Source organism: Ovis aries, chromosome 26 (assembly GCF_016772045.2).
Source record: "Ovis aries strain OAR_USU_Benz2616 breed Rambouillet chromosome 26, ARS-UI_Ramb_v3.0, whole genome shotgun sequence".
NCBI lineage: Eukaryota > Metazoa > Chordata > Mammalia > Artiodactyla > Bovidae > Ovis > Ovis aries.
Genome location: NC_056079.1, coordinates 19277664 through 19421842, shown reverse-complemented (window position 1 = coordinate 19421842; position 144179 = coordinate 19277664). Strand labels below are relative to the sequence as shown.

Sequence of the window (144179 nt, the reverse complement as noted above, 5' to 3'; positions counted from 1 at the left end):
CTTTCACCTTTAAAAGACCTGTGATTGATTCAGATAGGAACAGACCTTTTTTTGGTACAGCTTGCCTTTCCTGCCCTCAGAGTCTCAGCCAGCATCACTAACCAAGAGTTTGTTTTACCTGCATAGGAACCCACACACAGCACAGCAGGCATAAGGTAGTCCAATGACACGGACATACACCAGTCATATCATTTCCATGAAAATGTGGATTTGAGTAACAAGTAGGTTGTGATGGACAATGGAGATTCATCCTCTACAGGCCTCTGTGAGGAAGAATTTATGGCTCCAGCTGCCCAAGTGTTGTCAGCCCTTTCAGAAACAAACAGCCCCACTTCCTGTGGCAACCCCCATCCAGCAACAGAGCACCCCCATCCCCAAGCACTAGCATAAAGCATCAGCGAACCCACAACAGTGAGTTGGGCCATTTTAGCTTCCGCTCAAACAAAATGACCAAGTCTGACAACATTTCTGCTCAGACTTATTCCCAACATCTCCTCCCCAGTCTTATTCCTTTGCCTTTTGCTCCCACACTTGTTTTACCCAAGGGCAACTGTGGTGTCTTAAGAACTAAGAACACATGGTAACTATTCCATGAAAAATGTTAAATTTAATAATATTAGATGAAATTAAAATGTTGCTTGTCATTTACAGTTTGTTTGGTGAGGGTTTTAGTTTACAATTTTTCCCCTGGAATTTCTACAGATTAATGATTTCTTGTGGCCAGAGGACACATTACTACCTGTTTGTTTCTTACAGTATCATTGAGATTTTGCATTGTTACTTCCCTGGTGGCTCAGCAGTAAAGAATTCGCCTGCTAATGCAGGAGACAAGTTCAATCCCTGGTACCAGAAGATCCTCTGGAGAAGAAAATTGCAACCCACTCCAGTATGCTTGCCTAGGAAATCCCATGGACAGAGGAGCCTTGTGAGTTACAGTCCATGGGGGTCGGAAACAATGCCTAATAAACATCCTATTCTCTAATAATAAACATCCTATTCTCTAAACTCTATCTCACAGTCTAAAGAACCCACCTGGATTACATTTTCTGAATGAATCTCAGGCACAGAGTGGGAGACCCAGCGCTCCGGTCCCCAACCTCCTGATGACCTGAGGTGGAACTGATGTAATAATAATAGAAATAAAGTGCACAAAAAAATTTACCCCATTTGAATTATCCCCTAATCACCCCTCACCCACCCACCCCCAACGACAGAAAATGTTTCTTCGATGAAACCAGTCTCTGATGCCAAAAAGGTTGGGGACCGCTGCCCCAGAGCATGGTACAATCTCAGGACATTTTTATGAATCTACACAATACACTGTCGTTAAATCCATATCTGAAACTTATTCCTGGGATTAATACTCGCAGTTTATGCTAAATGAAGTAGCAAGTAAATAAGTCCTCAAGTATCTTTCTTTACCTGAAATGTACACAAAATGTATTTGATTTGATACATCTGACATATATCAAATTCCAGGACAGGGCAGCAGGGCCTGGCGTTTTCCTCACCGGCCTTCCGCCACGTTTTCCTCACCGGCCTTCCGCCACCTTCCTCCGCTTGCGCCTCCTCTCTCGCGACCCCCAAGCTGAGGCCCCTTCCGGGGTGGGGGTAGGGGAGGAAGTCCGGACCCCCAGGGAATTTCTCGAATTCTCTCCACCCTTCCCCCCAACCCGGCCTGCCGCCCTTTCGACCGGCCCAGCGGCCTCCAGGGCCTGGTGCGGGCCTTCGGGCTGTGAAGACAGGATCTCGCAGCAGCCTGGCCCACGATCCAGAGGATCCTGATCTGCCTGGCCAGGGTGTGAGGACCCGGAGCCCGGCGCTGCCGCCGCCGCCACCGCCATAATGACCCATTCCCAGAAGGCCCTGAGGCTCGAGCGGAAATCCCCGCCGGAGAAAGCTGAGGAAGGTGCCACATCACCCCGAGGAGTGAATCCGACCTCTACACCTGGGAGGTTGCCCTCCTCCGACGGCCTCACACCCCCTCCGAAGACAGCTACTTCAAGGCGCACAGTAAGCTTCCCAGTGACTAACCACAGTCACCACCTACCTTCAGATCCTCGACCAAAGTGAGGCATCGCAACGTTTAAGAGGATGGAGACAGATACGTTTCACCTCTTCATCCGCCTGTAGACGCCCCCCTGGAGTGGAGAACTGCCCTCAAACTCTCAGGACTGTCCCGTTAAGCGTAGTCCCAGTTGCTTCATGAGCCCGACAGTTTCTCCACAACCAAGATGGATGCTTCGGTTCTGTCCATGAAAGGGAGGACAGTAAAGGAGAAGACAAAGAATATGCTGAAATCGTTAGGAAGCAGGTTTCAGCCACTAAAGCGAAAGCAGAAGAGGATGGAGTGAAGGTCCTCGCGGCCCTGACAGGACGCTGCACCAGCACTAGCGGGCCTTCCAGTGACAGCAACTCAGATTTGCTTTATGACAACTTTACGACGATGACGTGATGCCGAAGATGAGGAGGACGAAGAGCCGAGGGTTAGGATGATGGGGGTTCTGTAAATGAGGAGTCACGTTGGGCTCCTTCAAGGCCCTTGTACTGCCCTGCCATCTCAGGCCAAAGGGAAGGGAGCCAGTGAGGATCTAGCAGCAAAAACCTATCACCTGGGTGGGGAAAACATGGCTTCTGCTGACTCCTCCAATGGATATCAGTTGGTGCCTTTTTATGGGCCTCTTAATGGAAGGAAAGTAACCCTCCACAAAATGTCTGAATTTTTGCATTCCATCACTGTACTGATTTATTCTTTTTGGGTGTTTTTTTTTTTCTTTATTTCATTAAACTTCCACCTCCACTTTGTCTCTACAAAGTGTTCGCAGCAAAACACATCTGGTCTGTTTTTAGATTCTTGAAGAATTAGATAGTCTTTCATCAAACAAAATTAATAAAATTGTAAAAATTTCACAGGCAAAAATAATCACAAGATGGATCATAGATCTAAACGTAAGAGTTTAAGCTATAAAAAACTTAAGAATGCAGGAGAAATCTTTAGTAACTTTGAGTCTGGCAAAGATTTCTTAGCTACTAAACAAACAACATGAACAAAAAATTTTTCATAAATTTGATGTCATTAAAATTTAAAACCTTTGCTCATCGAAAGAGCCTGGTAATGAAAGAAAACGTAAACCACAGGCTGAGAGAAAATATTGCAAAATATATGTTGTAGCTAGAAGATATAGGGAACTCTTACAACTCAATAATATAAATAAGTTTAGGCAAAACGTTTGAACTAATGCTTTACTGAAAAAGATACATAGATGACAAATGAGCTGAAAATACGGTCCATGTCACAAGTTACTATGGAATTAAAGTGCATTTAGATGCAAATAATATGCAACTTAAAAACCTGATATATCACTGAAATTTCTAAAACTTGGAAGACTAATCAGACCAAATGTGAATGAGCATGTATTCCGTAAGGTTATGGAAAAACCTGAATGAACTTTTTGGGCAACCTAGTAGAACTTCTGGAACTCTTACATGATGTTCTTTTAAATGTAATATGGTACAATCACTTTGGGTCACTGATTGGCTTTGTAGTAAAAATATAAATCAGCAATTTCACTCTAGATATTTATCCCAGAGAATGAAAAATATATGTTTATAGCAGTTTTATTCATTATAGCCCTGGGAACAACCAGATGTCCATAACCTCCCAAATAGAAAAACAAAACTGTGTTCTAGCCTTGCAATGAACTTGTTCTACTCGGCAATAAGGAGAAAGATACCTCTGATACATACATTGTGGGTAAATCTCAAAAACATTAAGAGTTCACGGTGAATGTCTCCATCAAAGGTACCATCAATGATAAATTCTAGAAAATGAAAGCTAATCTGTAGTGACAGTAAGCAAATCAGTGAGTGGCTTCCTTGAGCAAATGGGCAACAAGAAACACTCTGGCCTGATGAAAATATTCCATATCATGAGTGTAATGGGGGTTACACTGGTGTGTATATATATGTCAAAAGCCATAAAACACTGTGCTTAATACCTTGGAATTATTTTATGTAAATTATACTGCAATAAAAAATTTTAACACTTGTAAAAATTGTTTAAAGGATGATCAATATATGAAAGTAGGGCTTGAATAAATATTTGTACACCCATATTCATAGCAGTTTTGCAAGAGAGACAAGGGGTGGAAACAATCCAAGTGTCTATGATCAGAAGAATGTGTAAACTAAATATGATATATACATACAATTAATTATTATTCAGCCTTAAAAATCTGGCACCTGGTACAACATAGATGAACCTTGAAAACATTATGTTAAGTAAAAACCAGTTACAAAAGGATGAATAATGTATGGTTCCACTTATATGAGGTTCTTAGAGCAGTTGAGTTCATAAAAGCAGAAAGTAAATGGTAGTTGCCAGAGGCTAAGAGGAGAAGGGAATGGGGAGTTAGTGTTCAATGAATCAGAGTTTCAGCTGAATTCTGGAGTTGAAAGGTGGGGATGGTTGCACAAACAATATGAACATACTTAATGTCATGGAATTGTACATTTTTTAACTTTCAAAAAGGTAAATTTAGTGTTACACACATTTTACCACAATTCAAGAGGTGGTGAATATACTATGTGAGAGGAAAAGACGGACAACACTTTGAAACTGGTGCTTTGTTTCTATGGGTAGGGAAAGCTTGGAAACCAAGATGAGGTGATTTGCAAGGAATAGTAGAGCAATCTCACCTTGCAAAACTGATAAGCAAGGGATCAAGGAGACTAGAAAGAGAACTTCAATAGGGACTATCCTGACCAAGAGGACAGGTGAACCTAAAAATCCAGATGATTATGACAAAATGCAAAGAAACAGGCATCTTGAGTCTATCCCAGAAGATTACATTCCTAATTCCCAAAAGCTTTTTATGGAAGCATGAATTTCATGGGAAATTCTGGAGAATGATCTAATGAAAAGATATGGATTTTGATTGGGCCCACTGTGTGTATAACAATTTCCCTGTAAGCTAAGAGAAAAGGCCATTAGATTTGGAATCACATCCCCCAGTTCACAAGAGAGACGCTGGCAAGTTGCTAAGACTCAGAGGAGATCAATAGGACAGAAGAATCAGCTAAACTTGTGGGCACGGCAGCCATGGTAACAACCTTGGCAAACCCTCCACACAGATAGCAACAAGCCACTTCACGATCACTGGGAGCCCAGCCAAGAGAGGGAACACTGAGACAAGGACTTCATAAATCCTGAGGATAAGCTCCCTGCACATGAAAAACAAAGGACACCTTCCAAAGCATCTCCTTTGATTTCTTCTGATCTTTCTTAATTTAAGAACCCTGGCACTAAAGTCTGGAGATCAGGCCCAGTCTCTCAAAGGGAAGGACAAATTGCTCCAAAGTCCTTAACGTCAAGTCCATTAAAACATTAGATCGACCTGGAGAGACTTTAAACTCTGTGACTTATTTTGAACAAAGGATAATATTCAAGAATCTCAGGTACTTTTAGATATAGGATCAAAGATAACACTAATTCTGGAAATTTGAATGCAAGGAGAGAAATTGTTTTGACTATCGAAGGATATAGAAGAGAAGTAGCTGAGGTTGCTGAGTTGTGATAATGGCTGGACACAGCGTGTATGCCCAGTTGAGTTGCTTCAGTCTTGTCCGACTCTTTGCAACCCCATAGACTGTAGCTCGTCAGGCTCCTCTGTACATGGGGTTGTCCAGGCAAGAATACTGGAGTGGGTTGCCATATTCTCCTCCAGGGGATATTCCCAACCCAGGGACTGAACCCACATCTGCCTGCATCTCCTGTATTGCAGGCAGATCTTTACCCACTGAGCCACCTGGGAAGCCCAGCTGGACACAGGGGGCCACAAAAGTTTTCCTGGAGTGGTATTTCCTCTCCAAGTGTGTAATTGCAAGAGATTCATTAAGTTCTAGGGATGTAAAGAGCTTTCAAAAGGTTAAAGAGTAGGGTCCCCAAAATTGGACCTGCCAAATGAGAACCTCTGGAACAACACTGTTGCAAATGTGGAATCATATGGAAGTGCAGTAGGTCTATGCCAAATTATATAGGATATTAAAGAAACTGGAACTATATACGTGTTGGAGAAATTGGGGCTAATCCCATATACCACTTACCCCTTGTAACCTGGTTTGACTGGTCCAAAATAAAGATGGACATTGAATTAACCTTTTAGTAATCTGTGTCACTGATGTAGCAAATACATTCATTTAGATCCCTGTTCATTCTGATCATCAATATAATTTGCTTCATTTGGCCAAAATTATACCTTTATCATCCTGCTACTGCTAAGTCACTTCAGTCGTGTCCAACTCTGTGTGACCCCATAGATGGCAGCCCACAAGGCTCCCCCATCCCTGGGATTCTCCAAGCAAGAACACTGGAGTGGGCTGCCATTTCCTTCTCCAATGTATGAAAGTGAAAAGTAAAAGTGAAGTCGCTCAGTCGTGTCCTACTCTTGGCGACCCCATGGACTGCAGCCTACCAGGCTCCTCCATCCATGGGATTTTCCAGGCAAGGGTACTGGAGTGGGGTGCCATTGCCTTCTCCATTTATCATCCTACTATACCATAAATTCTTTAACACTGTTTTATCATCTCATATGGTAAATTTTAAACAGGTGTCTTCATTTTATTCAAATAGAAAATGTATTCATTTTATAGCACACTGGATAACAGTGAGAAATAACTGTATTTGAGGCTCTTCCTTTCCTTATCAGTTTATGACTAAAAATGGTAAAACAATTTAACAGAAAAACTATATTCAAAGACCATTTGCCAAAGCAGTAACTTTTCTGGGAATGTTGTTGTTTTGAAAAAAATTAATTATGCGCTGACCGGAACACAATGTTTGTCCTTGAAACCCACATCACTAAACAGGATGCAAAGAAAGGTATGGATACTGACCCACTGGGATATGATCCTGCAGTATCATAACTAGATCACATGGCCTCCTGAAAGGCAAGTTTCTTAAAGATTACACAGGAAACTCTCTAACCTCTCATCCTATATAACCCAGACATGACTCTCCAGTGGACTCTCCAGTGATCTGATGGCATGGAATTATTGGCATGCCCCAAAGAAACGACAAATGTGTAATGTCTGTCAAATAGTGTTTTCATTTCTGAGTACAGATCAGTTGCCAGCCACTTATTGGTCCATCATTAAAACAGGCGGAGAAGGCAATGGCACCCCACTCCAGTACTCTTGCCTGGAAAATCGCATGGATGGAGGAGCCTGGTAGGCTGTGGTCCATGGGGTCGCTAAGAGTCGGACACGGCTGATCGACTTCACTTTCACTTTTCACTTTCATGCATTGGAGAAGGAAATGGCAACCCACTCCATTGTTCTTGCCTGGAGAACCCCAGGGATGGGGGAGCCTGGTGGGCTGCCATTTATGGGGTCACACAGAGTCGGACACGACTGAAGCAACTTAGCAGCAGCAGCATTAAAACAGAGCAACCCAAAGAGAGAATAGCAAGTCCTTTTGTCACCACCATGAATTCGATTATATCTGATACCCACACACTCTCCAGGAATGATGGGCAAATGAGAGCTCAACTGTTAAATGGAAGTGGTAGCATCAGGATAGAGTACTGCCCTTCACAGAAGTGTGCTGCTAAACTGGAAGCCATCCCATGGCAAGGGCGCCTTTACTGATGCCTAAGGTACACTGCTTCTTCTAAGAAATACTTTTCCTAAAGAGAAGAACCTTGGTCTCCAAGTATTAGTTATATCTAGTCATGCAGGGCAATGGCTGGGACCTGCGGGGAATACGCAAGCAGGAAAGAGATCAATCTGTTTTATTTTAGCAAGTAGATGTTAATGCAAGTTGATTTACATATGTTCTTTTATCATTACTGCAGGTAAATTTTGCAAATGATGATTAACATTCCAAGCAAGAAAGAATGGAAAATGTAAATTAGTAAATTATTTCTAATAGAACATTTTGGAGAAGGAAATATATTCTTCCAGTGTTCACTCCAGTATTCTTGCCTGGCTCATTCCACAGATAAAGGAGCCTGATGGGCAACAGTCCATGGGGTCACAAAGGGTCGGACATGACTGAGCGACTAGCAGGCACACACACACACACACACACACACAATAAAACATTTAAAATAAAGAAGAGGATGACTAATGGGCAAAATTTCCCCCAAGCATCCTGAGAATAAAATTATTTTCAAAATATTAATTTGATAATAAACCAAATTATTCTTATCCTTCCATGTATGAATTAATATGCTCACACTCTACTTCCATTTTACTTCACTTTTCAGTTTCATGCATTGGAGAAGGAAATGGCAACCCACTCCAGTGTTCTTGCCTGGAGAATCCCAGGGACGGGGGAGTCTGGTGGGCTGCCATCTATGGGGTCGCACAGAGTCGGACACGACTGAAGCGACTTAGCAGCAGTAGCAGCTACTTCCATTTAGGAATATCAGGTGAAATCAAGTGAAACGTATTAAGAAAACAGATCATTTCTTCAAGTAGTATAAATTCAGTAAATACAAATTGTTTTTCTGACATAGGAAGACATGCCAATATATAAGTAGAATTAGAATGCAAGATACAGTGACTTTTTAGTTATCTGAAAGTTTGTAAAATCATTGCCTCGGTCATATTTCATATCCCAAATTTCTACAGGTAGTTATCACCATAAAAATGTTAAACTTATATTCCTGTTATATCTTAAAAAAGAAGAAATTTTGATTAAGTAAGGATATTCATTGTGAGCCATCTTTGAACAATGGATTCTCTCTTTAAATTTATAAGACTTCCTCCACAGCTGTAAGTTTAGACACCGGCATTGTTTTGATGATTTGAAATACTTGCATAATGCTTGCTTTGGGACACATGCTTTCAATATAGATGTTCAGCAGTGAAACAAAATTAGTTTATTACTGACAAATAAAAATAAATGGGAATTGTTTTATTATGACTATTATGAAAATATTACTGCTAAACCATTTTTTACATTTATGAAAGCAATAGATTTTAAGCTATATTGCTGCCTCTTACACTGTATGCACACAAGTGCACGCACTACTCCTCCACCACACACACACACACGTTCCCATATAGCTTTATTAAAGGTATGTGAGGAACTTCTACCATCATGCCACACACCACCATTAATGTATTCAAGTCATGAGAGGATGAACCAATAGGAATAACTCTGCTGCTGCTGCTGCTGCTAAGTCGCTTCAGTCATGTCCGACTCTGTGCGACCCCATAGATGGCAGTCCACTAGGCTCCTCTGTCCCTGGGATACTCCAGGCAAGACTACTCTAGAGAACATTAAAGCAACAGTCAGTCTTGCATTCAAAGCGTAATATGTGGTATGACCGTATCGAGCATCAGCTGGGATATTGTTAGGAATACAACAGTTCAGCTCTCCATCCCCTAACCCAGACCTAGTTTAACAGATCTGTCCTTTAACAAGATCCTCAGGTGTTTTTGCATGTACACTGAAGTTCGAAAAACCCTGCTCTAGACTAGTGATTCTTAAAGTATGGTCTCTGGACCAACTGCATCAATGTTTCCTGGGACCCTCTTAAAAATGCACATTTGTAGGATCCCTTTCAGACACATGCATCAGAAACGGTGGGGCTGGAGCCCAGCAGTCTGTTTTACAAGGCTTCTGCGTTCTAACTGGTGGGAGCTGTCTCTGTGATTATTACCACATCCCCAGTGATGACTGCCATGCATGAGGGTGGCAACAACGGCTGGTTGGAGCAAATAAAAACTACAGGATTGTATCTGTGTGGTTTAATAAGTTTGTGTGTGCCACTCTCCCAGTTGGTTACTCAACAGCAGCCACAAAGTTCTTTCTTGCTTTAAGGACTCCAAACTCACTGTTTCCTCTTCCATCGTGGCTTTTTAATCTTCTCTTGAGAGAAATGTAATGAAAGTGTGAGTCACTCAGTTATATCTGACTCTGCAATTCCATGGACTGTAACTTGCCAGGCTTCTCTGTCCATGGGATTCTCCAGGCAAGATTACTAGAATGGGTAGCTATTCCCTTCTCCAAGGGATCTTCCTGACCCAGGAATCAATCAAACCCAGGTCTCCTGCACTGCAGGCAGATTCTTTACCATTTGAACCACCAGGGAAGCCCCATCTTAGCCTTATCCTTTAAGAAATGTCAGCTCTTTAGAAAAGCCTCTGACCCATCCTATCTAAATTTTTCCTCTCTTTTTTTCGTCTGAACCTTGTTTTTTTCATAGAATACATCACAATTCACCATTACTGTGTCAGTTTCCCCTACTAGATAACAAGCTTCATGAAGCAGGACCCACTTCTGTCTTGATTACTGTATTTTCCTTAGTTTTTAACAGTATCTTGCACCCCACTCCAGTACTCTTGCCTGGAAAATTCCATGGACAGAGGAGCCTTATAGGCTACAGTCCATGGGGTCGCAAAGAGTCGGACACGACTAAGTGACTCCACTTCCTTCTGTATAGTAGGCTTAATGACTATCGCAAAACGACAAATTAGGAGATAAAAAGGAAAGGATGGCACACTCAGATAGGTAGATGGGGCCCTACTATTACTAACCGTGGTTCCACTAAGCCTCATTCTTTCTATGATCATGTGAAAGTGAAGGTGCTCAGTTGTGCCTGACTCTTTGCGACCCCATGGACTACGGCCTACCAGGCTCCTCCGTCCATGGAATTTTCCAGGCAAGAGTACTGGAGTGGGTTGCCATTTCCTTCTCCAGAGGATCTTCCCAACCCAGGGATCAAGCCTGGATCTCCCACATTGCAGGCAGATGCTTTACCATCTGGGCCACCAAGGAAGCCCCATCTATGATCATAGTGAGTAAAAAGAAATGAGCTTTGCCACACTAAGTCAAGAAAATAAGTAAGCATAGCTGATTTATAATGTCCAATAATTTTCAACATTAGAAGTTCACTAAATATTACATTTTTCTCAGGAACTTAGAATTATGTCACCATAAAAATATGTTATATACGTAGAATAACTTCACCTCTAAAGGAATGATGCCAAAACATTAAAGTATCGGTGTTTAATTCCCTTTTTGAATGTGTGTTGAGTTCAATACAAATTGATACAGAATTTTTCTAGGCCAAAGAAACCAATGTTACATTTCGAAGGCAACTGATTGCAAAAAATATATAATCTATGCTATACTTCATTTTTTAAAAGAAATTCAGGATCTTATTCTATGCTTAATGTGTAGCAATAACAAAGTCTTCTTGACAGCCAAAGATATCACAGCAAAGGAATGGCACGATAAAGAAATTTTGGTTGTTTTTTCTCCTCTTCGTATTATCTTCATATACCAGTAAAAAATATACTCTTTAATAAATAAATATATATAATAAATATTTGCCAACTGAAAATGTATAAATAGGTCCATCCTTTAAAAAAACGGTCCATCTTGGTGTGGGCCTGCTTCCTAGTCCATATTTCACCCCAACTTTGTACATATAATGTCATCACCTGCAAAATCCTGAAAGGTTCTTAGAATTTATATAGCAATAATCTTGGCCAACTATGTCAACCCATCTCTTCAACATGAAGTATCTATCTGTAATGTAACCTTCAAAGTAAACATACTCCAGAGAAGTGAGGCACCAGCAGCAAACTCAGCTGAGTTCCCAGGATCACAGTTGAACAGATTTTCAGCTTCAATCTGTGAGTCAGCACTGAGCCGTGTACCCGAGGGAACTAAATCCACTTGTAAAAAGACATCTTGACCTACTTCAAGTGAAAATATTTTTTGTTTCTTGTTCTCAATATTCTTTCCAAAGCAAGTATCTCAGTGGAAAACAGACTCCATAACATTCTGAATGTTGTCCTGGGTTCCTATTTTATGATGAGAACAGAAACAAGAAAGAACAGTTGTAGACTGGTTCTTCAGTAAAGACATCAACCCCCTTCAACTGTACATAAGTAGGTCCTTATACAGTTCAGGAACTCTTTCTGGATCCACTGGTCTAGGCAGGAAATGTGTAAATTTCTGGTGTCTTTTGGACCTGGCACCGTCTCTTGGAGTTCCATCTTTGTTAAGTGCCACAAAATACCTGCGGCCAGTGTCTCCATGTTTATATATGTTTGATGAATAGGTATTATACCAGTTCTCTTCGAATTGCTCTCTAAAGATGCATTCAGAAGTCAGTTTCTCCTACAAGAGAGAAGATGGTTACCATTAAAAATGATATTTTCAAGAAAATTTCCTTAGAAAAATCTCGACTTTTATATTTTTATTTCTTTGTTTATAACTATATCCTTGTCAAAGAAGGAGAAAGGATAAACTGTTTCTGCTTTGTTCTGTTTTAGTTCTCATGTTACCTGGAACTCTTTCTCCCAGGTGACTCCATCCAGCAGTTTATTTAATTCAAAGAACTTTAAGTTGAATGTCAATTTTCAATTTTATTTCCAAATATTGGGTTGGCCAAAAAGTTCACTTGGTTTTTTCCATAAGCTGTTATAGAAAACTCAAATGAATTTTTGGCCAACCCAGTACGTAATAAATATTCTAAATTTGGCCATGCTTCATTTTATCTCAATTCCTACACCATAACCACCAAACAGACTTGTAGTTTATCTTGTTCCGTCATTAGATGCCAAAGTTCTACACGGATAAATCTCTACTATCATCTTGAAACATTTCAAGATGTTGCTAACATTCAAATTGCTAAATTGCTAAAGTCAATATTGCTAACATTCAAATTCCTAATTCAAGATCATCATTCCAAATCATATATCCTCCCTTTAGGAATTAATTATTTAATACAATACCCACAATTAACTTGTGTCTGGATATTACTATTTGGTAAATGCACCAAATGTAGTAAAAGCCCGGTAATTTCTTGTCATTTCAAGATGGACTGCATATTGTCCCAAGACATTGACTAAGTTGCCTTTTTTTAAAATCTGACACATACATGAAGAGGGAAGACTGAAGCGAAAGTGTTAGTTGCTCAGTTGTGTCTGACTCTTTGCAACCCCATGGACTGTAACCCACCAGGCTCCTATGTCCATGGAATTCTCCAGGCAAGAATACTGGGGTGGCTATCCATTCTCTTCTCCAGGAGATCTTCCTGACCCCAGGATGGACCCAGGCCTCCTGCATTGCAGGCAGATCCTTTACCGTCTGAGCCACCACGTGACTGTTTTTCTCTTTCAGTTGTGATTCTACTCTTATGAGATTACAAAATGCATTCTTTCTCTTTCTTCTGAGCTGACAGAAATCCCAGGAAGGGCAAGTTTTACCTTTAAAAGGATAGATATTAAGTGGAATACCATTTACTGAAATATGATAACCAATTTTCCTCAGTGTATATTAAGATTCTAACTGTACATTGTGGTCTCAGTTGAGATTTTAAGAAAAAGGAAAGTACCCGATAGTGTCATCTGATAAACCATAAAAGCTAAATTCTCTTTGGAAATAGCTACAGAGATTTAGACGTTAAGAAGGAATTTCATGTGAGATGATGGGAGGGAGTGGCACACATTTACACTGTAACAATTTTCTTAAAATTAAATCAATTATAAGAAACTGTGAGCAAATAAGTAATGTTACCAGTGAAAGATAAAGATCTACATCATACTGCAGATTGAACTTTACATTATCCTGTTATTCTAATACTTGTGTTGTTGCTGTTTTGTCATTTAAAAAAGAAAAGAAAAAAATCTTACACTGATGAAATATGAACCTGAAAAGTTTAAATTTTTTAAAGTATTTCCATATTTAAAATAGTTATGGTAGACCTACAAATGTGTGCACTTATCCCCAGTGATGAGCTTAAAAACTTCCCAATGCAACTCCAAAAGCACAGCTACTATCATTATCAAGATATCAGATATGGCCCAACTAGTGTGTTGTCATTGTCTGTTGTTGTTTACAGTATCCTAAGATTTCATCATTTCCTATATTGCAAAGGTCAGCAAGTCAGTGATGTATACTTACCTACCTACAAAGGTAGTAATGGGTAGAGAAAATTTATAGTAAATGAATGTAAAGAATCTAACAAGGCAAGAAGAAACTGCTCTCATTTTCCTATCTCTGGTCCCAGGATAATGGGCAGAAAGAACTAGTGAACTAAAAGCAATAAAGGTTTAGGGTTTAAGAAGTAGAAGTGAGTTATTAATGCTATACTACAGTCTAAACATATGGAAATTTATCAAGATAAAGATTTTTCATTTCTACTTAAGTATGTGTATTTATATATTTCTTCTGATATGCATTATTGGCACTATTTTACTTAAAAATGGATAGTCATTATTTAATGAATTACAGTAATTAAAAAAAAAATACGTACTGATCCATATAGTTCTCCTTTGTCATTCATTCCAAGGTAAAGACCACTGTCCACACCTCTAATACTGACAAGTCCCACTGCCACACTGATGAATTCCAGGATACCTGAATTTATAAACAAAACAATGATTTGCATTTATTAAAGAACATACAACTAATGAAAATCTTCCAAAGAGAAGTAGATCAAATTGCTAAATGTAATACTGTGTGTGGAAGTCCTTCATAAACTGAAAAGTGCTGTACAATTGTCATTATGATGAAACTCCCATTTTACAGATAAAAAACTAAAAAAAGAAAAAATCGTTCATTGTGATATAGCGTTAAAGGTATAAACCTTAAACAAAACTAACCTGGGTTTGAATCCAGTTTAGTAACTTACTGAGTCTGAATACATAAGTCATTTGTCTTTTTTGAACTTCAATGTCTTCATACATAAAAGGGTGAAATATTTCCTTACAGGAGAGTGGTAAGGACTAACATTTTTAGGCAACCAATAATGGAAGCTATTATTACCATAAATTAGTGTATAATAGAGATATTCTTGGTTCTCCTTGATTCCACTAATTATAACCATGTCCTGTTAATTATTTTGCTTTGTTTTTGCTTAGTATGAACTAAATAAATTTTTTTCTAGCAGCAGCCGATATACTTTATATGGATGCATTAGTATTTAGTAGTTCATAAAGGGCTTCTACTTTTACTTTCCCATCTGGTCCTCAAAAACAACCTCTTAAAATAAGTATGGAAGATATTATTATTCCATTTTACATACAAAGAAACTGAGGTTTGCCTAAAGATAATGATATTTGTAATTAACAGAACAGATACTTGGAGTCATATCTTCTGAGCCCTAATTCAGTGTTTATACTTTGGAACACTGCTTCAAGAAAGTAGTTTCAAAAATTACAGGTTATATAATATGCTGTTTCCCATCCCATGATTCTTAAATTTTATGGTTCAAAAGTTAAATGACTTTGTAATTCATGAAATGTGATAGCTAAATACCAAGAATTTAACATGCAAATAGATTTCACTTTCAGAAACTTTCCAGAATTGAGCAACAACAACAAATAGGTAAATTAGTACAAAAACTCTCCACTCAACACTATTAACACACTATAGTTCAACAAAAACAAGAACAAATAAAACCCTTAATGCTTCCCTCTGCATCATTCTTTTCCTTGGCACACACTAACCTTTGGACTAGTGTCTTTGTCTTGTTCTTCTCTTTAGACTCTTTGCTGAGAAAGTATATAGACAGACTTTCTATGCTTGGAACTGCCTTCCTCAATAGCTATCTACCTTCACCCCTTCGTCTTGTCTTAAGATCCATGACAGTATAAATGTGTACCATTTAGCTTAACTCTTGCTCTTAAGTCATTTCTTGATTTATTGTACTACAAGTTTCTGTTTGGACACATGATATTACCAAGGCCAAGGGAAAATACAAAATCTGGCTATTTGCTTATATGAAGGGCTCTGTTCTGCCCAGATCCTAATTCATTCATTGGCAGAAACATAGATGCTTAAGCTCTAAACATAGATTCTTAAGAGCTCAAAGGAGCTCTTTCAAACTATTAGGAGATCATGTAGAACACTAGACCTAACAAGGATCTAACAGCAACAATATACTGCCAAATTTCCTGTAAGTAGCTTGCCCAAGGCTGAGAGAAAACATATATAGTAGGATGATACAGACCTCAGAGGATAGGCATTATGATAACTGATAGAGAGGTAGGAAGTAGAAGAAAATTAAACTTACTACCAAGCTCATCAGTGATCTCTATTAGAAACAAAAATAAAGACCCAAAACATGACTGGTAGAAGAAGGCACATTGATGGAATTTCATCCAGGATATACTTACAATGTATAATTACTTGAAGTTGTAATGAATATTACATTCAAACTGAAAAGTGTACTGTGGCTCACTTGTAACTTAACTCTCTTTAGGTATCTGATTTACATTAAGACACTCTTGTCTTTCAAAGAACAGGAACTGATTAACTGATTAGACTGCATAGTAGAACTAGTTTTCAAGTACAATAAAAGTTTCATTTCCATATAAATTAATTATAAAACAGATCTTATAATGTATTCATTTTTCTCACAACTAAATCGTAAACCACCTGCACTTTAAGTCTAATCTTAAAATAATGCTGCTGTCTTGTCATAAAACATGTTAATTGCAGAAAGACAAGCAATTTTATATATTCTTAGAATAATTATATTCAATAGCTTCAACTTCATTAAATGATATGCAAAGCCTCATATACCTATAACAAGGTCAAAATAATTTTGTGGTGGCTCATGGGAGCTGATAGGAAAAAGGTTATGTGCTTTTCATGTTCCTCTTAAAGATTTTAGCCACACTTTTAAATTCTGATCCTTTTTCTCCACAAGGAAATAGTATACCACACAGTAATTTGTAATCATTTGATTCTTAAATGAGATTTGACAAGTCTTTCTTATTTATAATATGAGGTGGCAACTAAGCTAATTCCTTAACAAAGAGTAGACATGAAAAACTTTCCTTTAGAGGTAATCACAGATTTTAGATAGATTTTCTAATGCCCAGTGTCCCATAAAAAGGCTTGCACGTACTTTGTCTTTCTGGTATCATTTTCAAAGCCAGCCTTTAAAAAAATCATAATAAACAGGTGAGTCAACCCACAATGCAACCACATCAGACAAATCTATGGAGAATAGGGGAGAAGAAAGGAAAAGCCTTTAAAGGAATATGTTTGATCTCAGGCTAAACTTTTTTTTAGAGTAATGATTCCATGTTTACGTATTAGGTAAAATCTTTCTACTATACTACTGTGCAGAAAAACTCTATTATAAATACGGAGCTAACTCAGATAGGGAATTTTAAGCCTCACTGGGACCTTTTGTTTTTATTCTATTGATGTGGTTTTAAAATTTTAAAACACAGTATTATGAATTTATTATTTAATCATGGTCAAATTAGTATAAATAATCAAAAATGTTATCTACTTTAACATCTCAAATAGTACACCTTAAGCATTTTCAGAATTCTTACTTTGATGACAAAGAAATACATTTTAGAGAGAATAAATAATTTCATAGTCAATCACTGAAGAACTAAGAAAAGAAGGCAAAGGTAAAGAGAATCATATAATGTTGTCGTTGTTGTTTAGTTGCTAAGTCATGCCTGACTCTTTTGTGACCCCATGGCCTGCAGCCTGCCAGTCTCCTCTGTCCATGGGATTTCCCAGGCAAAAACACTGGAGTAGGTTGCCATTTCCTTTTCCAGAAGATCTTCCTGACCCAGGGATCGAACTCACTTCTGCATTAGCAGGTGGACTCTTTACCACTGAGCCTCCTGGGAAGTCCATTTAATATTACACATGCATGCCGAATATATACTTTCTTCTCATCTACACTTCCTTGTGGTAAATTATGGTGCTTTAGCTATCAAATGCCACTAGGATGCACTGTAATGCACTCTAGAGGTTGTTACTCATTTAAGCTACCATACTAATCTGGGTTATCCTTCCTTTTTGTAGCAGTAAATATTTTGTTCCTATAAGTACCCCTGCACCATACAGTGACTTAACCCAGTACAAAAATCAGTCCAAGTCATATTTTTGCAATTACTAAATAAGCATACAAAATTTTAGCAAAAACAAAATTTCCACTAAGATGGTCATTCTGATAGGCAACATCTGTATCTTAAAGAATGGAATAAAATACCAGTTTAATGAATGTTATCAAGTCGACAAATATTTACTAATCTCTTCTCATAGAGTCAGTCTTATAAAAAGACACAAAGTAGGAGAAGCAACTACTTGACTTTGGGGAGATCACAGTTAAATTACAAGTATCTTAAAAGTAGAATTTCCAAAGTTACACCATGTATCACATGGACCTCCCTGGTGGCTCAGCAGTAAAGAATCCGCCTGCCAAGCAGGAGACATGGGTTCGATCCCTGGGTCAGGAAGATGCCCTGGAGAAGGAAATGGCAACCAACTCCAGTATTCTTGCCTGGAAAATCTAATGAACAGAGGAGTCTCGAAGGCTACAGTCCATGGGGTCACAAGAGTTGAACTTAGTAACCTCATCACCACCACCGCTATGTATCAGAGGGGTAGGGGGTGGGGGAGCCTGACTATTACCTAAGCTTAACTTCTACCTGTTCTACTTATAGGCATTAACATATTTGCCCTCATTTCTAAACCTTTCTGGTAGCTGGAGGGTTTTTCTGTAACAAGTGAAGTGCAGTAATTACTCAAGAGGAGGGAACTGAGCCACCTGGTGTCAGCAAAGTTCTTTAGACGTGGAATTTCAGCCTCTTCAATTTAGAAACCACTTTCTGAAAGTGACCCCAAGGTTGGCCACTAGGTCATGACACTCTGGACTCATAGTCAATGGGAATTTGGAAGAGATCAGTGGAAGTTGCAAACATGTGGGGTTTAAAAAGTTAATTTTCTAAGCCTTTAAGTGCTACCAAATGACCACCACATGCTCATTTCCACATCTAGGGTTACAAATGCCCTCTCAAACTGAGATTTACACTTTTCCAAAGTTTTAATGAGGACTTCAAGTCAATAAGGGAAAGCCAAATAAGAACAAGGGATGAAGACAAGAGAGGGCCCTTCAGAGATAAGACTCTCAGAGAATTCCACTGCTAAGGAAGGGAGAAGGAAAAGTAACATTATGTTAGGCAGGCCCTTTCACATTGCTGCTGACAGGTAAACAGAGTCTTTAAAAAGAGATATAATGATTCTATCTAGTGAAGTCCCAACTTGGATGACCAAAATCCTTCAAGAGTGTTAACCCTTGAAGCTAACTGGAATATGATGAACACTTCCACAGTAGAGGAAAGATCCGGGACTGTTAGAACAGGAGAGCATCTTAAAAGAATCACCTGATTCAACCCCATCATTGTACAGACAAGAAAAGAAAACTCAGGCTCACTGGTTAGAGCACGTGCTAGTCATACAGCTAAGTAAGGAGGAATTACAGTAGAGACTTTATGGTTTCCCAATCTAGTCTCTTAGCAATCTGCCTTAACAATCATTCAGGTTTTGTTTGGTGTTTTTTTTTTTTTTTTTTTTCTTTCTTTCTTTTAAAGCCTTTTGCTCCCAGGCACTGTTGGAGGTATTCTGAAACGTTTCTTTGCGTTCCCACCCATGTCTTCTTTCGCTTCCCTACTCCCTCTTACCTATGGTCAATACCAAGATCTTTGCTTCAGGATTTCATAATTTCTAAAGAGGATCTTGGTTAAGGGACTGGGCATGCTCTGTAGCCCGATAAGCTTTTTGTTTGTTTCTCACCAAACTTTAACAGCGCAGAGAACTGCAGGCAGGTGAGCCTGACAGGAGCGATGGTGCCCACGGAGAATTAATGTTACCTGCTCAACATGTGTGGTGCTCTAGGTAGACAAGTAAAAGCTCGTTTCCTATTTTTGAGCAGTAACCATAAAGCATCATCAACTGCCTGGCTGTAGGGCAGGTCGAAAGAAGCGGAAGGCTTTCTGTTGTTAACTTTTGTTAAGTGGACAGTTACTGGGGGGAACGTGGGGGGCGCTGGAGAAAATAATAGAGATTAAAAAAAAAAAACTGCGAGGTAAGAAGTGCGGGAAAGATGTGGCCCCGAGTCCAGGGCTCTGCGTCCCAGGCAGCCAGGTGCGGGCGGAGCACCCCCCTCTCCCCTCCCGCCCCCTCCAGCGTCTGGAGCAGCAGGCCTGCCGGAGAACACAGAGGCCGGCGGACAGGCAAAATCCCGGGGTCCCGTAAGTCCCAGCCCGCACTTGGCACCCAAAGGGTCTCTGGGGCTCCCGGCCCCGCGCAAGCCGGAGTCGCTCAGCAGGCGAGCAGGGAGGAGCGCGGGATGCGGGCGCCCATACGTACCGAAGAGGCTGTGGTCCTGCCGGGTGCCCTGCACGCTGCCGTCGGGCAGGATCTGCAGGTGGAAGCCGGTGCGGCAGTAGAGCTGCCGGCGGCGCAGGAAGCCGTGCAGGTGCGCCAGCTCCGCTGCCCCAGAGCCCCCGCGGGCGCCTCGCTCCGCCGCGCCCCGGCGCTCGCCCAGCAAAGGCGGCCGCTCCCCGGCAGGAGGTAGCAGGAAGTGCGAGCCCACCTGCTGGCCCAGGCCCTCTAGGCCGCCCAGGAAGCCCCCGACTTCGGCTAAGGGAGCCATGGAGCGGCCAGAGGGCGAGGCGGACGATCCGGAAAACAAAAGACACCCCCACCCCACAAGCAAAACGGTAGCGGAGATGGGGAGGTGGATGAGAAAAAATGATGGCCAAACAAGCGCCAAAAAAAAAAAAAAGTTAAGGCCCGGTTACTCCCGTGAGGTCGCAGGATGGACTTTGCACTGAGAGCAGGGACGCTTTCACTGTCTTGGAGCGATCTTCTCTCCCGGGGTAGGTGGGAGCCGGCTGCTGGCCTTGCAGAAACATCTATAAGCTGCCGCTGCCAATACTAAAACTGGGGCTGGGGGCTGGGGCTCCAACTCCGCAAACTGATCAGATCAGAGTCCTGTGTACATACACACAGTATATATGCGGCTCCTCTTGACATATGCTAATCAAGTCCTTTCATGCGCGCTGGGGAGGTTTCCGTTTGAAATCTTAAACCGGCCTCCTCTCAACACGTTTTTGCTCTTCGGAAGTGACCAGAAGGGGCCCTTGACGGCTCTCTATCAGTGGCAGTCGCAAAAAAAAAAAAAAAAAAAAAATCATTCCCACCATTGGCCAGAGCTGGCCAGCAACTTCGGGGAGGCGCAGTCAAGGCCCCTCTTTGCGGTCGTCTCTGAAACAACCGTGATGCCGTGCGGCTGCGACCGTGCAGTCGCCTTTGATGTGAGCTCCTTTGCAGTGATAGATTGCTGCCGAAAGGAGCCCAACTTGGCAGGTAGATTGAAGAAGAGAAAGGGGGGGGGGGGAACTGGGAGGGGGGAAGCAGGGAGGAGGGGATGGGTAGAAGAAGGAAAAGGAAAGGAGAGAATTGGACCCCTTGGGAGCTGCTGGGAGCCTGCAGTGGACAGGTGCAAAAAAAAAAAAAAGGTAAGAGAGGGAGAAGGAAAAAGGGCGTTACCCGAGGCTTAGACCTGCCCAGACATACATGAAAGAAAAATCAAAGCTTTGACAGTTTAACTCACTAATTTTAAAACACTAATAAAATGTACAAGCATTACTCGTTTCTTTTATCATTTAGATGGGGGATTTTCTTTACATAATCAAGGTTAGGTTAGGAACACACACACACCGCCCCCTACCCAGGTTCTCTTTAATGTTTATCTTTACTCAGATAACACATGATATAACCTTCTATAAGCATGGAAATTTAAAATTGTGTGCTAAGTTTGTGAACTTTTAAGCATCTTAATATAATAACATAATCTAATTGTGAATCTACGGATTAAGAGTAAATCCAAGCAGGCTGAAAAGAGATGGTCCATATTCTTATGGATACCACAAACAGAAAATGAATATCTGTAATAGGGTCATAAATGATAAGTGACCTCTGGGACCCTTATCCAGTCTAAGAGTACCTCCCTATTCTTGGTTGCATTTGCTTTCAGACTAAATTTTTTTTTGATCGTTCACATTTGAATTATGAAAACAAATAAATGAAAAATGGTGTTGCTTCTTGATGTGTTTTTGAGACCCGGAAAATTGCATGTGGAACTGCCCAGTGCATATTTGCCAGATCCAAAGTCATCAAGGTGAGGGAGATGGATACACATGCATTTAAAACTTCAGACTTTGGTTTTGTACCGCTAGTTAAATTTAAGATCTTTATGTTACAGTTTTTCACTGGCCAAAGTGTTGAGAATCATTTGGCAGGTTTTTACACTTCCTCTAAGCAAAAATTTTAGGGACTCACTGAAAATGAGTTTTTCAGCCCTATTTCACGGTCTGCTTAACAAAGGCCTCAACTTGGGAGTGCAGATGGATGGGATTTTTTATTTTATTTGCTCTGAAGGGATTTTTGCTAATTAATTGGCAGGTACTTTAAAGTAGGTCAAGTTACACCTTTTCATCACTATGGCCCTAAGTACTGACCCTTATGCAACCAAGTTATAAAAGAGTCCTTAAAGCCAGTGATTTACTGTTGATAGATATGAAATAAAACAAAAACACTGACTTAAAACAATAAACAAATAAATCACTTTAGAAATGTACTCAGCTAAGTCTGTTTTAAAGGTTGTACCAGGTAAGTGTCATATTATTTCACCTTTCAAATAACAGCAATCTGTCTTGTGGTAGGACCCCCAAATCCACCATAATCAAGATTTCAAAGCACATCTGTGTAAACATTATCACATCAGTGGAAAACATCAACCAATGAGCTTTTACTTTGAACCAAATCTTCTTAATTGCAGAGTTAAATCAAAGAAAGTTAGATCAAAGTTCTATAAATCTCATAGCAGGATAACCAAAGTAGCCAGTACGTACATTGATCACTTTTAAAGAAGATACTTAACGGTTTAAAACTAAGATCAAGTACCTTTAATGAGGTTTGCTTCAAGGTCTAACTTCTGTACAATATATAATGCTGTTAATTATTCCACAGTGGATATATAACATCATCATTTGCTCCTAGAGGTACCAGTTCAATCTATAAAATATTTCCCCACATGAACACTTTGAGTCTTGCTGTGAAATTTATATCTCTCCAACTGTTAAGTCACTTGTATTACATATATGTATACAAATATATATGTATATAAATAGTAAAATATAGAGACATTTTACCCATAGTTGCAAAAGCCCCAAAACTTGAATAATAAAATTACTACCTCTGTACAACTTTAACATTTTCAAGTCTATGACCTTACTTGGTCACCACAATAATGCTATGAAATAGACACATTTCACTTTTTAAATGAAAAAAATGTCCTGGATTCTAGTTCAGGGTTTAGTTCAGAATCTTACATCCCACAGAAATTTCCTTAAACTCTCTAAGTGCCTCTCTTTCCCCTTTTGCAAAATAAGTATAATATATTGTACTTATAGAAACCTTATGTACAATAAGAACTCCTGCATAATTCTCTATGCCAAGGTTTGCTATGAGACTTACATGTAAAAATACCTAGGAAAGTGGTTTTAAAACTAAAATATTTTCTGCACATGTAAAATGCTAGAAATCTATAGTTGTTGAGAAAACTTTTGCTTTACAATTTAGCAAGTATAATTTGTTTGAAACACAAAATGAATCTTTTTTCCTCAAACTAAGTCCTTACTGTGTAAATTTTGAATGGTGCTTAATGCCATTTTATGAAGGGCCAGAATAGAAACAAAAAGATAAGGATTTCTTTTGTTTGCACTAGTCATGTGACAGGAAAAGATAACACTAAAGATTTTTTTTTGCACATGCTGTGATGATATCATGGGAAGTTAAATAATTTTGAAGAGTGTTTTACAAGAGTGCATTATTCAGCTTTTAAGTATACACTGCAATCTAATCAACTTTACCTATACTTCCTAGAGACCACACTTGCCTTGCTGTTATACAAATACGTGGTACAATTTCTACTTCCACAAAATGTCCTTACAATTTTCCAGGCTATATGATTCTGATGTAGTTTTGCAGCAAGCACAGTGTTATGAATCAATGGCAAAGGAATCTTTTGTATATAAAAAAGGAATTAATGTCTTTTAATAGTTCGACATGTGTCTAACTTGAGAAAAAGAAAAGAGCTGATTAAGAGTATAAGTCATGGCTTATACTCTCAATAAATTACAAGTACCTTTGCCCAACATTGTTTATTATTTGTAATTACAAGTTATTGACAGCATATAAATTTCTACACTTGGGAAAATGACTGGATAAATTCTGGTACACTCATACAATGGAGCATTATATAGCTGGAATAAAAGAATGAGATGAGTTCAGTTCAGTCACTCAGTCGTGTCCGACTGTTTGTGACCATGTGAACCGCAGCACGCCAGGCCTCCCTGTCCATCAACAACTCCTGGAGTCCACCCAAACCCATGTCCGTTGAGTCGGTGATGCCATCCAACCATCTCATCCTCTCTTGTCTCCTTCTCCTCCTGCCCTCAATCTTTCCCAGCATCAGAGTCTTTTCAAATGAGTCAGCTCTTTGCATCAGGTGGCCAAAGTATTGGAGTTTCAGCTTCAACATCAGTCCTTCCAATGATAACCCAGGACTGGTCTCCTTTAGGACCAACTGGTTAGATCTCCTTGGAGTCCAAGGGACTCTCAAGAATCTTCTCCAACACCACAGTTCAAAAGCATCAATTCTTCGGCGCTCAGCTTCTTTATAGTCCAACTCTCACATCCATACATGACCACTGAAAAAACCATAGCCTTGACTAGATGAACCTTTGTTGACAAAATAATGTCTCTGTTTTTTATTATGCTATCTAGGTTGGTCATAAGTTTCCTTCCAAGGAGTAAGCATCTTTTAATTTTTTGGCTGCAATCACCATCTGCAGTGATTATGGAGCCCAGAAAAATAAAATCTGACACTGTTTCCACTGTTTTCCCATCTATCTGCCATGAAGTGATGGGACCAGATGCCATGACGTTAGTTTTCTGAATGTTGAGCTTTAAGCCAATTTTTTCACTCTCCTCTTTTCACTTTCATCAAGAGACTCTAGTTTTTCTTCACTCTGCAATAAGGGTGGTGTCATCTGCATATCTGAGGTTATTGATATTTCTCCCAGCAATCTTGATTCCAGCTTGTGCTTCCTCCAGCCCAGCGTTTCTCATGATGAAAAAGGGAAGTGAAAAGCAAAGGAAAAAAGGAAAGATATACCCATTTGAATGCAGAGTTCCAAAGAATAGCAAGGAGAGATAAGAAAGCTTTCATCAGCGATCAAAAAAGAATGAGATAGACCTACATGAACTAACATGGAATGGGCCCAGAAAATAGTATTATTTGTAAAAGAGCAAAGTTTTAGCATGCTTTATATATAATGTGCTATATTTTGCTAACAAAGAAAGGAAATAAAAAGCTTTTTATATATGCTTTTTTTCCCCCCAAATAAATACAGGTTGGATAAATCAGAAGCTAATGAAATTGGTTATGTTGTTAATTGTGTACCTTAGTTGGATATGAATGGAGCAGAAGAGATGGAGAATGACTTACCTTTGAAAACTTTTTATGGAGTTTTGACTTTTAGAAAAATGTTAATGTTTTAGATCTTTTTAAATAAATAAATAAGAATAGAGGGAGGGAGAATGGATTAAAACCAGGTACAAATGAACTTAATTAAATCCAAGTGAATAACATTAACCACAATGAAGGGAATAATAATGTTTTTTTTTTAAAAACCAAGTAACCATGATGCCATGATCTTAGTTTTCTGAATGTTGAGCTTTAAGCCAACTTTTTCACTCTCCTCTTTCACTTTCATCAAGAGGCCCCTCAGTTCCTCTTCACTTTCTGCCATAAGGGTGGTGTCATCTGCATATCTGAGGTTATTGATATTTCTCCCAGCAATCTTGATTCCAGCTTGTGCTTCTTCCAGCCCAGCATTTCTCATGATACACTCTGCATATAAGTTAAATAAGTAGGGTGACAATATATAGCCTTGATGTACTCTTTTTTCTATTTGGAACCAGTCTGTTCCATGTCCAGTTCTAACTGTTGCTTCCTGACCTGCAAATAGGTTTGTCAAGAGGCAGGTCAGGAGGTCTGGTATTCCCATCTCTCTCAGAATTTTCCACAGTTTATTGTGGTCCACAGAGTCAAAGGCTTTGGCATAGTCAATAAAACAGAAATAGATGTTTTTCTGGAACTCTCTTGCTTTTTCGATGATCCAGCGGATGTTGGCAATTTGATCTCTGGTTCCTCTGCCTTTTCTAAATCCAGCTTGAACTGGAAGTTCATGGTTCACGTATTGCTGAAGCCTGGCTTGGAGAATTTTGAGCATTCCTTTACTAGCGTGTGAGATGAGTGCAATTGTGCATTCTTTGGCATTGCCTTTCTTTGGGATTAGAATGAAAACTGACCTTTTCCAGTCCTGTGGCCACTGCTGCATTTTCCAAATTTGCTGGCATGTTGAGTGCAGCACTTTCACAGCATCTTCTTCTAGGATTTGAAATTTAACTCAGATGACCATTATATGTACTACTGTGGGCAGAAATCCCTTAGAAGAAATGGAGTAGCCATCATTGTCAACAAAGAGTCCAAAATGCAGTTCTTGGGTGCAGTCTCAGAAATGACAGAATGATCTCTGTTCACTTCCAAGACAAACCATTCAATATCACAGTAATCCAAGCCTATTCCCCAAGAAGTAACACTGAAGACGCTGAAGTTGAACAATTCTGTGAAGACCTACAAGACCTTTTAGAACTAACACCCAAAAAAGATGTCCTTTTCATTATAGGGGACTGGAATGCAAAAGTAAGACGTCAAGAAACACCTGGGGTAACAGGCAAATTTGGCCTTGGAATACGGAATGAAGCAGGGCAAAGGCTAATAGGGTTTTACCAAGAGAACGCACTGGTCATAGCAAACACCCTCTTCCAAAAAAACAAGAGAAGACTCTACACATGGACATCACCAGATAGTCAACACCGAAATCAGATTGATTATATTCTATGCAGCCAAAGATGGAGAAGCTCTATATGGTCAGCAAAAACAAGACTGAGAGCTGATTGTAGCTCAGATCATGAACTCCTTATTGCCAAATTCAGACTTAAACTGAAGAAAGTAGGAAAAACCACTAGACCATTCAGGTATGACCTAAACCAAATCCCTTATGATTACATAGTGGAAGTGAGAAATAAATTTAAGGGACTAGATCTGATAGACAGAATGCCTGATGGACTATGGATGGATGTTCGTGATACTTTACAGGAGACAGAGATCAAGACCATCCTCATGGGAAAAAAATGCATAAAAGCAAAACGGCCGTCTGGGGAGGCCTTACAAATAGCTGTGAAAAGAAGAGAAGCGAAAAGCAAAGGAGGAAAGGAAAGATATAAGCATCTGAATACAGAGTTCCAAAGAATAGCAAGGAGAAATAAGAAAGCCTTCCTCAGCAATCAATGCAAAGAAATAGAGGAAAACAACAGAATGGGAAAGACTAGAGATCTCTTCAAGAAAATTAGAGATACCAAGGGAACATTTCATGCAAAGATGGGCTCAATAAAGGACAGAAATGGTATGGATCTAACAGAAGCAGAAGATATTAAGAAGAGATGGCAAGAATACACAGAAGAACTGTACAAACAAGATCTTCACGACCCAGATAATCACGATGGTGTGATCACTCACCTGGAGCCAGACATCCTGGAATGTGAAGTCAAGTGGGCCTTAGGAAGCATCACTTCAAACAAAGCTAGTGGAGGTGATGGAATTCTAGTTGAGCTATTTCAAATCCTGGAAGAGGCTATGTACGTAGTCTCAAATATCCTCCTACAAATTGTCTCTTGACCATAAAGAGAAAATAATAACATTATATGGATTAATGTAGTAAACCCTGTTTTAACTGGGACTTCTCCAGTGGCTCAGCAGTAAAGAATCTGCCTCCAATGCAGGAGATGCTCAACCCCTGGATTGGGAAGAACCCCTGGAGAAGGAAAAGGCAGTCCACCCCAGTATTCTTTCCTGGGAAATCCCATGGACACAGGAGCCTGGAGAGCTACAGGCTGTGGAATCACAAAAGAGTTGGACACATTTGAGTGACTAAACAACAACAACAACTATTTTTACCGCATAATAAATGTAAACAAAAATAATGGGACAAACCAACACCATGAGCTTCTTGACATCCTGGGAAGAATACATTGTCACTTATTTGATGTCACTGTAGAAAAATACATCCTGAATCTAATCATGAAGAGACATAAACTAAACCCCAAATAAGCAACAGTCTACAAAACAACTGGCCTCTACTCCTCCAAAATGCTTTGTCAAGAAGACAAAGGTTGAGAACCTGCTCCAGATGAAAGGAAACTAAAGAGACGTGAAAACTGAATCTGATGATAATCCTGATATGGAGCCTAAAACAGAAAAACAAATAAACCAACATAAGGGACCTTATTGAGACAATGGGGAAACGGTTACTATGAACTGTGAATGAAACAATAGTATTATATCAATGCTAATTTTCCTAATTTTGACAGTTTTACTGTGAATATATAAAGAAAAGTCTTAGGAAATACAAAATAAAACTTTATGGATAAAGATAACGTGATAGCTGCAAAATTATTCTCAAATGGTTTGGGAAAAGTTTATATACAACTATATACAAAAAAAGAGAAAATAGATGATAATGCAGGTGAGTGAAATGTTAACAGTTGAAGAAAGTGAATATAGGGTATGCGAAATTCTTTGCAGTGCTCTTGTAACTTTTCTGTAAGTATGACATTATTATTAAGGTAAAATTTGAAAGTTTATAACAAATATTAGAAGTACTTCGGTTATAGGAGAGAATATCTAAATTCAACAGCTACTATGTAAAGTAATTGAGATAAATCAGAATTCCTGAATTTGAACTATGTGCATAGAAAGGTCGCAGTCTGCACAAAATTTCAAACCTTGAGCAAAACAAGGTTGGATATCTTCCTGTGCATAGTATTGAACATTCATGGAAAAAGGAGTATTAACTCACCACAAAGTCGTATAATTTGGGGGATCAAATTTAGGCAGAATGAAGACACAAATTGAATATCTTTGTTATTGCTTCCTTAGTTCAGGAATGTCAACTATTGTAATCCAATCCCATTTCTCAGTTTCCCCACCACAAAGAGCAAGAGTAATAAACAACAGATATAGTTTGATTTTAGCCTTGTATTTTATTTTTTCCTGTTCACCTGGCTAGATACAGGCAAGATATTTGCCACTCGATAGTTAGAAGACCCTGGGAAAATTATATTACCTCCCTGGAGCTCAGTTTTTCCTCTATAAAATTAAGATAAAGTATAATGTGTCTAACGTGAAGAAGTATTATAGGAACTATGTGGATAAATGCATATGAAGTTTCATTAGTTACACAACATCTAAGTAATTATGTGAATGAAGATAATCAGTATCTATTTTCCCTGGGTTTGGGGCCACTTGAAATTCCATGTTCTGCTCAAAGTTGCAAGAAGAGAAAGATGACTTCCAGGATTCATAGTGGTCCTTATTTGGAGCACAGAAAAAATGATATTTATGCTTCCATCAGTGAAAGTTTTCACCAATAGTATTTTGAGAGGGGTTGGAAGGAAATATGCTCATAATACAAGATGTTTTGGAAGTAGCCACAGCATCTGGATGACTCTACATCATTTATTTGTCTTTTATAAGGTCTTCAGTCATCATCTGAATATATCACAAAATTATAGTATGAAAGTAATTTCTACTTTTCTTCTTTTGGAGGGAATTTGCCAAGTTACCTCAACCGAACATCTTAATCTTGCAACTGTCACCTTGTTAATGGGGAAATATCATAATTTTTAGTTAAATATTTCACATCCAACACCACCAAATAATGCTTCAAATGTCCAAAGAGTAATAGAAGCTGATTCTCTAGCAAAACTGAAGTACATACCTTTTTCCAAAAAATTGATATCATTGCTCACATACAACACTTTATTTGGTTACTCCCAGGAGCAGCAACTAAATAGTGGATTAGGAAAAACACTTATGGTTTTTTTTTTTTCCATTGCTTTATTACCTCCTTACTATAAATGTTATAAGAAATGGAGTAGCACTTATAGTAAATAAAACAGTCCAAAATGTAGTACTTAGGTGCAATCTAAAAATAACAGAATGACCACTGTTCATTTCCAAGGCAAACCATTCAATACCACAGTAATCCAAGTCTATGTACCAACCCCTGCTGCTGCTGCTAAGTCGCTTCAGTCGCATCCAACTCTGTGCGACCCCATAGACACAGCCCACCAGGCTCCCCCGTCCCTGGGATTCTCCAGGCAAGAACACTGGAGTGGGTTGCCATTTCTTTCTCCAATGCATGAAAGTGAAAAGTGAAAGTGAAGTCGCTCAGTCGTGTCCGACTCTGAGTGACCCCATGGACCACAGCCTACCAGGCTTCTCCATCCATGGGATTTTCCAAGGCAAGAGTACTGGAGTAGGGTGCCATTGCGTTCTCCAATGTACCAACTAGTAATGTTGAAAAAGCTGAAGTTGAATGGGTGTATGAAGAGCTACAAGACCTTCTAGAACTAACACCAAAAGGTGACATCCTTTACATCAGAGGGGAGTGGAATGCAAAAGTAGGAAGTCAAGAGATACCTGGAGTAACAGGCAAGTTTGGCCTTGGAATACAAAATGAAGCAGGGCAAAGGCTAACAGAGTTTTGTCAAGAGAACGCACTGGTCATAGCAAGCACCCTCTTCCAACAACACAAGAGATGACTCTATACATGGACATCAAGGAGGCAGTGATCAAAACCTTCCCCAAGAAGAAGAAATGCAAAAAGCCAAAATGGTTGTCTGAGGAGGCCTTAAAAATAACTGAGAAATGAAGAGAAATGAAAGGCAAAGGAGAAAAGAAAAGATACATCCATCTGAATTCAGAGTTCCAAAGAACAGCAAGGAGAGGTAAGAAAGCCTTCCTCAGTCATCAGTGCAAAGAAATAGAGAAAACAATAGAATGGGAAAGACTAGAGATCCCTTCAAGAAAATTAGAGTTACCAAGGAACATTTCATGCAAAGATGGGCTTGATAAAGGACAGAAATGGTATGGATCTAACAGAAGCAGAAGATATTAAGAAGAGGTGGCAAGAATACAAAGAACTATACAAAAAAGATGTTAATGACCCAGATAACCACAGTGGTGTGATCACTCACTTACAGACAGACATCCTGGAGTGCAAAGTCAAGTGGGCCTTAGGAAGCATCACTACAAACAGAGCTAGTGGAGGTGATGGGATTCCAGCTGAGACATTTCAAATCCTAAATGATGATGTTGTGAAAGTGCTGCACTCAATATGCCAGCAAATTTGGAAAACTCAACAGTAGCCAGAGGACTGGCAGAGGTCAGTTTTCATTCCAATCCCAAAGAAAGGCAATGCCAAAGAATGCTCAAACTACCGCACGATTGCACTCATCTCACACGCTAGTAAAGTAATGCTCAAAATTCTCCAATCCAGGCTTCAACAGTATGTGAACCAAGAACTTCGAGATGTTCAAGCTGGATTTAGAAAAGGCAGAGGAACCAAAGGTCAAATTGCCAACATCCTTTGGATTATAGAAAAAGCAAGAGAATTCCAGAAAAACATCTGCTTCTGTTTCATTGACTACACTAAAGCCTTTGACGGTGTGGATCACCACAAACTGGAAAATTCTTCAAGAGATGGGAATATCAGACCACCTGACCTGCCTCCTGAGAAATCTGTATGCAAGTCAAGAAGCAACAGTTAGAACCGGACATGGAACAATGGACTGGTTCCAGAATGGGAAAGGAGCGTGTCAAGACTATATATTGTCACCCTGCTTATTTAACTTCTACGGAGAGTTCAGTTCAGTTCAGTTCAGTCGCTCAATCATGTCTGACTCTTTGTGACCCCATGAACCACAGCACTCCAGGCCTCCCTATCCATCATCAACTGATGGAGTCTAGCCAAATCCATGTGCATTAAGTCGGTGATGCCATCCAACCATCTCATCCTCTGTCGTCCCCTTCTCCTCCTGCCTTCAATCCTTCCCAGAATCAGGGTCTTTCCAAATGAGTTAGCTCTTCGCATCAGGTAGCCAAAGTATTGGAGTTTCAGCTTCAACATCAGTCTTTCTAATGAATACCCAGGACTGATCTCCTTTAGGATAGACTGGTTGTACATCATGCAAAATCCCGGGCTGGATGAAGCACAAGCTGGAATTAAGATTGCAGGGAGAAATAACAATAACTTCAGATATGCAGATGACGCCACCTTTATGGCAGAAAGCCAAAAGGAACTAAAAAGCCTCTTGATGAAAGTGAAAGAGGAGAGTGAAAAAGATTTCTTAAAATTCAACGTTCAAAAATTGAGGATCTTGGCATCCAGTCCCATTACTTCATGGCAAATAGATGGGGAAACAAAAGAAACAGTGAGAGACTTTATTTTCTTGGGCTCCAAAATCACTGCAGATGGTGACTGTAGCCACTAAATTAAAAGATGCTGCTTGCTCCTTGGAAGAAAAGCTGTGACAAACCTAGACAGCCTACTAAAAAGCAAAGACATTACTTTGCTAACAAAGGTCCGTCTAGTCAAAGCTATGGTTTTTCCAGTAGTCATGTATGGATGTGAATGTTGGACACATCCATAAAGAAGGCTGAGCACAAAATAACTGATGCTTTTGAACTGTGGTGTTGGAGAAGATTCTTGAGAGTCCCTTGGATTAAAAAGAGATCCAACCAGTCCATCCTAAAAGAAGTCAGTCCTGAATATTCACTGGAAGGACTGGTGCTGAAGCTGAAACTCCAATACTCTGGCAACCCTATAAAGAACTAACTCATTGGAAAAGACCCTGATACTGGGCAAGATTGAGGGCAGGAAGAGAAGGGGACGACAGAGGATGAGATGGTTGCATGTCATCACCAACTCAATGGACATGAGTTGAGCAAGCTCCGGGAGTTGGTGATGGACAGGGAGGCCTGGCATGGAACCAGGGACGCCCTGCAGTCCATGGGTTCATAGAGAGTCGGACATGACTAAGCAACTAAACTGAACTGAACTACTATGAATGTATCCACAGATACCACTAAGCCTCTTTGTTTTCCTTTCTCCATTTTCAAAGTAAAGAAACAAGGAGCTTCTCTGGTGGTCCAGTGGCTAAGACTCTGCACAACCAATGGAGGAGTCCTGAGTTCGATTCCTGGTCAGGGAACTGAATCCTAGCAACTAAGAATTCTCAATCTACAACTCAGGGTTCCAATGCCACAACAAAAGTCCCACATGCCACAACTAAGGCACAGCCAAATAAATAAATAAAAATAAATACTTTTCTAAAAAAAAAAAAAGAAACAGTATTTTAAATTATATAAATGTGCTTCAGCCTACTGAAACATAATGCCATATAAACACTAAAGAAAATTTTATTATAATAAAATTAAATCATCAATATTTAAAATAAACTATATTTTTGGAGGGCATAGAATTGACTTCAGATCTTTTTGAATGACACCTTTCAAAATAAGAAAATCTATTTATAAAATTTAGGAAATCAATAAATTTAAACAATTAATGAGTTTGTTCATTGTCTCTCCCTAGAATTAGTTAGAAATAAGACATCATTACAAAATGGAGATATAAGTGTTTAATCTTTTACAACATTAATAATATAAATTATTATATTTCCTTTGGGCTTCCTATGTGGCTCAGTAGTAAAGAACCCACCTGCCAATGGAGGAAATGTGGGTTCAATCGCTGGGTCTGGGTCAGGAAGATCCAGTGGAGAAGGAAATGGGAACATACTCCAGTATTCTTGCCTGGAGAATCCCATAGACAGAGGAGCCTAGCAGGCTGCAGTCCATAGGGTTGCAGAATTGGGGACATGACTGAGCAGGCACACATGCACACATTTCCTTTAAAAGTCAGAAAATGAAAAAGTAATTTATTAAATTACTTTGCAATTTCATGTCTTTTAAGCACAGTAATGAGACAAGAGTACTAAAGCTTTATTTACCCATTTTTTCAACCATAGAGGCCTGAGATAACTGGGCCTGTTAATGTGAACTAGAGCGCGGCCCCAGGCAACACTTGCCCAGGAGTTCTTCAGGCAAGTGATGCTGAAGGAGGGGGGCCATGAGTGTCCACCCCTGGAGGGCAGAGCATTGGGAAAAGTGGCCAGGAGGGAAGACTGGAAGGACACCACTTACATTTTGGCACAGAGTTTAGGAAGACATAGCTTTTGGCCTTTAAAGAAATGGAAATACCAGACCCCATGACCTGCATCCTGAAAAACTTGTATGCAGGTCAAAAGACAAGAGTTAGAACTGGACATGGAAAAAGACTGGTTCCAAATTGGGAAAGGAGTACATCAAGTCTGTATATCATCACCCTGCTTATTTAACTTATATGCAGATACATCATGAGAAATGCTGGGCTAGATGAAGCACAATCTGGAATCAAGATTGCCGGGAGAAATATCAATAACCTCAGATATGCAGATGACACCACCCTTATGGCAAAAAGTGAAGAACGTGGCTCAGATCATGAACTCCTTATTGCCAAATTCAGACTTTAATTAAAGAAAGTAGGGAAAGCCGCTAGACCATTCAGGTATGACCTAAATCATATCCCTTATGATTATACAGTGGAAGTGAGAAATAGACTTAAGGGACTAGATCTGACAGATAGAGTACCTGATGAACTATGGAATGAGGTTTGTGACATTGTACAGGATACAGGGATCAAGACCATCCCCATGGAAAAGAAATGCCAAAAAGCTAAATGGCTGTTTGGGGAGGCCTTACAAATAGCTGTGAAAAGAAGAGAAGCGAAAAGCAAAGACAAAAAGGAAATACATAAGCATCTGAATGCAGAGTTCCAAAGAATAGCAAGGAGAAATAAGAAAGCCTTCCTCAGCAATCAATGTAAAGAAATAGAGGAAAACAACAGAATGGGAAAGACTAGGGATCTCTTCAAAAAAAATTAGAGATACCAAGGGAACATTTCATGCAAAGATGGGCTCGATAAAGGACAGAAATGCTATGGACCTAACAGAAGCAGAAGATATTAAGAAGAGGTGGCAAGAATACACAGAAGAACTGTACAAAAAATCTTCACGACCCAGATAATCACGATGGTGTGATCACTCACCTAGAACCAGACATCCTGGAATGTGAAGTCAAGTGGGCCTTAGAAAGCACCACTATGAACAAAGCTACTGGAGGTGATGGAATTCCAGTTGAGCTATTTCAAATCCTGAAAGATGATGCTGTGAAAGTGCTGCACTCAATATGTCAGCAAATTTGGAAAACTCAGCAGTGGCCACAGGACTGGAAAAGGTCAGTTTTCATTCCAATCCCAAAGAAAGGCAATGCCAAAGAATGCTCAAACTCCTGCACGATTGCACTCATCTCACACTCTAGTAAGGTAGTGCTCAATATTCTCCAAGCCAGGCTTCAGCAATATGTGAACTGTAAACTTCCAGATGTTCAAGCTGGTTTTAGAAAAGGCAGAGGAACCAGAGATCAAATTGCCAACATCTGCTGGATCATGGAAAAAGCAAGAGAATTCCAGAAAAACATCTATTTCTGCTTTCTTGACTATGCCAAAGCCTTTGACTGTGTGGATTACAATAAACTGTGGAAAATTCTGAAAGAGATGGGAATACCAGACTACCTGACCCGCCTCTTGAGAAACCTATCTGCAGGTCAGGAAGCAATAGTTAGAACTGGACATGGAACAACAGACTGGTTCCAAATAGGAAAAGGAGTACGTCAAGGCTATATATTATCACCCTACTTATTTAACTTATATGCAGAGAACATCATGAGAAATGCTGGGCTGGAAGAAGCACAAGCTGGAATCAGGATTGCTGGGAGAAATATCAATAACCTCAGATATGCAGATGACACCACCCTTATGGCAGAAAGTGAAGAGAAACTAAAAGCCTCTTGATGAAAGTGAAAGAGGAGAGCGAAAAAGTTGGCTTAAAGCTCAACATTCAGAAAACGAAGATCAGGGCATCTGGTCCCATCACTTTATGAGAAATAGATGGGGAAACAGTGGAAACAGTGTTAGAATTTATTTTGGGATGCTCCAAAATCACTGCAGATGGTGACTGCAGCCATGAAATTAAAAGACACTTACTCCTTGGAAGGAAAGTTATGACCAACCTAGATGGCATATTCAAAAGCAGAGACATTACTTTGCCAACAAATGTCTGTCTGGCCAAGGCTATGGTTTTTCCAGTTGTCATGTATGGATGTGAAAGTTGGACTGTGAAGAAGGCTGAGTGCCGAAGAATTGATGCTTTTGAGCTGTGGTGTTGGAGAAGACTCTTGAGAGTCCCTTAGACTGCAAGGAGATCCACCCAGTCCATTCTGAAGGATATCAGCCCTGGGTGTTCTTTGGAAGGACTGATGCTAAAGCTGAAATTCCAATATTTTGGCCACCTCAAGAGTTGACTCATTGGAAAAATCTCTGATGCTGGGAGGGATTGGGGGCTGGAGGGAAGGACAACAGAGGATGAGATGGCTGGATGGCATCACCGACTCAATGGACATGAGTTTGTGTGAACTCCGGGAGTTGGTGATGGACAGGGAGGCCTGGCATGCTGCAGTTCATGGGGTCGCAAAAAGTCAGACACAACTGAGGGACTGAACTGAACTGAACTGAACTGAAAGAGCTTCTTGATGAAGGTTAAAGAGGAGAGTGAAAAAGTTTGTTTAAAACTCAACATTCAGAAAACTAAGGTGGCATCTGGTCCCATCACTTCATGGCAAATAGATGGGGAAACAATGGAAACAGTGACAGACTTTATTTCCTTGGGCTCCAAAGTGCAGATGGTGACTGCAGCCATGGAATTAAAAGATGCTTGCTCCTTGGAAGGAGAAGGCAATGGCACCCCACTCCAGTACTCTTGCCTGGAAAATCCCATGGACGGAGGAGCCTGGTGAGCTGCAGTCCATTGGATCACTAAGAGTCGGACACGACTGAGCGACTTCACTTTCACTTTTCACTTTTATGCATTGGAGAAAGAAATGGCAACCCACTCCATTGTTCTTGCCTGGAAAATCCCAGGGACGGGGGAGCCTGGTGGGCTGCCATCTATGGGGTCGCACAGAGTCAGACACGACTGAAGCAACTTAGCAGCAGCAGCTCCTTGGAAGAAAAGCTGTGACCAACCTAGACAGCATAGTGAAAATCAGAGAAGGTAAAAACCTTTACCAGCAAAGATCCATCTAGTCAAAGCTATGTTTTTCCTATAGTCATGTATGGATGTGAGATTTGTACTATAAAGAAAGCTGAGAGGTGAAGAATGATGCTTTTGAACTGTGGTATTGGAGAAGACTCTTGAAAGTCTCTTGGACTTCAAAGAGACTAACCAGTCCATCCTAAAGGCAATCAGTCCTGAATATTCATTGGAAGGACTGATGCTAAAGCTGAAACTCCAATACTTTGGCCACCTGATGCGAAGAACTGACTCATTGGAAAAGACCCTGATGCTGGGAAAGATGGACAGTGGGAGAAGGGACGACAGAGGATGAGATGATTGGATGGTATCACGGACGCGATGGACATGAATTTGAGTAGGCTCAGGAGTTGGTGATGGACAGGGAAGCCTGGCCTGCTGCAGTCCATGGGGTCACAGACAGTCAGACACAACTGAGCGACTGAACTGAACTTAGGAAGACATATCAATCTCTCCATAACGGCCACCCTAGAGTGAGAAAATTAGCATATGGGAGCCGAGTAACACATTTGTATGGCAAGGAGTGCCTGGGGCGGGGACCAGCTATAGGAGTAACACCTTGCGGTCACTCACAGCTTACCCTGACTGCAAGTTAGAGAAGATGAAACAAATATCAACTACATCACTGGATGCAAAAACAGCTCACAGTAGTACAGTTATTGAATACATCACGTTTACAAGTAACCTGGTTTGAATGTTACTCTAAGGAAATGTCCATTATTAGTGCTCTTCTCATACTTTCTGATACTAGAACATAGACTCCATTGGGCAGGGATATTTGTTTTGTTCATGAATATATAACAAGCGCCCACAACAGTGTCTGGTATACTTTTTATGCTTGAGAAATATCTGTTGCTTGATCGACAGGCACACTAAGACTTTTTCAGAAACCTCTAGTACATGGTATGATGTTTGAACTTATTTTTCTATTTCCCCTTAGAAAGGTTCTAAGTCATAGAATGTTTATTCAAAGACATAAAACTGTCAGAAAACACAAGAGAAACAAATATATTTCTCTTGCACACAAGAGAAAATATATCTTTGAAAGATCGCCCCTGGGCATAAAAGCCCTGTTCTGAGAGAAAGAGCTGTTGGTCAGCAGGGCACAGGAGATGCCAGGCCCTGAGGGGCCCGCTGCGGGGCCAGCCACTAGGGGACGGTGTGGGCACAGTCACTGCCAGACCCTTGCCAAGAGGGACCTTGACAGAGAGGAAGGAATTCTGCCAAGTTTCGCTTCTCCAGCTCCTGCTTTGCGGTTGGTAAATTCCTCATGGGAATCTCATTTCCATATATGAAAACAGAAAAACAGCACTGTTCTGAGGAGGTCCTTGGCAAAGAAAAAGAAATCCAGGAAATGTGAAAATGTCAATAATCCTGATGGGAAATAAAACGCAGCTTCAGCTGATTTGGTGCAGCTGTCAGGACATCGCGAAAGTGTTGACGCTCAGCGTTTGACTGAAGCCGTTCCTACCAACAAGGCTGTACGTTTCTCGCTGGCAATGAAATTGTGAAACGAGTTCAAGGACAAGGAGCTGAGCCAAGTAAGTGAAACAGCAAGGAACTGGATTCTAGAGTAGTCTGAGCAGCTCCTTTTTTATTTGACTTTTTTGACCTAGTCGCAGGGCAGGCCAGATCTTAGTTCACCCACCAGAGGTCAAACCTGTGCCCCTGAAGTGGAAGCGCAGAGCCCCAGCTATTGGATGGCCAGGAAATTTCAAAGAGCAGTTCTTTTTTGAGAATTATATCACCCATAAAACTGAATGAACCAAAATACACAAGAAAAAAGACACAATCACAATAGCAAATAACCTTTATGTGTATTTTTTTTTAAGTAAGAGGTGAAAGGTTCAGACAACAGCTTTTCACAACTGACTTCAGTAAAATCAGACCCACTACAAGTTCCTCAAAGTTATGAATATAATATATTGTATTTCAATGAGCTGTTATGATTGTGATGTATTTTTCAGGGGAATTATTTTAACCTAGTAGTTCATTAGCGGGTTTCTGAACTTTGAACAATTTAATGTATATCTTTAATATCCTTAGGAATTTCTGTTCGTGTTAAATTTGCATGCCTTCTACATAATTTTATAAAAACAATTATTTGCCTCTCATTCAAAAAATGCATAAGTTCTCACTATGTAAGAAGCACTGTCTGTGTTTGTTAAATGGCAAAACACCATCTCCACACCATCTTCCTGTAGTTTACAGTCTGAAAAGTGAAAGTGAAGTCGCTCAGTCACTTAGTCATGTCCGACTCTTTGTGACCCCCTGGACAGTAGCCTGCACCAGGCTCCTCCATCCATGGGATTTTCTAGGCAGGAGTACTGAAGTGGGTTGCCATTTCCTTCTCCAGGGAATCTTCCCAACCCAGGGATAGAACTCTGGTCTCCCACATTCTAATTGGCTGATAAACAAGTAAAGGAGAACATTATAGTGTGTGTGTGTGTGTATGTGGGGGGGCAGGTGTCGGTTATGATGGGAAAGTTCAAGGTATTTCATTGAAAGCAGGTGGCAGGGTAGACTAAACCAGTGTTGGAATAGGAGAAGCATTCAGGAAGAAGTTGAATCCAGCAGAGTCCTGTTAAAGAGGGGAAGCAAACAGAATGCAGACTACAACATTCCTCCTGATCCTCCTCTAAAACACAGGTCTTGGACTAGATTATCCCCATGGTCCCATTCAACCTACATTTTATGATTCTCTATCCAAATTTCAAGGTAAAATTTAACTGGAAGATAGAATTCAGTAACTTTGCTTTATAAACTGATTTTCACAAACTGATTTTTTCAAATTACTTCAGTTCTTCATCCCTCAAAACTAGAGAGTAAGGAAGATGAGTGATTCTAATTATGAAACTCAAATACTGATATTTTAGCAAAACAAATGTGTACATAAAGATATTTATACATGCACTTCCAACTTCTGAGATGCTCTTAAACACAACACAGTATTTCTTTAGATGTATCTGCAAGCTTCCATTATTATGTAAACATCACATAATTTTATAATTTTTGACTCTAACATAGTCCGCTTAGAGTATATATAAACTTTCTTTCAAAGTATGTTATTTTTAATTAAAATCACATTTAAAACTCTAAGTTTCAACACAAAGCTGCATAGTGGTACCACTTTTAAGATCTCTCTCCAGTTTTACATCTCTGACTGCCTGGTGGCCTCTTCCAGTTGGATGTCATATCAATCAGACACAATTATCAGAGAAAGATTAGAAGGAAATTTAATTTTAACCTACAGACTGGAAATGAGAAAAAAGGAATCTTCACACTGTGTTCTGAAATTTATTTCTCATTTGTTTCTACTTTTAAGAGACTAAGAATGATGAATTACATCTGTTCAGCTTCTAGCTCTTTCTTTCTTAATTTGATTCATTCTCACTTTGAGAAAGCACCTGGTTTGTATAATGACCTTGAGTTTCATATGTTGGCTTTATCGCTGTTTGATGTTTCTCTTTATTTAAAATTCACTTTAGAGACAAACTCTTCACAGGTTCATAGGTGTTTAATAAGTAAGTGAGTGTAATTATTATATTTAACCATAGTCAAGAGTTCAATGATTAATTCTGGATATCATAGAACACAGGCTTCCATTACATAGATTTTGATCAAAGCATATGCCCCGAAACAAATACTGCACACAATGAAATTCTAATCAAACACTGTTTTCTTGTATAACACTGGAAGGATGAAGGAACAGACCTCCTTATTCTTGAATAATTTGTTCAAGGAGCCCCCTGCACCTGCATGATGATCTTAGAGCAACTTGTGTAGTGATGTTCTATAAAGTCTTGTCACCAAGTGAAAGGTTCAGTTTATTTCCCTTGATGTGGTGGTCTGAGGTTTGCAGGTTCCTGAACACAAGATTTGAAACAATCCTGAAAAAAAAAAAAACAATCATTTTCAAAGCACAAGAATTTTGATATGCTTCAGTTGCCAAGAAATTTATGAACACCCATATTTTGAGACATTTTGCTTTTAGATTAATCTCTAGTGTTTGAGGCAAGCTGATTTATTCTAACATAAAAAGATACTACATAGTGACCAAAACAACTTGATTGTTACTTTGGTTTAAGAGTGAATACCTTCTTGTGAACAAAACCCCTGAATTTTAAACATAATAAATTCAAGTATTGTTTAGGTATATTATATTGCTGTGTTTTAAATTTGAAATAACAAATTTTATTCAAACCTAAAGATTAATATTAGCATTCAGCAAGACCTAACAACCTGTCAATATCAAGTGAAGTTAATCCCTATACGGTATCAGCTGTTAATGCAATGCTTTTCATCTAAGTAACTGCAAATTCAAAACATAAATAGTCTTTATTTGGTTCTGGGTAGTCAGTTGTACTCATCCAAACCTGAGATGATTCTCTAACTCCAACTCTTTGGAAAAACAAACAGAATTAATAGGAAAGAATAAAAATAATTCCATAGTAGTATCTATATGCAGGTGGCTTGAAAACAATTAACAACCCCAAGAATAGAGAGAAGGTTGTTAACCCTCTTCTTTTTTTTTTTTTTTTAAATTTTAGTTTTATTTTTTGGCCACACCTCACAGCAGGCAGGAACCAGAGATTGAACACACAGTCCCTGCATGTGGAAGTATGGAATCTTAACTTCTGGATTGCCATGGAAGTCTCTAACCCTCTTCTTGATTAAAGGATGGGTAAATTCACTTGCCATTTGTGGATAAAGGCAAATTAATCCTGATCTTTTTGGGGTTAGTTTTGTGTCCTTCTATTTTTCCCCATACTGTGTTCATATTTTTATTTAAATCCCTCAATTTATTTTTAATTAATTTTTATTGGAGTCTAGTTGCTTTACAATGTTGTGTTAGTTTCTACTGTACAGCAAAGTGCATCAGCCATACATGTACATATATCCCCTCCCTTTCGGGTTTCTTTCCCATTCAAGTCACCACAGTGCGTTGAGTAGACCCCCCTGTGCTACACAATACATCCTTCCTATTCTGTTTCTTTCTGGTGTCAAACACTGATCTTCAAGATCTCCCAGACTCCTTAATGGATATAGTAATCTTTAAATACCTGGTAGCAGTGTTCTGCAGGCTGCTTGCTCAAGCTCAATAGAACTGATTGTTAAATTTTCAGGCATTTAGTGAGCCAAGTTGTAAGAGGCATTATTTTAAAATGTTATATAAATTTATGAGTAGATAAATTATATTAAAATCAAAAGTAAAAAGTGCTAAAAGCTCATCACTCCCCAATTATTTTACTATTCTTATTACCTCTTTGATATGTGTATCATGCAAATTCTATATGATGTGGTGCTACTGTGCATCTTTTTACAACTCTACCACCGGTAATGTCATGTTGGTAGCTTGAAATCAGCCATGGTGGGTGTATTTATACTGTGGAAATCTGTAAACACTACAAATCAGGACTCTCCTGCCTTCTACCCAAGAACCAGCTGTTAAACTTTTACCAGTACAGCACTGGGGCCTGAACACTAAGCTGTCTAAGAAAAGCAATTCCAGCATTTTCCAAAAACCATTCCTACATGTGACTCCACCTCTTTCATCCCAGGCACAGCAGATCGGTCTTAGAGTAAGGAACTAACTAAAATATAAAGCCCCTCTAGGCTAGACCAAACCAACATTTTCTCTTTAGGCTCTGAACTAAGATTCATAGAGACTGATGAAATTAGACTGTGACATGGTCACAGCAGTATGTTAGAATAAATGTCCTGAACTCTTACTATGTGGGTTTGTAGAGCCTACCTGATTACCACACTTACTTACATACTTACAGTACCACTTTTATCTCATGGTACCACTTTTCCCCAATTTGATGTGGATTTTATCCATAAAGCATATCTCTTATTTGAGCTAATGCAATTTCTATTCTACTGTTCACAAATTAATGTGTCTTAAGAGAAACTGTCTTAAATTCTTAGTTTCTGATTGTAATATAGAAACTATGTAGATGGAGGGCAGAATATGAAGGCTCAAGTTCTGGTTGCATGACCCACAGAAAATTATTTAATTCTTTCACTCATCAGAAAAAAATTAAATGCATGTACATTTTCATGGTTTTTAAGTCCGAAGGTTGTACCAAGATGCTTCAGGCCTGACTGTGGGTGTTTAAAGAGAGCTTTAAGTAGGCAGGATCCAGATGTCCCCCTGTTTTCAACTAGAGACACTCTGGTGTTATTTACTGGAAATTCTGGACCTGGTCTGAAAACGTTGCTCAGCACAGTGTTCTGGGGAACATGTAAAAATCAACTGGAGCTGGCTAGAAATGAGACTGGTTTGCTGTCCCTCTAAGCTTCTGCATGTACATACACAGACTTACCTTATGCTATGCTTGATTTCTCTAATGGTTCCCTCTTGGTGCTGAGCTTTCCATCTGTTCTGAAGGCTGCCCTTCTGTTTGGTTATCTGCCCTTAAAACAATTTCCCATCCAACACCTGACAGTCTGGGGTTCAAGCCAGAGATGAGAGTATATACTGGTTGCACTAGGCCCTACCACCAGGTACCTACTGAGCCTGTCCATATGGACATTTCACAGGAGAGAGTGCTGGAAGTCAAAGAAGATGAAACACTAGGTTGTTTCTTAAAATACCTTTCCTTTCTAAATAAGGAAAATAGTTCATGAGCAGCTTCTTAAGGATTTTTGGGTACTAAAGCACTTTTTGTTTTTATTAGAACACTTTTTAGGATGCTCCTTCATTCAATCTCTTTAGGCTATGGATGGGATGGGAGTTTGGTGGAGAATGGATACATGCGTACGTAGAGCTGAGTCACTCTGCTACGCACCTGAAATTATCACAGCACTGTTATTTGGCTATACTTCATTACAAAATGAAGAGTTTAAAACAATTAAAGAGAAGATATCATTATAGATGCTAAAAAAAAATCTCTTTAGGCCGTATCAAGATTATCTACCTTTTCTGTTAGTTTCCAATTCTTCAATTTTTCCTCTTAATGCTTTACAAGCTCAATTTCTTTTAAGTCACATAGTACATAACTAACCAAGTTTTAACACACCATAGCAAGCAGCATATCATTCAAGAGCATTAGGAAGAAAATCTATTTTTTTATTAGATCGGTGCAAAAGTGATTGCAGTTGTGCACTGTTAAACTTTGCCATTTGATATTGGAATACATTCTTAAATAAATATGGTTATGTTATACATCATTTTAACATGCATTTCTCACTTTATGCTTTTTTTCTAATAACTTGCTACTTGCTGTGTATTTTATATTTATTTTAGACTATGGAAATGATGTTAGACAAAAAGCAAATTTGAGCAGTTTTTAAAATTTGAGTTCAAAATGGGTCGTAAAGCATCAGAGACAACTCACAACATTAATGACACATTTGACTCAAGAACTGTCAATGAACACGCAGTGCAGTGGTGGTTCAAGAAATTTTGCAAAGGAGACAAGAGCCTTGAAGATGAGGAGCCTAGTGGTGGGCCATGGGAAGTTGACAACAACCAATTGAGAGGATCATTGAAACTGATCCTCTTAAAACTACACAAGAGGTTGTCAAAGAACTCAGTGACAACCATTGTACAGTCATTTGGCATTTGGAGCAAATTGGAAAGATCAGGCTCAATAAGCGGGTGCCTCATGAGTTGACTGAAAATCAAAAAATCATTGTTTTGAAGTACTGTCTTTGCTTGGTCTACGTAGCAACAACAAACTATTTCTCAATCGATTGTGACATGCAATGAAAAGTGGATAACCAGCGATGGCCAGTTCAGTGGTTGGACCAAGAGGAAGCTCCAAAGCACTTTCTAAAGCCAAACTTGCACCAAAAAATGGTCATGGTCACTGTTTGGTTGTCTGCTACCCATCTGATCCACTAAAGCTTTTTGAATCCCCATGAAACCATTACATCTGAGAAGTATGCTCAGCAAATTGATGAGCTGAGCTGAAAACTGCAACAACTACAGCCAGCATTGATCAACAGAAAGGGCCCAGTCTTCTCCACAACAATGACTGACCACACATTGCACAACCAGAGCTTAAAAAGTTGAATAAACTGGGTTATGAAATTTTGCCCCATCCGCCATATTCACCTGACCCCTTGCCAACCGACTGCCACTTTTTCAAGTATCTCGATGACTTTTCGCAGAAGAAATGCTTCCACAGCCAGCAGGAGGCAGAAATATTCCAAGAGTTTGTCGAATCTTGAAGCATGGATTTTTACAGTACAGGAATAAACTAACTTATTTTCTCATTGGCAAAAGTGTGTTGATTACAATGGTTCCTGTTTTGATTAATAAAGGTTTGAGCCTGGTTTTAATGATTTAAAATACATGGTTCAAAACCCCAGTTAAGTTTGCACTGACTTAATATATAAACTTTTTGTTGAAGTATTATATGCATTAAAATGATATACAAATAGCCATTGTAACTGGATAGTTCTAGGAATTTTCACAGAGGGAATATCCTTATTTAACCAGCACCCACATCAAGGAACAGAACATGAACAGGACTGTAGGAACCCCCTTTTCCCACTGTCAGTCACTACCCTGTGCCCAAAGAAACCACCATCATGATTTCTGACACCACATGTATATGTCTATATGTTGTTGTGTTTGAACATTATAAATAGAGTAACACATTTCTGTTGTGCCTGCCTTCTTTGAACCATGTAATTACATGGAGCTGCATTTTAGTAATTTTCACTGCTATACAGCAGTCAATTTTGTGACTATATCACAATTTTTAAAAATCCAGGGCATTGTTGATGAACTTATGAATACTTTCTAGTTTCTGGCCAATTACAAATATTCTTCTATGTGTCTTTTGATGCACATAAATACTCATTGCTGTTGAATATTTCATCTAGGAATGAAATTAATGGGTCATAGGGTATGCATATGCTAAACTCTAGTAGTTATAGCCAATACTTTTAAAAAGATGGTATTTGTTTTCTTACCCAAGTGTCATGCTTGCATAATGGATGATGGATATATTACTCAGAAGTCATTCTTCACTAGAAGACAGCTTTTTGTGGGCTTGAAAACTTAATTACTATCAGGCATGAGAACAAGACTATTAAGAAAGGGCTCACATGTTTCAGGCAGCCAGCTTTACTGGTCCTTGTTTCCAAAAGACATAAAAAAAGATGTCCCTGCCACCAAATGGAGGATAAAGACAATAAGAATTGAATGATGATACACTATCAGCAAAGATCGTGGAACTTTTATAAAACCAGAAATTACATAAATCAGATAGGTCAGATGTAATGGTCAAAGTAATATTATTACTGGTCTTGATGTTAGGTATTTAAATGTATACCGCACAGTACCGTGCGCGGCCCTGCGCCCCTGCCCGGCCTCCAGGATGAAGAACCCAATGCTGGAGGCGGTGTCGCTCGTGCTGGAGAAGCTACTCTTCATCTCCAACTTCAAGTTCTTCAGTTCGGGCGCCCCGGGCGAAGACAAGGCGGGGAACACTTTATATGAGATCAACTCTTTTCTCCGCGGCGATGTGCTGGAGGTGCCTCGAACCCACCTGACGCACTATGGCATCTACCTGGGCGACAACCGTGTCGCCCACATGATGCCCGATATCCTATTGGCCCTGACTGACGACAAAGGGCTCATGCAGAAAGTGGTCTCCAACAAGCTTCTCATCCTAGGCGTCATTGGCAGGGTGGCCAGCATCTGCGTGGACACCATGGAGGACTTCGCCTACGGAACCGAGATCCTGGTCAATCACCTGGACAGATCCCTCAAGAAGAAGGCACTGCTCAACGAAGAGGTGGCACAGAGGGCAGAGAAGCTGCTGGGCACAACTCCCTACAGCCTGCTTTGGAACAACTGCGAGCATTTCGTCACCTACTGCAGGTTCGGCACCGCGATTAGCCCCCAAGCCGACAAGGATATCTCGAAATGCACGGCGCAAGAGTGTGGCAATGCAGTACCGCTGCCAGTGACGCCAGAGAGCTGCCCAGTTATCGCTGCAGAAGTCATCAGGGTGTCCACCCAGCGTAGTTGAAATGACAAGGTTTTGTGAGAAGGTGAAGATAATTATTCGTGATCAGAGAAGTGTCCTTGCTTCTGCGGTCTTGGGATTGGCGTCTATAGTCTGTCTGGGCTTTGCATCATATACTACTCTTCCTGCAATTTTTATTCCATTCTGCTTATGGCTGGCTGGCTAACTTCATACTCCTGTGCCAGTGTATGCATTCTCTGTATAGAAATGTTGATATTTATATAGCACAAATCAGTATAAGCATTGTCGAGAAAAATGTGACCTGTAATAATGTGTGCTGGATAAAAATGTGATTAAGAATGACACAAAGTGCTTACCATGTAAGCCCAAGGATGGAGGCTTTCTGAATCTTCGCAGGCAGTTCCATTCCCATGCACTGTGAGTCTTGGAAACATGATGGCTTGTGCTAGAATTCACCGTTATAAGAAAAGCAACCTGTAAGGTGATGGCCACAGGAGATTATTTGCTATTCTTTTTCTCCTATAATCATTGTTCTTCTCTGTTAAGTCTGAATTAGAAGACTGGAAAATTTGTTGAATGAGACCACTAACTGTTGTAAATTTATGCTTTTTCATTGAAAATTTTATGTTAAACTAAAATAATTTCCCTTATTCAGATGAAAGCATGTTTGATGATTGGCCAAAAAAATCACATTTTCTTTGTGTATGATATATAATTTCTAATAAGTCAAGAATATTTTCATTTCTTGAAACAACATTGGCAAAGTTAAGGTTTAATGATAAAATAACTGACCAGAACTATAGAAATATGTTTGCCTGCAGAAATAGCTAATAATACTATAGTTTTGATTTGGCTTTACTTAATAGGAAGCCTGGCATTCATTTTTTTTCCCTTTTATGTGTCACTGTAGTTACTTTAAACCACTCTGAGAGGAAAATAAACATAGGATTGAAGCAAGTTGGGTACTTGGAGAGTGTGCCAATTAAATACACAGATGTATTGAGTACATGTACTCAGACTGATGTGCTGAGACTGAGTACAGGTATTCAGACATGTGCTCAGACTGACAAACTGTTAGTTCTTAATTGCTTATTGTCATAATGGTGTAGTTAGTCTAGAGCATTGGTGGGGGTGAACATCAAAGCACATTCAGTCCGTTTTTCGCATCTATAGTGTAACTTGCATGTCATTGGATGGTTTAATTTTAAAGCACTTACTAATGCGCTGTATAATTTTTAAAAGCCCTGGCATTTGTCTTCTAGTTAGGTTTCTCCATTTCATTACCAAGTCAGTATAGTTTACATCCTTAAAAAGAATGATGCTTCAGCAATATATAAAAACCCAAGCAAGTAAGACTAAGGGAAATAGCTGTTAGAAGTCATTTTTAAGTGTCTTAATACTACCAGGCATGTAAGTTGATTACACAGAGGCTGTTTTAATGTCAGGGTTGAGATGCAGCAATGTTAAAGCAAGTGTGCAAGTACTTTTGCAAAATCACCAAATTCTAAAAACTAAGCTACAAGCCTATAAACTATCAAGAATCAGAAAATAATGAGTCACATGATGAGTGGTATGAGGAGGACAGGGTTGGTAACTCAGTGATCTGATCAGAACAAATTTAAGGGTAAATTTTAGTATACTTGATGTTTTATCACCACTAATTTACCAACAACAAATTCAGTTAGAGTTTAATAATAACTTTGTATTTAATCATTTAAATGTGTTGAATACTTAAAACATGAAATGACAACACCACAGAATAAAGTGTTCTATGGGCCTATTCCAACCATTTAAAGTTATTCTTAGTGTGTATACATAAAAACAACCACTATGAGAACTTCATTGTATTAGTGGTTTTTCACTTACTGTATATTACTTATGTAGCAATTGTTTATAAATAAACTCATTTAAACATTAAAAAAATAAATAAATAAATGTATACCACTGACAGCTTGGTGGTGTCACCAGTGAGACATGTAAGAACAAAAGGAAAGCATCAAGGTCAAGTCACTGAACTTTGTCCATGGAGCAGGCTGGAATTTCTCAGAGCACAGAAAGAACCAGGCAGAAGCTTACTGCTTTAAGGCTGTAAATGTTGCTGCTGCTGCTGCTGCTGCTGCTGCTGCTGCTGCTGCTGCTGCTGCTGCTGCTGCTGCTGCAAAGTCGCTTCAGTCATGTCTGACTCTGTGCGACCCCAGAGACGGCAGCCCACCAGGCTCCCCTGTCCCTGGGATTCTCCAGGCAAGAACACTGGAGTGGGTTGCCATTTCTTTCTCCAATGCATGAAAGTGAAAAGTGAGAGTGAAATCGCTCAGTTGTGTCCGACTCTTACTGACCCCATGGACTGCAGCCCACCAGGCTCCTCCGTCCATAGGATTTTTCAGGCAAGAGTACTGGAGTGGGTTGCCATTGTCTTCTCCGATAAATGTTGCTAAATTATGCTAAATTATAATATGTAAGAGGATGGTTTCAAATCACAAACTTTGTTTCTGAATCTGCCCTTTGTCATGACCACAACCTTTCCATGCCAACCTCTTGCTTTCTCCTTTTATGCTTCTATTTGCATTAATTGCATTTTAGGATGTGTTGCTTACTTTATCAACTTCTTTAGCATCAGGTGACCTACTTTATTTTCTTGTCTCCTAATTCGCCTTCCTATCTTAGCCTCTCCCTCTACCCCTCACAACAATAATAAATTCCCTTCTTCATTTAATAAACATTTGTTGAAGTCCTACTATGTGCAAGCAGTTGGACTAAGTAGATGATCTGGCTTCATGGAGCTAGGAGGCTTTACTTAGACTAAGGGGAGAGGTCAGAGTGCAAACCATTATCAACCTGTCTTTGGTAGTGGAAGCTGGTCAAAATAGAAAAAGAATCCTTAGCACCTTCCATAAATGGGTTTCCATTGCTCTAGATGCTGGGGAATAAAGTTCTAGGCTCCTAGAGGCTGGCCCTCTAAAGACAAATGACCAAGAAAAGGCTGCAACTCCATAGAACATGCTTTCCTATCACTTTCTCTTTCGACTTTGCCAATTTTTCCCCCTAGGAAAACAGCACTGAAGATGAGGACCACATTCCCAAGAGGGGAGTGGCTTGCTGCAGCCTTTGGCTGGTGGCCTCCCTCTGTCAGGACTGAGTAGGCCTAAGGATGGGGGCGGGGCTCATCTGCCCTGATGTAGGATCTCAGATATAATTGTTCCTCTTCCAACCAGTCAAGATTCTAGTGCTCAGAATGAATAAAACTAGACAAGCAGGATTATTTTAATAGGAGTTTTTGTTAAACAGGACATTTCTGCCTAGGCATGACACATATTACACTTAAATTTCACACTTTCAAAATTTAAAAGTCACTCATTTTGTTTGCAATTTTAAAGTATTAAAAGGTGAAAATAATTGGGTCATAAGATGGAATTGTAATTGGAAAGAAAAAAGCAACTATAGGGCAATTATGGGTTTTGAAGGGCTTCCCTGGTGGCTGAGACAGTAAAAGAATCCTCCTACAATGCGAGAGACTTGGGTTCCATCCCTGGGTTGGGAAGATCCCCTGGAGGAGGGCATGGCAACCCACTCCAGTATTCTTGCCTGGAGAATCCCCATGGTCAGAGGAGCCTGGCGGGCTACGGTCCATGGGGTCCAAAGAGCCTGACACGACTGAGCGAACAAGCACAGCACAGCAGCATGGGTTTCAAGAAGGGAAATGACATATGAAAAATGCTATGAAGAAAGTATTTATATTCGGTTTACTAATAAGCTTGGAGCATTTTGGTTAATTAGGCTCATGGGTTCAGAAGGTGATCACCTATATTTCATTATTTTGTAGGAAACGAGTCTCCAAAGCAGGCTTCACAGGTGGCTGGGTGATAAAGAATCTGCTTGCCAATGCAGGAGCCGCAGGAGATACAGGTTCCATCCCTGGGTCGGGAAGGTCCCCTGGAGGCAGAAATGGCAACCCACTCCAGTATTCTTGCCTGGAGAATCCCCATGGACAGAGGAGCCTGGTGGGCTACCATCCATGGGGTCACAAAGAGTCAGACACAACTTAGTGACTAAATCAGCACCACCACAGCTTTTAGGAGGGAGTTATGAAGGAAATTATCTAATTATTCTATAATTAGAATAACTTCTGCATGCAGAGAGACCTTTTACACAAAGCCTTCTGAATATTTGGAGAACCTACTAAACCCAGCAACTCTCACAGCAGAACTTGATTTTGAGCCAAAGAAATGGCCTGCAAGAACTCTATAAATTTTTAACTAGAGAGAAATGATATAGAGTTAGATATATATCTGAAATCATGTTAGGTAGAGAATTTCGTCATGTTTCTTATCTGTAATACCTTATTGTATTACCTCCCTAATTCTCTTTATACCTACTTGGTTTTTAATATGTGTCTATTAAAAATTCATCAGTCTGTCCAAGAACTCTGCTATTAGGCCATGTGAGAAATTTATGAGAAAAATCCACAAATTGTATTTAGCTCAAAGTAAACAATGCCAGAAGAAGAACTGCATTACATATCCAGAGAATAAATGCTTCTGTGGAAATTTTCAGAATTCAGAGGAACCAGAATTTGAAGGAATCTTGGTGATAAAACAGGGAGCCATCACAGAGTTTTCCTTATCATACTGAATACATTAAACCAACAGGCTGAAAGTAAAAGAAACAGAGATGGCATCCTGAAATAGACACATTTGTTTCATGTAATAGAGGACTTTTCTGTTTATCACTTATAGTGGCTTTAAGAAAGAAAAATTCCATTCAGTTCAGTTCAGTCACTCATTTGTGTCCGACTCTTTGCAACCCCATGGACTGCAGCACTCCAGGATTCCCTGTCCATCACCAACTCCTGGAGTTCACCCAAACCCATGTCCATAGAGTCGGTGATGCCATCCAACCATCTCATCCTCTGTCGTCCCTTCTCCTCCTGCCTTCAATCTTTCCCAGCATCAGGGTCTTTTCTAATGAGTCAGTTCTTCACATCAGGTGGCCAAAGTTTTGGAGTTTCAGCTTCAGCATCAGTCCTTTCAATGAATATTCAGGACTGATTTCCTTTAGGATTGATTGGTTGGATCTCCTTGCAGTCCAAAGAACTCTCAAGTGTCTTCTCCAACACCGCAGTTCAAAAGCATCAGTTCTTTTGTGCTCAGCCTTCTTTATGGTCCAACTCTCACACCCATACATGACTACTGGAAAAACCATAGCTTTGACTAGACAGATCTTTGTTGGCAAAGTAATGTCTCTGCTTTTTAATATACTGTCTAGGCTGGTCATCAGAGAAGGCAATAGCAACCCACTCCAGTACTCTTGCCTGGAAAATCCCCTGGGCGGAGGAGGCTGGTAGGCTGCAGTCCATAGGGTCGCTAAGAGTAGGACACGGCTAAGTGACTTCACTTTCACTTTTCACTTTCATGCATTGGAGAAGGAAATGGCAACCCACTCCGGTGTTCTCGCCTGGAGAATCCCGGGGATGGGGGAGCCTGGTAGGCTGCCATCTTTGGGGTCGCACAGAGTCGGACACGACTGAAGCGACTTGGCAGCAGCAGCAGCAGGTTGGTCATAGCCTTTCTTCCAAGGAACAAGCGTCTTTTAATTTCATGGCTGCAGTTACCATCCATGGTGATTTTGGAGCCCCCTCCAAATCAAGTCCGTCACTGTTTCCATTGTTTCCCCATCTATTTGCCATGAAGTGATGGGACTGTATGCTATGATCTTAGTTTTCTGAATGTTGAGTCCTAAGCCAACTTTTTCACTCCCCTCTTTCAACTTCATCAAGAGGCTCTTTAGTTCCTCTGAACTTTCTGTCATAAAGGTGGTGTCATCTGCATATCTGAGGTTATTGATATTTCTCCCGGCAATCTTGATTCCAGCTTGTGCTTCATCCAACCCGGCATTTCACATGATGTACTCTGCATATTAGTTAAACAAGCAGGGTGACAATATATAGCCTTGATGTACTGCTTTCCCTGTTTGGAACCAGTCTGTTGTTCCATGTCCAGTTCTAACTGTTGCTTCTTGACCTGTATACAGATTTCTCAGGAAGCAGACCAGGTGGTCTGGTATTACCATCTCTAAGAATTTTCCACAGTTTGTTGTGATCCACACAATCAAAGGCTTTGGCTTAGTCAATAAAGCAGAAGTAGATGTTTTTCTGGAACTCTCTTGCATTTTGGATGATCCAACAGATGTTGGCATTAGCCTATATTAAAATAAGAAGTAATTCAGGTGTATCTGATAGATTACTTATAGGCAAGGGCTTTGTTAGGAATGGCAATTTCAGAATCTGGGCCAGAAAATCTCATTTTGTTTGCCTCTGAAAACCCTTAGTCTTCATAAGAATTGCCAGGATCTAAACCCCTTGTGGATGTTTCCCTGGTGGCTCAGTGGTAAAGAATCCGTCTGCAATGCAGGAGCTGTAGGAGAACTGGGTGTTCGATCCTTGGATGGGAAAGATTTCCTGGAGAAGGGCATGGCAACTGACTTCAGGATTCTTGCCTGGAGAATACTATGGACAGAGGAGCCAGGCTAGCTACAGTCCATAGGGTCACAAAGAGTCAGACATGACTGAAGTGACAGCATGCACTCAAACCCCTTGTGACTACAGCTCAATTGAGATTACTGAATTTAATTGTACACATCCCTAGATCCAGAATATTTGAAGGGCTCCTCTAAACATTCCAGAATATAAATACCAAAGCTAGGTAACCAAGTTACCAAAACTGCCTTCAGGGGTAGGAAACTGATAAAAATGTCATAAACACTTTCTCATGAAGTATAGCAAACAAACAAGTACAGAAATAACAAAAATGACACAATGTGCTTACCCATTATTTATATCAACAGCTTCTCCCAAAAGTATCTTTCAAGACAGCTCTGTTGTATTGAATGAAGTCACTGCAGGTATAGTAATGGTTTTTAAACACATGGAGGATAACTAAAAAACAGCAGGTATGCCAATCCTAATCTCCCAGATCATCCATCTCCCCTTCTCCACGCCTCCCACGTGTGTGTTCTCTACTCTGCTTCTCTATGCCTGCCCTGGAAATGGGTTTATCTGTACCATTTTTCTAAACTCCACATATACTGGTTAATATACTCTATTTGTTTCTCTCTTCCTGACTTAACTCTGAGCGACAAGACTCTAAGACGATCCACATAGCTAGTGGAAAGCTGCTGTACAGCACAGAAGTTCAGCTCTGTGCTCTGATCTCCTAGATGGGTGGGACGGGAAGGGGTGGCTGGGACGGAAGCTCAAAAGGGATACGTGTTTAAGTATCGCTGATTCACTTTGTCTCGCAGTAGAAGCTAACGCAACGCTGTAAAGCAGTTGCACCTCTCCTTCAAAAAAAAAGAAAAAAATGTATTAGCCTTCTTCCCTCAAACAGTATTAGCCTTCTCCCATCAAAATATCAGAAACTGTCACGTAATAAAAAAAAAATTCTTTGACTTAATAGTTTTATGACTTGAGCCAAATTTTTATGTGCCATTTATTGTCGCAACGCCTGAAGATACAATTGCAAATTATTCACGGTCTACCTGAAGATCAGGATACCGTTAGGGGATGTGACTTTCTTAGCGGGGCGCTAGGCTGACGGAGACCCACCCCCGCGAAGCAGAGGCGGAGGACCCAGTCAGCGGAGGGGCGCCGGGACACCCTGGCAACCGAGGGCTCGGCCCAGTCCCGCCGACCCGGGCTGTCGCCTGCGGTGTTGGCTTCTCGCGCAGTCAGGTGTCTCCGGAGGCAGGCGCAAGATATTTATGACCGCGGGGTTGGGCCGGGAATGCAGGGCAGAGGAGCAGCCGGTTGTGCCTCTTCCTCCCCAGGCTTATTCGCAGCCAGAGACGCCCCCGCCCCCCCACCCCTCTACACCCCTCAGCCGAAGGCGCTCCGACAGGTGACTCGAGTGAGGGGCGGCAATCGTAGGGTCGCTCTCGACCAGCAGCGAAGCTCGGCGCACCGACTTCTCGCGAGGTTTCGGGCCCCCCCTCCGCCCCCTCACCCGCCCCCTCCCGACTGAGGCGCCGGCAGCTCCCGCTATGGCTGCGCTGCGGAGGCTCCTGTGGCCGCCGCCTCGGCTGCCGCCTCCGTGCTCGCCTCACCATCCCGCCCCTGGGCCGTGGGGGCGGCCTGCGGGGACAGCCCCGGGCCCTCCGGGCCGGCCCTTCTCCTGCCGGGAGGAGGACGAGGGGGCTGTGGCGGAGGCGGCTTGGAGGCGGCGGCGGCGCTGGCGGGAGCTAAGCTTCGCGGCCGCGGCCGGCGGGGGTCTGGTCGGCCTGGTGTGCTACCAGCTGTACGGGGACCCCAGGGCCGACTCCGCGCGGGCGGCGGGCGCCTGGCTCCCCTCGGAGAGCGCGGCTGCCGAGCCAGAGGACCCGCCCGGCGGCGGGAGGCTACTTCCCATCCCGGTCGCCGCTGCCAAGGAGACGGTACGTGCGTGGGAGCGCCTGCGCGCGCCTGGGCTGGCCGGCAGGTGACTCCTGGGGTGAGGACGGCCAGGTGTTAACACCTGAGCGCCGGGAGAGACGGGGTGACGGCCGCGCGGGGCGCGCGTGAGACTCGACGTTGGGGGTTGTCGCGGTGTGACTCTGGGGCCGCCGATCGGGGACGTCCTGTGAGCGAGACCGAAACCTTCTAGGCCGGGCAGCCCCGAGTCTGTTCACCCAGCGTGGGCAAGACACATCTGGTGCATCACATGTCTTGACGCATCACATCAGGACCTTTAGGTTGCTGCAGCCGCCACCTAGCCACCAAAGCCCAAACCCACGACAAAATAAAACAAAAAACCCCGACCCAGCCGAAGCCAAGGACAAGGGAGGCTGAAAGTTATGGCAAAAAGAAGGGCTGCATAACGCTAGAGAACATACTCCCGGGCCTCAGCGCATGATCAAGGAGGTTCAGCGCCATAGGAGCGCATCAAAGGCGTGGTCTGAGATCCCAGAGGCCACTGCATTATTGTATGGAGGTTTATGAGTCCCAAGAGCGGAAACGCCAAAACTGTGTAGCCTCCTTATCATACATAGGTCGGAAAGAACAGTGAAGATGTCACCAGATTAAAAAACAACAACAACAATTATTCAAGAAGTATATTTCTCTCCCTCCCTCCTCCCCCAGTAAAGCCAGATACTCTTGCTGCTGCTGCTGCTGCTGCTGCTGCTGCTGCTGCTGCTGCTGCTGCTGCTTCTGCTGCTGCTGCTAAGTCGCTTCAGTCGTGTCCGACTGTGCGACCCCATAGACGGCAGCCCATGAGGCTCCCCCGTCCCTGGGATTCTCCAGGCAAGAACACTGGAGTGGGTTGCCATTTCCTTCTCCAGTGCATGAAAGTGAAAAGTGAAAGTGAAGTCGCTCAGTCGTGTCCGACTCTTAGCGTCCCCATGGACTGCGGCCCACCAGGCTCCTCCGCCCAGGGGATTTTCCAGGCAAGAGTACTGGAGTGGGGTGCCATTGCCTTCTCCGAGATACTCTTAAGTACGGTCAATAAGCGAGAAGTTGGATAGGACAGTAAAAGTAGGAAACTGAAAGAGGATTAACTCTTGTAGAGGAACTTCAGAGGAAACTGTTCAGGTATCATGTAGTTGACAATATAAGGTAAAGGTGAGTATGAGGCAAGAGTGAGAAGAGCAGCAAGAAGCTTTTGTCTTACTAGTGTATTGAGTCATGCATGACTAGGAAGTCATCTAGGAAAATTCTTGCAAGACAGGAAGAATGTGAAGGGCTTAGATGACAATAATTGGGGAAAGAGACAGCTATTCTGTTTTGAACTTTAATATAATTTATATACCCTTTATTCTTTGCCCAAATAGGTGATGGTGATCTGATGTAAGTTCATCAGTTCTTTTGGTGGAGACTATTGATGTATTTAGAGCAGGGAATCTATATTAAGGACCTTCTAGTAGCAAATCACAAATACATAGCACAAAGTCTCTTTATACAGTGAATGCTTAAAATACTAGCAAATACCTTCAACCTTCACCCCCTTGCCCCTGCCACAAACACATGTTATGCTTGTGTCCTGTTTAACCAAGTGAAAGTGAAAGGTGCTCAGTCGTGTCCAAGGCTTTGTGACCCCATGGACTGTACAGTCCACGGAATTCTCCAGGCCAGAATACTGGAGTGGCTAGCCTTTCCCTTCTCCAGGGGATCTTCCCAACCCAGGGATCAAACCCAGGTCTCCCACATTGCAGGGTGTTTCTTTACCAGCTGAGCCACAAGGGAAGCCTTTTAATCAACCACAGTTATCTGGGAACACTGAAGATTCAAATGGTATTTTCTTCTTTCTAAAAAATCAATTTTACTGTTAAAGTTGAGAGAGTGTCATGCAGTTTTTGAAAGCCCACACTCAGAAAGCTGGGACTCTGGTTTTATCACTTCCTAGTCGTGTCATTACTGAAACTCAATGCCAGTTTCCTCATCTGTGAAAATAATAGAGTCTGTCTCATAGAGTTGTGACAGTTAAATGAGTTAATATATTTAAAGGAGTTAGAATGGCACTCCTAGCATGTAGTGAGCATTCAGCAAATTTGTATTTTTATTTTATTCATTTGTTTACTTATTGTCTGTATTTATTTACCTATATTATTATTGCTTGGTGTTTATAAAATTCTTGTACATTGTTTTAAAAATCAAATAATACGAATGAGATGGCTGGATGGCATCACTGACTCGATGGATGTGAGTCTGAGTGAACTCTAGGAGTTGGTGATGGACAGGGAGGCTTGGCGTGCTGCAATTCATGGGGTTGCAAAGAGTCGGACATGACTGAGCGACTGAACTGAACTGTGTCTTACCCTTATTCCTTTTGTATTTTATTTTTCCTGCCCTCTGAAAACTTTTATAATCTTTTTATCCCTGGTGTTTGAAAATTTCAGGATAATGAGCTTTGGTGTGGGCATTTTTTTGTTTATTGTGCCTTATACTTAAGGATCCTTTCAGTAAGGAAATTCACATCTGAAAGTTCTTTGTACTTTTCTTGTATTATTTCTTGGAGAGTTTCTTCTCTGTTTTCTTTTTCTGGAATCTGTGTCAGTCTGAAGTTACACTTCCTGACAGATCCTAATCTAATTCAAATTCTAATCTTACTTAAATTCCAGCTTTTTAATCTGTTTATTTTTATGAGAAGTATCTTTGACTTTATCTTCTAACCTGCGTTAAGAACTATTTTGTGTTCTCTGCTATTCATGTGTTTCAGCATTCTGTTTTGTTTTATGGCTGCTAAAGTACTCTTTGTATCATAAGGATATTAATTATAGGATTTTAAAAAATTGTCTACTACTCTATGCATTGTGTTGTTTCTTCCAGATTTTTTTTTTTAAATTTTTGTTTGATTTTCTAAGCTGTCACTTCCTTTTTGGAGATTTACCTTGCTTACCTGTGGTTGCTGCCTGTCTGAATTTGAGAAGCTGTTTGTACCTGAGCATGACTTTTCATTTGGTAATCTGGGCCTTTCATTAGGGTGGCATCCAAATGTCAGTATTTTAAAAGTCTTTTTCTCTGGTGTCATTGCACTTCTGTAAAGAATAGGTGAGTTGGGAGGAGGAGTTGTCTTCTGGATTCAGGCACAGGTGCATGTTCTTGTGAGTGCCTGTGTGCTGGGGGAATGTCCAGGGATGGGCTTCCATGCTGTTATCTCATCCTCTGTCTTCAGCCCCACTGCTTGCTCTGCTTCCACAACAACATGTGTTCCCTGGGCCTCATCCTTTCTGGGGTCTGTGCTGAAAATCAGCCAACTTCTGTTTGGCCTCCTCCTCCACGGCACCCAGGGAGCGCCTCTGCTTCTCTAGGTCAATTATCACTCCTCCAGGTCTGCAATTTTACAAGTCTGATGAATTATCTTGAGTGTTTAAGTCTCCTTTCCTTTTTTAGTCCTTGTGTGTTTACACCTTTTGAGAGATTCATTTATTGTGATTTTAATGTGGTTAAAAGAGGAAGGGGCTGAAAGTCATGAGCTCAATCTGCCATGTGTCAGAAATAGTTTCAACTTGTGTTGCCTCTTCATTTATTATGCTGATATTTGATTTCCCTGAAGTGGTAGAAGTGATTCCTTTTGATGTTTCATACTATAGCTAAGAAACTTCGATTTATAAAGCCTCTTTTAAGCTTCATTTTATATTGAACATAAACCTAGCATATAAATTAACCTATAGCTGTTATGAGAATAATATAACTGATGGGAGTGAACAACAGTAGCCTACAGACATACAGTTCTGTTACCTTGAAGATGTTTGTTTTAAAGACACTGCCTCTGAACTTCCTCCAGAAGGCCTTCCCTGATAGATTTGTTCAAATACCCCTGCTTATCCTGTATTCCCAGATGATGACTTTTTGCAATTTTTTGTTAACTGTCTTCTCTGCTGTCTTAGTCTTTTAAGGAGCAGCATAGTGTTGGTCTTGATCACCTTTATATCTTCATTGCCTGGTATGGAGCCTATTCCTGGTTTCTTGTTCTTTAGTCCCTCAGTTGTGTCTGACTCTTTGCCACCCCATGAACTGTAGCCTGCCAGGCTGCTCTGTCCATGGGATTCTCCAGGCAAGAATACTGGAGTGGGTTGACATTTTTTCCTGCAGGGATCTTCCCAACTCAGGGACTGAACCCGCATCTCTTGTGTCTCCTGCATTGGCAGGCGGGTTCTTTACCACTGAGCCAGCAGGGAAGCCCTCTAATCTTAGTAGGCACACAGTAAATATTTGTTGAGCAAATAAACCCATGCTAAATATTTGCCCAGGACATACACATTGAAAAGACACAACCCCATCCTGTGAGAATTAATAGTTTCATATTTTATTCAACTAAAGTAGTTATTTATAGCATTAGAATTGGGAAGACTTCAGCCAAGGTCAAAATTCTGGGCTTTGGGAGACCAAATCATGTGACATTTTATTTGTTTTAATTGTGCAAGCTTGGCTTGCCAAAATTTTTCTGTAAATATGGACTTGAATGTTATTAATGTTATACAGAGATGTTGACAAGATTTTGTTTAGAACCCTACAGTTAACCTTAAAGCACTATTTTTATCAGTGGAAAAATTTTTGTTCTAAAACTGGCTTTCTGTTTCAGGGTCAGAATTTTTTTAAATCTGCTAGGTTGCTTAACATACCTTAACCTACTATTTTATATATTATTTGTAAGGCATGACCTATTTTATGATTTGTTCGTCTTAAGAAGAAAAGAGAACAGTATTTTTTTAAATTTTTTACCTCTTTTGTGTATTTCTATAATAAAGGCCAATAATCATGTATTTTTAAGTTTCTTTCGCTGTATACCTTTTCCAACCTCTTTTTAAGGCAACACATTTTGATACTTGAGGTAATGCTTCTTCTTTCTCGGAATATTGAAGAACTTGCCAGATGTGTAAATGTAGAAGAATTTTATGAGAGGAGTCACGTAGATGGGAAGCTGAAGATAGGTAAATTCTGTGTAGAATAACCTGGTTGTATAGGAAGTTAAACTAGGTGATCCCCTCTTTTGTTTTCCTGGTAGAATCTGGGTTTCCCATGTGGCTAAGATGGTAAAGAATCTGCCTACAATGCAGGAAACCTGGGTTTGATCCCTGGGTTGGGGAGGTACCCTAGAGAAGGGCATGGCAACCCACTCCAGTACCTTGCCTGGAGACTTCCATGGACAGAGGGGCCTGATGGCCTACATACAGTCCATAGGGTCACAAAGAGTTCACTAACACCTTCACTTTTTCACTTTCAGGATCTGGTAGATTTATTTGTCACAGGGTGGCCAGGTGAGATGCTATTGCCTCTTAGGAGAGAATGTTAGATGGTATGGTTCTCCACATTCTTGGTTAAAAAGAAAATACACATCAAGCAGTTTATGTTGTTTCATTTTTGCTGTGCTTTGAGGCTTGTGGGATCGTAGTTCTCTGACTGAGGCCCTCAGTAGAGAGAGCATGGGATCTAACCACTGGACCACCAAGGAATTTCCATGGCAAGCAGTTTTTAACAGTGATATTTCTTTAGACAAGAGATGGTTGTGGCTTTACTAGGAAAATGACAGTGAGGCACTTAGAAGTTGCTGGATGGGAGAGAGATTAGGAGGTCAACAGGATTGGCAGTTGATTGGTCTTCAGGAATGAGAGAGATGGAAGTGTCTAGGATGAGATTCAAGTTTTTGTTTTGGGTGACTTGGGTGGGTAGTGCAGCAGTTCACTGAGACTAGGTCCTCAGGAGAAATAACAAAAAGACAGGTTAGGGGTAGTGTACATGGATGATGAATTTCTAACTTGCACAGTGGATCAAAGGATCTTTGGACAGCTGAAGGGATGTTTCTAGCTCAATACATAGGTCAGAAGCACTGGAGAGAAATCTGTACTATAGATACTGACTTGGGAGTTGTCAAGTGTTGAAAGTCGTAAGAATGTATGACATTATTCAGAATACACATAACAAGAAAAAGCACTTAAGGAGAGAGCCCTGGTGAGCATCAGCAATTTATAAGACCAACAGAGAAATGGAACTCTGCAAAAAGCTGAGACCCAGACAGATTAAAGAAAGCCAGGAAGGTCACGGAAACCAACAAAAGATTGCAATTCAAATATTCTAAAGTTTATTACTCAAAAGTGCTATCATGAACTAAGTATTTAACTTTCAAAAATATTGCACCTATATATCACCAAATAATTAAAATCTAGAACTTATCCTGAGTCATTATGGTAGTTACTTAAAAGGTTTTATAAAACTGTAGGCCAGGAGGCAAATTTCTCAAGGTGCCTGCCACCTGCTGGCAGATTATAAGAGAATAGCACTTGTGTCTTCTTCCCCACACCCCTCATCTCTCAGAATTCGAAGCTTGGCTGAAGCCATAGATTGAGTTGAACATTGATCTTCAGTAGAATGGTGAAAACTGGGAGGATATGGAAAAATGAACCACAGTAGAGTGATCTAATTGTCAAGATTTATAAGGGCAGAAGTTGCTGGGATTATAGGGGGTGCATTGTTTGATGATCAGCTGAGAGAAAAATTCTAGAAACATGACTCTTCCATGTTTCATTGATATGTTTTATTCAGGACTTAGATTCTCTTAAAATCTGTAGAGAAAGTGGCATTCTTCAATGCATATGTAATTCACGTAGCTGTGCAGCTGTGCTCTCTTAATTGTAGATGGGTACAGTGACTCCCTAGGAAGCTTGATTCCTTTGGACTAAAAAGGTATTGGGGGACAGATGGGACAGTTACCTGACCTAGAAAAATGGGTGGAGACACTCTGGTGTAACTCCTGATTCACTCAGAGTATCGCATACTAGTCAGAAGCAATTTGATCTTCACTTAATGTTTAGCTTCTGCCTGAGAAAGTACAGATCTTCCTCCCCTTTCTTTCCCTCCTGTCCTCCCTCTACAGTGATCTCTGCCCAAGGCTGCTTGTGATTGCCCTGTTGTAGTCGTTCAGTTGCTAAGTGGTGTCTGACTCTTTGCAACCTCATGGACTGCAGCATGACGGGCTTCCCTGTCCTTCACTATCTCCCAGAGTCTGCTTAAACTCATGTCCATTGAATCGGTGATGCCATCCAACCATCTCATCCACTGTCACCCCCTTCTCCTTTCACCTTCAGTCTTTCCCAGCAACAAGGTCTTTTTCAGTGTGTTGGCTCTTCACATCAGGTGGCCAAAGTGTTGGAGCTTCAGCATCAGTCCTACCAATGAATATTCGCAGTTGATCTCCTTTAGGATGGACTGGTTGGATCTCCTTGCAGTCCAAGGGACTCTCAAGAGTCTTCTCCAGCACCACAGTTCAAAAGTATCAATTCTTGGCCACTCAGCAAAGAAATAGAGGAAAACAACAGAATGGGAAAGACTAGAGATCTCATCAAGAAAATTAGAGATACCAAGGGAACATTTCATGCAAAGATGGGCTCGATAAAGGACAGAAATGCTATGGACCTAAAGAAGCAGAAGGTATTAAGAAGAGGTGGCAAGAATACATGGGAGAACTGTACGAAAAAGATCTTCACGACCCAGATAATCACGATGGTGTGATCACTCATCTAGAGCCAGACATCCTGGAATGTGAAGTCAAGTGGGCCTTAGAAAGCACCACTATGAACAAAGCTACTGGAGGTGATGGAATTCCAGTTGAGCTATTTCAAATCCTGAAAGATGATGCTGTGAAAGTGCTGCACTCAATATGTCAGCAAATTTGGAAAACTCAGCAGTGGCCACAGGACTGGAAAAGGTCAGTTTTCATTCCAATCCCAAAGAAAGGCAATGCCAAAGAATGCTCAAACTCCCGCACGATTGCACTCATCTCACACGCTAGTAAAGTAATGCTCAAAATTCTCCAAGCCAGGCTTCAGCAATATATGAACCATGAACTTCCAGATGTTCAAGCTGGTTTTAGAAAAGGCAGAGGAACCAGAGATTAAATTGTCACATTTGCTGGATCATGGAAAAAGCAAGAGAGTTCCAGAAACACATCTATTTCTGCTTTATTGACTATGCCAAAACCTTTGACTGTGTGGATCACAATAAACTGTGGAAAATTCTGAAAGAGATGGGAATACCAGACCACCTGCCTCTTGAGAAACCTATCTGCAGGTCAGGAAGCAACAGTTAGAACTGGACATGGAACAACAGACTGGTTCCAAATAGGAAAAGGAGTACGTCAAGGCTGCATATTGTCATCCTGCTTATTTCACTTTTATGCAGAGTACATCATGAGAAATGCTGGGCTGGAAGAAGCACAAGCTGGAATCAAGATTGCTGAGAGAAATATCAATAACCTCAGATATGCAGATGACACCACCCTTATGGCAGAAAGTGAAGAGAAACTAAAAAGCCTCTTGATGAAAGTGAAAGAGGAGGGTGAAAAAGTTGGCTTAAAGCTCAACATTCAGAAAACTAAGAACATGGCATCTGGTCCCATCACTTCATGGGAAATAGATGAGGAAACAGTGGAAACAGTATCAGACTTAATTTTTTTGGACTCCAAAATCACTGCAGATGGCGACTGCAGCCATGAAATTAAAAGACGCTTACTCCTTGGAAGGAAAGTTCTGGCCATTCTAGATAGCATATTCAAAAGCAGAGACATTACTTTGCCAGGTCTGTCTAGTCAAGGCTATGGTTTTTCCAGTGGTCATGTATGGATGTAAAAGTTGGACTGTGAAGAAAGCTGAGCGCCAAAGAATTGATGCTTTTGAACTGTGGTGTTGGAGAAGACTCTTGAGAGTCCATTGGACTGCAAGGAGATCCAACCAGTCCATCCTAAAGGAGATCAGTCCTGGGTGTTCACTGGAAGGACTGATGCTGAAGCTGAAACTCCAGTACTTCGGCCACCTCATGCGCAGAGTTGACTCATTGGAAAAGACCCTGATGCTGGGAGGGATTTGGGGGCAGGGGGAATAGGGGATGACAGAGGATGAGATGGCTGGATGGCATCACCAACTCGATGGACATGAGTTTGTGTGAACTCTGGGAGTTGGTGATGGACAGGGAGGCCTGGCATGCTGTGATTCATGGGGTTGCAAAGAGTCGGACACGACTGAACAACTGAACTGAACAGCATTCTTTCTGGTCCAACTCTCACATCTGTAAATGACTACTGATTGCCCTGTGCCACAGCTTTAAACTCAGGGATTAAAGTGATTGTGGAAATAACATAGGTTGAAATAAGTAAAAGCAATGTGCCATGAGGAACAGCTGGCTTGAGGTCAGGAGAAAGAAGTCAGGATGATGACCTTGCCTTTACTCTCCTGTGCCCTGTCTGGCTGAGTCAGCAGCCTTTAAATTGACTTTCCAGGAAGTCTCAAAAAACAGTTTTATTTACATTAGCGAAAACTTCATCAAACGGCCTATCCAACTGCAACAAAGCCTGAGAGATATGACCTTGTTCTGTGTGCTCTTGGGCCCAGCTAACATGAGTCCTCTTTCTAAGGAAAAACTAGAGAATGAACAGTAGGTATATATTGGTCTTTGTCGGTTGTGAAATATATTGTGTTGGGAGAATAGCTTTTAAGTGAAAAGAAAATGCTCCTAAATAAATTATGGGATGTTCACTTAATAAAATAAATGGTTTAGCCTTCTGGTTTTATCCATACAGCATGCTCCATAATCTGTCATCAAAATATTTTAAACATCCTTTTAAATACCATTCCACCCTTTTAAGAAACTAAAGGAAATTGCCAGGGCAGAAGTAAAGAGGAAACTAGGAGCTAGAATAGTGTGAGCTGTGGCTTCAGTGAGAGAGCAGTTGAGTTGTTATTCATGGAATCCTGGGGGTTTGGATTTTAAGGCCTTCGTGGGGACAGGAAACAAGACCTTGGAAAGTTGGAACTGAAATTCCATCTCCCTAAAGCCAGAGCCTACAGCAACAGAACCGATGATGAACGAGTGATTCCCCAGACCCCTCCCCTCCCTCCCGGTGCTGGGCAATGACAGGGAAGCCTGAAGATGTCTGCATGGGCTCTAAGTGGAAAAAAGGACTCTCCTGAGAATGTATAAAAATGGTCCCACACTACCTCATGGGGCTTCCCAGGTGGCTCAGTGGTAAAGAATCCACCTGTGAATGCAGGAGATGTGGGTTCAATCCCTGGGTTGGGAAGATCCCTGTGAGAAGTGGCAACCCACGCCAATATTCTTGTCTGGGAAATCCCTGAACAGAGGAACCTGGTGAACTACAGTTCATGGGGTTGCAAAAGAGTTGGACATGACTTAGTAAATAAACAACAACACTGCCTCATATGGGTTTAGAGTTAGCACTTCTATTACCCTGGGTGGGAAAAAACACAACAACAACAACAAACTGATAAAGCCGGCAGAAAAAAATAAAAACTTCTTTGAGGGAGATTCCCTAAATACAGGCCACCTGTAATTTCTACAGAGAAGGCCTCTAGGAGGATAAACTCATAAACTCAGCAAGCTGAGTGATTATATTCCTCACAGTTTAATAATAGGATCATTTGGTTGAGTCTGTCAATTAAGGATATTCAGAAGGATTAAAGGCATAATGGGAAATCAGTATGAAGAATGGTAGATTATAATAAAGAACCAAATAGAACTTCTCATAATGTAAAATATGGTCTTTGAGGTTGGATAGATTAGACAGCATATAAAACATAACTGAAGAGGCAATTAGTAATCTGGAAGATAATTTTGAGGAACTACACAGAATGTAACACACTTTTAAAGAAATGGCAGAACTTCCCTGGTGGTCCAGTGGTAAAGAATCCACCTGCCAATGCAGGAGAAATGGATTAGATCCCTGGTCTAGGGAGATCCCACATGCTGTGGGGCAGCTAAGCCCGTGTGCCACAGCTACTGAGCCTGTGTTCTAAGCCTGTAGCCGCCACTACTGAAGCCTGAGTACGCTAGGGTCCATGCTCTGCAGCAGGAGAAGCCATCACAATTAGAAACCTTTGAGGTCACAACTAGAGAGTAGCCCCTACTTGTCTCAACTAGAGAAAAGCCCGCACAGTGACCAAGACCCATCACAGCCAAAAAAAAAAAAAAGAGAGAGATGGCAAATACTAAGGAGTGTTTAAGGGATGTGGAAGATAGACTGAAAGGGTCTAAAATTCCTCAATTAGGGATTACAGGCTCAGAGAACCGAGAGAATGAGAAGCAGTATTCTAAGAGAATACCTGAACAGTTCTTAGAAGGAACACAAACATTAATCCTCAGATTCAGGAAGCATAAACAGTCCTGAGCAGGATAAATACAAATGGTCAGATTATAGTGAAACTGAAAATCAAAAATAAAGGAAGATAGAACCAGTTTCCTAGAAAGGCGTGGCTGTTGGCCTGATTGAAGACTAATTTGTGACAATGGATAGAAGTCAGGAAACAACTAGATAGTATTTTCAAAGAGATAAGAGAAAATAACTACCATTAGATATCTTTACCTAGATAAATTATCATTTAGGAATGAGGATAAAATAAATTCATTTTTCAAAGTCTGAGATTGCTCTGATCATCATTGAAGGAACTATTAAACAGTGACTATCAGGAAGAAATGAACATGAAAAAAGGGTGAAATTTAAGAAGCAACAGTAAATAAAGAAATCAGTAAAGATGAAGTAAATCTTAAATATTGACTACATATTACAAAAATAATAATTATTATCTCAAAAGCTAAACCAAACTGGATCTCAAATATTGGATAACAGTGATATACAAAACAGTAGGACTTGATTAGAGTTGAACTGTTCTGTGTGGGAAGCAAAAGTAAAATTAGATGCCTGCTGCTGCTGCTTCTAAGTCGCTTCAGTCATGTCCGACTCTGTGCAACCCCATAGACGGCAGCCCACCAGGATCCCCCGACCCTGGGATTCTCCAGGCAAGAACACAGGAGTGGGTTGCCATTTCCTTCTCCAATGTGTGAAAGTGAAAAGTGAAAGTGAAGTTGCTCAGTCGTGTCCGACTCATAGTGACCCCATGGACTGCAGCCCACCAGACTCCTCTGTCCGTGGGATTTTCCAGGCAAGAGTACTGGAGTGGGGTGCCATTGCTTCGGGTTACATGTGCTTTAATTTGCTTCCTGGGGGTCCCGGAGGCTGCTCTTCAGGCGGAGGCACTAGGCTCGGCTCTCCTGCAGCGGGCCCCCCACGCCAGCCCTGCAGACCCTCAGGAAGGGCTGTGCCCGCCTCCAGGCCGCCCGTGCCCGCCTCCAGGCCGCCCGTGCCCGCCTCCAGGCCGCCCGTGCCCGCCTCCAGGCCGCCCGTGCCCGCCTCCCGGGGTGGAGGCCGCCCGTGCCCTCCAGGAGCTCCTCATTGGTGATCTTCTTGGCCAACGGCCGCAGCCCGAGCAGCTCCACCATGTCGGCCCACTCCAACACCTTCTCCAGTAGCTGCCTGCCCACCTTGTCCACCTGCTCGGCGGCAGTGAGTGAGCAGGTCCAGGGTGTGCGCAGACGCGGAGCCGATGAGCCGCTGCACCTCCTTGTCTATGAGCTGGGCCATGGCCTCGCTGAATGGCCTCTCCACCAGCGCCTCGCCTGGCCATGGGAAATCGAAGGACACCTGGGCCAGCTTCTCGCTCATCCTGAGCTGCACAATCTGGGCATAGGTGCACTGGGTGACCTTCCTCAGGTCGTCCTGGCCCCCCATGGTGACCTGCCCAAAGAACAGCTGCTCAGCCACGTGGCTGCCCAGCATGGCGCACATGCAATCAAAGAGCTGCTCCCATGTGTACAGATACTGCTCCCTGGGCAGGCATTTGGGCATAGCCGAGCCCCTTGCCCTGGGGGACGATAGACACCTTGAGCAGGGGGTCTGCGCGTTCTAGGAACCAGCCCACCATGGCATGGCCAGGCTCCTGGTAGGCCACCATCATCTTCTCGCTGGGCTGCAGGACCTGTGTCTTCTTCTCAAGGCCTCCAGTGACCCTCTGGATGGCCTGCTTCTCCCCGACAGAGGGGTTTAGGTGGCGGGCGGCGATTAGGGTGGCTTCATTGCAAACATTAGAAATATCAGCACCTGTGAAGCCTGGAGTGAGGGCCGCAAGCTTCTTCGCCAGGGCATCCTTGCTGAGGCTCTCGTCCAACTTGAGTGGATGCAGGTGGACCCTGAAGATAGACAACCTGCCTTTGATTTCCAGGAGGCCAATGTAAATCTGACGGTCGAAGCAGCCCGGCCACATCAGGGCTGGGTCAAGGACGTCTGGGCGGTTGGTGCCGGCCAGCGCAATGACGTTCATGGTAGAGTTGAATCCATCCATCTCCATGAGCAGCTAGGTCAGGGTGTTCTGCTCACTCTGGCCTCCAAAGCGCCCACGGCCATGGTTCAGGCCAGTTGCATCAATCTCGAAAATTAGATGCCTACCCCATTGCAATAATAACCCAGGTGGATTACAGCCTTAAAGGTGATAAGTAAAACTTCAAGATATTTAGAGAAAAATATATGAAAATGAAATTTTGACCCTAGGAGGAGGAGGACTTTCAAAATAAGGCAAAGAACACAATTTCAGATGGAAAACACTGCCTCAATTCACTTCAATAAAACAAAAACACCTATGAAAATACAAAGACGTCTTGGAATGGAAGAAGATACTTAAGATACATAGCACTCCCATGAAGTAAGTATCCAGAATATATATTGATGATCTACAGATTAATAAGAAAAACAACAACACAATAGAAAAATGGGCAAAAAGTCCGAATAGGCAATTCAGGAGTAAGATATTCAAAAGACCTATAAATACATGAAAAGATGCTTAATATCACTAGCAATAGGGAAATACAACTATAGTGAAACACCCTACCGATTAGGTGTAGGGATGGTGGATTTGAATCTGTAAGGTCTATTTCACCTATATAGTTTTTTAATCTCAAAATCATTTTACTCTTTCTAATATTAGAAAGTTAGAACTGAACATGGAACAATGGACTGGTTCCAAACTGGGAAAGGAGTACGTCAAGGCTGTATACTGTCACCCTGCTTGTTTAACTTATATGCAGAGTGCATCATGTGACATGCCAGGCTGGATGAAACACAAGCTGGAATCAAGATTGCCAGGAGAAATATCAATAACCTCAGATATGTAGATGACACCACCCTTATGGCAGAAAGCAAAGAAGAACTAAAGAGCTTCTTGATGAAAGTAAGAGAGGAAAGTGAAAAAGTTGGCTTAAAACTTCACATTCAGAGAACTAAGATCATGGCAACTGGTCCTATCACTTCATAGCAAATAGATGGGGAAAAAATGGAAAAATTAAGAGACTTTTATTTTCCTGGACTCCAAGATCACTGCAGATGGTGATTGCACTCATGAAATTAAAAGACGCTTACTCCTTGGAAGAAAAGGTATGACAAACCTAGACAGCATATTCAAAAGTAGAGACATTACTTTCCCAGCAAATGTCTGTCTATCCAAAGCTATGGTTTTTCCAATAGTCATGTACGGATGTGAGAGTTGTACTATAAAGAAAGCTGAGAGCTGAAGAATTGATGCTTTTGAACTGTGGTGTTGAGAGAAGACTCTTGAGAGTCCCTTGGACTGCAAGGAGATCCAACCAGTCCATCCTAAAGGAGATCAGTCCTGGGTGTTCACTGGAAGGACTGATGCTGAAGCTGAAACTCCAATATGTTGGCCACCTGATATGAAGAACTGACTCATTTGAAAAGACCCTGATGCTGGAAAAGATTGAAGGCAGGAGAAGGGGACAGTAGAGGATGAGATAGTTGGATGGCATCACCGACTCAATGGATGTGAGTTTGAGCAGGCTCCAGGAGTTGGTGATGGACAGGAAAGCCTGGTGTGCTGCAGTCCATGGGTCATAAAGAGTCGGACATGACTGAGCAACTGAACTGAACTGAATACTTTATTGGGTTATTAGTAGTAGCTTTAATTTTGTTCCCATCTCTTAATCCTCTCCAAACTTAATTTTTAAATCTGTTTTATAAATGAAGGCAGTAGTTTTATAAACTTTGTCCCAGATAATGCCTTCAGCTTTCCTTTCTATTAAATTCAGGTAACATTTAAGTTCTTCCAAAAAATTTAATGCCAGTGTAATGGGAATAAACTACCCAAACTACATCATTTTAAAACTTGTTTATCCTTTTCTGTAATAATTTCAACAGTCAGAAACAAAAGCCACATGGTAACTTGAACAGTTAAGGCTCAGTATAAAGAAATATTAACCATTTACAGGGGATTAACTACTAAGAAGGAATCAGGATTATAAAGAATACCCTTGGGCTAAGAGAGGGTACCCAAGGAAGGAACAAAGTTGAAAGGACAGCAGCAGTGGCATCCCTCAGTTGGGAATCAGGCCTCATTGGAAGGTATGTTCACTGCTAGAGTTTATCCAAGTTGCTGGGCCAAGGCTGGCATAGAAAGAACCACAAGCGGGGACCGGCAGTCTGCAAGCCTCCTGCTGGGGTACCACTGGGCCAGTGTTGGCAGACTGGAATCCTGGACGGGAAATGCCTGACCCCACTCCCCCCACCCCCAGCTGGGAAGCATACAGGCCAAGGCTAGTTAGGCCGAGAATCTTAAGTTGTGACTAGCAAGCAGCGATCCGCCACCCTCACCCCCACTGGGGTACAGGTAGGTTGAGGAGTCTGAGACTGATTTTATTTAATGTTTTTTGTTTGGTTGTTTATAAATTATCCAAAAGAGAGGGAACATAGTTAAATCTCCAAATATTCAAGTTCTTCCAGAGAGTAAATTTCCAACTTGATTGGAATGGCCTATAAAAGAACATTTTTAAGGACTATATATATGAGTAAAGGACAAGGCAGGTGGGTTGCTCTGTGGTTGGTGTTCTGGACTAAATGGTCTGTGAAGTGAAGTGAAGTGACGTCGCTCAGTCGTGCCTGACGTTGCGACCCAGTGGACTGTAGTTTACAAGGTTCCTCTGTCCATGGAATTTTCCAGGCAAGAGTACTGGAGTGGGTTGCCATTTCCTTCTCCAGGGGATCTTCCCAACGCAGGGATCGAACCCAGGTCTCCTGCATTGCGGGCAGACGCTTTACCGTCTGAGCCACCAGGGAAGCCCAATGGTCTATATCTCCCCAAAATTCATATGCTGAAGCCCTAACCCCTCGATTAGGGCTGTATTAGAAAGTGAGACCTCCAGGGGAGTAATTAAGGTTAAATGAGGTCAGGAGAGTGGGCTCCCGATCTGATAGGATTAGTGTAAGCAGAGGCACCAGAGAGCTTGCCCTCTCTCTGTGTGCCCACACCCTGCAGAAGGGCCATGTGGGGACATAGAAGGAACGTGGCAGTCTGCAGGCCAGAGAGAGAGATCATACCACGTCAGTCCTGGCACCTTGATCTTGGACTTCTAGCTTCCAGAACTGTGACAAAGTAAATTCTGTCAGTAAGCCATCCAGTCTCTGCTATTTTGTTATAGCTGCAGGTAAATTCAAGGTGACTTATTTAAGGAAAAATAGCCGACTATTAATGGTATGGTGTGTTTGTTTCTTTCAGTTGTAATCTAGAAAAACTGTTTGGAGTGATTGTGTAATCAGGCCCCAAAGACGATGGCTGTCTGCATAGCCAGAGGTTTTGTCATTGAGGGTCAGCGTCACTCTCAAGAAATCAGTAGAATATGTGGTGTTGCATATGCAGTATGCTCATATTGCATAATCTAGGTGTTTGGAGCTGCGTCAGGATGATTGAGAGAAAGGTCGTAGCGCATGAAGCAGATGGGAGCCACAAGGAAATGTCAGGCAATTGGAATTGTTTGGTCACCATGGACGTATTTAGAGAGCTCCCAACTTAGAGTGACAGGGAAGTACTGAGCTGGCAAATATATGCGTGGATCTGAGGTGTCAAAGACTATTTCTGGACCCTGCTGATTAACACATAGGATACTCTTCGTAAACTGATTTTATTAACCAGAGGAGATGGAAGTGTTCTCATTTAATTTTCATGTAATGTTTACACTTTGTGGTTAACGTTCGCTGTTTAGTTGCTCAGTCGTGTCTGATTCTTTGCTACCCCATGGACTGTAGCCCGCCAAGCTCCTGTGTCCTTGAGATTCTACAGCCAAGAATACTGGAGTGGGTTGCCATTTCCTTTTCCAGGGAATCTCCCAAATCCAGGGATCGAACCTGGGTCTCCTGCATTGCAGGCAGATTCTTTACCAGCTGAGCCACTGGGGAAACCAGAAGAGTTAGTCTTAATTTGTCCATTTTACAGTAAAAATGCTAAAGTTTAGAAATGTCTTTTTCCCAAGTTTACCTAATTAGGAAGTATTGAAACTGGCATTTGAACATAGGCCTGGAGGACTGTAAAATCGGTGTGCTTGTATTTCAGTGTACCAAGTTGTGTAATATGGAAGAACACTCAGTTGGGTGTCCTGAAACCTGAGTTTTGGTCTCAGATTCATTTGCTGCCTGAGTGGCCCTGATTAAGTCCTGTCTAGATGCTGGACTAAACTAACTCTTTTGTAAAGTGGAGCTAATATATGTTCCATTTGCTTTTTAAGAAATAATATACCATTCCACAATTTTTTCTGTCTATACACATATGTCTGTGTACGCATGTGTATATGTGTATGTATTTATATGTGATATATAAATGATTCATGTTTAAGAATGAGCTTTTTTTGATTTTATCTTTTTATTTTTTACCCATTCTTCTGTAATTTGCTTTCTCTCACTCTGCTATGTGTCTTATGGTTCTTACCATAAAACCACTTCTAGATCTACCTAATCAAATCCTTTTTAAATGACCACAGACCACTCCAGTGATGTGCCATAATTTATTTAAACATTGCTCTACTGATGGGAATTTTGATTGTTTCTATTTTTCCACTGTTAACTGTGCTACGGTGAATATCCAGGGTTCTTTGTAGATGCAAATGTTAAGTTGCTGGGTCCATAGCTATTATATTTTGATGAAACTATCAATTTGTTCTTCAAAATGGTTATACTAAGGTATACTTTTGCCAGAATTAAGTAACTGGCGTCCAGTATCCCCTTTCACTTTGCCAAATTTGTTTTCCCAATTTGAGTATGAAAAATGATTTACCATGCTTGTTATAATTTCTACTTCTGTGATTGTTAGTGAAGTGGAGAACTTTTTGTTTATTTATAGTTTCCTGGGGATTGCCCATTAATATCCTTTGCCAACTTTTATTTTTTATTGACTGATTTTTAGAATATGCCAAAATATTAAATCCTGTTTCTACTTTATAGGTCACAAATGCTTTTCTGCCCTCAGTGCTATTAAAAATGTATTTTACAGGCCTGCAAACTAAACACATATCATTTCCCTTTTAGCAAAAATGTGACCATACTGTACATATTGTTCTTGCCTTTTAATCTGATATTATATTGAGATATCAATATATTATAGGTCTCTTCTTATATTTGGATGCTCTTCCAAACTATGGATATGTCATAATTCAAGTTTAATGTTTATTCCATTTTCAGTTTTTTTAAAAAAATCAGACTTGATAAAGGTTTGTCTGTTTTATTATATCTTTTCAAATGCCACTTTTTTGTGTTTAATGTTTTATTGGGGGAGTTTATTTCTGCTTTTATCTTTATTGTCTATTCCCTTCTACTTTCATCAAATTTATCTTCTTTTTTAACTTCTTGAGTTCGTATCCTCTTTTTTAGTTTCTATATAAATAAATACTTTGGAAAAGGAAATGGCAACCCACTCCAGTACTCTTGCCTGGAAAACCCCATGGGCAGAGGAGCCTGGTGGGCTGCAGTCCATGGGGTCGTGAAGAGTCAGACACGACTGAGCGACTTCACTTTCACTTTTCACTTTCATGCATTGGAGAAGGAAATGGCAACCCACTCCAGTGTTCTTGCCTGGAGAATCCCAGGGATGGGGGATCCTGGTGGGCTGCCATCTATGGGGTCACACAGAGTTGGACACGACTGAAGCGACTTAGCAAATAAATACTTAGTTCATTAATTTTAAATTCTGAATTGTTCTTATAGTAAATACATAGATGAATTTTTTTATGTCAGTAATGACATTGACCAAATTATACAGGGGGCTCTTTGTAAATTCCTAAGTGTCATTTATTTACAAAAAGCTTATAATCTCAGTTTTTATTTCTTTTTTAATACAATCATTGTTTATTTAATAGTGTATCTTAAATTTTCTGAAGTGGCCTTTTTTCTTTTAGTCTTTTTAGCATTTTCCCATATGCATCAGGGAATAAGCTTTGAAAGAATTTGTTTTTTAAAATGGAACATATCTAACTTTTAAATAGATAGTAATGCTGAAATGCATATTAGCTGTGTATGTACTAGCAGCTTAAAGAAAAAACTACCAATATATGTACCTTCTTTTGTCATGATCCTCTCTTCCCCAAAGAGATAACCATTTTATCATTCCCATAAGTTTTCATAGTTTTATTGCAAATGGATGTATCTCTGAATAGTATACACTTTCTCATTGGAAAAGACCCTGATGCTGGGAGGGATTGGGGGCAGGAGGAAAAGGGGATGACAGAGGATGAGATGGCTGGATGGCATCACTGACTCGATGGATGTGAGTCTGAGTGAACTCCGGGAGATGGTGATGGACAGGGAGGCCTGGCGTGCTGCGATTCATGGGGTCGCAAAGAGTCGGACACGACTAAGCGACTGAACTGAACTGAACTTATTTTGCAACTAAAATATTTTATATAAACAGTACCTACCTTTTTATAATTTGTCTTTTAAGTTAATGTTTAAGACATTTATCCATCTAGACACATGTACTTCTAGTTTATTTTCATTCCTGTAGAATCCTCTACTATATGAATATTTCATTAAACCTGTATAACTTTCACGGTTTTATCTTATTGATGTTTTCATGATAAAGTTTTTACATTCTTGGTTTACTGAAATCAAAGTTAATAAGCACCTTCTTTGTTTAGTTACCCAGATCCTTTTTCTTGTTTCTCCACTTGACCTATCCATTTCTAGTAAAGAAGTATTGACATCTCAGCCATGATTGTGAGTTGATCAAATTGCATTCTTTTAACAGTTTTTTCACCATATAATTTTAAGCTGCTTTGTTCATGTGTGTAGTACCTTCTTGGTGAATCTTTCTTTGTCCCATTTAACACTTTTCGTTCTTAATTCTGTGTATTTTCAAACACTCTTGGTATTGTTTTATTCTGTAAGGAACATTTAATAGTTTTTTTAAAAACCACAATATGAGAGTTGCTCACTTTAATGGAGGAGTTTGACCCAATCTTGCTTATTATAATTGTGGACATGTTTGTGTGCGTTTTTACTGTATTATGTGTATGTGTTACTATCTCTTTCCCTTTATCACCTGGCGTTAGACTGGTCTTTTCTTCCTTTATCATTTCTCTTCCTCTAGTGCTTTGAGAATTATACATCCTATTTCCAGTCTCCAAGTGGTTATATATCACTTTAACAAACTGTATATATTTTAATATATACATCTCAAACATGATATAAATTGGTATAAGAAAATTTACCAGTCCAAAAAAAGACAAATTACCATTCCAAAAAAAGACACGTCGTTGAACATGTTTTCCTGTATCACCTTCCCCACTCCTGCTCAGTTCAGTCGCTCAGTTGTGTCTGACTCTTTGTGACCCCATGAGTTGCAGCACACCTGTCCATCACCAACTCCCGGAGTTTACCCAAACTCATGTCCGAGGGATGGGGGAGCCTGGTGGGCTGCCGTCTATGGGGTTGCACAGAGTCGGACATGACTGAAGTGACTTAGCAGCAGCAGCAGCAAGTCCATTGAGTCAGTGATGCCATCTAGCCATCTCATCCTCTATCGTCCCCTTCTCCCCCTGCCCCCAATCCCTCCCAGCATGAGGGTCTTTTCCAGTGAGTCAGCTCTTTGCATGAGGTGGCCAGAATATTGGAGTTTCAGCTTCAGCATCAGTCCTTCCAATGAACAACCAGGACTGATCTCCTTTAGGATGGTCTGGTTGGATCTCCTTGCAGTCCAAGGGACTCTCAAGAGTCTTCTCCAACACCACAGTTCAAAAGCATCAATTCTTCAGTTTTCTTCACAGTCCAGCTCTCATATCCATACGTGACCACTGGAAAAACCATAGCCTTGACTAGACATACATTTGTTGGCAAAGTAATGTCTCTGCTTTTCAATATGCTGTCTAGGCTGGCCATAACTTTCCTTCCAAGGAGTAAAGAGTCTTTTAATTTTGTGGCTGCAATCACCATCTGCAGTGATTTTGGAGCCCCCAAAAATAAAGTCTGACACTGTTTCCACTGTTTCCCCATCTATTTGCTATGAAGTGATGGGACCAGGTGCCATGATCTTAGTTTTCTGAATGTTGAGCTTTAAGCCAACTTTTTCACTCTCCTCTTTCACTTTCATCAAGAGGCCCCTCAGTTCCTCTTCACTTTCTGCCATAAGGGTGGTGTCATCTGCATATCTGAGGTTATTGATATTTCTCCCAGCAGTCTTGATTCCAGCTTGTGCTTCATCCAGCCCAGCATTTCTCATGATGTACTCTGCATATAAGTTAAATAAGCAGGGTGACAATATGCAGCCTTGACGTACTCCTTTTCCTATTTGGAACCAGTCTGTTGTTCCATGTCCAGTTCTAACTGTTGCTTCCTGACCTGCAGATAGGTTTGTCAAGAGGCAGGTCAGGTGGTCTGTATTCCCATCTCTCTCAGAATTTTCCACAGTTTATTGTGGTCCACACAGTCAAAGGCTTTGGCATAGTCAAGAAAGCAGAAATAGATGTTTTTCTGGAACTCTCTTGCTTTTTCCATGATCCAGCGGATGTTGGCAATTTGATCTCTGGTTCCTCTGCCTTTTCTAAAACCAGCTTAAACATCTGGAAGTTCACAGTTCATGTATTGCTGAAGCCTGGCTTGGAGAATTCTGAGCATTACTTTACTAGAATGTGAGATGAGTGCAATTGTGCAGTAGTTTGAGCATTCTTTGGCATTGCCTTTCTTTGGGATTAGAATGAAAACTGACCTTTTCCAGTCCTGTGGCCACTGCTGAGTTTTCCAAATTTGCTGACATATTGAGTGCAGCACTTTCACAGCATCATCTTTCAGGATTTGAAATAGCTCAACTGGAATTCCTTCACCTCCACTAGCTTTGTTTATAGTGATGCTTTCTAAGGCCCACTTGACTTCACATTCCAGGATGTCTGGCTCTAGATGAGTGATCACACCATCATGATTATCTGGGTCGTGAAGATCTTTTTTGTACAGTTTTTCTGTGTATTCTTGCCACCTCTTCTTAATATCTTCTGCTTCTGTTAGGTCCATACCATTTCTGTCCTTTATCGAGCCCATCTTTGCATGAAATGTTTCCTTGGCATCTCTAATTTTCTTGATGAGATCTCTAGTCTTTCCCATTCTGTTGTTTTCCTCTTTCCTTGCATTGATCACTGAGGAAGGAAAAGAGTTATCAACTTTGTTTTTTAATAGTATGTTTTAATTTTTAAGGGAATCCTTATTTAACAATTACAGTAAGTTTTAAAAACATATTCAGTCATTCTTTTATTCAGCAAATATTTGAGAGCTTGCTCCAAGCCAGAAACTCTTCTAGGCACTGGGGAAGCAAAAGTGTACCAGTCAGACAAAAATTCCTGGCTTCATGGAATTTTTATTATCACAGAAGGCTGGAGATGGAAATTTTGGATTTGTCAGTATATTTATAATCTGTAAAGGCTAGATGAGATGATTAACGAAGTAAGTATAGATTCAAAAAAAGAGAGGAAGTCCAAGGACTGGCCTAGGGCAGTATCAACAAAAGTACCACAAAGGAACTGCCTGGGTAATAGAAGGGAAATGAGGAATGGGTGGACTTGGACAGGAAAAATTGTTGCAAGGAAAAGAGAGTTATCAACTGGGTCAGATGCTGTAAGATGAATTGACTGAGAATTGACCTCTGGATTTAGCAACATGGAGGTCATCAGTGACCTTACAAGCAGTATTAGTGGAGTGGTGAAGGGGAGGACTTGCTGAGAGGAAACCCGCTGTGACAAGCGGATGGAGAGGTGGGCCGGAAAGCTTCCAAGATGGGAGAAATGTGTGTGCACTGAAGGGAAGCACTCAGTGGGCATGGAAGAGGCAAAAACAGTGAGGTAGGAAAGGCAGGGGAGGTCACTGCTGGAGCAAGGCCCTGGAATAACAGGAAGAGGCTAGATGTATGTATCAACCGTGATTACTAACACCTCAGAGATATGTTCACCTACCGTCCTATCAAATAATGAGATGATATATGTGAAGGTGCTTTGTAAACTTATGAAAGAATCCTGTAATGTAAGCTAATGTAACAGTGCAAGTGGAGACTTTAAGTGGTCAGTTACTTTTTTTTCCCAATGTGATGTCAGCCAGGGAAGTGCTTCTTGACTGATCTTCAGTTGTGTATATTTCCAAATGGACACATTTACCAAGCATCAAAACATTTCTCTTAGAGGACTTTGGGATTTTCCCACACTGAGAACTTGATGTTTAACCTTTCGACCACCCAACAAGCAAAGAAAATGTTACCCCTTTTATCTTCTTAGAAGCTTTTAAATCAGCCTGAAGCCATTTGAGAAAGCCAAATGTAATACTTCCATGAATGTCTTTTTAGCTAGAATAAAAATAGATGTGAATAGAATCTCATGCACATCTCATAAGATTCTTGCCTAGAAAATAGAAAATAAAGATCTAAATTCAAATGATATTTGCTTTTTAATGTTTTATAAAAATGTTGGTACAGTTGCCTGAGGTAGGGCCTCATAGCAAATGATCACCATCCTACATGAAATCAAATGCATGTTTTAATCGTTCTTTACTTTAAAAAAAATAGTACTGATTTGATTTTATAAAACATTTAGAAAACAAACTACTAAGCATGAGTAATTGAAATAATTTTACTCAGTACAAATGGTTTTTATTTTTCCTTCTTCCATCCTTTGTTCTCAGGTCTCCGATTCTCAGCTGCTAAAAGGTAATGCATTTTATGGTGTTTAGATAATTGATATAATTGTTTCAAGTTACCTTTTTAGGTTATTATCAGCTTGTAAGCATCAGTTTCTCTAATTGTTAAGTAGTGAATCCTTTATCTGGCGTTTAATCTTGCCTCCTTGGGAAAACCAGACCTTACTACAGAGTAAATTTTCGAATTGCTGACCTGAAGTAACATGAGCCTGTGCCTTGGCAGTGAACCTTTGCTTTCTGTTATTCACAGGAAGGATAATGATGTGGCCTGAAGGCCCTCATTTCAGTACCTTAAGAAGTAACATCCAAGTACTAGTTGCAAAGGTCTGAGCTTGGAAATTCCAGAGAAAATAATTACATTGACACAGTATTTTTTAATTTCTTTTGGGAAGATGAGGTAATTAAAAATGTAACTTTTATCATTTCTATTGTTTTCTTAAACCACTTGTCTTACTTAAGTTGGCATAATTTAGAGGATCCACAGTTACCTGAAAATGATCATTACTTATTTTTATTACTAAATTATAACTGTTATTTTACAGGTATGTTTGAAAATTTTATTTCCATATATATATATACATGTATATGTCCTATTTTTGTAAGTAACAAGACTGAGATTATAGAACTCGAATGTAGAATGTTTTACAACTTCTTAGTAAATAGCATTTTTTTTAGAGCTAGAAAGAAGATTCCCTAAACATTTTCAGCAAACTTGAAAAGAACATTATACAAATCCCATGAAATAATTTCCTAAAACATATAAAATGCAATTTCTCAGCAGCTGTAAAATGAAAAGGCAATTTTGAAAAAAATTTTGTTTTTTATACAGTTTTTAAAGGTTACACTCCATTTACTATTATAGCAAAATATTGGCTGTATTCCCTGTGTTGTGTTGCATTGTGCATCCTTATAACCTATCTTACATCCAAGAGTTTGTATCTCACACTCCTCCACCCCTATACTGTGCCTCCCTTCCCTCTCCCCACTGGTAACCACTAGTTGTATCTCTATCTGTGAGTCTGCTGCTTTTTTGTTATAGTCAAGTCATCCTAAATTGCACCAAAACTCAGTGTACTCCCAAAGTATCAATGGAATTTTAAAAACAGAACCTGATAGATTAATTTCAAATCTCACGTAGAAGAAAAAATTGCATATCAGTCAGCAAAAATATTTTTAAAAGATTGACAGTCATATGGAGTCTCGCTTTACCTAAAGTCAAAAACATGATCAAAAGCTATAGCAATTAAAGCATTATGGTATTTGAGTATGAAGAGACAAATCAGTCAGTGGAAGTAAACAAAAAGTATAAAAACCGACCCAAGTATTGATTTTCTGTTTTGCTCTCTATCCCATCAGATCCTCCAGCCAGATGAGCCCAGTCCTACCAGCTAATGATAACTAGAATGCTCTAGGATCAGGCCGGTTGGCTGTGATCGCATGAGAAAATTGTTTTTTGCTTACTACCAATCTCTGCTTCATTTGAGCACTGCCAACTTCATGGCAAAAACATGGGGAAAAAGTGAAAACAGTGACAGATTTTATATTCTTGGGCTCCAAAATCACTGCAGATGTTGACTGCAGGCATGAAATTAAAAGACATTTGCTCTTTGGAAGAAAAGCTATGACAAACCTAGACAGAGTAATTAAAAGCAGAGACATCAGTTTGCCAACAAAGGTCCGTCTAGTCAAAGCTATGGTTTTTCCAGTAGTCATATATGGATGAGAGAGTTGGACCATAAGGAAGGCTGAATGACAAATAATTGTTGCATTCAATTTGTGGTGCTGGAGAAGACTCTTGAGAGTCCCTTGGACTGCAAGGAGATCCAACCCGTCAATCCTAAAGGAAATCAACCCTGAATATTCATTGGAAGAACTGAAGCTGAAACTCCAATACTTTGGCCACCTGATGCCAAGAACTGACTCACTGGAAAAGATCCTGATGCTGGGAAAGATTGAGGGCAGGAGAAGAAGGGGGTGACAGAGGATGAGATGGTTGGATGGCATCACCGACTCAATGGACATGAGTTTGGAGCAAGCTTCAAGAGATGGTGAAGGACAGGGAACCCTGTCGTGCTGCAGTCCATGGGGTGGCAAAGAGTTGGACACAACTTAGTGACTGAACAACAACAATGTGTATTATTGCAACATGTGATTTATCACACTAAATTGAGCAGATGCAATGGAGGAACCTACAGAACTGCAGTAGCTGAAGGCCCTTTTAAGCACTCAGGCTCTGGTTATCTTTTTTATATGTAAATCATATTCTTCCCCTTTAGGATCTATATATGTATACCAAATATATGTCTGTGTGTGTATATATATATATATCCCTTTTAGGGATAGAAATATATATTTATAAATATATGTATTTGTCTGGGGCACAGACTGTTACCAAACTCCTCCCCACACCTTCTTTTAAGGTGATAAATAGAGCAGTAGGCACCTAGTGCCATTATCAAAAATGACGGGTACTTCTGCTAAGGCAACAAGAGGTAGAACTCATACATACAGTGATGTTTTAATGAAAACCTTTAAGTCAGATTTCTTCTGGAACTGTTTCTTGTGTTCAAAGAATACAAATTATTCCACAGTTCCACGTGTTGTTTTTTTTTTCTTTCTTCCTCTCAACATAGGATAGAATAGAGGTGAAAGCCACAGGCCATGACTAAAATTTTAGGGAAGTAGTGATTGCTTAAACAAAGGTAGTAGCAGTGGGTGGATGTGAGAAATTAGAGGGAGAACAACAGGCTTTGTTAATTGATTGTTGGTAAAAGTTAAGGAAAAGGAGGATTTGTCAGCATTAGTTCATAGGTAGATCAAATTACCAGCTACAGCAGGCAGGCAGGCTTGGTGTGCTGGGACTAGGCCTAAGGAGGGATAGTTTTGATGAGAAAGCAACAGGCACCTCATGGGCAGTAGTGGCAGCACCAGGTAAGGGCAGAGTCACACATAAAGTGCATATTAAGTACAGGAAATAGGCAAAAATTGTGGTTCTGGGTGTTAGATTGAAGCATGACTTCAGATTATGAATGCCCCACATCGAGTGGTCCTCCAGGAAATTCACTGGAGATGAGTCATGGTTGATGGAGGCCACCTCGACCCAAGGAAATGGCTTAGCAAGAAGAAAACAGGAGAGTAAACTATGGTCACAGACAAGATTGGCTCCCCTGCCCAGAGAGGAAGAAAAAGCCCCTGAGATATATATGTAGAAGGGGACTTAAGATGGTAGATGGATCCCTGAGGAGTATTCAGGGCAATTATTGCTCATTATTGACACTGAGTGATTGAGTGACTCCTTACCTATGTGCGCTTAGTCGCTCAGTCGTGTCCTACTCTTGTGACCCCATAGACTGTAGCTTGCCAGGCTTCTCTGTCCGTGGGATCTCCAGGCAAGAATACCAGAGTGGGTTGCCATTTCCTTCTCCAGGGGATCTTCCCAACCCAGGGATTGAACCCAGGTCTCCTGCATTGCTGTCAGACTCTTTACCGACTGAGCTATGAGGGAAGCCCTCCTTACCCATGGTAGAGCCCAAATAACTTCCCAATACAAGGATTATCTGACTTTGCTATTAATATACTGCTGAGCTAGCTTATTTCTGTTACCAGGTTGCTTTGTCTTTCTAAAGCACCATTTTCTTTTTTTTTTTTATTTTTATTTTTACTTTATTTTGCTTTACAGTACTGTATTGGTTTTGCCATACATTGACATGAATCAGCCACGGGTGTACATGAGTTCCCAATCCTGAACCCCCCTCCCACCTCCCACTCCATATCATCCCTCTGGATCATCCCTGTGCACCAGCCCCAAGCATCCTGTATCCTGTATCGAACCTAGACTGGTGATTTGTTTCTTATATGATAGTATACATGTTTCAATGCTATTCTCCCAAATCATCCCACCCTTTCCCTCTCCCACAGAGTCCAAAAGTCCATTCTATACATCTGTGTCTCTTTTGCTGTCTCGCATACAGGGGTATCGTTACCATCTTTCTAAATTCCATATATATGTGTTAGTATACTGTATTGGTGTTTTTCTTTCTGGCTTACTTCACTCTGTATAATCGGCTCCAGTTTCATCCACCTCATTAGAACTGATTCAAATATATCTTTTTAATGGCTGAGTAATACTCCATTGTGTATATGTACCACAGCTTTCTTATCCATTCATCTGCTGATGGACATCTAGGTTGTTTCCATGTCCTGGCTATTATAAACAGTGTTGCGATGAACATTGGGGTACACGTATCTCTTTCAATTCTGGTTTCCTTGGGGTGTATGCCCAGTGGTGGGATTGCTGGGTCATAAGGCAGTTCTATTTGCAATTTTTTAAGGAATCTCCACACTGTTCTCCATAGTGGCTGTACTAGTTTGCATTCCCACCAACAGTGTAGGAGGGTTCCCTTTTCTCCACACCCTCTCCAGCATTTATTGCTTATAGACTTTTGGATCGCTGCCATTCTGACTGGTGTGAAATGGTACCTCACTGTGGTTTTGATGTGCATTTCTCTGATAATGAGTGATGTTGAGCATCTTTTTATGTGTTAGCCATCCGTATGTCTTCTTTGGAGAAATGTCTATTTAGTTCTTTGGCCCGTTTTTTGATTGGGTTGTTTATTTTTCTGGAATTGAGCTGCATAAGTTGGTTGTGTATTTTTGAGATAAGTTGTTTGTCAGTTGCTTCATTTGCTATTATTTTCTCCCATTCAGAAGGCTGTCTTTTCCCCTTGCTTATAGTTTCCTTTGTTATGCAGAAGCTTTTAATTTTAATTAGATCCCATTTGTTTATTTTTGCTTTTATTTCCAGTATTCTGGGAGGTGAATCATAGAGGATCTGCTGTGATTTATGTCGGAGAGTGTTTTGCCTATGTTTTCCTCTAGGATTTTTATAGTTTCTGGTCTTATGTTTAGATCGTTAATCCATTTTGAGTCTTTTTGTGTGTGGTGTTAGAAAGTGATCTAGTTTCATTCTTTTACAAGTGGTTGACCAGTTTTCCCAGCACCACTTGTTAAAGAGATTGTCTTTACTCCATTGTATATTCTTGCCTCCTTTGTCGAAGATAAGGTGTCCATAGGTTTTATCTCCGGGCTTTCTATTTTGTTCCATTGATCTATATTTCTGTCTTTGTAAAGCACAATTTTCTTTCTGTCATTACTTCACTTAAGAATCTCCTAAGGCCATTTTTGTTTTCTGTCAGATTAAATCCTGGTCCTTTAGTCTTTCATTCAGAAAGACTGTTAACAGTTTATACACTTTTCCATGAATGCAAAACTTTTGTTGCAGGAAGATGATTTCCACCTTCAAATACGCTGTGTAAACCTAGAATGCTCATATCTCTTCCTGACATTAAAATTCATATGTTCTTCTTCCTGTGCTTAGTTGCTCAGTCATGTCCGACTCTTTGGAACCCCAGGGGCTGTAGCCTGTCAGGGCTTCTCTGTCCAAGGGATTCTCCAGGCAAGAATACTGGAGTGGGTTGCCATGTCTCCAAGTGATCTTCCCAATCCAGGGATCAAATCCTGGTCTCTCACATTGCAGGCAGACTCCACCGACTGAGCCACCAGGGAAATCTTCTTAAAGCCTTCTTACTAACCTCAATCTATTGTGCTTTTCTTCTATTTACTCTGACTTTCTTTTCCATGTTTGTACCTTTTGTCCCTCCAACTAGCATTTTGTCCACCTATATAGATCCTAGAAAATCCCATGGACGGAGGAGCCTGGTGGGCTGCAGTCTATAGGGTCGCCAAGAGTCGGACACGACTGAGCAACTTCACTTTCACTTTTCACTTTCATGCATTGGAGAAGGAAATGGCAACCCACTCCAGTGTTCATGCCTGGAGAATCCTAGGGACAGGGGGGCCTGGTGGGCTACCTACCGTCTGTGAGGTTGCACAGAGTTGGACACGACTGAAGTGGCTTAGCAGCAGCAGCATAAATCATATATTCTTGAAGGGCTGAGACTAGATTCTACCATTATACAGGCCATTTAAAAAAGGCATTTAAAAATTTTTTTATTTGACTATTTCCATTATGTTTTAAAAAGTCTTAGTCTTCAGAGTAGTAGAAAAAAGATTAATAATTTGCCTGGCTTTTCATTTAATAAGGTATAACTTAGAATATAAAATATACTTTCCTTACTGAAAGTTCTGTTTTGATACAACTTCTCAAAATAATGGATGTTTAAATAATTTTAAGTTTGTACACAGTTTGGATAATGACTTAGAAGAGGCAATAAGGAGATTAAGTTTGTCATCCTAAATAAGAATTTTTTTCTGATATAAAATGTTTTGTGTGAAATGTGCAGAGGTATAATTTTATACTGTTGATAGCCATGTGAATTGCCATAAGCTTCCCAGAAGCATCTCAATAATGTGTATGAAATGACTGTTTGACCAATCAAGTTTACTCCCAGGAATTAATGCCAAGGAACTACTTATAGATACATCTAAATATTTCCAAGGCTGGCCATTATGTTAATAACATTGTGTTATAGTAGTGAAGTACTATGCATATTCAACCATGTAGAATTCATTAATTTAGTTAGGCAACAAATATTTACTATGAAATATTGCATAGTTACTAAAACTAGACTAGTGACATGGAAAAATGATATATTAATTAGTAAAAAGAATCAGATAACCGGACAGTATAGTATAACCGTGATTTCTTGGCAAAAAAAAACCATAAACAATTATAAGTTTTAAATTCTGTCTTCTGAATTATATACAGTAGCTATGCATTGCTTATGGAATCAGGAAAAAAATTAACAGTTTTGTTACAGTTCAAAGAAAATAAATAATAGAAATTATTTATCTACAAGGAAAGATTTTATAATTAAGGAAAACAAAAGAGATTCCCTTCCCCCCATACACATACACTCATCATTCTGCTTATCTTAACCTTGGGTGGAATTCAGAGTGACCATTGGTGGTAACTCTACCGTAGTGATCTAGAGTTAGCAACTTCAGCATAAATCTAAACTCTGCCACTAAATGGTTTCCTTAGTGGTTGCCATGAACAGCCTATCAGGGTTTCCCTTTCTTTTAGAAAATTAATAGACTACAGTGAAAAGAGTTCTGATTAAATAAGTAGGCCTATATAGAGAGTACATAGTAGGCATTCAACAAGTGTTGGTGTTCCTTCTGAAGAAACTACTAGCTCGGAAATTCAATGTTCTCCGAGACTGAAACTAAAGAAAGAAAGCACAACTCCTTCAAAGAGCCAGTGTAAAGTCTTCAGAATCTGAATGATATTCATAGTAGGATCTTCTGAACATTAATTCATTTTATTCATGTGAATATTTGTTTATGATTATGTATTTTCACCTTTTTTCTTTTGCTCTGCTAACTCCCTATCAACATAATTGAAGACATGTATCTTCTTGAAGGAGGTGTCACTTCACACAGTCCAGACTTTTTTGCTTTCTTAACTTCAGGTTGCTGTTGGCAGAGCAGAAGTTGAAGACCTGGACCTCTATGCTACATCTCGGGAAAGGCGATTTCGTTTGTTTGCTTCTATAGAATGTGAAGGGCAGTTGTTCATGACTCCCTATGATTTTATTTTGGCTGTTACAACAGATGAGCCCAAAAGTAAGTATATTTATCAAGTTTATCTCAACAATGTTATAACATTTTTTCTTATCTCTATTTTTTAAAATTGTGGAGCAGTGTAAGTTTTTCAGAACAACTAACCAAGTAATGTGGTACTTCAAAAGACACTATGCTTTGATGTTTTGATACAGTGTATCAAAAGATACAATGTTACCAGACTAATACTTCTTATAAACCCCTACTGGTATCTTTTCTCTTTTCAGAAATTTCATTTGTGCCCTCTTTCTCAGTACATCAGACTAAACACCCACCTTATTTTTAATATTCTTGATAAAGGTTCTTATTCTGCCAAATCAGTTCTTATATCCAGCCTGGACAGAAAAACTCAGAGAACTGGCTTTGCAGTTAGACTTGGACAAAAATTCTTCCTGTATCTCTTCTGAATATCTCATGGTTCCTGCAGTGTAAATGTAGATTGATTGTTTCTCACTTTTCTGTGTGTTAGGGCAGTGGTTCTCAAACTTTTTGGCATTATGTACATTCTTACAAACTCACTTTAATGGCTGACTTAATAGAAGACATCTGGATTCTTATATCTGCCTTTGTGTTCAATTTGTTGCAGTGTTTGTTTTCAGAAAGTGTTGACAAATGAACAAAGTCTGCCTAACAGATATATAGAAGGAGGAAAAGGGAAGGGTATTACAAAAACCTTTTTGAAATAATCATAGATATTCTTCTTTGGTATCATATCAATACTTGGCTGCTGAGAGTTTCTTAAAGTTTAGTTGCAATGTGGACTCTAACATTTTTGTCAAGGATTTTGTTAAAATCCTTTGGCCTACATTGCATATTTGAATGGCTCTTTTTTCTTTATATTGATATAATTTTGTACTATCCACTAGAAAATATTGGTTCATTAAATTACACCGATCTGTCAAATGTTGCCATATTTCATTGTACAATATTTTTTTAAAATCACATTCACTAATACCATCAGAATCTTATCAGAAAAGTCTTTGCTTGTTGGAAAGCTGTCAAATGCATGGTGTATACAAGCTTTCCAAAATTTTAATTTTCACTTGAAATCTCAGATGTTATTATTGACAACAAATATTGTCAGGTGTTCAACAAATATTGTCAGGTGTTTTCTTTAAGCAAGAAACTCAGATTAACATTAGTTTATTTTTTAAATTTAATTAATTTGTTTTTTATTTTGTAGTGGGTATAACCATTTCACAATGTTGTGATGGGGTGGATAGTAAGGGGTCTCGGCCATACAAATACATGTATCCATTCTCCCCCAAACTCCCCTCCCATCCAGGCTGACATATAACATTGAACAGAGTTCCATGTACTATACATAGGACCTTGTTGATTATCCATTTTAAACAGAATGACAGTGTGTATAGGCAACCATAAGTTCATTCCCTAAGTCTGTGAGTCTCTTTTTGTTTTGTAAGTAGTTCATTTGTATCATTTCTTTTTCGATTCCACATATAAGAAATGTCATATATCATATAATATTTTTCCTTCTCTGTCAACATCAGTTAATTTCTAATCAGTACTTCTAAGCTGTAATTAAGAATGATAACTAAAAATCAAGGTATTTGTAAAAACTTTTTTTAAAAGTATAGGGCTTTAAAAAGAAATATTTACCTCAAAAAAGAAAATATGCTTCCGAGATGGGATATTAAATCATATACATATCAAAGTAGCATATTAAAATTAGATAGACTTGTGTTTAGACCTTGGCATTTTTTATGAGCTTTGAGAACCTGAGTAAGTTATGTAGTCTTCTGTTTATTCATTTATAAAAGTGAAAGTTAAAAAGTCTTAGGAGGTTTTTTGAGGATTGAATGATATCAGTTATGTGTAGTGTAATACCAATATAGAGTAGGAACTTAATAAGCTTTGCGAGGTGTCATTGTTACCATCATCATTATCACTTGAATTCAGAATCATTATTTTTTAAAATCCTTAATTTTATGGCAACATCAACAGGAAAATGCTATGCCATGTAAACATTTGCTTAATAATTATAATTCAGAGAAATGTTAATTGAGATATACATCAGATCACTGATTATAACTTTATGTTTGAAATCAAGAAAATTTATTTTACCTACCTATATAGAACCTAAAAGGTAAAATTTCCATCTAGAACCAAAGTAAGTAATTATTTTCATGTAGCTTCGAGTATTTGTTAATTTTAAAGAATTTATTGTTTAAAAAATTCAGACTTAAATAAAATTATTAAAAATAAAATGAACATCAACCTATAGCCTAAGAAATAAAATATGTCCAAAAGAAGGAAGTTTCTCTTTACCTTATATATGCAGTAACATCATTTGAAATAAAGAATTTAGAAAATCAGAAAACCCTTTGAAGAACAATCTTAATGGCTCTTTAGTTTTATTTTTTAAAAAGCCAGTAATACTGAACATGGTGACATATCCGGCAGAATGAATATGTCTTTTGTGAATAACTGACCCTGGAAATCTCATAAACCCTACAAAACTCAAGAGTGTCTAACTTCCTCTTCTGATAAATACCTTCTGAACATTGCATAAGAGCATATGCATGTACTTTTGTACCGTTTATTTTTCTTCCTTTCTTACTGCTATATTTCAAAAGCAACAGAATAATAAAATTATTTGCATTATTATGTTCACTGTGTAAAGGAAGATGTCTATGAAGTGAATGTATAAATTATTATAATTAAGGTTAAATGCTGTAGTCTACTTTATAGACCTGTGATTTTAATCACTTGATTACAGGGTTCCATATTAACTATCTTAGGTAAAGAAAGGATGTTGTTACTGCATAGAGAAGAAGACTATCTTCATAGAAATCAGTTTGCTAAATTTTACAATATAGTTCTTCCCTTGTGATCTTAAAATGACTTATTACATTGCTTAAAAGAGAGAAAAGTACATAGCAAAAAATGCCTATCTTATAATCTTGAATTTGATATATTATTTATATTAACTATGGTTAATTATATAGAAAAACCCACATGACCATGGAGAAAAAATATTGCTTGTCATTATTGTGCTGTAGCTGAAATAGTTAATATTTACTAGTTGCTAATACAGCTGTTTTATAGGACTTAATCACATCCAAACCTGGAGATAATTCTTGCACAGGCATTATATATTCACAGTGTTCAAATCCGAGCAAAGAAACAACAGTGTTGACTGCACTTATTTTAATATTATAAGACTTATAGTGTTTGAGGTCTTCAGGGATGTGAGGAGAAATCGGAAAGAGAAAGTGACCTCTGGTATTTTATTCAACTGTAACATTCTTAGAGAAGAAGAGTGGAAAACAGGCTGAGTCTTTTTAGAACATCACCCGTTCTCTCCTTCATCTCTTTTTATCTTTGCCCTGTCCTTCCCATTCACTGTACAGAAACCCAACCTTCGAATTGTAATCAGAGATACTAACATAGCAGAGATCACGGGTAACACCTTAAAATTATAATTTCTCTATTACTTTATATTCTAACAACATTTAATGAATATCATTATTTGGGCTTTAAGCCCATAGGATATTTAACTTGGAGTAAGTTAATTTACTTTGTAAATCTAGAAATCCCCAAAGTGAGATTATGATTATGGAAAATATGTTTTCTACTCCACTGATATTACTGTGAATAGTTTATAGTACATGAGACAAATATAAAATATATAACATACATAGTTCCACATCTTGAAGTTAAAAAATACTTTGCCTTTTAGATATAAAAGTCAGTGTCATGAGTTATGATGTAGATGGTTACTGGATTTTTATATACATTACATGAAGTATTTATTATCCACTTTTTTATGTTTGTTTTTTATAGTTGCTAAAACATGGAAGTCACTTTCCAAGCAGGTAAGTTAAAGCTCTTGCTATACATATGCATGCACACAATTAAATGTGTGTGTATATATATATACACACACATATATATTTATGATGCATACGTTGTGATATATACATATATAAATATACATAAAGCTAAACTCAAAGGAGATTATTGGCAAATTTTGCTAAATTAAATATTAAAAATTTTGGCACACAAAAGACAGTATCAACAATGTTAAAAGAGGTATGACATGTGGGAGAATATGCTTGCAACCTATGAACAGAAAAGGCTAAGTATCTTATAATTATATAGAATTCCTGTAAATCAATATATAAAACATAATCAATAAGAAAATAATGGATGGCCATAGCCAGAGAGGCCAATAAATGTATGTAATCAGGGATATGCAGACCTCAGTAGTAATCAGGGATACACAAATTAAACCAACTATATGATACTGTTTTACACCCATCCAGTAGTCAGCTTCTAGAAATCTTAACAATACCAGTAATTATCAAGGATAGAAAGGAGGAACCAGGTGAGAATGTATGTTGGTATTTTCTCTTTTGAGAGAAATGTGGTAATATCTTATGCATATCAAAAATTCTACTTCTAGGTATGTTTATAAGAGAAACATTTGCATGCTTATACCAGGAGTCCTGAAAAAATCAGAAACAATATAAATGTCAATTAGTAGAAGATTAATAAAAGAATGTGAAGTAGGCATATGAAGGACAAATGAAGAAGAGCTAAAATGAGTAATACATAAGAGCTATGTTTATCAACATGAATAGGCCTAAAAACATAGGGTTGAATAAAACAGCACATTATAAAATAATATAAACTGGTTTTTCTTAACATGCAAAGACCTTTTGGGGGCATCCATAAAGTCAAGACTATCTTCATAATAAACAGAGAAGTTACTTGTTCTGTTACTCGCATTCTCTCACAAGGGTACAGTGGAGTTTTCCAGAGGCTTCATGATGAGTGATGAAATCATCACTCTGAGAGATAATAGAATATGTGCTTATGTATTTTTGCAGTTTAAAAATATATTGTTTCTTGGGAATATATCGTTTCCCTGGTGGCACAATGGTTAGGGCACTTCCTTGGTGGCTCACTTGGTAAAGAATCCACCTGCAGTGCAGGAGACCCGGATTTGATCCCTGGGTCAGGAAGATTCCCTGGAGGAGGATATGGCAACCCACTCTAATATTCTTGCCTGGGAAATCCAATGGACAGATGAGCCTAGCAGGCTAAATCAATGGGGTCACAAAGAGTGGGACATGACTTAGTGACTAAACTACCACCACCACAGTGGTTAGGACTCAGCGCTTTCACTGCTGAGGTCGCAGGTTCAACCCCTGGTCAGGAAACTAAGGTTCCACAAGCGATGGGGTGTGACCAATAAGAAAAGTATCAATTCTATTTCCACACACCTTAAATATAATTAGATATAATCCACATAAGCAATATCTCTTCTGGGTTCACAGGATTTAAGAATATAAAAAGTTGCTCAGAACTGCTGTGTAGCCATTAAAATGAAAATGAAGAATGTTTGGCAGGAAAATATGATCATGATATATTAAGTGCAAAGAGTAAGTTATAAAACTTTACATAGAAAATTACTCAATATTTGCAACAAGAATGACAAAAAATAAATAGATTAAGAATGAAATTAAAATTTTAATTTTGGTTAATCCCTGGATCACAATCTGTTTTTATTTTCTACACTTCCTAATTTTCCTATAACATATATATTAAGTATTTACTTAAAAATGTATAAGAAAGCTATAGTACATATACACAATGGAGTATTACTCGGCCATTAAAAAGAATACATTTGAATCAGTTCTAATGAGGTGGATGAAACTGGAGCCTATTATACAGAGTGAAGCAAGCCAGAAAGAAAAACGCCAATACAGTATACTAACACATATATATTGAATTTAGAAAGATGGTAATGATAACTCTGTATGCGAGACAGCAAAAGAGACACAGATATATAGAACAGTCTTTTGGACTCTGTGGGAGAGGGCGAGGGTGGGATGATTTGGGAGAATGGCATTGAAACATGTATATATCATATATGAAATGAATAGCCAGTCCAGATTCGATGTGTGATACTGGATGCTTGGGGCTGGTGCACCGAGATGACCCAGAGGGATGGTACGGGGAGGGAGAAGGGAGGGGGGTTCAGGATGGGGAACACATGTATACCTGTGGCGGATTCATGTTGATGTATGGCAAAACCAATACAATATTGGAAAATAATTAACCTCCAATTAAAATAAATAAATTTATATTTTTAAAAAACAAGGAAAAAAATTGTACTCAAGAAAATTGTATAAATCCTTTAAAAGGCATCTATAATTCTAGGTAAATGAATTCAATCCAGCAAATATTTATTTAGTCCCTACTTGCAGTACTGCAATTTAATTCTGATACTGACCATCCAGAGTTAGCATCAGACCCCACAGATTTATGGACCCAATCCTCCAAAAGATTGCCCTCATTTCAGATGCCAGCTGCATTTCAAAGGATTCCAGACCATGCACACTTCTGACCAAGTGCCTACAAATTCAGATAGTTCCCACAACTTCCCTCAAGTTTAATAATTTGTTAGACAGACTCATAGAACTCAGAAACATTCTACACTTCGATTTCCAATTTATAATTATCATTATAAGGGAACAAATCAGTTCAGTTTGGTTCAGTTCAGTCACTCAGTTGTGTCCAACTCTTTGCGACCCCATGAATTGCAGCACGCCAGGCCTCCCTGTCCATCACCAACTCCCAGAGTTCACTCAGACTCACATCCATCGAGTCAGTGATGCCATCGAGCCATCTCATCCTCTGTCGTCCCCTTTTCCTCCTGCCCCCAATCCCTCCCAAAGAGTTAACTCTTCGCATGAGGTGGACAAAGTACTGGAGTTTCAGCTTTAGCATCATTCCTTCCAAAGAAATCCCAGGGCTGATCTCCTTTAGAATAGACTGGTTGGATCTCCTTGCAGTCCAAGGGACTCTCAAGATGGTTTTCATTCCATTCCCAAAGAAAGGGAACAAATCAAGGCCAGCCAAAGGGAGAGACACACACAGCAAGGTGTAGGAGGGTTCTGAACACAGCTTCTGTGCCTTCTCCCTGAGGATCAGGGTATGGCCCCATCCTGGCACACCCAAGTGTTTACAAACCTGAAAGCTCTGCTGAGCTTGGTGTCCAGAGTTTTTATTGGGGGTTTCATTGCATAGCTGCAATTGATCAAATCATTGACCACACAAATGAATTCAATCTCCATTCCTTCTCCTCTCCTCTCCCCTCCCCAAAGGTCAGGCTAGCTCACACCCCCAACCCTTGAGTCACGGGGTTGTTTTTGAAGGTCAGCCCCCATCCTGATTCTTCTCCTCGGCATACACTTTGGTGTGGTCTAAGGATATGGAGTGTTGCTCCCAGAAACCAGGGACAAAAGCCAATCAAATTTTCTGTCTTCAATACTACTGCCTTTAAGAGACTAAGATAGGCACTGGCAGTGGGGAGAGAGAGTCCGAGCCTGTGTGGAAATACAAATTTTAATAAAATTTAAGACTCTCTAAAATTGATATGAAAGAAGGTCAATGTGTCAGTTGGATGATCTAGACCAGACAGAACTAAATTATTACAAAAATAAACTTCATAGAGTGAGTAAGGATCTGGCCAGTCACTGATTAATTGTGTGATCCTGGGTAAGTTACTTATCTTCTTTAAGATGTAGTAATATATGCATAATGAGAATTAATTTTTAGAATTAAAAGAAGTGTGTATTAGCCCATTGCTAAGCACATAGAAGAAACTCAAATAAAAGGTAGCTTTGATTTTTTGGTCTTAAATTTTTGCTGAGCAGAAGAAATGGATTTTAATACATGGAAAGAGTTCAAAGGGAGAAAGAGAGGTAATATCAATATAATAGAGACAGTATAAATGAAAGTGTATAAAGTATACTCAAAATACTTTTTTCCTGTTTTAACAAAAATCTTCATGAATTTACTGTTTAAGCATTAAGCATCATTAGTCGTTGTGAATTCTGACCTCTGCGCCATTGCTATCCTAGTGAGACAGTACTCAGCATTGGTGGCATCTGTTACCTGCCGTGCGGAAATAACAGTATAAAGGAAGTGAGACCAAGGACTCACAGATGGACTTCAGGGCCTCTATAAATCCCCTAAAAATACCTCTCCTGCCTTTGGCATCCCAGCGATTCCCTATTTGTCTGCTAACTCAGCTCAGTAATGAAAAAGATGGTTTATAAATGTCACAGGGCTTTTTAAGGTACAACGGCATCGGGAAAGGGGGGAAGATCCCTTGGAGGAGGGCACAGCAACCCACTCCAGTATTCTTGCCTGAGAATCCCATGGACAGCATTTTGATATACATGGACTATGGTCCACAGGGTCGCAAAGAACTGGACACGACTGAAGTAACTTAGCACACACATCAGAAAGGATTGGTCTAAAGTGCTTCTCAAACTTGTGTACATTAAAGTCATTCGTAGATCTTGTTAAAAGTAGATTCTGGTTCAGTAGGTCTGGGATGAGATCTGAGATTGTGCATTTCTAACAAGCTGTCTGCCAAGGTAATGATGCCAGGGCCTTTTAGGGAGCCACACTTTTGAGTAGCAAAAATCAGATCTGGAAAAGAAGCACTTCCTAGTGTGTGTTTGTGTTTCAGTGTGTTACTTAGCAGACTAATTTTTTTAAAATTTTAAATTATTTCAAGTTATCTCACCAAATCCTTTAATAATTTTTCACAATTAACCTATTTATAATTTTCACTTAGTTGCTCGTAACACAAGTATGCACAATAAATACAAAATTGTTTTAGTATCTGAGTAATGAATCAAATGTTTAAATTTTCCAAAATAGTCCCACTTCTGCTTGGTTTAAAAAAAAAAAAAAGCGGACTAATCAGCAATTGGAGTGTGTATTCTTTACTGAATATTTAGGTTAAAATTAGGAAAAAAAATTGCAACAGTGACCGTAATAACTCAATAACCTGTTTTCCCACTTCACCTGATGTCGTCATTCTTTAAGTCACTATAAAATACTCTTCATTCTTTCCCAGTATAATCTGTTGCCCAGTTGCTTCATCCACCCCAGAACTGCCTAAATCCAAATGGGCTACAGAAAACAGATAGTATGTGCAACCTGCTGATCATATCTGACCTGCATTAGGCGTGCACCATTTCTTATGGCTTCCATGGAACCATCCTTCACTAACTGGCCCCAGAACTTAAATTCAGTGTTTTATCTTAATTAGATTATCATATATACACATATATGATATATATATGTGGTGGTGCTGGTGCTCAGCAGTGTCCAACTCTTTGGAACCCCATGGACTGTAGCCAGCCAGGCTCCTCTGTCCATGGGAGTTTCTAGGCAAGAATACTGGAGTGCGTTGCCATTCCCTATTCCAGGGCAACTTCCCTACCCAGCAATCAAACCTGCGTCTTTTACATCTCCTGCATCGGCAGGTAGATTCATTATCACAGGCGCCACCTAGGAAGCCCTGAAGTCCCCCACAGAAGAAAAGTGGGAAAAGGGAAATAAGTGAAACAAAACTGGTAAAATGTTAATAGCTGCTAAAGGTAGGAAGTAATTATATTAGTCTCTCATAATGTCCACAACACAAAGTTAAAAAAAAAATTAAATGGTTTTGGTGTAAATTCAGTCTGTGCCTTATCTTACCAGTGACTTTTTAGGAGGTAGTTAAGGTCTTCCCCTAAAGAAAAATCTAGTCATTCCACTTAGCCTAAAGAGGTGCTGCTGCTGCTAAGTCACTTCAGTTGTGTCCGACTCTGTGTGACCCCATAGATGGCAGCCCACCGGGCTCCGCCATCCCTGGGATTCTCCAGGCAAGAACACTGGAGTGGGTTGCCATTTCCTTCTCCAGTGCATGAAAGTGAAGTCGCTCAGTTGTGTCTTAGTGACTCCATGGACTGCAGCCTACCAGGCTCCTCCGTCCATCAGATTTTCCAGGCAAGAGTACCAGAGTGGGTCTCCATTGCCTTCTCTGAGGAAGCCCTATATCCCCAATTAATACATTATCTGAAATTTTTGGTAGCTCTAACTGAATTTAATGTAGCATCTTTATCACTCAATTTTACTTTTACACTTTTGGTCAAATATTGGGTTTTACTGTTGAATGGACCACAGAGATAGTAGTATAAATACAGCCATTATTGGAGGCCTTCTAAGCAGAGAATTTTTTTGCATTGGCATTTAAATATTTTTGGTCTATTTTATAAATAAGTGGCTTACCTGTTAATCAGTATAATGATACTTTTTACAGGAATTAAATCAAATGCTATCAGAAACACCACCAGTTTGGAAAGGATCATCAAAGCTATTTCGAAATCTTAAAGAAAAAGGTAAGTTAACTTTAGTATTTATGTATTTTAGTACTGACACTGTATTGCTTATACTATTATACATGTATATTTTCCTCATGCTTAAATAACTTTACAGTTATATATGTGTCTGTGTACAGAGAGAAAAAAACTAAAAAGAAAAATACCAAAATATTAATAATGAATGTTTCTTGATAGTCAGGTTAAAGGTGGTTTTTATGTTACTTTATTTATGATACATTATTCATATCTTCTAACAAAGTGAACTTTCAGTTCAGTTCAGTTCAGTTCAGTCGCTCAGTCGTGTCCGACTCTTTGCGACCCCATGAATCGCAGCACGCCAGGCCTCCCTGTTCATCACCATCTCCCAGAGTTCACTCAGACTCACGTCCATCGAGTCCGTGATGCCACCCAGCCATCTCATCCTCGGTCGTCCCCTTCTCCTCCTGCCCCCAATCCCTCCCAGCATCAGAGTGTTTTCCAATGAGTCAGCTCTTCTCATGAAGTGGCCGAAGTACTGGAGTTTCAGCTTTAGCATCATTCCTTCCAAAGAAATCCCAGGGTTGATCTCCTTCAGAATGGACTGGTTGGATCTCCTTGCAGTCCAAGGGACTCTCAAGAGTCTTCTCCAACATCACAGTTCAAAAGCATCAATTCTTCAGTGCTCAGCCCTCTCCATAGTCCAACTCTCACATCCATACATGACCACAGGAAAAACCATAGCCTTGACTAGACGAACCTTAGTCGGCAAAGTAATGTCTCTGCTTTTGAATATGCTATCTAGGTTGGTCATAACTTTCCTTCCAAGGAGTAAGCGTCTTTTAATTTCATGGCTGCCGTCACCATCTGCAGTGATTTTGGAGCCCAAAAAAATAAAGTGTGACACTGTTTCCACTGTTTCCTCATCTACTGAGGTGAAATGATGGGACCAGATGCCATGATCTTCGTTTTCTGAATGTTGAGCTTTAGGCCAACTTTTTCACTCTCCACTTTCACTTTCATCAAGAGGCTTTTGAGTTCCTCTTCACTTACTGTCATAAGGGTGGTGTCATCTGCATATCTGAGGTTATTGATATTTCTCCCGGCAATCTTGATTCCAGCTTGTGTTTCTTCCAGTCCAGCGTTTCTCATGATGTACTCTGCATAGAAGTTAAATAGGCAGGGTGACAATATATAGCCTTGACGTACTCCTTTTTCTATTTGGAACCAGTCTGTTGTTCCATGTCCAGTTCTAACTGTTGCTTCCTGACCTGCATACAGATTTCTCAAGAGGCAGGTCAGGTGGTCTGGTATTCCCACCTCTTTCAGGATTTTCCACAGTTTATTGTGATCCACACAATCAAAGGCTTTGGCATAGTCAAGAAAGCAGAAATAAATGTTTTTCTGGAACTCTCTTGCTTTTTCCATGATCCAGCAGATGTTGGCAATTTGATCTCTGGTTCCTCTGCGTTTTCTAAAACCAGCTTGAACATCAGGGAGTTCATGGTTCACGTATTGCTGAAGCCTGGCTTGGAGAATTTTGAGCATTACTTTACTATCATGTGAGATGAGTGCAATTGTGCAGTAGTTTGACATTCTTTGGCATTGCCTTTCTTTGGGATTGGAATGAAAACTGACCTTTTCCAGTCCTGTGGCCACTGCTGAGTTTTCCAAACTTGCTGGCATACTGAGTGCAGCACTTTCACAGCATCATCTTTCAGGATTTGAAACAGCACAGTTTAAAAAAAACCCTTTTTAACCATATTGAGAAGTATACATTATATTTACCTATAGAAAGTATTTTTCAGAAATACTGATTTCCAAATATATTTTTTCTTCTTTCTGTTTACTTCCAGGGGATTACAGACTTTCTTAAATTTAATCAGTATGAAAAGCTTATTGGGTATATCTTTTGGCTGTACAATTTGAGCATTTTTCTGAAGACAAAACTCACTGCAAAATCCAATTGTTTCAATTTACTGTATTACCCACATCTATATATATGTTAACTCATTAATTTGTGTATGTCCTTGCAATCAAATTATATAGCTGTTACTGCAATTTTCTTTTACAGTGTACTTTTTATAAATATTTATAGTAGAAACTAATCAATATAATCTCTTTAATCTTATCAAGGAATGTTTCTTAGAAATATATATTTTTATATTCAAATATAAGAATATGCAAAATAAAAATATAAAGCAATTGTATAAACTTACCTTTTTCTTTTCTATCACTTAACCAATATTGGTTTGAAAATAATTTATTTAATATGAAGATAACTACTTTAAAAGAGTAGTTATAATTCATATATGTTTATCCTGGTGGCTCAGAGGTTAAAGCGTCTGCCTCCAATGTGGAAGACCTGGGTTCGATCCCTGGGTCAGGAAGATGCCCTGGAGAAGGAAATAGCAACCCACTCCAGTATTCTTGCCTGGAGAATCCCATGGACGGAGGAGCCTGGTAGGCTACAGTCCACGGGGTCGCAAAGAGTCGGACATAACTGAGCGACTTCACCACTACCACCACCACCAAGTAGAATTAGAAATTCAAATTGCTTTTACCTAGATCTCATGGACTCTGGATGGAGGAGACACCTGATCTTTAATTGTAGGCTTTTCATAACTAGGGTTTACATATCTTTGTGAAGTCTGGGCTACAATATCTTTAAAGTTCTTAGAAATTTTTTTCTGGAAATTGTGTTAAAGATTGCCATTCAAATCTTAGAGTGGAATGATAGGATCAAGAAAGTTCAAAGCTCAGAAGAATGGGGTAAATTGGTGAATGTAAAAAATATTTCCTTGATACCTCTCATGGGAAAATAAAATTGGATCAAATGTAATCTAAGAAAGATAAATGGATAGAAGCAGGAAATTCTTTTCAGTTAAAGGGAGGCTTAAATCTGGAAGCTATAGGTTTAGGCAAGTCCTAATCCTACTTAAGTTGTATGCAGATTTGTACTTTTTTCAGGGGAGATAATGTATTCAATGCTATCCAATAGAACTATCTACAGTGGCCGGAATGTCCATATCCCTAGAGTCCATAGCCTTGAGTCAGTTGTGGCTATGAAAAACCTGAAATGGGACTACTGTATCTGAGGAATTGAATTTTAAATTTTACTTACTCTTAATTATTTCTAAATTTAAGTAGCCCTGTGTGGTCAGTGGCTACCCTGTAGAACAGTGCAGATCTATGTCATAGTGATGGGATTATCAAGGTAACCCATGTACCCAAGTTTTAGAACTATTGGGTTAGGTAAAGTAGAGAGTTACAGTCTTATTTTTTAATAAAGAGATTTGGTGGAAGAGGAATCTTAAAGCTAAGTTTTAGAGCTGTTGAAGACTAACTTACAAAGAATTCTATCAGCTTAAAATACAACCCAGCAAGAAAATGTTAAACAGTTTTACAAAAATTTAATTGGTATGTAACATTTATGGAAACATGAATTACACAGACTTAGTTATAATAGCCAGCTGTAATATATCAGGATATAGGAACTAAAGAGTGTGGTGCTTTTAAAGGAACTTCCCTTAGAATTTTTTAAATTGAACTTTCAAAGGAAACCTAGTTGGCATCTTTCTTATCCTCTTTTTCTAAATATCACAAGTTTACTATATGCTTAGCTTTTACCATTATTTTATTTTTGACTCTGGGTGACCTTAAAACAAATTGAAAGATTAGTCTTAATGATTCTCCATTTTTGTAATTAAAAGCATGAATCTACAGTTCATGTTTAGTAGTATTTTCTCTTCTCCTTGATCATTTTTATTAAATTTTATCATGAGCTTCTCACTTTGTGTTTCTCTGCTGTGGATGACACCACCTCAGAAACCAAAAACTCCTCGAAACACCTCAAAAGCTCTGTACTTCCAACAAGTGTCTACTGCAGTACTCATGATTAAGACACCTACTGTTAAGTAATCCTTCACTGAGGGGACTCTTGAGTTGATTACCAAGTAAAAGATGTACAGCAGATATTGAACTTCTTTTCACGAACTGGCATCTCTTGTGTATTCCACTACATCAGTTAGAACTACAGTCAGTGAGTCTGGATTGTGGAGATACAGAGCCCATTTCCAATTCTTTTTTTTTTATTTGAGGGATCCCTATGGAATCTAGGTATTGTATCTTTATACACATTGACCATTCCAGAATCTTTCTCCCATAACATTCATGGCAATCAACCAGAACTATGTCTATAGGTCACAATATTCTAGTATAAACAAAAGACGGGAATGCTTTCAGGCCTCCTAGCTCGGTCCCTTCACCTCTCCTGACAGACCGCCTGACAGTGCCTCCTCTTCTCTTTGTTCTGTAACAAAGAGGATAGCCTCAAAGAACATCAGGTAAAGTGGAGTTTTAAGGTTCACAATCTGATCATTTAAGGATTTTTATACTGTTTTACCAAACATGAGGACTGTCTCGTATCTGGATGAGTATTATTGGCTTATTCCTGATTTTAATTTTCTCAGGATCTGCTTGGAAAATCAGTTAAGCCATTAATTCTAGTTTTGGGTGTCATCATTCAAAAGCAAGAATTTGAGTAACAGAATGTATATTTTTATTTACTTTAAACAAACTCCTTTTAAAGTTTATAATTATGAGATTACAGAGAACTCAGGATGCAATATGCAGAAAGTGTAAGCCATTTAATTAAAATTAAAATTTCTTAGACTTAATAGAAGCATGAAATGTATCAAGAATAGTGAATGATAACTTAAAGGCAGAAAAGTAATAACTATAGAGTTGTAGTTTTTGAATGCAATACAGCAGTCAGATCTCTAAGCAAGAATATCTAAATGTTCTATTCAAGGATGTCTAAGAAGTCATTAAGCACTTCGTAGAGTTAACCATTTTCAACATCTAATCTTTAATTAGATTCATATATTGAAAGCTCTAGCAACATGTTTAAAATTTACAGCTATATGTAAATATTATTAATAATTTTGCTTTTGTGTCAATATATCTGGAAGGATTAATGTGAATTTTGTTTCTAAGAGGGCATATGAAACAAAGTAAAATTTATTTCTTGCTTCTTTTGCTCTGATCTTATGGTAATAGTTTGGTCTCATTTAAAACAATATTTAGCATCTTCTTTAAAGTCTGAATTTTTTGTAACTATTACTTACTGCTATTATAAGAACAATATTTTATTTGATAAATATGAAAGAGAAATATTTTATATATAGCATAACTAATACTATTTTTCTTCTAGGTGTGATTTCTTACACAGAGTATCTTTTTCTTTTATGTATTTTAACAAGTAAGTATACTCCTTAAATCTATTTCTGGATGCAGTTTTCTTTCTCAAGCATAACCTTGGGAAATAAATCTTTTTTTAGATTCTCTTACTTTGAAAATCAGTTTAGTTCTATCCACACTGTCTTGCAAAATTCATGTCTAAATGCCAGTGGAAAATGCTAAGCATAATACTATGAAGTGTCAAAACCATAAATATGATTACGGCTTATGGTATAGTAATAAAATGCTCATAAATTAAGAATTTAATATCCTACATCAATCCTTGTGGTTTAATCTATGTGGGAGCCTAAAGGTAAGGACAAGTAATAATTTGTAAATTTTCTGCTACACTCATTCAAGTCACATTTTCTGAAAGATTAGTGTGAAAGATTAGTGTGTCTTTTAACTACTGAGTCCATCAGGAGACCCATCATACATCCTCCAACAGCTTCATTATTCTCTTCTTTTCATATGCAGCAATTCTATATGCATAGTTTACTAAAGTGTTCAGTTAAATTTCATTGCATTTAATGGGGGAACTTACACCCTGTAGTTCACTGTGCTCCAACCATCTATCTGACATTTTAAATCCCTGAAGTCTCATTTGTACTTTCTGTTCCTTCTACCATCAGTGCTTTTCCTCTAGATCCTCCAGATAATAAAAATAATTCAGGTTTTCTTTGAAACATGAAAGGTTAGGGAAGCCCTACTTAACCACTCTCCTTAATATAGCTCCCTCTTCCACCCCTCCCTTTTTTTCCCTGTCCAGTGTTGTATTTTCTTCATAGCACGGAAACTATTTGAAAGTATTTGTTTATTGGTTTACATGTTTTTGTCTGTGTGGGTCCACAGTAGCAAAGATTTTATCTTTTTTGTTCATTTCTGTATTAAGAACAGTGTCAGGTACATGGTAGCCTCTCAAAAAATAACTGGCAAATGAACACAAGAAAATGACTATTGGAATTTCCAACTGTGGATATTTATGGAGATGTGTGGAAAAAAAGAACATCAATAAAACTGCATCATTAGAAACCAGTCTTAAAATTCCTGTACTTCTATGATTGGAAGATAACACAGCCACTGTTTTATTCTGAATTTAGTGATGGATAATGTTATGTTGGAGTTCTGTCACAGGAAGTTTGGGAAATGTGTATGTGTGTGCACATGTGTGTTTCAAAAATTACTGCCTTTTTTTTTCTGACCTTGCTTTTTTTCTCCTGGCTCAAAATCATTAAAATGACTGAAGAAAAGTATTTTGCAGTTAGTAATAGTACTGCCGGAGGACGTTCCAGACTGGAAAGCCATGGATTTTAAGTCCGGTCAAGGATGAATGCCACCATGGAAATTAGGAGAGTGGGTGCCAAGGAGTGTCTCAGAGACTTGTTCCAAAGTTATCTTGTTAGCTAGAACAACTTTGGATACAAAATTAGAAGTTATATGTCTCTGAACCAGCATAGTGGTAGGTACAAGTAAAACAAAACTGGTGAGGAAAACCACATGCTGAGTTTGGACAGGATTGGTTTTAGCATGTTAGAAAAAATCCCATATAGTGATTTTTGCTTGCTACAGAAAAGTTAGGATATTTGAGTGCTGTGATTCTTCACACACACAAACACACACACACACACACACACACACACACACACACAAACCATTTATGGGTGTTGTTTAATTATAATTTTTCAGTTTAAACTCTTTTTCTAAGATGAGTTCTGAATTCCAAATGGAGTCACAGCACTCAAAAATCCTAACTTTTCTGTAGTTATGGGTGTTGTTTGGGTCTTCCCTGGTAGCTCAGTGGGTAAAGAATCAGCTTGCAATACAGGAGACCCCCGTTCAATTCCTGGGTCAGGAAGATCCTCTGGAAAAGGGATAGGCTACCCAATCCAGTATTCTTGGGTTTTCCTGGTGGGTCAGATGGTAAAGAATCTGCCTGCAATGTAAGAGGCCTGGGTTCCATGCTTGGGTTGGGAAGATCCCCTGTGGGAGGCCATGGCAACCCACTGCTGTATTCTTGCCTGGAGAATCCCCACGGGCAGAGGAGCCTGGCGGGTTATAGTCAATGGGGTCGAAAAGAGTCGAACAAAACTGAACAACTAAGCACACAGGAAGTGAGCTAGATAATCCGTGTTAGCTGTCTATAGTTCCCCCGCTCCGCCTTTGCTTTTTATTACTTTTGACTTTATTCTCCCTTCCAAACAATGCTTGAGGACTTCTTTCTGTGTGTGTGTATCTTCAAGGTCTTTTTAAAGCTTAAAACTTGGTCATTGGAGATGGTGTAACTTTTTATTTCTTCCTCGAGTGAGTGAGAATGAAAGTAAGTTTAGATTCCTAAAATACATGCAAAAAATGAACTTGCATAAAAGGCTTTCATTTCCATTATTTTCAGAGACAGCTATTACTGATTAAGAAAGCAAGTCTATGTGCTTCGCTTTGCTGGGTTCACAATTTCAAAACACATAGTGGCAAGTGTACCTGTGGGAGGTCCCTTTTTAAACTTTTTGCCAGTCATCTCAAAAGAGGTCAAATGTTTTGAAAAAGGCATGCACACTGAGATCCGCTTTGAAGGACGCGTTCAAGTTTTCTTCTGTCCAAGCATTCTTTTTGCTTTAGAAGTGGAGGGAGAAGAGGTATTGAATCTTATTATAAGTTTCTTTAAATTACAGCAATTCATAGTGTATGAAAGTCTTTCTCAGAAAAGCAGTTTTTCCTTGTATTTGGGGGAAATAAGGAATTAATTATTCAAGTCCTTTTTATTTTATATTTCTGTATTTGAAGCGTCTGGAAGTTCAACCCCAAGTATGTAATCTCTCATGCCTGACTTTTTTGTGTGTGGGTCATTCTGTTATAATTTCTCCAGGATTTTAGGCTGGTCCATTGTATTGTTTTTTTGTGTGTTTTTTTTTTTTTGCTGCTGCTGCTGCTCTAACTCGCTGACATATTTAAAATATTTCAAATGTACTGAGATGATATTTTCCTTTCAAACAAAGTGACAGAGTTTGGAAAAGAAAGAACTATTTATTTTTGGAAGGAAGGTAATCAGATTTTACTGTCAATGATATGCAGCAAGTATCACACAAGTAGATTTCAAGTGTATTATCAACTGTGTTACTAAGTGTGCTCATATATGAAGCAGAAGTATATATACTTACCTATAGCTTTTATTATATTTAACTAATAGTAACATGTTGCTTTTTATTTCTTGGTTAAAGTATTTCTGCACAGAATATGGATTGTTTACAACTAATGTGGGTTTTGAACTTTGAAAACATTTTTCCATTTCACAAATACTTTCCTGTTTTTGTCTGGCAGAGCCACATGCAGGTTTTAGAATAGCTTTCAACATGTTTGACACAGATGGCAATGAGATGGTGGATAAAAAGGAGTTTTTGGTGGTATGTATATTATTGATTACATTTTATCAATACATCTATTGCTTACTTATATTTTTTATGGTTTTGCATTATTTAGAATACTGTTGTAGAAAAAGGGCTTCCCTGGTGGCTCAACAGTAAAGAATCCACCTGCAATGCCAGAGACTTGGGTGTGACCCCTGGGTTGGGAAGATCCTCTGGAGGAGGGCATGGCAACCCACTCCAGTATTCTTGCCTAGAGAATCCCCATGGACAGAGGACCCTGGCAGGCTACAGTTCATGGGGTCGCAAAGAGTCGGACACGACTGAGTGACTAAGCACAGCACATTGTTGAAAAAAGAGTAAAAGTGTTATGCTTTTACTTTAATAAAGTATATTATTCTCATGTACTTCATTTTGAATTATTTTTACACTATAAAATATAAATCTATTCAGTATATAAAGATGATTATAGGGCTTCTGAGGTGGCTCAATGATAAAGAATCCACCTGCCAATGCAGGAGACAGAGGTTTGATCCCTGGGTGGGAAGATACCCTGGAGAAGGAAATGGCAACTCACTGTGGTATTCTTGCCTGAAAAATCTCATGGACAGAGGAAGCTAGTGGGTTATAGTCCGTGGGATCTCGAGAGAGTCAGCCATGACTGAGTGACTGAGCACACACACACGTGAAGATGATTATAATTGTTTACACATATTCTGGAGGTCTGAAATGTATATTTTCCACGAAGTGAGAGACAGGCAATCCTGGGCTTACACACGCCCAGACCCTCTCATGTCAGCCACCCAGCCATAGGCAGCTCTTTGCCTGCCTGTGGAAACTTCCTTCCTTCTCTTTAAAGGATTTACAATATTTTTTTTCTCTTCCACTCGTTGCTGCCTTGTATTCCAGTCTTAGCCCATTCTCCTATTGCGTTCCCTTGTCTTTGACCAAGGGCTGATAAGCGTGTTCTTGGTATTTGTCATTCAGGCTTTCTTGCCTGACTGGTCCCATGTTGGTGCTGGTCTGGCAGCATCATCAGCTACTCACTCATCTTTTTTTTTTTTTTCATTAGTTTTTTTATTTTTTAAATTTTAAAATCTTTAATTCTTACATGCGTTCCCAAACATGAACCCCCCTCCCACCTCCCTCCCCACAACATCTCTCTGGGTCATCCCCATGCACCAGCCCCAAGCATGCTGCACCCTGCGTCAGACATAGACTGGCGATTCAATTCTTACATGATAGTATACATGTTAGAATTCCCATTCTCCCAAATCATCCCACCCTCTCCCTCTCCCTCTGAGTCCAAAAGTCCATTATACACATCTGTGTCTTTTTTCCTGTCTTGCATACAGGGTCGTCATTGCCATCTTCCTAAATTCCATATATATGTGTTAGTATACTGTATTGGTGTTTTTCTTTCTGGCTTACTTCACTCTGTATAATTGGCTCCAGTTTCATCCATCTCATCAGAACTGATTCAAATGAATTCTTTTTAACGGCTGAGTAATACTCCATTGTGTATATGTACCACAGCTTTCTTATCCATTCATCTGCTGATGGACATCTAGGTTGTTTCCATGTCCTGGCTATTATAAACAGTGCTGCGATGAACATTGGGGTACATGTGTCGCTTTCAATTCTGGTTTCCTTGGTGTGTATCCCCAGCAGTGGGATTACTGGGTCATAAGGTAGTTCTATTTGCAATTTTTTAAGGAATCTCCACACTGTTCTCCATAGTGGCTGTACTAGTTTGCATTCCCACCAACAGTGTAGGAGGGTTCCCTTTTCTCCACACCCTCTCCAGCATTTATTGCTTGCAGATTTTTGGATCGCAGCCATTCTGACTGGTGTGAAGTGGTACCTCATTGTGGTTTTGATTTGCATTTCTCTAATAATGAGTGATGTTGAGCATCTTTTCATGTGTTTGTTAGCCATCCGTATGTCTTCTTTGGAGAAATGTCTATTTAGTTCTTTGGCCCATTTTTTGATTGGGTCATTTATTTTTCTGGAATTGAGCTGCATAAGTTGCTTGTATATTTTTGAGATTAGTTGTTTGTCAGTTGTTTCATTTGCTATTATTTTCTCCCATTCTGAAGGCTGTCTTTTCACCTTGCTTATATTTTCCTTTGTTGTGCAGAAGCTTTTAATTTTAATTAGATCCCATTTGTTTATTTTTGCTTTTATTTCCAGAATTCTGGGAGGTGGATCATAGAGGATCCTGCTGTGATTTATGTCTGAGAGTGTTTTGCCTATGTTCTCCTCTAGGAGTTTTATAGTTTCTGGTCTTACATTTAGATCTTTAATCCATTTTGAGTTTATTTTTGTGTGCAGTGTTAGGAAGTGATCTAGTTTCATTCTTTTACAAGTGGTTGACCAGTTTTCCCAGCACCACTTGTTAAAGAGATTGTCTTTACTCCATTGTATATTCTTGCCTCCTTTGTCAAAGATAAGGTGTCCATATGTGTGTGGATTTATCTCTGGGCTTTCTATTTTGTTCCATTGATCTATATTTCTGTCTTTGTGCCAGTACCATACTGTCTTGATGACTGTGGCTTTGTAGTAGAGCCTGAAGTCAGGCAAGTTGATTCCTCCAGTTCCATTCTTCTTTCTCAAGATTGCTTTGGCTATTCAAGGTTTTTTGTATTTCCATACAAATCTTGAAATTATTTGTTCTAGTTCTGTGAAAAATGTGGCTGGTAGCTTGATAGGGATTGCATTGAATTTGTAAATTGCTTTGGGTAGTATACTCATTTTCACTATATTGATTCTTCCGATCCATGAACATGGTATATTTCTCCATCTGTTACTGTCCTCTTTGATTTCTTTCATCAGTGTTTTATAGTTTTCTATATATAGGTCTTTAGTTTCTTTAGGCAGATATATTCCTAAGTATTTTATTCTTTTTGTTGCAATGGTGAATGCAATTATTTCCTTAATTTCTTTTTCTACTTTCTCATTATTCGTGTATAGGAATGCAAGGGATTTCTGTGTGTTGATTTTATATCCTGCAACTTTACTATATTCATTGATTAGCTCTAGTAATTTTCTGGTGGAGTCTTTAGGGTTTTCCATGTAGAGGATCATGTCATCTGCAAACAGTGAGAGTTTTACTTCTTCTTTTCCAATTTGGATTCCTTTTATTTCTTTTTCTGCTCTGATTGCTGTGGCCAAAACTTCCAGAACTATGTTGAATATCATCTTAACTACCCTCTCCTTCCCGAATTTTTCTCTTTTTACCCATGTATCCTATATCTATGTCTGTGGCAAAATGCCTCTTCTGATTTTCTCCAAAACAGAGATTAACATTAGTGTACTCCTCCCAGTAACAAGGTGTACCTTTAGCCTTTTTGTGCAACTCAATATTTACCTCTGCTCTCTTAGCAAAAAGAGAAGGGGAAAATAACATAAATAGCCATTTCATTTTCTGTTTTTCCTTTGTAACAAGCCAATAAAAATCCCTTGGAAAACCTCTTAGATAGCTTAGTATTTTCTTCAGAGGCTGGAGCACAGAAGAGAAATTATGAAATCATTCTTTTCCATGGTAGGAATTAGCAGCTGCTCAAAAGGAAGCAGGGAACTAATTACTGGGATCTGTCAAAAGGCTTCCATGTAGCCCTTGGCCGAGTACACCCCCTGAGCAAGTCTGGGGAGCTGGACCCACAAAGGGTCCCTCACTGTAGTGCTGCTCGCGATGGTGTGGAGGTGGGGAGTTTCATTGCAATGGAGAGAGACATGTTGCTAACATCCTAAGATGGGCAAACTTAGTTCACTAGAGCTCTGTCATGATAGTGTACAGCTGTAACTTTAGGACTTTCAGAATGGGCCTTGTAATCGAAACAGCCTTCAACAGACGTTCTATGGCAACATGTCCAAGTTCCACCCCACTGTCTTAAAGGTTACCTTTTGGAACTAAGTGCATTGGAAGCTGCCTGTGTAATGTCTTTGGGACTCTTGTCTGTTTGTGGAGGTGGGAGGTAAAACTTTCTTGTAGAATTTCGATTTGTTTCTACTCTACACTCTTACAAAAGTTGCTCTTCCTTTAGAGCAGTGGTCTACTCTGCAGTGGCCATACTAATGTTTTATTGTTTGTTGTTGTTTGTAAATGGCTAAGGGCTTCCAAGGTGGTGCTAGTGGTAAGAACCTGCCTGCCAATGCAGGAGATGTAAGAGACTAGAGTTCAATCTCTGAGTTGGGGAGATCCCCTGGAGGAGGAAATGGCAACCCACTCCAGTATTCTTGCCTGGAGAATCCCATGGATAGAGGAGTCTGGCAGGTTGCAGTCCATAGCATTGCAGAGTCACACACAACTGAAGTGACTTAGCTCGCACGCACATAAACAGCTAAGAGTTCCTAAAAGCAGAGGTGGAGTTGGGCAGAGTTATTTGTAGATTTGTAAAATAGATTTGTAAAATCTATGATCCTCCTGCCTGTTTATAAAGCAAATATTAATAATGCTTGCTAAAGAGAAAAACTCTTTTCACTAAGATAAAGTATGGAATATATGTGTTAATAAAATAATTTACAGTTTGTACTGTAGTTTTAAATTGTTTTTATATATCTTGGGAGGGAATACATTTTGGATTTCAGCTCTAGCCATACTAAGTGAAGTAAAAGAATTGAGATACCTGTTCAAATTACACGGACAAGAACAGGGACCTCTCCAGAAAACTGAGATAAAGATAGAATTAAGCTTCCATGTGTAAAAGAGGATTTTAAACAGGAAATAATGCCATGTATAATAGGGTGTATGTGCTCAGTTGCTGTGTCTGACTCTTATGACCCCATGGACTGTAGCCCACCAGGCTCCTCTGTTCATGAAATTTCCCAGGCAGGAATACTGGAATGGGTTGCCACGTCCTCCTCCAGGGGATCTTCCCAACCCAGGGATTGAACCCATGTCTCCTGGGTCTCCTGTATTGGCAGGCAGGTTCTTTACCACTGTGCTACCTGGGAAGCCCATGTGTAATAGTTGCTAACATTTCTTGAGAAGTTACTGTGTGACAGGCAATGTGCTTGTGCTAAGTAACTACTTATAATGTCTACTCTGCACAACATTATTTTTATAAGACCTATCAATTATATATCAGTAAAGCTAGAGGAAAAAAAAATATTGCTCTAAGGTAAGAAATTATTCATATTCCCCATATGGAAAACAAGCCTTAAATGATTAGAGTAACTTGCTCAAAAGGTTAGACATGCAGAGCCCATGTTCCTACCATTACCTGAAAGAGACCTTAGAGGTCATTCAGTCCATCTTCATTTCATGTATGAGCAAATTGGAGCCCAGTGAGGACCTGTCCCCTATCCATAAAATTGGTTTCTGACAGAAGATGGGCTCAAGCCTAGACCCCCTGACTCATGGTCCAGTGTCCTTTATTCCTCAGTAGGCTTCATCTCTTTTTATGTATATACCACAGACTCCATGTCTTTGTGTCTTAACAATAAAGATAAACTATAGGAGATACTGTCATAAAGTAAAACTATATGATGGACCTAAAACTTTTTCTTAGGAAAAAACCTGGTATCAGAAAATGTATTCATACTAGTTTTAATGTTCTTGGTGTATATGAAGCTAATTATTTTCTTTGTTCTTAGAATATATCTAGCATGGGGTGTTAGATAGGTTCCCAGAAACTCTTATCAGGTGTTTGATTTTTGATTGGTTTTCTTTTCAGCTTCAAGAAATATTCAGAAAAAAAAATGAAAAGAGAGAAACTAAAGGAGATGAAGAAAAGCGTGCAATGCTGGTAAGAATAATTTATAATGGTTTCAGCTGGGTTTTCTAGGTAAGAATTATTTTATTCATGGTGAGAAATAGTAATTAAAGCCTGTAACTTTAGATCTGTCTGTTTCTTGAAAACTTTCTAAAGTTCTTATGTAGAAAAACTTCAGTATTTATATGCTTTGATATCAATATTTATATCAAGTATTGATATTAAATGTCTGTATCCATAACCATATTCATTAAATCATTTCCATCCATATTGTTGTTATCCATGAAATTTGAAGGGTATATCATATGATAGGTTAATACAGATCATTATGCATGTAAAAATTTAAAGGTGAATTGCAAAGATTTAATTATACATGTGAGTAAATTTAGTGGTACTATAATAATATGAATGTTGAAGCAAAAACAAGAAAATAATATGTTTCTTTGCATTCATAGAATTATGTATTATAGATTCTTCTTCTGGGAAGAGTAATGTTTCATTTTATTTTGAAGGTAGAGTTAAGCAACATTTCCCTCCATTTTCCTTCTAGTTTTCTTTTTGCTTGTCCCAAGTAAATATTTCAGCCTGACAACATCCTAGGTTCACTTAGTAAAAATAACAAACAGGCACTAAGACTTTAGTATGAGGCCTTATATTAGATGCTTTGCATGCATTGCCCCCTTTTAATCTACCAAACAGTTCTGTTATTATCTAGTTATAGATGAGAAAACTGACACTTGGGAAAGGTTAATATCTTGTCTAAAATTCCATAACTATTCAATGGCAAAGCCAAGATTTTTGAACCCATGGCTGGCCAGCTCCAAAACCTATACTTTTATCCACTGTATCATATTTCTTCCTCTGGTACTTAGCAGAAACATGGTGAATTTTGTTAGTATGTAAATGATAATTGTTTTATTTGCAAATTAATGGCCCTGTGAAATACTTTAATTGGTTTATCTGGAATTCAAATAATTAACTTCAAAGAGTTGCAACACTTTTTATTTTTCTCACTGTTATAAGCATATATATTAGGTTTTCTTAAACATGGGTTATTTGTAGCAGATGGGTGTCATTTTCATCCCAGTAGATTTACAAAGTGTATATTTATATTAATAAAAGCAGATTATCAGGATTATGAATGTTTATTATTTCTCAGAATATTTAACTATGGTATATTTATCAGTATTTTTTTAACCTCCCCAATAGACTAAATTATGGAAGACACTTGTAGAAGACACTCTCTACTGATAATATACTGAAAGAGTAAACAATTATTTTAACTTTGATGGATTGCCAGTGATTGACTGGATAGGCAAGTTGTTGATAAAATATCATTTAGGAGGTTGAATTATGTTAATGAATATTTTGGTATACCTCAGTGATAAAGTAGATATTGTTTCAGTGGATACAGATTTAATTGTTTGTTTATTTATACTAATTCCAGAAAAGACTTATGGATCTTTCAGTAAAGTAACAATCCTATTCTAATCAGTAACCTTTACTAAAATACCTAAGTGAGTAACAAAGGGAGAGAGGAAAGGGAATAATAATAGCAGTCAACCCACGTTGGGAAAAGCTACCGTGTCAGCACAAAAGCTTCATTGCATCCCAGGTGAAGTAAATTTAATACCGATGATATAATGCAAATAAGTTCAAAACAGTAATATAGTAAAACTTTATTAACTTGGATTATTTAGGGAAAGTCTATCTAAATTATGAAATCTAAATTATATCAGTATACCCTAAATTGTGTTATTTTATATGAACATACGTAGATCAGTGAAACATTATCTAGCAAATATATGGGGAAGGAGACTTGTTTTAAAGAACAGATAAAAATAACTTTTAAGTATTCTATCACTTACTTATATGGAAATGAATGTTGCTAAAGACACTGACCTCCATAGGTATCCCAGAGGTGTTTATGTTACAGTTTAATTAATGCTCCTGGAATCTCACTTACAGAATTTAGCTATCTGAACTATTTCTTAAAACAATCCAGAAATAATCTTTAGTACAGCTTCTGAACTAAACAACACTCTAGGATAATACAGCTCTCTTCAAATATTTTTTTACTGTGTTTTACAATAATAGTAATAATTAGTGGTAGCATTATTAATAGCTGTCACATTTTAAACAATGCATATCTGAACTGATGAGATTTTTGAGTTTTGAAGCAACTGAAATTTATCTTATGGTGAAAACATATAGATTATGTTAGACATTGTAGGAGTCAGATTTTTCAAATTTTGACTATTAGCTCTGCCATTCATTGCCTCTGTGACCTTGAACCAGGTCCTTAAATTTTTCTGTGCCTCAGTTTCTTCATTTGCACTAGAATAGGAATAATGAGCACATATGATGATTATGGAGGTTAAATGAGTTAAATTGTGTAGCCACTAAACAGGGTTTGAAATATAATAAATACTCAAAAAGATTAGCTAATTGTGAAACATGAAATTCTCTTTTAATTAGTAGAATATTTTAAACTGAATAGTACACCCCCAAATCAAAAATTAGGCAAGAATAAATTTTAAAATATTTACATATCAAAATGAACTGCTTCAGAAGAGAGAAATGAGCATAATATTTCTTGGGACACTTTCTATGTGCTAAGGTCTGTACTATCTCCATTATACATGTTACTCTCATTTAGTCCTCATTACATTTCTCTCAGGTAAGTCTTCACACCTTTGCACAGAAGAGAAAACCATCTCAGAGAGGTTCATTAAATTGCCTGGGTCCACGGCACTAACAGGCACTGAACAGGATTCCAGCATAGGTCTCATGCCGTCCCCACCACCATGCTGCTCCATCGAGGTCTGCCCCCTCATCGCACATGGAATTGCTGAAGCATGTCTCAGGAAAACTGCGTACTTCGGAGTACCATGTTTAATTCAAAGCAATAGTTCCATCAAAAGTTAGAATGAAAGTGGTTGAAATGAGCACAGGTTCACTTAATGTTTAATTATACGAGATTTAAAAAACTTTGCTACTCATCTTTAACATTTATCCCACTTGTACTGTGTGCGTGCTCTATAGAGAATGTAGCATAATGATTTGCCCTTCCTAATTGATTATTTTGTCGTCTTTTTCTTTTTTTTCTTTTGCTATACTTGGGTTCATTCTGAAATGTGACACTTCATTTGGCCCTTTGTGCTCTATGTCAGCGTCTTCAACTTTATGGATACCATTCTCCTACTAATAGTGTATGTACAACCCTTTAAATGTTCTTTATGTAAATAGCCCTCACCTGTTATACTTGACAATGCTATTTCTTTTATAAAGCCGAATCTACTATTGAGACTGTTTAGGAATTTATTGAATATAATAATGTGAAACCAAGCCCCCAGTTTTTATTTCCTTCCTGGATTTATAAGAAAACTATAAATTTACAGAGCAATTCTTTCTCTTTAGCTTTAGGTTAAGATAAGGTGAAGGTGAGTGAACAAGAACCCAAAACTCTGGTAGAGTAATTGACCTTTTATATTTTTCAGTGGTATTTGAAGAGTTAAGTACAATTTATGGAGCAGATTCTCAGGCTATGCTCCTGCAGGACACAGGTATTTTAAGAGCTAGATCTCTCCATCTGATGTACAGTCTTTTCTTAAATTCTAATAACAAAGATATTAATGGATAAACTTTTGCTAGTTCTCAGTATTTCGCCCCATTTTTTTTCTAAAACTTTTGATGCTTGCCTACTGCCTTTGGTCTCTACAAAAGTCTTGAATAAGATGGCACTTGATATGTTCAGTATATCACTGTATCATGTTGTTTCTCAAAGAGGATTATGATCTTCAAACTCGTCTTTTTCTGAAAACATTGGGAGTTCTTGCAAATGATCTTCCAGATGTACTCTTCTCATGCTACGCTTTCATTCTTTTCTTTCTCCCAGAAAGTCATAGCTTATGGATTAGCCCAGTTGCTACACAACTGAGAATAGGCCATGGTCTCTTCTGAATGTAAAAGGCACAGTCCATTTGATTTTCCCTGGCCTCCTTAAGTCACTTAGACAGATCCCTCAAATTATACAAATCCACCTGAGAGAAACTCTCGAATTTACAGTGACCTACTCAGTATTGTCCTATTGAAAGGTTCCATTATAGTGTAGACTCTAGCTGTGTGCCTCCTGAAATTGATATTTAATAAAAATTCCAAACTATAAAAACTAATTCTCTTTGAGACTCAAGTATACACTAAAGGCTGATGAAGCATAAAATAAATGTAAAATATCTAAGTCACAAGGAATGGACCTAGAATGGGTTGGAAAACAAGCCAAATCCATAGGAATCTTATGACTGACTGGTTGTTTTGATTCCTTACAAGATACTTTAAAATTTTTCTGCAAAATTCACTGTTTTCCATGGAATAAAGCCTACTGTTCTCTTAAAATTTTTTTAAAGATTCCTCTGTTAATTATTTCAAAAATATATAAGAATGTGAAAGATGGAAATCTCAGAGATTCTAATGCCACATGCCCTATGAAGCTTAATAAATGTTAATAATGATTATGACTTTGTTATTTATTTTTCTAATCTGTCATTTCATGAGCCATTTTTCCTACTGTGGCAACTAATATATTTCCTTTAAACTCATAAATAATTTTCATATAATAGACAAGCATTAAAAAAAAATAATATATTTTGGAGTAGTATTGCTAAAAGGAAACAGGTTCTAATATGGTCTAGTTTAAGCCACATAAACAAATTGTAGTTACTTAGACACTAAGAGAATAATATAATAGTATAATGTTATGAATTAGCTGGCAATTACCTGCTAGTTTCCAGAACTGTAGATCAGCTGGAGTGATAAAGTATGTAATTTGAGTATAGTTCATGGAACTAATTATAACAGATTCTACCTTTAAGAATAAGTTCTTTCAGGAAATGCAGTACCCCTGGATTTTACTATTACAGATGGAAGTTCTGTGGTGTCTGCAGTAGCCAGTTCCAAAATTTAATCATTCTTATGGTATATTTTGCCTCTACTCTGTCAGATTATCCCATCCTACAGTGTAAGATTGAACATGCTCCCTTATATTCTGAAAGACAGTTACGTTATAGCCTTTTTTGTTCCAAACAACCCTAATTCTTTTCATATTTCTTATATAGTCAACTCTTGATTATCTTACTATGGTGAAAAGAAATTTAAAACATCCAGAAGAATAAGTAAGGCAAACATGAGGTCAGTAATGCAAAGTCAAGGCATGACTTTGACATGCCTTATATTTGACAGATTTTTAAAGATTATTATCCAAATTTCATTGGAGTCCAAAAATGTACCGGTTATCATATAATTTTTTAACATGCACTGAACTTGTTTTATGGACTAAATGCCAATATTCATAAATGATCTTTGTTTGAAAATAATGTGTATTCTCCAACTTGGGGTACAGGGTTGTAATATATGCATGATCAAACATATTAAGTATGAGTTTTAAATCTCTATCATTACTAAATTTTTGTCCACTTGTTTGGTCAAATAGTGTGTTAAATTACACATTCCTATGATAGACTTATTAATTTCTACCTGTAATTCCAGTTTTATTTTATATATTTCTAAGCCTTGTTATTGCCTCTATAGGAATATATTTAGATCACTTAAATTATCTTAGAAAATTAAATCTTTGATTAAATACTATCCCTAGATCTCTAGAAATGTGTTTGTATTAAAAATCTATTTTAGTTGTCAAAATAATATACTACCTTTATTTTTGTTAACATATGACTTTTTCCTTTTTGTGTTTTTTACTTTCTATTTTTGCCTCTAGTAATGATGAAGCTTTCCTTGATTTTTTAAAAATATATATTTTAGTTTGGAAACTTGCTGCTAATAAAATGTAAATATGAAATAAAAAATAATAGAAGTTTACTATATAATATAGATCAAGAAATTAAGCATTACGTTTACTATGCCCCAAGAAGCCCTTTTATATATCTCCAGTCATAATCCTTCTCCTGGAAAAGATAATCACAGTCATGACCTTTATGTCAATCACTGCTTTGTCATTTTACAACCTTTTTATGTATCTAAAATGATAGTTTGATTTTCCCCACTTTGATCTTCAATTAAATGAGGTCATATTATATGAGTTTTTCTGTGTTTTGCTTCTTTGACTCATCATGATTGTCAGCTTCATCTACGTTATTGAATCTAATGAATGGTCCTAGTTCGTTCATTTTTATTACTATAAGCAACAGTGCTCAAATGTTTTGGTCTCAGGACCCCTTTATTATTGAGAATCCAAAGAAGTTTTGTTCATATTTTGGATATATTTATCTATATTTACCATATTAGAAATTAAAACTCAGAAATTTTTAAGTAGTTATTCATATATTTAAAAATAATAAAAACTCACTTGTTATCCTAAACATTTTTTATGAAAAATAACTTCAAAAATGTAATGAGAAAAGTAGCATTTTTACATTTGTTTCAAATCTCTTTAACATCTGACTTAGAAGACAGCCGGTTTCTCTTAGATGCTTCTGTATTCAGTCTATTCAGTATATTGTTTTGGCAGCAAATACTATCAGTTGTTTCCCTTGAAGCTACAGGCTCACTGTGTTCATTTTCCAAAAAGATGTCTGCCATACACCAAGGTCTAAATAACCATAGTTTGTCTTTTCAGTTGTTCTTTCAAGTAAAAATGATGGTTCGTGAAAAAAGTGGCTAATTTACCTTGCAACACAAATCGCCACCTGGATGTTTTTTCTCAAGACAACCATAGTACTTCATTAGCAGAAGTGCTTTATGCTTGCTTCCCTTCACATTGAATGTTAAAAAGATGTGTGCTCAAAGATCAAATTACCAAAATTATGAGTTCTGTTCTTCAGCAAGTATATTCTTAAGTGAATTTTATTTTAATGTGAGTGTATGAAACTGAAGAATGTGGCAGTTTCTGAAAAATGTAATGACTTTGGTCTCTGGTCCCACTGCTGTCATTGTACTAAGGCTTCAGAAATTTTACCCACCATTGCTTTTGTACCTGAAAATTTAGTATAAAAGGCAGATAGTTTCTTTAAGATGCTTTAAGATACATCTGTATTATATTTTGTCTAGTTTCTTCAATTGTTCTCAGTGAGAAGACTGGCATTTGTTTTCTAGCTTTTCATTACTGGAAGCCTGGTTTATCATTTTCAACCTATTTTTTTCCTTATATTTTGGATATGTCTTTTTTTAAGTGTATGTTGTGTACTTTATCAGTTTCTTTTTTCTGGGTGGATAACATGGGCTTTTTTTTTTTTTTTTTTTAGTTTTTATTTTTTAAATTTTAAAATCTTTAATTCTTACATGCATTCCCAAACATGAACCCCCCTCCCACCTCCCTCCCCATAACATCTTTCTGGGTCATCCCCATGCACCAGCCCCAAGCATGCTGCATCCTGCGTCAGACATAGACTGTCGATTCAATTCACATGATAGTATACATGTTAGAATGTCATTCTCCCAAATCATCCCACCCTCTCCCTCTCCCTCTGAGTCCAAAAGTCCGTTATACACATCTGTGTCTCTTTCCCTGTCTTGCATACAGGGTCGTCATTGCCATCTTCCTAAATTCCATATATATATGTGTTAGTATACTGTATAACATGGGCTTTTTAATTGGAAATTCAGTTTATATTACTGTGATGACTAACTTATTTGGATTCACTTTAGCCATTCTATATACTGTTTTTTTCTCCTTTCTTCATTTGTGTTTATACAAATACAAACTGGATTTATTTTTAGTTTAGAAGACATTCACTGTATTTCTTTTCTTTAAGTAGTTATTCTTGAAATTTTAGTAAGTATACTGAAAATAATAAAGTCTTAGATTGGAGTGTATCTTTATTCTCTTTCTCAAAAATAGAGTTTAAAATTTCTTTAGTACCATTCTTTCTGCTCCTGATATGAGTACTTAAAACATCTACCGTTGTCTTTTTTAATCCACCAAGTTAGACTTCTAAAATATGTATCAGCCACATTTGTTTCAAATTACTTACAATTTGCTATTCTTTTCTCAGTAATTCCCTCTTTAATTTCTCCCCTTCTTAAATCTCATAATCTTATACTCACAAAGTATAGCCCCAAGTGATGATCTTCTGATAATTTTTTTAAAAACCCTCTCTCAGGAAATCTCTTTATTCTGCCTTTATTTTTTTTTCCAGTTTATTGGGATATAATTGACATATAATACGGTATCAGTTTACGGTGTATAACATAATTTGATATATATATTTATCACAAAATAGTCACCACAGTAAGTCTAGTTGACATCTGTCCCATCACATAGTTACAGTTTTTTTTTCCTTGTGATGAAAACTAAGATGTATTGTCTTAGCAGCTTCCGGTACACTGTAGAGTATTGTTGACTGTCGTTACCAGGCGGTATGTTGATTACACCCCAAGACTCACTCACCTTATTCCTGCTAGTTTGCCCCTTTTCACCACCGTCACCCAGTTCCCTGCCCCCTCCAGCCACCTGCCTCTGGCAACCGCCAGTCTCTTCCGTTTCTGTGGATTTGTTTGTTTTAATTGAGATTGATTTGTGTATAATATTATATTAGCTTCAGGTGTATAATGATTTGATATAGGTATACATGCCATTATTTTGAAAGGTAATTTTACTAGGTGTATTATTATAGATTGACATTTGTTCTCTGCAACTTGTGATGTCATTCTAGTCTTCTGGCTTCTATTGTTGAAATTGAAGGGTCCGTTTTGGGTCTAATTATTCTTTTGTAGTTAATCAGTTTTCTTTCTGGGTGCTTTTAAGGTTCCCTTTGCTATTCTACAATTTTCTTACAGTCTATCTTTCTGCTTTTACTTATCATGAAATTTATTGGGCTTTTCAAATGCGAGGATTGTTTGCTTTCATTATTTCTTGAATGTTTGCTGCCAGTGTCTCTCTGAATGTTTCCTCCCTCCCATTTTCTCGACTGTGACTTTCTAGAGCTTTCATAGATATTCATGTTTTATGTCTGTCAACTCCTCTTTAATTTGCCACATTATTTTTTTCACACTGCATTCCGTATAGTTTATTCATATTACCTTTAAGTTTAATGATTTTCTCTCTAGCTGTGTATAGTTCAGTTCAGTTAAATTTCAGTGGTTCATTTTTCATTTCTAGGAGTTTTACTATTTCTAATCAGCCTAATAATTTTCAGTAGTCTGTTTTTCCTAAAAAAATCCTGTCACATGCAACTTCATATTCTTTAAATTTATTAAGCTTATGTTGTATTCCATATTTAATCATTTCAGCATCTGAAATCTGCAGCTCTGGTTCTATTGTTTTTTTCTGCTAGTTCCTACTTGTGGTGACTTACGTTCTTTCATGGAAGGGCATGGCAACCCACTCCAGTATTCTTGCCTGGAGAATCCTACAGACAGAGGAGCCTGGCAGGCTACAAGTCCATGGTGTTGCAAAGAGTCCGATAAGACTGAAGCGACTTAGCACGCACGCACGATCTCATATTATGAGCATGTGTTTGTTGGAATGTGTCTGTGGTGATTCTTGAAGGCTTGGGTTAAGGGTTTGTGTTTTCCAGGAAGACTTGTGTGTGGGTGTATTTCTGTGGTACATTGCAGAGACCTGCAGTCCCGTGTGACTTTAAAGTACAATTCTCAGATTATGGTGTCTCAGGGCACAGTTGTTGTATTGGCCCAAATTATAAAGATGTAATTTTCTTTTCTTTGTTTCTATTTTTCTGTGTGTGTTTTTAAATATCACTAATAGCAAAGACAGTTTCCTGACCAATTCTATGGGCTGCTATTTTGGGATTTTTTTCCCCTCTAGTTTACCTAATCTCTGGGTATAACCTTTCTCAAATATACTATGTATATAGTTTATTTGCCTATCTGGACATGAACAACCTTAGGACACCACTGTTCTGCTTCCCACAGTGGTATATTCCCATCTCTAAATCAGTCTTTTTTTTCCCTCTAACCACCTTTTTTATTCCCTTCTTCTAGCCTCCCATTCTCCCTTATTTTATTTCCTTACTTCTTTCCTTCTGTGTTTGTTTGAGCTGCTATATAAAAATAGCATAAAGTGGATGACTTATGATGAATGCTCATTTTTTCATAGTTCTGAAAGCTGGAGGTCCCAGGTCAGCAAGCCAACAGCCTCAGTGCGATAGTTGCTGAGGGCCTACTTCCTGGTACCTTCTCACTGTGTCCTCAGGTGGGAGGCAGAGGAAGGGAGGTCGTTCAGGCCCCTGTGCTAAGGGCACCAATCCCATCCTTGCAGGCTCTGGCCTCATGACCTAATCACCTCCCAAAGGCCCACCTCTTCCTGATGCAATCACCTTGGGGATTAGGGTTCCAGTACCTGAATTCTCCACACTAGCTTCACTCTAGCTTCTTCCTTCCTCTCTCTCTTCCTCTTTCCCTTCCTTTCTTCCTCCTTTCTCTCTTTTGTATTCTCAGAACATACATTTTTTCCTATAGCGATCCATGTCAATATAGGTTGTCAAACTAATTTTATCCCTTCATATGTTGTAAATATTGTCATAAAAGTCTGTGTGTAATGGCAGGGAGGGGTGATGGTGACCAGTGTTTGAAAGTAGGGGAGAGGCCTGGCTTCACAGAACAAATCTCCTGTTATTCTCCTAATAATTGTGCAGTAAGCCTTATTTTCTAGTTTCATTGGTTTAACAATCCTATTTTTATTATATACCAACTTTATAGTTACAGTTTAAAAATATATCCACGGTCAAAATATTTAGATAACTTGGCAGAGTATTTAATCTAGTAACCATTTATCAAAGTTCTCTTATATCTATGGAAAAGAAAAAGAACTGTGTTAGCTCTCCACTCAGCTAATTTTACTTGGTGAAAGCTTATTTAGTTACTAAAGGAGGTGATGAGCACACTCTCTTGCCATATTACTATGTTTACTGTTACGGTAGTAAATACATCTATGTTATATAAGTGACTCCTGCTTAATGATACCTTATTATAAACATTTTATTAAGAGTTTATTAAAATATACATAGTGTATTTTATACATAGGCAGTGTTTTCTAGTTCATAATTATGAATTAAAATATAGGTCTTTGAAATAATTCCCAGATGCTTATAATTTCATTAGGGACACTGGACTTTTGAAAATTAACGCACACGAGAAATGGAAATTCTCTCACCGTCAGCCACTCACCCCTAGGTTCATTATGCAGCATTTTTCTTCTCACAGTAACCCAAAGAAGACCAAGCCTGAGAATCTGTGAAATCTTCCATGATAAATTCTGACAGAAACCAGATTTAATTACTTTCGTTTACAGCCCAAGTTAAGCTTGAAGTTCGACAGTTCATATGAAGATTAGACAACACTTCTTCATCTTGATTATCACCTTCAGACTAGCCTGTGCTGAGGTAGAAGCTGGTGCTGTGTCCTTGGGATAAACCAGAAAGTAGCTGATCTATTTACCATAGATACACTTAAGAAATCCTTGATTAGCTCTGAGTGGTTTGCCTGAAACTCACGTACTTCTTCCTGACAAGTTTTGGATTAATCTGAATTTTCTCTAACGTATGGATGTGGTCATTTTGACTCTTTGATGCACTAACACATGCTAGCTAACAATTCAGTTTTAAGTTAAGCAGAATTTTCCCAGGTTGCTATAAAATTACCAAAATCTCCTCCAAATAAATTTACTTCACACAGGTGTGAATAAAATTTTTATTTCACACTTTCTTAGAAGGGATGTATGTCTCAGTAGAAGGGCATGGGCCTGGGAGTGAAGAAGGTGATTTTTTGACAAAGCCACATTGTACTTAGGAATAGTGGTTATATACGTTACCGCTTTGAAAATGGCCTGGGTTTACCAGCGATGTAATACAATACTGTTGTGTGCAGCAGAAAACAAAAAAGGTAAGCTAGTGTGTTTTATTTCCTTTTCAAGTTTGGCTAGAAGAGATTAGAGTGTATAAATTATCATTGTTTGGGACTGTTCTTTAGATTTCAGTTGTGCTTCTTAAAAACTTCCACAGGTACTTAAATCAGATGCTGAGGAACTCGTCTCCAGAAGCTACTGGGATACACTAAGACGTAACACGAGCCAAGCACTCTTCTCAGACCTTGCAGAGGTATAATCGGACCTCAACTAGGTCCTTGTACCACATGCTACTTTCTTAATCTGGTCCTTGTTTCATTTTAGAGTCACAGTGATGAAACCAAAAATGTATTTTGTATCTTCCCTTTTCTCCAGGAAAGCAATAATTCCTACATATAAATTGGTATATTTGAATATGTCAGCTGTGCTGGCAGGGGCTGCAAGGTCACCTTTAATTGTCTAAATCTACCTGCTTGTTTTAGAAACTTGACTTTCCACCCTAATTAAAAGGAAATATTATTTTTCACTTTAGGATCACTTTTAGGAAATTTGAAAATACTATTTATAGTTTCACTGACTCTTTTAACCTTATGAACTTCAATGTTACGTGAACTTAGTAAAAGATATCTAACGCTTTAGAATTACAGTAGATTTAAACAATCCAGTTTCCCACTATTCATAGTGAGCAGCTCACCAAGGGTGGGCATGGGGGAATTGTGCTAAGAGCAGTCTGTCCAGGAAGGGAGGAACATTTTTCCTTGACATTGGTTAGGATTGCCAGTGCATGGAAAATTAAAAGCAGACCGACCATTACATCACTCATTATTGTTTTAGAATTCCATAGAGACGTACCTTTTTGCTGCACTCAGGCGGACAGCTCCCACCACTCTACTCTCTTTTTGCCCGTTAATAGGAATTTATCATTTTAAAAGATGGGCTATGTGTTATAGGTTGAATACTGTTCTGTTTCCTATTAAGAATTTTTAAGAACTTTATTAGAGATGGCTGGCTGGCTTATCGTAAAGGACTTTTTCAGTAAATACTAAGAAATGTATTTTTTCATTATCTTTTTGTCTTTAAAGTTGGCTTCTCATTTCTTTTTCTAAAGTTTTGTTTTTAAAAATTACACTTAAAACTATCTAGAGAAGTAAACTGGATCAGATATGACTTCTGTTACCCATATATACAGTGTTACTCAACTGACATCTCAGGAGCATGGTAGACACTTAGAATTGCTAATTTTGCTACTTGTGCTCAATTTTAAAATCCTAAAACAAGTAAATAAAGCATTTTCCCCTATATTTAGTCTGTATGTGATATATAAATATAATGTGATTATGGCTAGTAATTATTAATGTTTAAAAATCACCTTTTTAAATTCTAGCTATTTTGGGGCATAAAGTGCTAATGGATATTCTACTTACACATATTTTAGAAGTGCTTGATTCTATGATCATTTATGTAGGCACATAGTAGTCAGTGGCTAAAAGTAAGAGCAACTGGGGACACTAGTCCTTAGAGTCCCTACAAGCCAGCTGTGCCCAGCTTCAAATTAGCAGTTCTGTCTTGCTGTCTCTCTCCACCACGGACTGCTCGCCTCTCAGCCTCCCGCCTATCTTTAATCTCATTTAACTCTGCTAGAAAGAAATTCTTGCAGTTAGACACAATCTGCTTTAATTTAAATCTTGGGAGGTTTAAATCAGAAGACCAGTCGGCTCGTACATATACTCAAAGATCTTATATATAAGATTCGCATAGGATCTCTTGAAGATGTTTATTGCTCTTTCAGACTTGTGCTTGGGCTGGCTTTTACAGCACATCTCTTCCCAACTCAGCATTCTGTGACATCCCATTGATACCTTCAAAGTGGCCGTGATAGGAGTGTATTAGACATTGGCAAACACCACAAATCTGGCTTTTTTTTTTTTCCCTTTGCAAGCTAGTTTACTAGCACACCATTGACTGTAATCAATCCACAGCTATAATCATAAGCTGACTAATTTAATTAAAACATCATGAAAATAAATTGGATGGAGGGAAGTATGAAGTAAAATGAAAAGAAAGCAAAACTTGTGTTTTCAGGTAAAATAATTATTGAGGGATTATCTCCGTTACTACCTTCCTAACATTAGAGAGGATAATTGAGAATTAGCTGTAGTTAAATTCCAACTCATTATAATTCCTTATCAGTTATTACAGATGCCAGTGTAACATTGAATTGTTAATAGTATCAGTATTCAAATTAGTTCAGAAAGAAAGCTTAGATCTGTATATATTTGTATTTCTTTGTTTCTTTTATATTTAAAATGTAAATATTGAGAGTAAAGCAGGTCTCTTTACATAATGTAGGTAAACTTGATACTAGCCTCTCATATGCTTATTTCAGAGCTGTTTCTAACCATAGATTTTTTTCAGTGATAGTATAACCCTGTGATAATGGAAATGTGAATATGCCGCTTTCAGAAAAATTATACCACTTTCTAACCAAAATAATAGATAATAAATTCATAGTATATTATGTCTATTGTGCAACTGTTGAGTACAGTCTGTGAGTACTGGAATTATACAAACTGTTTTGAGCTTTACAGATGAAATTTAGATTTTTTTCTTATTTGCTTTAAACATTACTAACCCTTAATAAGTTTTAGTAGGTTATTTAAAACCTTCACTAATATATCAAGAGTTTGAAGGTTTCCTCCAGCCATTGAATAGAGCTTGATAAGATTATTATCACATAGTAATCAATAAAAATACATTGAAAGAATTTCTTTAAACTCTTTAATAATTTGACATATTTTTATTTTATGCAGGTTTTAAAATTTATTTGATTTTTTATAAAGTCATTTAAAGTAATTTTTAGTCAAAACAGAGTTAGATAATGGCTCTTCATGTAAATGGCCCATGGGGTTCTTTTTTTTGCTTTGTTATGAAAACACTTGAATTCATTTTATTTTAACAATAAGCACAAGAATCAAAGGGATAAAGTCTCTATTTTTGTCTCAGTGCTCCTGTGATTTAAGTTATATAACACTGTTAGGATACCAAGGATACTGGTATAGTTTTCAGTGACTGCCAACAGTACTCTGTTTCACTGAATGAGGCGAAAAGGTTTTCACCATTTCCATTTTCTAATTTTTCTCTCTAATGTCCAACTGTTATTTATGCCTCTGTGGATCTGGATTATCTGGATAAGTGCAACCTAAGTCTAATAAGATTTTGATGATGAAAGACTGTAAATGAAGATTTGCTCTGCTCAATGGGCATGAGAAAAACTGGCCGAATGAGGTCATTATTTAAAAGCTGTGTGAAACAAAGCCATCTCATTTCAGTGTATTATGTCTCGAGGTCAGGAACATGACAACACCAGAGGAAAACATTCGTAATTATGTTATCTGAGTTCACTAACTTTTAGTGTTCCTATATCCCCTCATTGTAAGGCATTTTGTTAGATCTATATAATACATGTAGTTTCAATAACACAAAAGAAGTAAGAGTGTACCATGCAAAAATATTTTTTTGCATTAAGTTCCAACATTATTTCCTGTCTTGTCCTTTTTCAACTTCTTAAAATATACAGATTTGACAGAAATTAATAATAATAGCTAACATTTATTGAGCATTTACAATATGCCAGTGATAGTGCTGACTAACAGGGGTTATCTAATCCTCATGACAACCCTTTAGGGTAAGTACTGCTGTTATTCCTGAGGATAATAATATCCTCAGTGAGATTAACTTCTCCAAGGCCACTTAACCAATGAGGGAAAAAGTCAGGATTTAAAGCTCAGAAATCTGACTCTAGAGTTCATTGTTCCTGTTTGCTCATCACACTACTGCTTATTTGTGAAGTAGCAACTTGTTCTAAAACCTGTCCCCTGCTCCTCTTCTTAGCCATCCTGACTCCTTCCACATCCCATCCCTCTGGCCCGCAGATGAATACTCCAGTCCTTGCTGACTTCTGCTCAGCTTGAGCCTCCACTCTTATGCTCCATTTAGGCATGCTTCTCAATACCTTGATATTTCCTCCTCCTACTAAGTTAAGCTGTTCCTTGGATAATAAACTGACCAGAGTTGATTATACACAATCACAGAAGAATGTCTGTAATTAACAGGAGATATCTTCTCTCACCTTCCAAAGGTTTTAATGCTTTTGTCCAAAACATCTTATGACTACCAATAAGGACATTTGTATATTTCATTTACACTCACATTCTAGTTTTGTCCTCAAAATGGTTATTACAGATAGGCTTTTTCCCATTTTACAGGTAAGGAAGCTGATGATCAAAAGTCAGTAAGCTGAGGTCTTCTGATTTCAAATCCCTTCCTCTTTCCATTACATCAGTCTACCTCCTCAACCTAAAGTTATTGGTAAAAGTAGTAGTGCCTTTCAAGCACTACTCAAAAATTATACTAACCTAGTGTCACATAGAGGCTTCCCTGGTGACAGACAGCAAAGAATCTGCCTGCAGTGCTGGAGACCTGGGTTCGATCCCTGGATCAAAAAGATCCTCTGGAGGAGCACATGGCAACCCACTCCAGTCTTCTTGCCCTGGAGAATCCCATGGACAGAGGAGTGTGATGGGCTACAGTCCATGGGGTTGCAAACAGTCAGACACAACTGAGCAACTAACACTTTAGTATCTGTATTGTCACATAAAGGGCCTTGAAAGACTCAAACCACAATGTGAGGTTGAATACTTCTTATATAATCAGAGCTTTAAGCTTTTTGAAGATAAACATCAATTTCATCTATAATTTTGTTTTCACATTTTGAACTTATTAACTGTAATGGCATGTGTTGATACATCTTTATGCTTTTTACTCTAATTTTAATATATTTACATTCTTTGGGAGATATTGGACATTCCTATTCTGTTTTTCTGTAACTAACTTTCAAATTGTGATTTTTTTTTTAAGCGTGCTGATGACATTACAAACTTAGTAACAGATACTACACTTCTTGTACACTTTTTTGGGAAGAAAGGAAAAGCTGAACTCAACTTTGAAGATTTTTATAGGTGAGCTTAATTTTTATACTCATATTGAAAAATGTTAACATACTAAAGTCAGAAAGGAGTCATCTATTGCAGTGACACTCACCTCTTTGCTGCTTTCATTTTAGCTAAAGATACTCTCTATAACATATAACAAATATCTACTTCCATCAGTGCCTGTGTACCAGTAGTCATATTGATAAATATATTAGGAAGTCACTGAATGATAAAAAAAAAAAAGTCTAGATATCTGGATTATTTCCTATGTGTTCAGAAGAAAGAATATTACCAATTCCTTAGTCTTAGTAAGCCACAGTAATAATAAGTAATAACAAGCACATATACAGTATTTATGATAGTAAATACTAGGCAGGACACATTAACTCCTTTAAGTCTGATCACTACCCTGCAAGGTATTGTTGTTATGCCCATTTTACAGAGTAAGGAGCAAAAGTCTTCAGAGGCCAAGTACCATCTGTTACCATCACTCTTCACTTATCTTATTCATTGGTTATATATTTTTTTGTCACAGGTTCATGGATAACCTCCAAACAGAAGTTTTAGAAATAGAATTCCTTTCCTACTCTAATGGGATGAATACTATCAGTGAAGAAGACTTTGCTCATATTCTTTTACGATATACAAATGTGGAAAATACATCAGTATTTTTGGAAAATGTGCGTTACAGTATACCTGAAGAAAAGGTATCTGATCCTCATTTTTATTTTGTTAACAGTTATTAGCTTGTAATTATATAGGTCTGTAAAATATATTGTCCTGTTAGTTCTGCTCCCCTGTGGATTCATACATACTTTGAATATATTCCACTCTTTGTTCCTATGTGTCTTAAGTGCTCTGCTAAATTTTAAAAACTGATGAATTTAAAATTCTGGGTACATATCCTTATTTTTCTTTTTTTAAATTATTAAATTTTTTATTTATTTTTACCCTTATTTTTCTTAGACATGTTGAAAACCTTTAATGTTATCAACAGTTGTTTTATTCACATTATGAATATCATTTTTCAAGAGAATTCTGCTGAGCTATATGCTTTGGCTACTATGTAAACATCACCTCATATAAAATAGTTTATATTGACATAATTTCAGTCACACTTTATTCATTTCCCTAATACCCTTAATAAAAGGTCACTGGAAGACAGCTATTGATGAGTGAATGATTTTATCAGTAGTTGAAGTGAGGTTTTTCAAAGAGTTTGGACGGCATGAATGGTTAAGAACCTGGGACAACTGATTGTCTGTTTGTTTAGTAGCACATATTTTCAGCAGTTCTGAGCAGTTACATTATCTAGTGGTATTTGAATGCATCACTGCAACCGAATAGAACTGGTGTTACAAGCACCTCTTAAAGCATGGGATGTTTGGGATGTATTGCCTTCTATTTGTGTTTGTAGAAGGATCAAGTTAATCTATCCAAGGAAAACTTGCAAACAGTTTGACTTTGTTTACACTGTGATGGTGCTGACAATTCTGCAGGTCCCCATGGAATGAGGAAAAAAGGACTGGATGTTTTTGACTATTGGTTTATATAATCTTTTAGGGTTTTGTTTTTTTTTTTAATCTGTTTTACATGTTGAACTAAATTTCTTCCAATTCATAGACACTTCCCTAAGAATAAATATTGGAAACTGTACTATTTTCTCAAGCTACTGGTGTATTATTTAGGGCCTTGAGGTATCTGCTTTTTCTCTTTTATCCAGTGGAAAATTATAAAAATACGTAATTCAAAAAATTCAGTTCTAGGGTGAAGTGTGTCGGGAACTCTCTGTACTGTTTTTTACATATACATTTTTACATTTGAATTCTTTGTAACTATTTTTTTACATCAAATTATTTCAAAATAAGAAATTTTCTTTGGGTAATTCCCTGGCATTCCAGTGGTTAGGACTCGGTGCTTTCACTGCCATGGCCTGGTCTGGGAACTCTGATCTTGCAAGCTACGTGGGGTAGCCAAAAAAATAAAAAACAGAAAGTTTCCTTTTAAGTTAAATTCAGCTTCTGAAAACTTTTCATTGATGGAGATCTCTTAAACATACAGTTTTCTTGGACTTCCCTGGAGGTTCAGACAGTAAGGAATCCACTTTCAGTGCAGGAGACCTAGGTTCGATCCCTGGATTGGGAAGATCCCCTGGAGGAAGGCAAGGCAACCCACTCCAGTATTTTTGCCTGGAGAATCCTATGGACAGAGGAGCCTGGTGGGTTACAGTCCATGGAGTCACAAAGAGTCAGACATGACTGAGCGACTAAGCATAGCACATCTTAAACGTAACAAATCATTACAGTGAGAAGGGAAAATATAGCAAGTGAACCAGCATTGATTCTCATTGATTTTTTCTTTTTTTTTTTTCTGCATTATCTCATCAATCCTTAGAGCAACCTTCCAGATATTGACAACTTTCTTTTAGAAAATGGAAACCTGAGGCTCTCAGGCACTTTAAGACACTTGCCAAGGATTCAAACCCAAGACTCTCACAGCCAGTGTTGTTCCTACCACATCTTACTTCTGCCTTTCCTTTCTCCTGTCATTTCCATCTCTCCAAAAGAATAACAACTAATAGTATTTCAATAGCACTTTACATTTCTAAAATGCTTTTTCATTTCCTCTCATTTGTCTAGGAAATATTAAGCTATTATTTATAGTATTTACTAGGTTTTATTCTGCTGTTTACTAGGCCTTATTCTAGCCACTGTGGATAAAATGATAAGATCAACAAAATCCTTCTCTCATGGAATACATTTCACTGGAGAGGTACAACAAACAAGTAAAGGAAAAATAGTAAATGATATCTTTTCAGATAATGATAAATATTATGAAGGGACCAAAGGTCATGAGGACTAGAAAAGGAGATAGACAGTCCCTGAAGCTCTTCTCTTAGATATACACATGGCTCACTGCGTTACTTCTCAATGAGGTCTCTCCTTCCAACCTAATACATACGTACCTATTATATAAAATATTCCCCTCTCCTGCTACCCCAGCAGGAAGGTCAGAGTTTGTGAAGCCTAAGCTCTACTCCTTTCTCAGTTTATTTTTCTCTCTCAGTTTTGTTCACTTTGCTAAGAAGAACACATTAATTAAATACAGCTCTTCATGTCCAAATTTGTATTATCAGAGATACATTGTGCTTACCTCAAGTAACTCTCCTGTTTAACTGAAGCTATAACAGTGGCAATAATTTCATTTTATGTAAATAACATTACTGAGTCCTGTCCATGATCCTACCCTAAGCCCTGTGCTGGGCCTGCCAGAGCTCTATGTGCATTGAACCTCTTTCCTCTGTCCTGACAGCCTTATCATAGCAGGAACAAGTAAAAGCACACTGCTGTGGGTTTTTGGACATTTTTATTTTGCATTGTCATTATAAAGGCATTAATGACCTAATGTCAAAATATATTTAAAGAATATATGTACAGGAGAAAGTTTGTAAATATTTTTTTCATAATGATTATATTTACTTTTAAAGCTTAAAAAATCCAGGCTTGAAATAAAATAGAAATTTTTAAGTTTATTTTTATTGTAGCATTTTTTTAAACTCTGTGCTGATATGACAGTGTTTTCACCTATCATTGCTAATAGTAGCACATTACCCATGGGAAAAAATTGAGTGAAATTTTACATTCCATTTGGAGAAAGAACGTTTCAGAAAGTACCCTGGAAATATTTACTTAGAAGATATATTGCTGAAGCTTAGTGTATTTATATCTAGTAAGTGTGGATATTTATTTTAATTAATTTGACAATACTAAATATATTTACATGTATTTTCCCAATATAGGGCATTACATTTGATGAATTCAGGTCATTTTTCCAGTTTTTGAACAACCTAGAAGACTTTGCAATAGCTTTAAATATGTATAATTTTGCAAGTCGTTCTATAGGACAAGGTAAGTAATAAACTTCCAAAAATTAAAAGCAAACCATAATTCTTTAGCAACCTTTGACAACAAATTAACTAGATATGTCTGTCATATTCATCATCCATTTGCCTGAAAGTCTGGTGTATACATCAATGGGAAATTCGTTTTCCCTAAGCACAGTTTAGGGAAATATTCTAAATTTTGGTATTAAACTTATTATTGCCTTTCATCACATATTATGGGGAAAAGCTAATGATGTTTGTAAAGGTTCAAAGGGAAAAAACCTCATGGCTGCTCAGTAACAGAAGGGTATGTGTCTCCCTATAGAAGGGCCAGCCAGCCATGCCACACACATCATCACAGGTTGACATTCATATTATTTGTTTGTATTACTGACTTGACCTGTACTCTCTGCTGGCTCAGAAACCCGAATTTTGTCAGTAAAGCCACCTCTTAGAGATGGACTTAAATTAACCGAGTTTTAAGAATGTTATATGAAAATGACAGTTTTACTTAACTTACCAAAAACTACAGCTGCCCGGTCCCATCACTTCATGGGAAATAGATGGGGAAACAGTGTCAGACTTTTCATTTTGGGGGGCTCCAAAATCACTGCAGATGGTGACTGCAGCCATGAAATTAAAAGACGCTTACTCCTTGGAAGAAAAGTTATGACCAATCTAGATAGTATATTCAAAAGCAGAGACGTTACTTTGCCGACTAAGGTCCGTCTAGTCAAGGCTATGGTTTTTCCTGTGGTCATGTATGGATGTGAGAGTTGGACTATGAAGAAGGCTGAGCGCCGAAGAATTGATGCTTTTGAACTGTGGTGTTGGAGAAGACTCTTGAGAGTCCCTTGGACTGCAAGGAGATCCAACCAGTCCATTCTGAAGGAGATGATCAGCCCTGGGATTTCTTTGGAAGGAATGATGCTAAAGCTGAAACTCCAGTACTTTGGCCACCTCATGTGAAGAGTTGACTCATTGGAAAAGACTCTGATGCTGGGAGGGATTGGGGGCAGGAGGAGAAGGGGACGAACGAGGATGAGATGGCTGGATGGCATCATCGACTCGATGGACGTGGTCTGAGTGAACTCCGGGAGATGGTGATGGACAGGGAGGCCTGGCGTGCTGCGATTCATGGGGTCGCAAAGAGTCGGACACGACTAAGCGACTGAACTGAACTGAACTGACAGCTGCCCTAAAATTGGCTGTTGTCCTCAGGGTCAGCTCCTTCCTTTCCTGTGGGGAGGCTTTACAAGTCAAGTCCTTTCCCAGGATTCTGTGACCATTTTCCCTTCCCTTGTGGTCATATCATTTTTTAAATACTCTTGCCATGTAAGGACGTTTTGGTTATTTCTTAACAGTGATTTTACCTATGCCATATCTAGTGAGTGCTAATCCCCCAGTTTAATTTCAGAGGACAGTCTCATTATTTTATTACCAAGTTCCATAGGAGAAGGCACACTGGAGTCCCTACATGACAATTCTCTCAAAAACACAGTGAATCCCTTCCATAGCTTTATTCACTTTCTCACTGAGTAAAAGAAACCTGAAAATTTTTCATATTTCACCCTTTGACTGATCTCGATGTTCTTAATGCATTTTAGTGTTTTAAAACCAAAACCTGGAACTTCCCTGGCAGTCCAGTGGTTAAGCTCCATGCTTTCACTGCAGGGGACTGGGTTCGATCCCTGATTGGGGAACTAGGATCTCACATGCAGTGCAGCCAAAAAACCTTTTTTTCAAAAATTAAAACCAAAACCTTTGGGAGCCCTGCCTTAACACACCAGTGTTTTATTGCCATGATAAATCTGGATGAGTAGCCCGCCAGGCTTCTCTGTCCATGGAATTCTCCAGGCAAGAATACTGAAGTAGGCAGCCTTTCCCTTCTCCAGGAGGTCTTCCCAACCCAGGGGTCGAACCCATGTCTCTTGCATTGCAGACAGATTCTTTACCATCTGAGCCACCAGGGAAGCCCAATAAATCTACTAATCAACCTTAAAAAGGAAAGAGAGTCAGCCTTTAAAAGAGAAAAAGAGTCAGTACCTGCTTACCTGGTTCAGAATGGAAGGCTGCTCTTTTACTTTGTGCAACTAGGAAATGAAAAACATCATTCTTGGCAGGTGCTAGGAATAGATCTGCCTTTTTTTTTTTTTTTCTTTTTCTGTTGCAACTTCTAGCACCTTAATTCAGGTTCAGTTCAGTTCAGTTCAGTCATTCAGTTGTGTCCAATTCTTTGCGAAAGCAGCTCTGTTGCTGCTTTCTGCATGATCCTGTGCAGTGATTATTTGGGCAGGTGTCTCATCTCCCACCTGAACTACAAGTTCCTTGAGAACTTATTCACTTTAATAACCTCTAAAGTATCTGTGGTTGATACCAAGCCTTTTAACCAAAACCACAAAAATTTTTTGTTCCCTAAAAGATAGGAGGGCTTCCCTGGTGGCTCAGACGGTAAAGTGTTTGCCCGCAATGCGGGAGACCTGGGTTCGATCCCTGGGTCGGGAAGATTCCCTGGAGAAGGAAATGGCAACCCACTCCAGTACTCTTGTCTGGAAAATTCCATGGACAGAGGAACCTTGTAAACTACAGTCCACGGGGTCGCAAGAGTCGGGCACGACTGAGCGACGTCACTTCACTTCACTTAAAAGATAGGATGATTAATGAAAAGAGTTACATTAACATAAGATCATGACCCACATTTATGGGAGGAAAAGAAAACTTCCATTATAACTTTGCTGATAACTAACACATATTATAAAAATAATATTAATGGTTTACCCCTTTTCTGTGTCATTTATCTAGATGAATTTAAGCGTGCTGTCTACGTAGCCACTGGCCTCAAACTTTCACCACATTTAGTGAACACAGTCTTCAAGATTTTTGATGTTGACAAAGATGATCAGTTAAGCTATAAAGAATTTATTGGAATTATGAAAGACAGACTCCATAGAGGATTCCGGGTAAACCTATACACTTTAAGCCTATTGCTCTCCTTTTAAAAACTTGGGGAAAAAATCCATCTAAGTTTCAGAAATAGTTTATATGAATATTTAAGTATATAAACAAGAAATGTTATATATTTGAAAAGTAAAACATAAAGTCCTACCTACTTTCAAAAGTAATTTGAAGTGATAAAAGGTCATACTTTTTAAAATATAAAATCAGTTTGAATTTCAAAAACTTGTTTTCATACTCAATTAGTTTAATGTATTTATCCCAGTTTGGGGTGGGGGGGAGATGTTGCCAAACATTTTTATTACTTCAGTCTGAACACTGGCTGTTCAAGACTTGTTAGTATACAAAGAAATATCACCATTTCTCATTTTATGTGATGCAGATTTCCACTAGGCAACATGAGGTTCTTAAGTCACTGCATATTCAGTACTTTTTATATGGAAAATCAGGTAAAAAGTGTTTTTTTGTTTGTTGAACTGTTTGTTCCTGTTCACATCTCACACTGTGAAATAATTTCAAGAAATTCAATGATTTTTATCTCAAAAATATATTTTAAAGAGTGAAATGGTGCATAAATCAGTGCATGTTTACACATTTAATTTATTTTGATATGCCACAAATAGAAAAAGAAAAAAAAACTGTTTTCTATTCAGCTAGAATATTCAGTCTTCCTTCTTTGGTAAGAATACCTCTGAGTATTATACATTTAAAAAGAGAAAAAAATATATGTGCAAAAAATCAAGACTCATCATAGACAATGTTTTAATCCAAACTGCCTTGATAAAGATACTGTGTATTAAACTGCCACCTAGTGGTTAGTTGTTAACATTCGCATTGGTGGCACAAGTCAAGTGAAAATCATTTTTTTCCTCAAATATTTTAGAGTAGCAAGATCAAATTAACACATAAATTATGTATATGCTATAAACCCCTGACACTGTCTTCCTCTCTCAGGTGTTATGCATTTTTATTTTTGCTTTATTTATTGCATATCTATGACCTCATATTTTATTTATACTTTTAATCCTCTGTTCCACAGGGTTATAAAACAGTTCAGAAGTATCCCACTTTCAAATCCTGTCTGAAGAAGGAACTTCATAGTAGATAAGTATGTTAGCACCTCTATTTGTCAAAATTTGCTCAGTAACAATAAAAGAAAGGGGTCATTTATTTTTCTATTATAACATTTAGGTAATAGCTAAAAGAAATGGAATTATAATTTATTTTTAAATCTTAGGTCACTAACTCAATTTCAGAGTCAGTCTTTTAAGGGTTTCATTTTGGACTGTAATTCAAGAATAATTGTTATAACAAAGCATTAGTTTGCCACTATTAAGTTGTGATCTAAAAATGAACTGGAATACTCCAGCTGAAATTCTCATGGAATGTCTTGACTGAAAAGTTTTCCATTTAACCTTCAGTTTTGTATCTGAGCAGGTACAGTATAATGAATCCAGATTGCATTTGTATAATCAAGGATCATCAGCCTCTAAGGGATATCTTTTACTATTTTTTAGAATCATGAGTCCAAACATCTGCTACAATAATAACAACTTTTTTTTTTTAGTTATTTTGGGTGCCTGGCGCTATACTAGGTGTTCTTCTATATGCAATATTTCATTTAATCCTTACAGACAGAAATCCCATTTAACAGCAGAGAAAATAGAGACTTGGTGAGTCAATTACCCAAGATAACTTGCCACTCAGCTGCAAAACAGGATTTGAATTCCTCATTCTATGTGATGATAAAACCATCTTAGCTATTATTTACTGCACTATCACCAGAGAATGAAATAGTTGAGGAAGATACAGGAGATTTGTTCAGTTTGTATCAACCCAAAGAAATACCTTAAACTTGTTGATGATCTCCAAGATGAGAGATTTGTTTTCCCTTTTTTCTTTCAGCTTTTTTTTCTTTTTTCTTTAAAAAGTCAACTATAAAATTTTGGTCAGTTGTGAGTACGGATTAGTTCTTGGAAATGAAAGTTTTGCTCATTTACATGCTTGCAAATATCTGTTTTTTCCTATTTTTCTCAAGCTTAAAGCATTTATATTTGTCTATAGCATCATTACCAACAAGGTCCATATGCATAGGATATCAGTGTATGTTACTTAAAAGACCAAAGCTGTTTTGAAATAACTATGAGAAACATAAACAATCATAATAAACATGATTAAATACTTCAATAGGACTAAGATCTTAACATGCCACTATTGATTTGTCTCCCTAGAAGAAAACAGCAGTAGTTGATATTTTGCAAAGCTTTGAAGCCTAATGTTTTATGGAACTCAATTAAGGGATTGCTGGTCTAAAATATTTAGTGATAAGTAGGCTTATTTACTTCAGAGAAGGCAATGGCACCCCACTCTAGTACTCTTGCCTGGAAAATCCCATGGATGGAGGAGCCTGGTGGGCTGCAGTCCAAGGGGTCGTTAAGAGTCCGAATGAGCAACTTCACTTTCACTTTTCACTTTCATGCACTGGAGAAGGAAATGGCAACCCACTCTAGTATTCTTGCCTGGAGAATTCCAGGCATGGCAGAGCCTGGTGGGCTGCCATCTATGGGGTCGCACAGGGTCGGACACGACTAAAGCGACTTAGCAGCAGCAGGAGCAGCAGCAGCACCAGGCTTATTTACTTAGCTAAGGGGGTAACTGTCATGATTGAGCTAACAGAGGTCAGGTCTTCCTCATCTCTGGGAACTTTATATTGCCCTTATTATAAAAAGTTAAACATTTTTTTAAAAAGCAGTAGGATGATACTATTAATAAGTTCTATAGATAGTGTATCTAACCAACTTAAAATAGTGTCACATTAACATCATTGATTCTATGTAGTAGAATATAGAACCATAGCTAAAAATGACTGCATTGATTCTAGAACTTTGTAAGATTGAGGATTAGATAAGTTTTCATTCAACTTTTAAGTTAAAGGAAATCGTTTATAAGTCTGATTCTTATATTATCTGTTGAGTGTTTTTATTATGCTCCTCACTGTTTCTTGTCATTATTATAGTAACTGATCAATGCCATCATGTCGGAATTTCATCCTAAATAAATGTTACTTTTATGTTATTACATATTTTTTAAATTAGGTACTGCTAAAGCAGAGTTTAAAGGATTATTATCTACTTAAAAATCCAAGAAGCAAACATTTCAGAGGGCGGAAGCAAGACTGAAATCAGAACTCGTAGAAATGAAGGAAAAGGTGAAACGCTAATTATAATTTTTTCTTGAACTGAATTCTTGAACGTAAGACAGATAAGATACATCTTCTTACTAATTACAGATGTTGCGTGTTATGTTCAGCTTTTGTGTTATTTACTGAACTCTGCACTTTTTCATTCCCTTCAGAAGTGTATAGATTCTTCCAGTGACTATATAAGAATGTATTTTAAATGTTTTTTTTTAATTTATTAGAAATTTGTCTCATTTTTGAATAATGTATGACTCCTGGAATCTAGATAACTTAAAAATGAACAGCAACATATTCCCTTTGGTTTTGGACTGTGAACTTATTTTCAGAAAGTGAATATTCCTTGAGATTTATCTTAGGGCCCTTAGAATCGTTAATAGATCTCTGTTACTTACCAGGTTTTTAATTACACTGAAATCATTTTGAAACACAAGTAGAAATTAAGCTACTGTACAATATGATGGTTTACATTGTACTTTTAACTTTTAAAAGTACTTAATTAGCATTATTGTTTGAATCATATAAAGTTTTTTTTTTTAAGTTTTTGTTCATTTACCAAGGTCAACAGAATATCTGGTATTCTTTTATGTGTACAGCAAAGAAATTTAAAATGTAGATCTTTCTTTCTCAAAAAAAGTCATACATTGATGGTGGAAACAGTGGTAGTTTTTGTAGCAGTAGTCACTGTTATTGCCATTATTGTTTTAAACATGGTGCAGCTCTAACAGCAGATGGTACATGTTAATAACACTAATAAAATTAGTATCTTATGGCACTGTAACTTATTGCATATTGTTATTATATGTCTGTAGTATCAAAATGAATACTATAAAGACTAATATAAAATGGTTTAGAAGACTGATGTATATATTAGGTAGAAGTTAATGTTTTGTTTCTTGTGAAAGGACCACATGGACTAGTGAGCCCAACAGGCAGTAATGATGAATAATTTAAATATAATTCATTATTTTAAAATGTCTTTAAAAAGAAAAGAAAAACTTTCTTTTGAAAAACAACAAAATTCAATACTCACATGGGGAAAATAACTCAATACTATTTATTGGAAATCTTTTCAATTTAAAGAGTGTTTAAAAAAGATAAAAGAGTAGTTTATAAAAGGATACTATACAAAAATAGAACAGTGGATTTAATTTATATACTGTATGTGGAAGATAGGTTAATTTATCTTCTTGGATGTATTAAATATAAATTGCACACACTCCAACTATTACCTTGCTTTGCACAGGAAAATAAATACTGACTTTGGTTTTATAAGTTATTAAATGTGAAATTGATAGTTCTGCATCAGCCTATTTATAAAATATTATTATTTCCAAGAAAATGCTGTTAGCATTGACAGTGCATTTGGTAGACTTTTTACATTCTTTATCTGACTTATTTATTATATTGATATAGAAATATATGACTCGTAAGTTTTAGGATTTCATATAGTATAATTTAATTTCACCTGCTTTGAAGGTTGTGATTGACTAAATGAAAATACCTTCTCATTTAACATGCCTAGCTTCATTTTACCTTCATTGAATGTCTTCAATATTATTTACTATCTAAAATAATGGAAAAATAATGCAAAATATGCAAAGAATTTATGGAACTAATGGAAAATTATAATAATGGAAATAATGCAACTTATTTTTATCTTTTATTATAACCTAAGTTACCTTGCATACATGGAAAAATTGATATTTAGAACAGTCCTATCAATAAAGATTAAAACTGAATTAGCTCATTAAGATTATTAATGATTATTAATAATTCTGCCATTCTCCCAAGGAATACTACCTATGCAAACTTTACTCATTATTGCTTATCACAATGATATTCATCTAAAACTGCAGCATAATATTATACTGCAAATAAATAAAGTATTCTGATCAATTGAAATGGGAAAGAGTAGTAAACTGTGGTGATTTTCCATGTTATCACTCTTGAACTTTATCATCTATAAAATGGAAGGTAAAAATATCTCACTGGACTGTTTACATCAATTTAAGAAATTTTAAATGCTTTGAAAATAGTACTATACTAAATACATGTATGCAGTTCTCAGTATCTTCTACAAATTATTCTTTGGAAAGATGAAGCTATTCATAAAATTTTAGTATCATACTGTTTACAGGAGACTATATAATAAAAGGTTTATGGTCTTCTAAAAATCATTTCATACTAAGAATTTCATTTAACTTAAGTTGTAGTCTGTTGTTCTTATCATAAAAAATAACTGTAAAGTGACCTGTCTTACATTCTTATGTTATCATAAAATAAATATACTTGCTCTCAAATCAGAAATGTAGTACTTTGCTTCTGTGTATATTTGTGAACTAAATAACGTCTTTCTGAAAAATGTCACATATAAACTTTGAAAATTTTTGCTGATTACCAAACCTCCATTGATCTTATGCCGTCTGCTATATCAGTACAGGCCAAGAAATTAATCTCATCAACACTTCTGTAAGTAAATAAATCACAGAGCCATAAAACCTTTCAAAGTGCCTAATAGGAGTCATACATTATATCATGGGTACTGGAAAACTTTCAGAAAGTTTACATGTGAATGGAATATCAACTTTGCTTTGTAGGTGGGCCATTTAAATGGCTTAAAATAATTATACCAACACTACAGCAGCCCATTTGACTAGTGTTGGTATCTTGTAGGCATCATCTTACCAAGACAACTCCTAGAAATCTACTAGTTCCCAAAATAAACTGCAGTAGTCCTCCTTTATCCACGGCTTCATGTTCCATGATTTCAGTTACCCGTGGTAAACTTGGGTCCAAAAATATCAAATGGAAAATTCCAGAAATAAATAATCCATAAGTTTTAAACTATATGTCATTCTTAGTAGCAAGATGAAATCCCACTATGTCCTTCCTGAGTTGCGTATCAGTCCTTTGCTCAGCATCTCTTGCCTGTTAGTTATCAGATCGATTGTCATGGTATCACAGTGCTTAAGTTCAAGTGACCATTGTTTTACTTAATAATAGCCCCAAAGCACAAGATTAGTGGTGCTGGCAATTTGGATATGTTAAAGAGAAGCCGTGAACGTGAATGTGTTAGTCGCTCAGTCGCGTCCAACTCTTTGTGACCCTATGGACTGTAGCCTGCCAGCCTCCTCTGTCCATAAAATTCTCCAGGCAAGAATACTGGAGTGAGTTGCCATTTCCTTCTTTAGAGGATCTTCCCAACCCAGGGATTGAACTCAGGTCTCCTGCATTGCAGGCAGATGCTTTACTGTCTGTGCCACTAGGGAAGCCCAAGAAGCTATACAGTGCTTTTTTTAAGTGAGGTGAAAGTTTTTAACTTAATAAGGAAAAGAATACAAATCATTTGCTGAGATTGCTAAGATCTACCATTCTAAGAACAAATCTTCTGTTCCCGAAATTGTGAAGAAGGAAAAAGAAATTCATGCCAGTTTTACTGTCACACCTCAAACTACAAAAGTTACAGAGCATGGTGAGTGCCCAATTAAGATGGAAAAGTCATTTAATTTGTATAAGAAGATATTTGGAGAGAGAGAGAGGCCATGTTTGTGTAACTGTTATCATGGTATAGTATTACAGTTGTTCTATTTTAGTATTAGTTTCTTACCTAATTTGTAAATTCATCTGTATCATAAATATGTATGTATAGGAAAACTTTTTTTCTCTGAATTTACTTTTTATCGTCTGCTGTTCACGTTTTGTATATTCAAGTTTTATTCTCTCCGATTATTTAATTTCAGTTTCTTTGAAGTTTTCTTCTTTCTTCATTGCCTCATTACGTTATTCTGCTTGTGTTTTGGGTGTCTCATATTAAAGGTTCTTCTCAAATCTCTGGTCTTCTTTTGCTATATGTTTGTATTTTAAAACAAATTGGAAGCTCTGTGTGCACGAAATGAGTTTTGATTGATGGGTTCGGCTCACTGCTGTTTTTGGCGGGGCCGCTTCAGGCGAGGCACCTTGACTATGGGGGTGTATTGCTAGGTCTTTTTCTCTTTGCCTGGTCAGATTTCTCCTACCTGGTAGTCCACAGCCTAGCTACTGTTTTTTTCAGAAGGCCCTTTGAAGATGGAACCATAGGTATATTTAATGAAGGGAGCCATAAGCTCATATATTTAATGAGCTGTTATTGAGCGATTTGAATGTTTTCACCATGTCTTTGTTTACTTTTTCGAGAAAAGCACATTTAAAAAACTTAGGACCTCAGTCTGGAAAAAAAATAAAACTAAATCATGAAAGTCATGTGCTAGATGGATTTATTTACCAAATCCAGAGTTAAGTTACCTCTTCTTGAACCAGATAGTAATAGTTTTAAGAAAAATTAAAGTATTATGGTGATTGTGGACTTATGGAACCACCACATATTTAAGCTTGGATGGTAGGGATGAGAAAGACATTAATTGATAAAGGAAAGCTAGTGGATATCAGTTATTGGAAAGTTAAAGATAGCAGCCGTACTCTCTTACAAAATGTATTTTGGTGACGTTTACTGAAGAGACAAAGAACTGAACTGGACCACTAGTCTAATTCAGTACAGCATTTCCTATTGCATATTTTCAAGGATGGAGCAGGCAGCTTGATGGTTAAGGAGATTCATCTTCTAGCAGATTTTAAAATGTGGTAAAATGAGAGTTTAGGACAGAAGGAAAGACAACTAATAAAGATATTTCTAATCCATGGTATGTAATGCTTTATTCCTTGCAAGCTGTAGGTGCTGTAAGAGTTAAAAGTTCAAGCTGAAAAATCTACCAAAAAAACATGCTGAAAATCTATACTTTTTTTTATGTCGTTGCTCTTTGGTGCTAAGAGGTTCTCAAGAAGGTGAGTACCTTACGTACCATTTGTGCTGTAATATTTAATTACAGTGAGTGTACAGAAGATTAGCTGTCTCAAAGATTCTTTTGAAATCAGATTGTACATCAGAACTGCATTGTGCCCTGCTAAGTAAGCAAATTTAAGAAAGTGGAGAAGGTGATGTCAAGACTTATTGCAAAATGAACAAATAAAGGAGTAGGATTTGGTTGGTGTTCAGCCTATTAAAGCATGGCCAAATGTCAGTCTTCATTTGTCAACTTAAATATGTTTTTCTAAAATTTACAAAGATTCAAGTCTATGGAAAGTGTCCTTTAGCTAGTATCTGAACTTGAGAAATAAATTAAGCAGCACAAAATGCTGAGTAGATTGTACTAATAATTCAATTTCTCATAGTGATTAATTACCACATAAATATTGCATTACTAATTCATACAGATACCTGTTGTCCTTTTCTGTTATTTTTCTGATTATAATGTTAATGCTTGTGTTTTTGCTCCCTAATATTTGAAGTTTAAGAGACTCGGAAGTTAACTTCTCCATAATAGCTAGACTCCCCTCCCCCAAAAAAGTAAAAGTAAAATTTTAAATAATCCACAAGCCAAGCCCCAGTTAACTAGGTAGATTAAGGTAGCTCGTAGCCTAAATTGGACTCCCTGGAAAAAGGAACACAGGTGAGGATCTCAGGCCAGAGCAACAAAGTTCACAGGTACTTGAAACTAGAATGATAGGGAACCTGCAGGCATTAAATCAAAAACTCAAGAGTTGTGGGTCCAGTTGTGACTAACTGGTATTAGCGTTAGTGTTCTGTCAGAAACTACAGCATTGTGCAACAAATACTTCAAGGCTTTGATCCTTGAGAGGAAGGACATTCATGCAGTGGCCTCTACATTCACTCTGGCTTGCTGCCTGGAAGCACTTTCCACATTGCAACAGAGAGAAATGAAGCCCAAACAGAAAACTTCTGAAGATGGAAGAAATGAGATAAGAAAATGGCTCCTGGAGGTCACACAGGGCTAGGAGACACTGGAATTCAAATCATCCACTGTGTAAAGTCCTCACTGAACAACCCAAGAATTAAATTAAGGACATGCCTTAGGAGTAAGACTACTCTAGACCATAATAAAACCTA

At 38.4% G+C, this 144179-nt stretch overlaps 3 protein-coding genes and 1 pseudogene across 5 annotated transcripts; 3 read left to right on the top strand and 1 right to left on the bottom strand.

The window, feature by feature from the left end:
• The first annotated feature begins 1845 nt into the window (after window positions 1-1845).
• LOC105605178 (ubiquitin-conjugating enzyme E2 R2-like) lies at window positions 1846-2587 on the top strand (annotated as a pseudogene).
• Window positions 2588-11005: 8418 nt separating this feature from the next.
• Window positions 11006-20920, bottom strand: FGF20 (fibroblast growth factor 20). The gene is made up of 3 exons (XM_004021735.6): window positions 20156-20920; window positions 14283-14386; window positions 11006-12142 (listed from the first exon to the last, which is right to left on the bottom strand). The coding sequence occupies exons 1-3, from the start codon at window positions 20439-20441 to the stop codon at window positions 11897-11899; spliced, it is 636 nt and encodes a 211-aa protein (XP_004021784.1). The 5' UTR covers window positions 20442-20920; the 3' UTR covers window positions 11006-11896.
• Window positions 20921-38277: 17357 nt separating this feature from the next.
• On the top strand, window positions 38278-47982 carry LOC114108650 (lecithin retinol acyltransferase-like). 2 transcript variants are annotated; one of them, XM_060407056.1, is made up of 3 exons: window positions 38278-38613; window positions 41623-41810; window positions 44325-47982. In XM_060407056.1, exon 3 carries the CDS (start codon window positions 46411-46413, stop codon window positions 47065-47067), a length of 657 nt encoding a protein of 218 aa, XP_060263039.1. In that variant the 5' UTR covers window positions 38278-38613; window positions 41623-41810; window positions 44325-46410; the 3' UTR covers window positions 47068-47982. The 2 variants fall into 2 exon arrangements, with proteins under 2 accessions (XP_060263039.1, XP_060263040.1); XM_060407057.1 differs by lacking the exons at window positions 38278-38613; window positions 41623-41810 and having other exon boundaries at window positions 46371-46976; window positions 47077-47339.
• Window positions 47983-55038: 7056 nt separating this feature from the next.
• MICU3 (mitochondrial calcium uptake family member 3) lies at window positions 55039-140545 on the top strand. Of its 2 annotated transcripts, XM_015104575.3 has the most exons (15): window positions 55039-55449; window positions 86756-86909; window positions 90714-90745; window positions 97045-97123; window positions 102297-102344; window positions 105635-105717; window positions 111357-111428; window positions 114569-114607; window positions 123368-123463; window positions 128128-128228; window positions 128737-128908; window positions 132001-132109; window positions 134887-135044; window positions 136079-136147; window positions 138135-140545. In XM_015104575.3, exons 1-14 carry the CDS (start codon window positions 55060-55062, stop codon window positions 136145-136147), a joined length of 1602 nt encoding a protein of 533 aa, XP_014960061.2. In that variant the 5' UTR covers window positions 55039-55059; the 3' UTR covers window positions 138135-140545. The 2 variants fall into 2 exon arrangements, with proteins under 2 accessions (XP_014960061.2, XP_027818487.1); XM_027962686.2 differs by lacking the exon at window positions 114569-114607.
• The last annotated feature ends 3634 nt before the right edge of the window (window positions 140546-144179 follow it).

What these genes read in the sequence shown, in the direction of transcription:
- LOC114108650 (XM_060407057.1), top strand. Translation starts at nt 46,411, where the DNA reads ATGAAGAACCCAATGCTGGAGGCGGTGTCGCTCGTGCTGGAGAAGCTA. An exon ending in TCGAAATGCACGGCGCAAGA is followed by an intron (nt 46,977 to 47,076) that starts GTGTGGCAATGC and finishes TGAAATGACAAG; the next exon opens with GTTTTGTGAGAAGGTGAAGA.
- FGF20 (XM_004021735.6), bottom strand. Translation starts at nt 20,441, where the DNA reads ATGGCTCCCTTAGCCGAAGTCGGGGGCTTCCTGGGCGGCCTAGAGGGC. An exon ending in GCAGGACCACAGCCTCTTCG is followed by an intron (nt 14,387 to 20,155) that starts GTACGTATGGGC and finishes TTATAAATTCAG; the next exon opens with GTATCCTGGAATTCATCAGT. An exon ending in AAGGAGAACTATATGGATCA is followed by an intron (nt 12,143 to 14,282) that starts GTACGTATTTTT and finishes TCTCTCTTGTAG; the next exon opens with GAGAAACTGACTTCTGAATG.
- MICU3 (XM_015104575.3), top strand. Translation starts at nt 55,060, where the DNA reads ATGGCTGCGCTGCGGAGGCTCCTGTGGCCGCCGCCTCGGCTGCCGCCT. An exon ending in AAGAAAAGCGTGCAATGCTG is followed by an intron (nt 111,429 to 114,568) that starts GTAAGAATAATT and finishes GCTCTATGTCAG; the next exon opens with CGTCTTCAACTTTATGGATA. An exon ending in ACCATTCTCCTACTAATAGT is followed by an intron (nt 114,608 to 123,367) that starts GTATGTACAACC and finishes AAACTTCCACAG; the next exon opens with GTACTTAAATCAGATGCTGA.